This window comes from Salmo trutta, chromosome 9, assembly GCF_901001165.1.
Source record: "Salmo trutta chromosome 9, fSalTru1.1, whole genome shotgun sequence".
Classification (NCBI taxonomy): domain Eukaryota; kingdom Metazoa; phylum Chordata; class Actinopteri; order Salmoniformes; family Salmonidae; genus Salmo; species Salmo trutta.
In genome coordinates, this window is record NC_042965.1 from 6493470 (window position 1) to 6637648 (window position 144179).

Below are 144179 nucleotides of genomic sequence, written 5' to 3' on the forward strand. Positions count from 1 at the left end.
GGCAAAAATCCCAGTGGCTAGATGTACCAAGCTAATAGAGACATTCCCCAAGAGAATTGCAGCTGTAATTCTTGCACAAGGTTGCTCTACAAAGTATTGACTTTTTTTGGGGGTGGGGGGTGAATTGTTATGCACGCTCAAGTCTTCTGTTTTCTTGTCTTATTTCTTGTTTGTTTCAAATCAAATCAAATGTATTTATATAACTGATATCTCAAAGTGCTGTACAGAAACCCAGCCTAAAACCCCAAACAGCAAGCAATGCAGGTGCAGAAGCACATCTTCAAAGTGGTAGGCATGTTGTGTAAATCAAATGATACAACCCCCCCAAAAAATCTATTTTAATTCCAGGTTGTAAAGCAACAAAATAGGAAAAATTCCAAGGGGGGTGAATACTTTCGCAAGCCACTGTAGCTCAATGACACCAGACATGAATTGAGACTCTCGCAGTCATTGTCTGGGGACCGTTGGTTAATTTTATGTAAATATACAGTACAAGTCAAAAGTTTGGAGACGCCTACTCATTCAAGGGTTATTCTTTATTTTTACTATTTTCTAGACTAATAGTGAAGACATCAAAATTATGAAATAACACGCATGAAATCATGTAGTAACCAAAAAAGTGTTAAATAAATTGAAATATGTTTTATATTTGAGATTCTTCAAAGTAGCCACCCTTTGCCTTGATGACAGCTTTGCACACTCTTGGCACTCTTTCAACCAGCTTCATGAGGTGGTCACCTGGAATGCATTGCAATTAACACGTGTGCCTCGTTAAAAGTGAATTTGAGGAAATTATTTCATTGTTAATGCGTTTGTGCCAATCCGTTGTGTTGTGACAAGGTAGGGTTGTACAGAAGATAGCCCTATTTGGTAAAAGACGAAGTCCATATTATGGAAAGAACATCTCAAATAAGCAAAGAGAAACAACAGTCCATCATTACTTTAAGACATGAAGGTCAGTCAATCCGGAAAATTTCAAGAACTTTGAAAGTTTCTTCAAGTGTAGTCGCAAAAACCATCAAGTGCTATGATGAAACTGGTTATCATGAGGACCGCCACATGAATGGAAGACCCAGAGTAACAACTGCTGCAGAGGATAAATCCGTTAGAGTTACCAGCCGCAGAAATTGCAGCCCAAATAAATGCTTCACAGAGTTCAAGTAACAGACACATATCAATATCAACTGTTCAGAGGAGACTGCGTGAATCAGCCCTTCATGGTCAAATTGTTGCAAAGAAACCAATACTAAAGGATACCAATAATAAGAAGAGACTTGCTTGGGCCAAGAAACGCGAGCAATGGAAATTAGACCGGTGGAAATCTGTCCTTTGGTCTGAAGAGTCCAAATTTGATATTTTGGGTTCCAACTGCCGTGTCTTTGTGAGATGCAGAGTAGGTGAACGGATGATCTCTGCATGTGCAGTTCCCACCATGAAGCATGGAGGAGGAGGTGTGATGGTGTGGGGGTGCTTTGCTAGTGACACTGACCATGATTTATTTAGAATTGAAGGCACACTTAACCAGCATGGCTACCACAGCATTTTGCAGTGATACTCCATCCCATCTGGTTTACGCTTAGTGGGACTATCATTTGTTTTTCAACAGGACAATGACCAAACACGCCTCCAGGCTGTGTAAGGGCTATTAGACCAAGAACGAGACTGATGGAGTGCTGCATCAGATGACCTGGCCTCTACAATCACTCAACCTCAACCAAATTGAGATGGTTTGGGATGAGTTGGACCGCAGAGTGAAGGAAAAGCATCTGTGTGAACTCTTTCAAGACTGTTGGAAGAGAATTCCAAATGAAGCTGGTTGAGCTATTGCCAAGAGTGTGCAAAGCTGTCATCAAGGCAAAGGGTGTCTACTTTGAAGAATCTAAAACATATTTTGATTTGTTTAAAACTTTTTTGGTTACTACATGATTCCATATGTGTTATTTCATAGTTTTGATGTCTTCACTATTATTCTACAGTGTAGAAAATAGTAAAAATAAAGAAAAACCCTTGAATGAGTAGGTGTGTGCAAACTTTTGACTGGTACTGTATGTTAACCAACGATGGGGTTGAGGTCAGGGCTCTGTCCAGGCCTGTCAAGTTCTTCCACACTATTCTCGACAAACCATTTCTGTATGGACCTCGTTTTGTGCCCGAGGGCATTGTCATGCTGAAACAGGAAAAGCCTTCCCCAAACCGTTGCCACAAAGTTGGAAGCACAGAATCGTCTAGAATGTCATTGTATTTTGTAGCGTTAAAATTTCCCTTTTCTGGAACTAAGGGGCCTGGCACGAAACATAAACACAATCCCAGACCATTATTCCTCCTCCACCAAACTTTACAGTTGGCACTATGCATTATGGCAGGTAGCGTTCTCCTGGCATCCGCCAAACCCAAATTCATCTGTCGGACTGCCAGATGGTGAAGCGTGATTCATCGCTCCAGACGACGGGCTTAAACTGCTCCAGAGTCCAATGGCAGCGAGCTTTACACCACTCCAGCCTACGCTTGGCATTGTGCATGGTGATCTTAGGCTTGTGTGTGGCTGCTCGGCGATGGAAACCCATTTCATGAAGCTCCCGACGAACAGTTATTGTGCTGATGTTGCTTCCAGAGGCAGTTTGGAACTCAGTAGTGAGTGTTGCAACCGAGGACAGACGAGTTTTACGTGCTATGCGCTTCAGCACTTGGTGGTCCCGTTCTGTGAGCTTGTGTGGCATACCACTTCGTGGCTGAGCCGTTGTTGCTCCTAGACATTTCCACTTCACAATAACAGCACTTACAGTTAACCAGGGCAGCTCAAGCAGGGCAGAAATTTCACGAACTGACTTGTTGTAAAGGTGGCATTCTTTGATGATGCCACGTTAAAAGTCACTGAGCTCTTCAATAAAGCCATTCTACTGCCAATGTTTGTCTATGGAGATTGCATGGCTGTGTGCTTGATTTTATACACCTGTCTGCAAAAGGTGTGGCTGAAATAGCCAAATCCATTCATTTGAAGGGCTGTCCACATACTTTTGTATATATAGTGTATCAGTTTTTATATTGGGTCTACCATGTTCAGTTATCAAGGTGAAGGGCATACATGGAGAGAAATGGACAAACACAATAAAGTCACACCAGAACATCAGGGTAACTAAGAAAGCCAGTCATTTTACTGAATTCTCTGCAAAATACAAATATCTTTTCCCCAGCAGAAGAAACTTTGATTTTAGGATCCAGACTTTTTCACTACATACAGCTGAATCAAGTCCTATGAGAAACAGAGATGTGGCTTTAATTTAATAATATCTTATCTTCAAGTGGCAACAAAGGCCAGCTTATGCCGCTGAAAGCCGCTTTGCTTTCCAAACACTAACTTCAGACCTCTCCAACGTTTAGATTTCTAGAAGCTACATAAGTTATTACAGACTGTTAAGCATTTGTAGCTACTCATTTTTTCCCACCTTTTTTAATGTATAGAACTAAAATAAAGAAAACCGCAAACATGGTGGCGCAATCAAATAATCCCAAGTGAATAGTTGGTAATAGTTGGCAATGGTATACCACATGACTGTACAAGTGTATGTATACCACATTACTGTACAAGTGTATGGTCTCCTCTTTGCACTAGACGTGACCGATCAAACGGTAGCTGAGGTACTGGGGTGAGTCAATTAGAGGGACCAGTATAGAGGCTAATACAGAATAATGGCATTACAACTGATCAACAGGTGAAGAAATACAGATGCTTCAAATCCATAACCAAAATAAAATATGAAATAAATCAAGCATGCTCAATGTCTTTGCTTACACAATATCAATAAATGCCACCTACACCTCAGAAAACACACCACAGCTAAAATAAAGGGAGCTCTTGGTGTTGTGTTTCTGTAATTCATTAGTGAGCAAGTGGCACAAAACAGCAAAGTAACTCAATCAGCTAAATTAACAAAAGTGGGATTTGGAAAACATACTATTCCATGATACTCAATGAATCAATGAATATACCAAAAATTACACATTTGTTTTATGATTTTAACTGCAGTTCACAAGGAAATTCATTCTGATAACACGACACTATAGCTACTAAGTACTAGCTACTATACCTACCATGTCTCAAGGAGGACATGTAATGGTATTCTCAACCTCTATCGACAATGAACAGTATGACCAAATCAAATTGAAATGGGAAACCAATTCTACATTTTGGAGCAAAATGCTTTTATTGTTTTTTTTTCTTCAATGCTTGCAATAACCATAAATGAATGTGAAAATAAAAGTTGAATAATATTACAACACAGAAATGCCACTGGCTTTGGTTTTCCACACATATGCTGCCTGAAATATCATGTTTTTTTTTTATACCATTTGTATTGAATAAAAAAAAATGAAGGACACGGCAGGGGCTCTGCCCCTGTTTCTGACTACACAGACTGTATACAGTAACAACATAGTGAACTCGCATAAAATATGCACATAGAAATACCATAACACTTGAGTGACAACAGACTGAGGAGTGAGAGGCAGAGAGAAATGTGACTAGTTTCATGTAAAAAAAAAAAGATATATATATATATTTGTCTGAAATCAACTGTTGTACTTCTCCCAAACCAGCATGTACATTTTTCCTACAACATCTCGTTTGAATGCTTCATGTTACACTGCTGAGGAGGTTGTGGAACACCGAGCTGGCGATTGGACAGAGTGGGGTCAAATATGACACAACACCTTTCTGATTAACAATAGACCACCGATATACTCAACAGCTTGATCATTTGACACAAATACAATTTGGAACTATCAAATAAATATTCTATCTGGACTTATGTGGTGTCCTGCACACAAGTTTGGGTCTCATTGTAATAATTGGCAAAGGATTTGCAGTGAAAAGATGAAATAAAATGTTCAAAATATACAGAATACATGGGCCAAAGTCCCATCATGGAGGATCTTTTTGGTGGATGTTGTTTTAGAAACTGTGAGTATCATGACTAATGCACAGATGGGCCATCATGGGTGATGTCAAAAACGTTCATTTGGCATGACGCATGTCACCTGTATGGGCATTAACCCCCCAAGTTCCAATCCCCACACAGTTTCCACAAATATGTTGTTGGTCAGCAAAGAGATCTATCTTTCTGAATTTACTCACAAACAACTCTGTTCAACTGGTTCTCAAGGTTAGACTAAATACGCCTCTGAACAGCACTGTCCCAGGCTCAAATAAAACAAAAAACAGACAATATGTGCAATTGCACATAGAAAACTCCACTAAGAAAAAAAACATTATTATATATATTTATATATTAGAAAGCTATACACAAGCATGTTAATTTCACAGATTTTTTTTTTTAAGATTCTTAATATTATCATTATTATATATAATTAGAAACACGTTTAAAAACGAAACCTCTAGAAAGAGAAAACAGTTCAGCTAAGCATGGGTTCTCAGTCTGTTTTCATGGCTTAGGGTTTTTTAATTTCTCATCGGACTATCCGTCTTATATTAGCAAAGCTATCAAAAAACACATTCTGGCTTATAGAAACTACAAAAAGCCACAAAATTGCTTTGCATTGTATTCCTTTCATATGAAAATATAAGCAAGTCTATCGTACAACAGTTTTTTTTTTTTTACTGAATATTTAATACAAGACCCAGGGTTTCTTGATTCAACTAACATGGCTCTTGGGTAAAAGGATGGTCCTATCAATGTGCTCCATGTTTGATGAGGAGCTTTATGTTTAGCATTGGTTCTCTCATCTTGGTTCCTCATATCTACCAATGGGCCTGCGGGGTATACCTGTACAATCCTTCAAATGTTGCATATTAGCTTTCATTTTGTATATGAATAATCTGTAATGTATAGCCACGTTTGACCCCTCCCCTTTGCCCCTGCCCCTCTATTTACATAAATACGTTGAACCTGCAACATGACATCATCTATCGTAACATACATTTTGCAAGGGAGAACTACAGAGAAAGGTAGCAATGAAATTGACTGTACACATGTATTGGTTGACCAACTCAAGTGCTAGGCTGTTCACTCAGCAACATATGCTCTCAATTTTCCTCTAGTCACTGATTATCACTGAGGCAAGTTGTAAGTACTTTTACAAAACAGAGTACCTGACTTTTTTGTTGTTTATTTGTTGATATGCATATATTCACACATACACACACGTGTAAATATATATGCATCATTTTTTTTTCACACGGCACAAATAATGCATAGCTCCCCACCAAAAATATCCCTAACCCCAACCAACACCCATTTTATCTTGGATCACCAGTCCCATCCCCACTGCTTTATATAACTTCAATATGTATAGTACACATACTCTGCAAAAAGAAAACATTACAGTTAAATTTAGAAGAGCGTGCCCCCCTTCCTCCAATGAAACAGAGAGAGAGAAAAAGAGAGAGAGAGCATGGGGTCTAGAGGTGAGTGACGTGTCGCGTGGTGATATAGAGGGCGATGGTGTCGAGGCATCATTACGTCGCAGGGCTTGGGCAACAGCCAACGCTGGGCTATCATGTGGCCCACCCTTCGGACAGGCGCACACGTTTGACCGAGGGACTCTCGCGCTCGTCCATGGCGGGCCGAGACAGTCCCAGTGGAGAGTGGAACTCGTTCCTGTGCTCGTCCCGGTCGCTGCCCTCGTGGGAGCTGCTGCAGCTGCTCAGGCTGTCGACAGGGGAGTGGCCCGAGTCCTGGCGGGACGACGGGTTATGTTGCTGATGGATGCCGTAGCACAACGGTGTGCTACTGGTGCGATCTCTAGGAGGAGAAACAGGTTCGGACTTGATGTGCAGGCTTTGAGCAGAAGGCAGGGAGAGATTTGAACTCTGACATAAGTGATTGCTATTGCAATTTCTGTAGGAAGGAAAGGAAACGCAAGGGGTTACAGAGTAAAGAAACATGATCATGCACCCACACGTTTACTCCATATCTTCCCATTCATATCTCATATCTAGTCAAAAAATATCAATATGTATCAGTATTTTCACTATAGTTTCGCCAACAAGCTTCATTTCAATATCCGTCCCTCTTTCTTTGATTTGTCTACTGCTTGTTTGTATTTCCATATACTCACCCTAGCTGACTGAGGGCCGAATGCTGCATGTTCTGGAGGTGTTGTTGTTGCCAACCGCTCATGGAGCCCAGGTGGAGGGAGCTACCACTGTTAAAGCCGGACAGGGAGGATAGGTCTGCACTGCTCAGCGAGTATTCTACACAGACATACACAGAGAGAGAAGTCAACCAGTTAAAACCAGTTCAGGCCAGTTCAAACAGGTTTGTAAAGTACATTCGTTTTGAATTACGACTACTGAAATGAATAGTATAACAGTCAATTTCTTTCTCCTTATACATTTATTCCTGCTGGGCCAACACAGGTGCCAATGAGTCACAAAGTGGGTGTGGGAGTGTTGCATTGAGGGATATATGTGTATCAACAGCACCACCTGCTGTTAGGTTTTTGAAATGAAATGTTTTTAACATCATTACGATGAAGCCATGTTTCAGGGCCGGACAACTTATTGTTACCTGATTTTGCATTAAAATGCTATATTTATTGGATAATGAGCATGCTTGTATTTACTATCATGTCTGTGAAGTCATGCAAATCTGTATGTATGAGATATAGATCTTATCAAATCAATAAGAATCAAATAAATCCTCAAATAAAAATGTAAATAGCGGGGCGAGTGTGTGCCATGTATAGTTCACTTTCCAGACTCATTGATACCCTGAAAGGAGTAACAAGAACAAATACACTGATGTAGAGTGTATATGTGACAAAGACTGAGTTTGTGTGTATGTGTCTGTGCATGTGTGTTTGTGTAGAACATGTGTAAAAGCAGTGGTACTTACCAGTACCGTATGAAGTGGAGATGGCTGATGGGTAACCGCCCATGCCTTGTCCTGGTAGGGTGGGCGTTGCTACTGAAACCACAGGGGTGGCCAATGACTGTGCTGACTGGGAGTTGTTTATTCTCTGGTTCTATGAGGGGAAGAGAAAAAGAGAGAGACGGAAAAGCATGAGTGCCATCACAAATAAAGTCAGCACCAAAGAAAAAAAAGAGAATAAAAATAGACTTAGTTGTTTTGTTTTTTTGCTCCGCAGATGCTAGAAGAATGAACAAGATGCCAGCTTCTTGGAAATTAATCACTTGACACGCGGCACTGCTGAACCCTGCCAACCCTATCATTTACCACCCCTCCTGAGGTTCCGCTGTCTCTATAGTAACCCTGCTGGTCTCCACGGCAACAGAAACAGCGACGACTGGGAGAGGCACTTTATTGTGGCAGGGTGGTGCAGAAATTATGGCGGTTTAATGCCATATAAAAGTGTTCCTTTTGTTGCCTTTCATTTCCTGGTTCTGAGAGAGGGGAAGCATGTATGCTAAGTTGCCATGCAACGCCCCTCAAGCAGACATAGAAGGAAAGAATGAGGGAGGGGGTTGAAATGAGGGGGATGAGAGAGGAAAGATGATAGGATGCAATGACTCAGACATACCAATAGGTGTCACCCTAGGTCCTGGCTAAACGCCCCCCCCCTTCATTCCAACATGTACAACGCATGCCGCAGATCATGGAAGTTGCCCCTTTGTGGACAACGAGGATCATCTTACTCTTTACTTCAATCCTAACCTTAACATCGTAAAAAGTAATCACTGACCTTTGAGCAGCTCTTGGGAGCAACACAATTACACCCATAGAATTATAAGGCACTGGTTCAGTTAGGGTTGATGTATTTCTATTGTTAAAGCATAATGACTGGTCTCCCTTCTATCTAACTGAGGATGGTGGATGACGTTTAGAGATTGTTATTATTTTTGGTTGCTAGTTTGAGTGACGGGCCAACTTACCAATAGCAGATTGACATCCTCAGACTGATGGCATTAGAGGGGAGGGCGATACATTCAAATTAGTTTCATTGGATGGAAGTAGCAGGTGGGTGTGGTTCTAAGGATGGAACTGCTAGTAGTGAGGCTACTAAACAGAAGCTCATTTAAAAAAGGAAATGTATTATTACTACTGTACTCCACTAACAGTCTATCTATCTTATTAAAATCATAACTTATGACAGCACATATATCGGACAGCTTCAGCCACTTAAAACAAACACTCAAGAAGATAATAGAACACATAGAAAGAAAATCAACTGAAGGGACATATGTAAAAAAGACGAAGGACAAACAGGGGTGAGGGGGGATGGGATCAGGACTGGAACTGGGCCTGGGGGTAAAGTGAATGAGCAACTCACCATGGAGGGCATGTTGTTCTTGGCTCCAGGGGGGATGAGCACACGCAGGTCTGGCTTGCGGTTGTTCATGCCCAGGTTCATGGGTGGGGGAGACTTGGCCTGCATGCTCTTGTTCATGCTACCCGGAGAGGCCAGCAGACTGGGCGAGTTACGGTGGTGGTTCCCGTAGCCGTTGCCTAATGAGAAGAGAGGGAGACGAGAGAGAGAGGAAGCCATCAATTATACAGTTCAAAAGACCGTCATTACTGTATCCTACAGATTGTCCTCAGACAACAGTAGCATGTTAAAGCATGTTCGGCGCATTCGGCGCTGCTAAAGACGGCGCCGAAGAGGATGGCTGACTTTTACACGCCCATAACCAATTGTGCTATTTTGTTAATTTTTTTGCGTTTGTAACTTATTTTAAAACTTATTTTGTACATAATGTTGCTGCTACCGTCTCTTATGGCCGAAAATAACTTCTGGACATTCAAACTGGGATTACTCAAAACGAACTGGAAGAAGATTTTTCCATTAACGAGTTAACGAGGCCCAGATCCCCGTCATTTGCGTGAAGAAAAGACAGAGGAAAAGAGGACGCAGATTGGGCTGCCTTTTGAGAATCCGTAGGTGAGCGAGTAAACTCCCACTGCCATCAATTCTACTTGCTAACATGTAATTATTGGAAAATAAAATTGATGACCTACGATTACAATTATCCTACCAACGGGACATTAAGAACTGTAATATCTTATGTTTCACCGAGTCGTGGCTGAACGACGACATGGATAATATAGAGCTGGAGGGATTTTCAATGCACCGGCAGAATAGAGAAGATACGTCTGGTAAGACAAGGGGTAGGGGTGTGTGTCTTTTTGTCAATAACAACTGGTGAGCGATGTCTAATATTAAAGAAGTCTCGAAGTATTGTCCCTTATGATAAGCTGTAGACCAAATTATCTACCAAGAGAGTTCTCATCTATATTATTTGCAGCCGTCTATTTACCACCACAGACCGATGCTGGCACTAAGACTGCACTTAATCAACTCTATAAGGCCATAAGCAAACAAGAAAATGCTCACCCAGAAGCAGCGCTTCTAGTGGCCGGGGACTTAAATGCAGGCAAACTTAAATCAGTTTTACCAAATTTTTACAGAGATGCATACAAAGCTCTCCCCCGCTCTCCATTTGGTAAATCTGACCATAATTCTATCCTCCTGATTTCTGCTTACAAGCAAAAACTAAAACAGGAAGTACCAGTGACTCACTCAATAAGGAAGTGGTCAGATGAAGTGGTCAGATGAAGTGGTTAGGACTGTTTTGCTAGCACAGACTGGAATATGTTCTGGGATTCATCCAATGGCACTGAGGAGTATACCACCTCAGTCATTGGCATCATCAATAAGTGCATCGACGATGTTGTCCCCACAGTGACCCTAACGTACATATCCCAACCAGAAGCCATGGATTACAGGCAACATCCGCATCGAGCTAAAGGCTAGAGCTGCCACTTTCAAGGAGTGGAACACTAATCTGGACACCTATAAGAAATCCCGCTATGCACTCAGACGAACCATCAAACAAGCAAGCGTCAATACAGGATTAAGATTTAATCCTACTACACCGTCTCTGATGCTCGTCGGATGTGGCAGGGCTTGAAGACTATTACAGACTACAAAGGGTAACCCAGACGCGAGCTGCCCAGTAATGCGAGCCTACCAGACGAGCTAAATGCCTTTTATGCTCGCCTCGAGGCAAGCAACGCTGAAGCATTCACGAGAGCACCAGCTGTTCTGGATGACTGTGTGATAACGGTCTCGGTAGCAAATGTGAGCAAGACCTTTAAACAGGTTAACATTCACAAGGCCGCGGGGCCAGATGGATTACCAGGACGTGTACTCAAAGCATGCGCGGACCAACTGGCAAGTGTCTTCACTGACAGATCCACAGATGACGCAATCTCAATCGCACTCCACACTGCCCTTTCCCACCTGGACAAAATAAACACCTATGTGAAAATGCTGTTCATTGACTAGAGCTCAGCGTTCAACACCATAGTGCCCATGACCCTGGGACTAAACACCTCCCTCTGCAACTGGATCCTGGACTTCCTGACGGGCCGCCCCCAGGTGGTAAGGGTAGGCAACAACACATCTGCCACGCAGATCCTCAACATTGGGGCCCCTCAGGGGTGTGTACTTAGTCCCCTCCTGTACTCCCTGTTCACCCACGACTGCGTGGCCAAACACGACTCCAACACCATCATTAAGTTTGCTGACAACACAACAGTGATCACTGACAACGATGAGACAGCCTATAGGGAGGAGGTAAGAGAACTGGCAGTGTGGTGCCAGGCAAGCAACCTCTCCCTCAATGTGAGCAAGACAAAGGAGCTGATAGTGGACTACAGGAAAACACCGAACAGGCCCCCATTAACATCAACGGGGCTGTAGTGGGGCGGGTCGAGAGTTTCAAGTTCCTTGGTGTCCACATCACCAATGATGGTCCAAATACACCAAGACAGTCGTGAAGAGGGCACAACAAAACCTTTTCCCCCTCAGGAGACTGAAGAGATTTGGCATGGGTCCCCAGATCCTCAAAAAGTTCTACAGCTGCACCATCGAGAGCAACCTGACCGGTTGCATCACCACGCTACAGAGGCACTACAGAGGGTAGTGCGTACGGCCCAGTACACCACTGGGGCCAAGCTTCCTGCAATCCAGGACCTATATAATAGGCGGTGTCAGAGGGAAGCCCATAAAATTGAGAGAGCTTCCAGTCACCTAAATCATAGACTGTTTTCTCTGCTACCGCACGTCAAGCAGTACCAGACCTCCAAGTCTAGGACCAAAAGGCTCCTTAACTGCTTCTACCCCCAAGCCATAAGACTGCTTAATTATTAATAAAATGGCCACCGGACTATTATATTGACCCCCCCCCCCCCCCCTCCATTTGTTTTGTACACTGCTGCTACTCGCTGTTTATTATCTATGCATAGTCACTTCACCCCCACCTACATGTACAAATGACCTCTAACCTGTACCCCCGCACACTGACTCGGTACCAGTACCCCCTGTATATAGCCTCGTTATTGTTATGTTATTGTGTTACTTTTTCTTCTTTTTTACTTTAGTTTATTTGGTCAATATTTTCTTAACCAACAGTGCAGTTCAAGAAGAGTTAAGGGCTTGTAAGTAAGCATTTGGCAGTAAGGTCTACACTTGTTGTATTCGGCGCATGTGACAAGCAAAGTTTGATTTGATGTTGTACTGTGGAAACCATTACCTCAAATATTCAAATTATTCAACTAGTGGAGTGGAGATGCTACTGTCCTGGAGCCAGAGAGAGAGGTCACTTTCACCCAGTGATCCCACACAATTCTCCTATCTCCGCCTGATTTGGCTGGTTTGTGAGGACATATTCTTTCCTTTCTTAGAGAAATGTCCATTTTACCTCTGTCACTGTCATTTACCCTGCATCTAGCCAGTGATAGCCAGTGAGTCGTGTTAAAAACATCAAATTATGGCCTTGGAGACCACAGAGGGACAGGACCCATCATTTGGCCATCAGCGCTAAACACATGTGTTGCGTCTTCTAGACAAAGACCCTGCTTTGGGGTAGACACCCAATCCACATTCCTCCTCCGACAGACTGACTGGAGGACTGAGTTTAGCACCCACGCCACACACAAACCAGTGGGGCACCCTCCCAGCAACATCCCATTAAAATCGAGAGAGAGTGAGCAGTGTATATGCTTTGTTTCTAACCCAATCCCGCAGCCTGCTTTTTCCCCATTCCTAGGGGTAGAACAGAGAGCGCAGTATGGACGTTTCCCACTTGAAAGAGGGGCAGGAATTATACGTTAGACATAAATGAATTTCCTAATCATATACTCCAGGGGAAAATGAGTCGCAGATGTCTTCCTGGGCAATTTCCCCCCGCTGATCTTTGTTTAATTTGAGAGTGAGGTTTTTGTTGTTTGGAAATGAAAAGTCTCGAAAGCTCAATTTGAACAATCTGAAGAGTAAACGACCGCTAGCGGTGAAAGAAAATGAGGCTGTGACAATAAACAACAACTAGAAAAACAGTGTGTGTGCATCCATGTATGAGTTATTGTGTGTGTGTGTGTGTGTGTGTGTGTGTGTGTGTGTGTGTGTGTGCGTCTGCATGCTTGGGTCCCTATGTGTAAAATTGTGTTAATATAGTGTCAGAGTTTATGTGTGAGTGTGTGTATCAAATAGCACTTGTCTGTGTGTGTGACTTTGAATGTGTCTATTACTGTACATGTCAATGATGAATGCATGTGTACATTGAGGTGTGCCTGTGCATGACAGTGTACGTGTGCACAGAGCACGTGTATGGATGCACCTGTGTGTTTTGTATGGGAGCCTCTCCTAGAGCCACTCCATCCAGCTGCCTCATCAGCTCTGCTTGCCTCTCTCATCCTCATCGCTGGACTATTGTGCTGTGGAGTGAGCCCACGTGGAGAGACATGAATAGCGAATCAAAACAGCCGGAAAAGACTAGAAAATATCGGAGAATTACGTGTAGAAAACGGAGACTGTCCAAAACATCCCAGACTAAAAAACTTGAACATGACAGCTATCACTGTATGTCAGGTCAAGTCAAGGTAAGGCTGTTACTGTACAGCCCATCTGATTCATAGCTCCCGGCCCAGAGGCTGAGCGTACGGTGAGGAGGGGATTTCAGGCAGCCATTTCAGGACAACAGCTCAGGCTCTAAATATGACTGGAGACTGGCTATAGCCCAGGAGATGGGCTTTATTACCTAAGGCAGGCAATTGGCAAGCGATATGAATGCTAGAGGTCCTCTACAGCTGCTAGTGACTGGTTTACAGTAGGTTGATCTGAACTGAAGACACTTTGGATTATATCATGGATTGGGTACATATCTTAACAACTTGGCTACAGATAGGCAAATACAGTAGTAAGCATCTGACTACAGACGTGTAGCAGCTCTGTGAGTCCAAGACATCAATGATCGTCCCGACACTGACACTGACAGTCAAACCTTTCTTATTCTCCCTCTACCACCTCGCGCTGCAGAATAGAGCAGTGAGTTGAGGCAGACAAGAAGCAACCGTTTTGAGGAAGTACCAAAATGAAAACTCGCTGCCCAGATAAGAGTCTGCGACATCATCCGATTTGAAGTGGGGATGCAAAGGTGAAGGCTATTTATGTAGGCAGAGGAAGTCTGTGGATGCCAACTGTGACTGTACGCTAACACACTGGCTGCCTTGCCTAAAGGTGTATCTCTGAACTTTTAACATGTGCCTATTAGGCCTCATTCACACGCACACACGCACACACACGCACAGACACACGCACGCAGACAGACAGACAGACAGACAGACAGACAGACAGACAGACAGACAGACAGACAGACAGACAGACAGACAGACAGACAGACAGACAGACAGACAGACAGACAGACAGACAGACAGACAGACAGACAGACAGACAGACAGACAGACAGACAGACAGACACAAGACACACATACACACATACACACATGGCTGGTGTGGTTAAACCAATGTACATTTAACTGTTACTGAACAATTTCTGATGTCCTGTTGTGGTCTAACGGGTGTGTTCCATCCCACTTTCGATACGCAGGCACTTCCGTTGAGGTTTGGCCTAACGTGCATTGAAATCTGAATCCACCAACTGAACTATGGCGCCATGCTAGTTAGCTAACGAACACCTTCTACTGTATCTATGCAGGCTTTTGACAAAGATATAGGGATCATTGAGCTATTTTTGTAAGAATAGGCCTTGTGTCTTCGTCTCAAGGCTCTTGTCTTGGACGAGAGGATTGGCAAACAGGACAGAGTGCATCTGTTTCTGTAGAGCTGTGCCAGGGTCTATTCTGTGTACTGTATATCTACACTGTACAAAACATTGTTCTTTCCATCACATAGACTGACCAGGTGAATCCAGGTGAATGCTATGATCCCTTATTGATGTTACTTGTTAAATCCACTTCAGTAAGTGTACAGTCGTGGCCAAAAGTTTTGAGAATGACACAAATATACATTTTCACAAAGTCTGCTGCCTCAGTTTGAATGATGGCAATTTGCATATACTCCAGAATGTTATGAAGAGTGATCAGATGAACTGCAATTAATTGCAAAGTCCCTCTTTGCCATGCAAATGAACTGAATCCCCCAAAAACATTTCCACTGCATTTCAGCCCTGCCACTAAAGGACCAGCTGACATCATGTCAGTGATTCTCTCGTTAACACAGGTGTGAGTGTTGACGAGGACAAGGCTGGAGATCACTCTGTCATGCTGATTGAGTTCGAATAACAGGAACTGGAAGCTTCAACTGGAACTGGAAGCTTCAAAAGGAGGGTGGTGCTTGGAATCATTGTTCTTCCTCTGTCAACCATGGTTACCGGCAAGGAAACGTGCCGTCATCATTGCTTTGCACAAAAAGGGCTTCACAGGCAAGGATATTGCTGCCAGTAAGATTGCACCTAAATCAACCATTTATCGGATCATCAAGAACTTTAAGGAGAGCGGTTCAATTGTTGTGAAGAAGGCTTCAGGGCGCCCAAGAAAGTCCAGCAAGCGCCAGGACCGTATCCTAAAGTTGATTCAGCTGCGGGATTGGGGCACCACCAGTACAGAGCTTGCTCAGGAATGGCAGCAGGCAGGTGTGAGTGCATCTGCACGCTCAGTGAGGCGAAGACTTTTGGAGGATGGCCTGGTGTCAAGAAGGGCAGCAAAGAAGCCACTTCTCTCCAGGAAAAACATCAGGAACAGACTGATATTCTGCAAAAGGTACAGGGATGGAACTGCTGAGGACTGGGGTAAAGTCATTTTCTCTGATGAATCCCCTTTCCGATTGTTTGGGGCATCCGGAAAAAAGCTTGTTCGGAGAAGACAAGGTGAGCACTACCATCAGTCCTGTGTCATGCCAACAGTAAAGCATCCTGAGACCATTCATGTGTGGGGTTGCTGCTCAGCCAAGGGAGTGGGCTCACTCACAATTTTGCCTAAGAACACAGCCATGAATAAAGAGTGGTATCAACACATCCTCCGAGAGCAACTTCTCCCAACCATCCAGGAACAGTTTGGTGACGAACAATGCCTTTTCCAGCATGATGCACCTTGCCATAAGGCAAAAGTGATAACTAAGTGGCTCGGGGAACAAAACATCAACCTCAAGTTCTCAATCCCAAATCCCAAGTTCTCAATCCCAAATTCTGACAAACTCCAAGCATTGATTATGCAAGAATGGGCTGCCATCAGTCAGGATGTGGCCCAGGGCGGATTGCAGAGGTCTTGAAAAAGAAGGGTCAACACTGCAAGTATTGACTCTGCATCAACTTCATGTAATTGTCAATAAAAGCCTTTGACACTTATGAAATGCTTGTAATTATACTTCAGTATTGCATAGTAACATCTGACCATAATATCTAAAGACACTGAAGCAGCAAACTTTGTCGAAATAAATATTTGTGTCATTCTCAAAATGTTTGGCCACGACTGTAGATGAAGGGGAGGAGATAGGTTAAAGAAGGATTTTTAAGCCTTGAGACAATTGAGACATGGATTGTGTATGTGTGCCATTCAGATGGTAAATGGGCAAGACAAAAGATTTAAGTGCCTTTGTACGGGGTATGGTAGTAGGTGCCAAGCGCACCGGTTTGTGTAAAGAACTGCAACAGTGCTGGGTTTTTCAGGCTCAACAGTTTCCCGTGAGTATCAAGAATGGTCCACCACCCAAAGGACATCCAGCCAACTTGATACAACTGTGGGAAGCATTGGAGTCAACATGAGCCAACATACCTTTGGAATGCTTTCGACACCTCGGAGAGTATACGCCCTGACAAATTGGGGCTGTTCTGAGGGCAAAAGGGGGTACAACTCAATATTAGGAAGGTATTCCTAATGTTTTCTACACTCAGTGTGTGTGTGTGTGTGTGTGTGTGTGTGTGTGTGTGTGTGTGTGTGTGTGCGTGCGCGCGTGTGTGTCAGGCCTGTGTGCATGTGCGGGTGTGTGTGCATTTGCCTGTGACCTGTGGAGATATAGAGGGAGACAATGAGAGCAGGTCGATGAAGGGTGTCCCACTCCCAGCTTTAGAACACCTTCCATGTCCATTTGTGTATTTACAGTATGTAGCTGTCAGCAGCGGTTTTGATCTCTGCTCTGCCTGCTTGTTTCACCGTGTAGGAGAATGAACCAGCCCCTGTCACCTCTCACCTCGATCATTCACATCTTTCTCTCTCTCCATCTAACTCTCTCTTTCCCAAACTGGTCAAGGGGTTGAAAGATGAGACACACTCACATAGAGATGTAAAAACGCAAACACACACACACACACACGCACGCACGCACACACACACACACACACACACGCACGCACGCACACACACACACGCACGCACACACGCACACACACACACACAGAGAGAGACACGCACGTCCCTGCCACACCGCTTTTACACCAAGGACGTGACAACTCGACCTTCCAGTATCAAACTGTGTCATGTGTTGCTTATCAATCAAATCTGTCTAACAATGTTGGCACCCATGGCATGAGTGGCACAAGGGGCCGTATGTGTGTTTCTCTAAGAACGAGGGACATTTGATAAGAAAATCAAACGTCTGCAGCAAACACTAGGTCAAAACACTCCCCACTGACAATCTGCTTTTCAAAGCAAAAGCGAACAAATAACCTCTGCAACAGCGGCCACCTCACACTGAGTCACACACAACCCAGAACATCATTAAAACCTATGACCGGCTTCACAGAACGCTTCCATCTGTGTCTCTCCCTGTTTCTCCCCCTGCACACATGAATGGCTGAATATTCATCATGGGGTTTTTCCCCTGTAAGATTTAAGAGGGACTTTAATGGAATATTTTTTAGTTCCACATGAATCTCTCTCCATGGCGTGTTTTCACCGCGGCTGAGCGCACTGGGTCCTCACAGAGTGCCTCTATTCATTGCCGCGGCGACACAAAGGCTACATTTGAAGCACGCTCCGGAGCATGCTGCCGACGGAACACACACTATAACAAACGGCTCTGTTGTGTGTGTGTGTGAGTGTGTGAGGGGCCAGACAGAGGGACCGGGCTCTGACCCCTACCAGGGAGCCCTGGGGACCAGACAGGGCTGCCCAGCTGTGCTCCCTTGACCCCCCCCTACCCCTTACTGAGAAACTAATCCCTCAGACCCAGTCTAATACTCCCCCCTCTCCTTCTGCTGTCTGTGCCCTATCTGTGAGGGCTTCTCCAATTGCCTATTAGCTGACTATAAGACAAACCGTTGAATATCATCTGTACAGCAAATTGTGACCACATATAACCCCACAAACACACATGTAAATCCATTCAAACTCATGCAAATAAATGCAGACACACACAAACACATGGCCTGATTTACTTTCCACAGGAACATTATGGCGAGCCACGCCCATGTTAAATGTATTTTGCTCAAGACATATGATAGTAGATAGCCTATGAATGAGTTAAAATATTAAAACAAAATGAGACGTATGTGTGTTGTCAAGATAGAGGAAATAAACAGTGGTTAAAGGGTCGTATAATGCAGTGTGATGATGCTCGGGTCATTAAGACACACACACACACAAACACACACACACACACACACACACACACACACACACACACACACACACACACACACACACACACACACACACACACACACACACACATTACACATTATAGTGCCCTCAAAGCTCATCAATAAGCTAAGGACCCTGGGACTAAACACCTCCCTCTTCAACTGGATCCTGGACTTCCTGATGGGCCGCCCCAGGTGGTAAGGGTAGGTAACAACACATCTGCCACGCTGAACCTCAACACAGGGGCCCCTCAGGGGTGCGTGCTCAGCCCCCTCCTGTACTCCCTGTTCACTCATGACTGCACGGCCAGGCACGACTCCAACACCATCATTAAATTTGCCGATGACACAACAGTGGTAGGCCTGATCACCGACAACAACGAGACAGCCTATAGGGAGGAGGTCAGAGACCTGGCCGTGTGGTGCCAGGAAAACAACCACTCCCTCAACGTGATCAAGACAAAGGAGAAGATTGTGGACTACAGGAAAAGGAGGACCGAGCACGCCCCCAATTCTCATTGACGGGGCTGCTGTGGAGCAGGTTGAGAGCTTTAAGTTCCTTGGTGTCCACATCACCAACAAACTAACATGGTCCAAGCACACCATGACAGTCGTGAAGCAGGCACGACAAAACCTATTCCCCCTCAGGAGACTGAAAAGATTTGGCATGGGTTCTCAGATCCTCAAAAGGTTCTACAGCTGCACCATCGAGAGCATCCTGACCGGTTGCATCACTGCCTAGTATGGCAACTGCTCAGCCTCCGACCGCAAGGCACTACAGAGGGTAGTGCGAATGGCCCAGTACATCACTGGGGCCAAGCTTCCTGCCATCCAGGATTTCTGTACCAGGCAGTGTCAGAGAAAAACCCTGAAAATTGTCAAAGACTCCAGCCACCCTAGTCATAGACTGTTCTCTCTGCTACCAAATGGCAAGCGGTTCCGGAGCGCCAAGTCTAGGTCCAAGAGGCTTCGAAACAGCTTCTACCCCCAAGCCATAAGACTCCCGAACACCTAGTCAAATGGCTACCCAGACTATTCACATTGCCCCCCCTCTCCACACCACTGCCACTATCTGTTGTCATCTATGCATAGTCACTTTAATTAACTCTACCGACATGTACATACTACCTCAACTAACCGGTGCCCCCTCACATTGACTCTGTACCAGCACCCCCCTGTATATATTGTTATTTTTTACTGCTCCTCTTTAATTACTTGTTACTTTTATCTCTTATTTTTATCCGTATTTTTTGAAACTGCACTGTCGGTTAGGGGCTCGTAAGTAAGCATTTCACTGTAAGGTCTACACCTGTTGTATTCGGCGCATGTGACTAATAACATTTTATTTGATTTAATTTGACACATAGAAAGAGAGAGCAAAAGACAGAAGGATAAATAAAAGCATAGGTATAACACCTCTGATCCCTAAGATCCCTAAAACTCATATACACAGCACCTTCCCTTTTGTGATTGAATGTCTTCCTACCCACTCCAATATTATTTTCTTTCCTTTTTCCACTTGTTAAGAGAATTGCTGAGCCGAGACCAGGATGTACCACGGACCCAGAACTGGACAAACATTCCCCGAGGAACTCCAAGACCATTAAAATCAACACGTCAAGGACAGGAACTCAATTTTAGTTTAGGTTCGTATTAGTCATGAGTTTTATGGCCTGGGTGGGAGAGTGGGTGCCCTGTGTGTGTGTTTATCTGTGTGTGTGAGAAGGAGGATGTCATCCTTACCAGCACTGGTAACCGCACCAGTGGTGAGGTCAGCACCCATGAGGCCACCTGAAAGATGAAAGAGGGATGAGAGGAAAAAAGGAAAACATTAGAGGAGAGACCTCCCTCCTTCACACCCACATCCCACCAGCTCCCTCCTCCTCTCTTGCCTTTCAGTGACACTCTAAGTTACTTTAACCATCAGCCCTTCTTCTTTTGTGCCAGGGCTGATGTGTGTCTACCTGTGTGTGTGTGTGTGTGTGTGTGTGTGTGTGTGTGTGTGTGTAAACCCAAATGCCACAGCTTTCCAAAAAACCATAAGTTCTAGTCAAACGGACGCTGCGAGTGGATACTGGACGATAGCGTCCAAGAAAAATGACACATTTGTATTTTTAAGTCATGCGAGGTGGAGGAGTAGGAGGAGCATGAGCGTGTGCGGTTAGTGTGGTGGCGGCAGCGCCAAATCTCATATTTACTTTGTGCCGGCGCGCGGTGCATCCAGGCCTAATGACAGGGTGAGGGTGTGGGCAGCAGGCTACTGCCCAGAGGGACAAAATAGAGCCTTCAGACAACAATAACAAACCGACAGGCCTCATGTGCTTATGTCACCGGCAACTTAAAACCTATACATAGGGCCTGACATCCCCAGGACAGCGCCTCACAGTAAATGGAGGCGATTGCTGACTTGGTTTGAATGTAATATTGAGTCACCTTCCCTTAAATGAAACATCAGTCAATAGAGCTGACCTTATTTCCTCTGTGCGTTCCCCTAGAATGGTTATGGAGGGCTTCTCTTAAAAGAGTTTGTGTTTGTTTGTGTGTTACCTGCACTGGCAGGTCTGTGTGTGACACCGGGGGACATGCTGTTCCTCTGCATGTGGTGTGCCAGGGGCAGCAGGTTGTGGTTGCCTAGGGAACCTCCTGGGTGGCTGTAGATGAGACTGTTCTGGTTGCTAACGGGGATGGACACCGGCATCTCGTAGTTGGAGGGGGGCACACCCTGCTGAGAGAGAGAGGCAAAAGAGGAAGAACGCATGATTAAACACAATAGAGAGACAAAACAAAAGAACACAACAATAGAATACACAGGCGTAGAGATAACTGTTAAACATTACCGTAGAAGAGAGAAACAAAAGAATCCAATGCTAAATAAATATCACAGCTAGAATGAAACAGTGAGCGAGAGAAAGAAAGAACAGTCATACAAAAAAGATAATATCACAACTAAAAGGGACTTTTACTTGTCACATAGGACTGAGAAAAAAATGTGTTTGTGGAATGTGGACTGTCTCTTCCCACAGTGGCATCTTTAAGGGGTCAACCACCATCTGCAATGTGAATATACTTGTCTCTCTATGTCCCCATCGTTGACTCTCTGTGTCTGTTTCACCCTTTGACTAACATTGTGACATCCTAACATAGCCGACTTCCAGGGAAAAGAACAGTAAATCCCAGAAAACGCAACAACAACATTTCACTGTGTGGTCATTGTTTCTCATTCCAATAAACAGATCCGTTTGAAGCAGATATGGAAGCTGATATCGCCTACTACAAATGTACTCGTTCTGAATGAGCTCAATTTTGTGGAGCAAGATGTTGGAAATCTGTATATAATTTTGGTAAATGTACATTATATAAACACCATTCTCAGGTTTTTACTAAAATAGAGGTATGTCTCTGTCATGTCGAGATCAAGTGTTTTTTAAGTGGCAGGTAAGACTAGCAGCATGTGGATGAGGTTGGTTGGTAGCTAGGCCCCTAGGCCCCAAGCGACAGATTTGTCATGTTTATCGTGTCACTCCACCATAGGGCTTAACCTTGGGAGTGCCCTGGAAGTGGTCGCTCCTGGATGTTAGCTTAAAGAAGTAGAAAATATAGCCCTAATTGTAGCCATGTGTCCCAGAGCGATGGAAGGGCTCATCAGTGAGAACATCAGCCAGGGGAAATCGGATATGAGCTCTACCTCGTCTTCTTTTTCAATTTTCTCTCCCCTCTAACTTTTCCCTTTTAGCCACACAAATATAATTTTTGGGGTCCAAAAGCCTTGACTTTCACCTTGTCTTCATTGCCGTCTCTCCCTCTCTCTCTCACACTTTTTTTTGGCTTTTGCTGAAGCCCTTTGCAGACGCGGGTTAGCCAGCAGTCTTGGGTGTCTGGTTGATTTCTTAAATTGCTCAAAAGTGAGCACCTCCTATTCTATTTCACGTTTAAAGATTTTCATAATGTCTTTCATCTTGGAACCTTTGTTCCATTCCTCAACATATTTTGCTTTCTGGTTGAGTAAGCTTGGGGGCCAGTGTTTGTGTTTGCGTGTGTGTGTGTGTGTGGGTGGGTGTGCGTACAGTGGGCCCCCTCTGCAAGCTGTCATTTCAGTGGTGCCATCCTTCCTGTTTTCACTCATCCTCCCCTGCGACCCAGAGGCCCTGAGCTAGGCAGACGTCATGACCACATACTGAACTGCCACTTGTGTGCAGACACCCTCACTGCCACTGCTCCCCCCCGCCCAAACCCCAACCCAACCTCACCCCGATCCCGGCCTCTAACCACAACACCCCCTCCACCCCCTCTACTGTACTCTGCCAGAGGTTACTGTTCCCTTTCGATGATCTGTGGAATCATCTCTTTCTCCATGGCTATAACGCAAACCATTCCAATATGGGCGTTTGTATGGAGAGCGGAGCACGCTTGGCTTCCATTGAGAGTGGCATTCATTTTGTGGTTGTTTGGGAGTGACTAACTGCTAAGACCTTTAATTACTCTGTGCAGTTGGAGTTATGGTCGACACTGGTCCATCTCTACAGTCACAACTAAGTGATCATTGAATGACAGCGAGGTAATATATTGCTACTGATTAGATGTGATTTTCACCACCTTCATTATTACATCTATATCTTTTTTACAGTGCTGCACTCCTCACTCTCCCCACTGTAAAAAAAAAAAATACTGCCTTTTTTTTATATATAAACGTGTCGGTCAATGTTACCTGAACTTTAAAAAAAACAATTGTTAGCCCAAACATGAAACATGGGCAAAAATGATGTCAACTTAAAATGATATGTTTGTTCAAATTGTCTCATGTGTCCAATCAACTAGAAATGTATATTTGGGCATCTTACCTAAAAAAAGCAAAGTGCTTTTAACATACAATGTTTTCAACTTACGTATTTGACACACATGATTACATTGTGTATGTTCCTTTATACATGTCCTCACCTGGGATTTGAACTCAACTTCTTGGTTCACAGCATTCCAATATTCCTGCTACGCCTCCATGTCTGTGTCAATAACTGATTTCATCTGTATTGCTACACTTTGCTCTTCAAAGTAAATCTCAGCTCTGTTAAAAGTACACTCAAGGAAAACTATTGTCAAGGTTGTCGTAAGAACGGGACCAAGGCGCAGCGGATGTTGAGTTCCACATATTTATTACAAAGTGAAACTTTAAGCAAAAGCAAATAAATCAATAAACGACCAACGAAACGTGACTACGTGGTGCACATGCATAAAACAATATCCCACAAACACAGGTGGGAAAAATAGCTACTTAAATATGATCCCCAATTAGAGGAAACAATTACCAGCTGCCTCTAATTGGGAACCAAACCGAAACACCAACATAGACATTTTTAACTAGAACACCCCTTCGTCACACCCTGACCTACTACACCATAGAGAAACAAGGGCTCTCTATGGTCAGGGCGTGACAGTAACCCCTAAAGGTGCGGACTCCGGCCGCAAAACCTGAAACCAAATGGGAGGGTTTGGGGGGGTGCCTAGTGTCAGCGGCGACTCCGGTGTGGGTCGTAACCCCCCCCAGACCCCGGATCCGACCATGGCGCCTGGCTGAACGACATGCCTGGACTGGGCATCGGCGCAGAGGAAGTCTCCGTCCATGAAGCTGGGTTGAACGCCGCACCCGGACTGGGCACCGGCGCAGAGGAACGCTCCGGCCTAGGAGCGGGACTGGACGCCGTGTCTGGGCTGGGCCCCGGCGTAGAGGAGGGCTCCTGCCATGGAGCTGGACTGGACGCCGTGCTTGGACTGGACACCGGCTCAGAGGAAGGCTCCTGCCATGGAGCTGGACTGAACGCCGTGCCTGGACTGGGCACCGGCGCAAAGGAGGCCTGATGCATGGAACCGGTACAGGTGGCACTGGACTGGTGACACGCACTTCAGGACGAGTGTGAGGAGCAGGCACAGGACGTACCGGACTGGGGACACGCACTTCAGGGCGAGTGCGAGGAGCAGGCACAGGACGTACCGGACTGGGGAGGCGCACTGGAGGCCTGATGCGTGGAGCCGGCACAGGTGGCACTGGACTGGTGACACGTACTTCAGGACGAGTGTGAGGAGCAGGCACAGGACGTACCGGACTGGGGACACGCACTTCAGGGCGAGTGCGAGGAGCAGGCACAGGACGTACCGGACTGGGGAGGCGCACTGGAGGCCTGATGCGTGGAGCCGGCACAGGTGGCACTGGACTGGTGACACGCACTTCAGGACGAATGTGAGGAGCAGGCACAGGTCGTACCGGACTGGGGACACGCACTTCAGGGCGAGTGCGAGGAGCAGGCACAGGACGTACCGGACTGGGGAGGCGCACTGGAGGCCTGATGCATGGAGCCGGCACAGGTGGCAGTGGACTGGTGACACGCACTTCAGGGCGAGTGCGAGGAGCAGGCACAGGACGTACCGGACTGGGGAGGCGCACTGAAGGCCAGATGCGTGGAGCCGACACAGGTTTCACCAGACTACTAACCGGATCTTCTGGTCAAATGTTGAGCAGAACACACTTGCACAACATCTCTCTCTCTCTCTCTCTCTCTCTCTCTCCCCCAACTTCTCCATGTGCCCCCCCCCCACAAAAAATTATATATATATTGGGGTTTCTGTGGCCGTGGTCTGACGACACGCTCCTCCTGAGTTTGCCATTCGGGCTCTGGCACTCTCCTCGACAGGCCACCCCTTGTGCCCCCCCCCCCCCAAAAAAAACTTGGGGTTGTCCTTGGGTTTTCTGTGGCCGCGAACCCTGGCGTCGTCGCTGTCCTCCATTATTACCTTCCGTCTGCTGCCAAGGAAGGGTTTCACATCCACCCATCACTTCTTCCCATGTCCAAAACTCCTTTACCCGGTGAACACGCTGCTTGGTCCTGGTTTGGTGGGATATTCTGTCACGATTGTCGTAAGAACAGGTCCAAGGTGCAGAGGATGTTGAGTTCCACGTATTTATTACAAAGTGAAACTTTTAGCAAAAGCGAATAAATCAATAAACGAACAACGACACGTGACTATGTGGTGCACATGCACAAACACAAAACAATATCCCACAAACACAGGTGGGAAAAATAGCTACTTAAAAATGATCCCCAATTAGAGGCAACAATTATCAGCTGTCTCTAATTGGGAACCAAACCAAAACACCAACATAGAAATGTTAAACTAGAACACCCCCTCGTCACACCCTGACCTGCTACACCATTGAGAAACAGTGGCTCTCTATGGTCAGGGCGTGGCAACTATTTTATTTATCATAGTGTTTAAGGAGAAACATTAAAACAGAATAATATGCCATACAAAAATTTGACAACTATCAAAAAACTAAAATTGCTTAAATAAGTAAAACAAAGCAATGATGAGAGAATAACTGATAATTAACTGATAATTGATACAAACATGGTGGCGTGGCAGGAAGATCGCAATGCCATGAAGAAGAGGTTGTGTGTTCAAATCCCAGGTTCGACATGAACAATAATTACTGTACAAACGAACATCCACAATGCAATTATGTATGTCCACGTGTGTCAAATACTGTATGTATGTTGAAAACATTGTATGTTAAAAGCACTGTTTGTGTAACTAGTTTCACAACCTTTTTTTTTAGGTAAGATGCCCAAATAATAATTTGTAGTTGAAGGAATGTATGAGACAAGTTGAGCAAACACAGAAGTTGACAGAATTTCTGCCAATGTTTTCTCAAGTTGGAGCCAGGTTTGGGCCAACACTTTTTGTTGTTGTTCTGGGAACACTTTGACCAAAAGTTGAGTAAACAAAAAAAGTCTGGAACCAGTTACTTAATAATAATGAGTTGAATCAACTAGACTTGTGGGTGGGGTTTTATACAGTGAGGGAGGGCCTTCATTTAATGTTTTATTCACATTTATGTAATGAGGGCTACAGTAGGGTGTGAATTTGCGAATGTGTTTGTGTGTGTGCCTATGTGCCTGTTGTTTTCGAGCCTTAGCATCTGTCCCTCTGTTGTTTCGGGTGACTGAGCTGTGTATAGCGTGGGCGCAGGAGAAGAGGAACTGCATGCAAACCACACCACCCCTGAGAGCCAGGCAAGGGATTATGGGTAAAGGGTTAAAGGTGTGATGTCACAGATGGAGCCAGAGGCTAAAGAGTGTGAGAGGCGAAGCGCGCACTATACTTGAACTAAATTACTAAGGTAATGACGCTTAGATGAGTTAGCTGCTATGAATACACGTATGTATAGGTGCTTCAAAGTATGAGGAAGTCTTATCTTGTGTTTTTTCTCTCCAGACGTGCAGTGCAGTGTCACACAATGCTGGGCTAATAGGGGGTTAATTTGGCGGCCTGTTACTCAGCGTCCGTCATTGAGCAAGCTGAGACGGCATGCTGTGTAAGTCCAGTACTTACAGGTATCTTATGAGTTTTGATCATATGATCAAACTCCTCGTTTATCTGTTTGTATTTCTCCTCAGTGCGTGGGGTGAGGGTGAGAGCAGACTCGAGCTCCGGGCTCTCGCCACCTTTGTTCTCCTTCTTGCTTAATGCCTGCCGGGTCCCACCAAAAACCCCATCAGATGGACAGCAGACGTACGGATGGAAAAAGGGAGAAAGAAAGAAAAGAAAGAAAGAGAGGGGAGAGAAGGGTGAGAAGAAAGCTCAGGGAGTGTCAGGCGGTACTTACACACAGTCTCTGTCTGCTGATCATCAGATCAATGTCTTCATTTATTTTCCTGTACTTGTCCTCAGACTCTGGGCTGTGGCCGACCGAGTCGTCTGCGTCGGGGTCAGGGCTGTCACAGCCGTTTAGACCCTTCTTTCTCAACGTCTGCAAACAGAGCAGTCGCACAACACAGTTGAAGGGCAGGGGAACAGGACCCAGAGTAGAGCAGGGGAGAGGAAATGTGGGTTGGTCCCTTGTTAGAATGGATCCTGAGAATGGACTCAACTGACCAAAGGAATGAATGAGATGTATACAAAAAGTGTGTGTGTGCCTAAAGTGTCATAGAGGTTAAAGTGGGTACTAACTGGCTAAATGGGATGTGGTCCTTGGTATGGCATAAAGTGCTTTGACAGGATCTATTCCCATGTCCATCAATGTGGGATGGGATGGAGTGGGGTGGGGACATAGCGGTGTCCTTGTCAACAAGTTAACATGTAGCTAAACACTCAGAAGAACATAAATGATTTCATAGCATTCACTAACAATCCATAAAATCCATACTCCTCTCTCAAATGAGGCGCCATGGGGACAATCAACATTGTAATTACACAGAGACACAGTCAGTGATGAACATGGAAATGAAACATATTTCTGACATTGGCAGCTGAGGAGGCCGGAATGGGACTGTTATGGCTACAGATGTATGTGTGCGTTGGGTTTGTGTGTGGCAGGTCTGTGGTAGTGTTAGAGTGTGTGTTTGACAGACTGTGTATACAGGCAGCAATCTCTCTCTTGGCCACCTGATGGCCACCTGATCCTGTTTCTGTGGCCACAGCACACCCCCCCCCCCTTCTCTCAACGCCACCGAAGGAGGAAAGGGAAGAGAAGAGCTGTCTTTCTTTCCCTCGTTAGACCAAGATATACAGTATCTCACTAAAGTGGTAGTGATACAATTATATCTAACACCGTTTCTCTGCAAGTGTTGTTTTTGTGTATCTACAGCACCAAGTGTTTTAATTTGTGTGTTTAGGTATGTAAGCAACAAGCTCTCACAGTCTCACTGCAGAATTAGACGACGTTTCTCCAAACAACACTTTTCAAAGTTGCTCGAAACATCACATTTTGAAAGTTAAGTGTTAAGGTTTTGGATAGGGTTAAAACAAAGTTTAGGCACTCATTCTGAATGGATAAGGTTAGAGTTAAGGTTTAGGATAGGGTTAAAACTAAAAAACTAAAAACTAGTGTCCACCATTGTGATGGAACACGAAACCTTCTGATCCAGGTTTTGGATAGGGTTAAAACATGGAATTTAAGCACTCATTCTGATTGATTAAGGTAAGGGTTAAAGTTTGGGATAGGGTTAAAACACTTCTTTTTTTTTTAAATTAGTGTCCTCTGGGAAAAAAACACACATAATTTATTCATATACAGTATAGCATTCATTTATTATATCTGTGTCCATATTGTCCATGAGTCTCTAGTAGATAGACCATATGGTTCAAGAAAATAGCCTAATTAATGAACAAAGCATCTAATCAGCAATGGCATTATTTTCAATTAACACTGCAATTCTTCCAACTATTGACTTTCTTCACAACTGCTACCAGTTTGATGCCAAAACATTGACAACAAATACATATTGATAGAGTAAAATAAATACAGTTTGTAAAAAAAAATCTATAAAGGAAATTTCATGCTGAAACACCAATGGTATTCACTAAGTTGATGGTTTATATTTCGGATAATGTTTTACAGCTTTGTCATTCTATTATTTATTTTAAAATCATCTTATTCAATTATTTCATACATTTTACCTGTGATGATGCCACACAGAGGGCCAGAGATAATTACAGACACCTGTGATAATCGGAAGTACCCAAAAGGGCCACTAGATGTCTTGTGATAGATTACATAAAATCCTTGAAAGATACCAAAATTCCGGTAGTTTACTAGTAAACGTCTAAAGTTTCCAGTAAAATACCCTCCCTTTGCAACCCTACTCTTGAGCAATCTGCATGATGTAAGAGGTTGAGCAAGATAGTGTGTGTGTTTGTTTATGCGTGTGTGTGTGTGTGTGTGTGTGTGTGTACATACACACACTGCAGTATTGAGTGCAGAGATGTGTCCCATATTGTGTAGATTAGATTTACAGTGAGTGAAGGAGTGAAATGAAAGGTGTAGCAACTGATAGTTAAAGCTTCCATCAAAGACCCACCTCCATCCCCTCCCTCCCTCCCTTCCTTCCCCTCTCTCTCTCTCTCTCTCCTCCACAGAGGCCGGCTTTAATAAAAGGAGATTAGTCTACAGGAGGAGTATCACAGACCCACTCCTGTCTGAGCAGACGGCGGCGCTTCACGCTGCTTTCATCTGGGCCTCCCTATCACACCCACCACTGTAATTACATTATCTTTAATGCAGCTTAGATTTGATGGTGATCATATGTGTGTGTGTGTGTCTCAATGCTAGAGACAAATGGAGAGAGTGAGATAATGGGAGAGAGAGATGCTAAAATAAGTTAATCTCACCATCTTATTCTCCTCATTTGTGTGACACTCTGCTTGTCGTTGCAAGCAGAGAAGCGCACTACTGTAAATTGATAGAAGTGACTAAGAGTGAGCCGCCTGTTTATAAAACAAATAACACTTCAGTCATCTCTGATGTCAGGAGAATAACGCTATTTTTAAAGTGTGGTTTTAGTGAACTGAGGGCTTCGTTTGTGAGATCGCTGTTTGATGCCAGAGGCGTCTCGTGGTGAGGTAGCGTGTCAAGATTCACTAGCCTCTCTGTGTGTCTCTCTCTGTGTGTCTCTCTCTGTGTGTCTCTCTCTGTGTGTCTCTCTCTGTGTGTCTCTCTCTGTGTGTCTCTCTCTGTGTGTCTCCCTCTGTGTGTCTCCCTCTGTGTGTCTCCCTCTGTGTGTCTCCCTCTGTGTGTCTCCCTCTGTGTGTCTCCCTCTGTGTGTCTCCCTCTGTGTGTCTCTCTCTGTGTGTATCTCTCTCTGTGTGTGTCTCTCTCTGTGTGTCTCTCTCTGTGTCTCTCTCTGTGTCTCTCTCTGTGTCTCTCTCTGTGTCTCTCTCTGTGTCTCTCTCTGTGTCTCTCTCTGTGTCTCTCTCTGTGTCTCTCTCTGTCCCTTTTTCAAATATTTTGGTACTTTGCTCTGGTCTTTAGTGTAGTTGTGTAGTACAGTATCAAACTGTACTACAAACTTGAGACCCATATGGCATGACTGATATGGGGCAGTGGGCCTGTCTGGGGGTGTTGATGAGGTAGTGGGACGGAGGGTGGGAGTGTTATATGACTTTCAGGCATGTGGCCTTGGCTTAGCTTTCCACTGGGGCTCAGCAGTTTTTAAGGGTGCCGCGCAAGGTCGCTATGCCACTCATCCCAGACATGCCCACCTGTCAGGGACATCACACCTGTTGCCAAGTGCTGCCATCCAGCCCAGCAGCCAATCAGAGGCAATGCAGCCATGACATGGCCATAGAAGGCCTTCTCTCTCTCTGTCTCTCTCTCTGTCTCTGTCGTTGTGCCCTATTGACCTCTCCTTAGTTCCCTGCCTCTCTTACCCAGTCTACTCCGTCATTCACTGCTGCTCCAATCATGTCCTGCTGTTTTAGATCCACTGACATCATCTCAAAAGAGAGGAAATCAGTGGCCAGTGTTTCAAAACGATAAGTAAAAATATAAATTTTCCCGCTAATGTAGTCATAGTCGATATAGAAAGAAAGATAAATACACCATGTCAAGAAATGGCAGGAAAACAAAATAACTGTTCAGGGGATATGTAGATAATGCAAACATAGTGATAAAACACCTCACTCACGTCAAATGCTCAAATTTACAGCGTTTTATTCCCACATATTTTCACTTACATCAAATGTTTCCAGTCTGTCTATCTAAAAATAATAATTGTGAGGGGAAAAAAATACCTCGGTACGAAGATCAAGATGCTGACATCTTAATAGCAGTTGGAGATAAAAGCTCCATGATCCACAGTCCAAAGCTATATTGATGAGTGGAGATCAATCTAACAAAGCAGAAAATAGGCTATCCTGGACACACTTTGAAGTGAGAGAAAGAGAGAGAGATGAGAAAAAGAGGAAGCAAGACAGGAGGAAAGGAGGGATTGAAAGAGAGAGAGATGGAGAAAGAAAGCAAGAACGCGAGAGAGGAAAGACTGCTCGGCTGCTTGGCTCTGTGTTTCTGTCCCTGTCTCTCCCTTTTGGAGGCTTGCTCCTAATTAAACTCCTTCCTCATGATGTTCCCTCCTGGCTCGGCCTGTCAGGGGGCCTGTGTGCAGAAGGAGGAGTGTAGACACTGTGTCCTACATACCATACCCTCTTCATCTGTACCCTTCACATCCACACCCCACCTCACACCCTAAGCTGAGAATATATGCTTTTTGAAGGTGCATTACAAAACCATGAATGCAATGCACACTTATGTAATGCATAATATTATTTCTTGGAACATGCTACTTTGTAATCAGGGTGATGTTGGGTGGGTATTTCAAGGGGTATACTACAGTTTATGTTGGTTTCTAGTTTACGCAGCGTGAGGGACAGCTGACGCCATACCAGGGTTCGGCTGTTGGGAACTCTGCCACCCTGACCATATCTCTCTCTCTCTCTCCTCTCTCCTCTCTCTCTCCTCTCTCATTTGCTTGTTGGAGACAACCCTTGCCCAGGTGGGAGCTTTGGCTCGTATTTTAGGAGTGTTTAACTGGTGATCATTCCAGTGGCCTCATCCCTGTGTTATCTTGGCAGTGTGGTATGACGGCTAAGGCGTACATTCAATAATGTGTTTATGACCAATGGTGACAGATGGGCGGATGATGTTTCGCAAGGTCCTCAAGACCAACAACATTACCTGCATAGATTTTGGGTGAGAGCAGAGCTTACAAAATTATGGACAATGACTATGGCCTTATCAAGTAAAGATCAGTGAAAACTGAAAGAAATATACTTTTTTTGTAAACACAGTACATTCGGAAAGTGTTAGCCTGATTCTAAAATGGATTAAATAAATAATTTTCCTCATCAATCTACACACAATACCGCATAATGACAAAGTGCAAACAGGTTTTTAGAAATGTTTTCAAATGTATTACAAATAAATGCAAAAATACCTTATTTACATAAGTATTTAGACCCTTTACTATGAGACTCGAAATTGAGCTCAGGTGCATCCTGTTTCATTTGATCATCCTTGAGATGTCTCTACAACTTGATTGGAGCCCACCGTGGTAAATTAAAATGATTAGACATGATTTGGAAAGCCACACACCTGTCTATATAAGGTCCCACAGTTGACAGTGCATGTCAGAGCAAAAACCAAGCCATGAAGTCAAAGGAATTGTCCATAGAGCTCCGAGACAGGATTGTGTCGCACGGCCAAACGGAGCAATCGGGGGAGAAGGGCCTTGGTCAGGGAAGTGACCAAGAACCCGATGGTCACTCTGACAGAGCTCCAGAGCTCATCTGTGGAGATGGGAGAACCTTCCAGAGGAACAACCATCTCTGCAGCACTCAACCAATCAGGCCTTTATTGTAGAGTGGCCAGACAGAGGCCACTCCTCAGTAAAAGGCACATGACAACCCACTTGGAGTTTGCCAAAAAGCACCTAAATGACTCTGACCATGAGAAACAAGATTTGTTTTGGTCTGATGAAACCAAGATTGAACTCTTTGGCCTGAATGGCAAGCATCAGGTCTGGAAGAAACCTGGCATCATCCTTATGGTGAAGCATGGTGGTGGCAACATCATGCTGTGGGGATGTTTTTCAGCTGCAGGGACTGGGAGACTTGTCAGGATCGAGGAACAGATGAACGGAGCAGTACAGAGATCCTTGATAAAAACCTGCCCCAGAGCGCTCAGGACCGCAGACTGGGTTGAAAGTTCACCTTCCAATAGGACAACGACCCTAAGCAAACAGCCAAGACAACGCAGGAGTGGCTTCAAGACAAGTTTCAATGTCATTGAGTGGCCCAGCCAGAGCCTTGACTTGAACCTGATCAAACATCTCTGGAGAGACCTGAAAATAGCTGTGCAGCGACATTCCCCATCCAACCAGGCAGAGCTTGAGAGGATCTGCAGACAAGAATGAGAGAAACTCCTCAAATACAGGTGTACCAAGCTTGTAGCGTCCTACCCAAGACGTTTAGAGGCTGTACTTGCTGCCAAAGGTGCTTCAACAAAGTACTGAGTAAAGGGTCTGAATAGTTTTTTAAATGTGATATTTCAGTTATTATTATAATTTTTTGTGAAAAAAATTATAAAAACCTGTTTTTGCTTTGTTGCTATGGAGTATGGTGTGAAAAGAACGATGTAATACATTTTAGAATTAGGCTGTAACGTAACAAAATGTGGAAAAAGTCAAGGAGTCTGAATACTTTCCGAATGCACTGTATGTCTTCTTGTACTTTTGTGGTCAAATTCTGCACTTGCTGGTGGAAAAACACTTGGCCAAACAAGTACAATAAAAGGGTTTTAATAACAGGGTAACTTATGGTTAATCATGTTTGGTGTGTGGAAGAAAGGGAAAATCATGAGGGATTGTTATGTGAGATAAACAACTTCTTACTGGTCACGTTTCTGACTGAGCCTAGAGAGTGTCATTGTCTGGGACCAATATGGTGCGCGCACGTGCGCGCACACACACACACACACACACACACACACACACACACACACACACACACACACACACACACATCATCATCATACCAGTGTGTGGCAACCTCTCATCCATGTGTGCGAAAGTGTGTGGGGTGAGGCCACAGGGCGGAGAGCAGAGCTCCCTCACCATTACAAAGTACCATGCTCAATATCACCCGACCAGATTGGTGAGAGCAGCCCATTGTGAATGACTAGGAGCTATGGGGAGAAACAATGTCCCTTCCCATCACAGCTAACAAGATAGCAGGGGCCATGAGAAGGGCCCACTGTGGATTCATGCCCCATCGTCATGTTACTGCACTCTAAGCACATTCACAGATGCCTTGTTGGTGGCAGCCAGCGGTGGGATACAGCAATAGAGTGCTCGGACTGCTAGCTCCCCCTCTCTCTATTTCTCTCTTCTCTCTCTATTTCTCTCTCTCTCAGCCACTTGTGCAAGTGGGGGAACATCAGAGGGATCAGCCTGGCTTAGCTTATTGGAAGCAGATGGCAGACCAAAGACAGGAAGGCCACAGTTTCATGAAGCGTGGTCTGAACATGCCAGTACCATGTAGAGAGAGGGGATATGCCCAGAGATAGGTGGTGTGTGTGTGTGTGTGTGTGTGTGTGTGTGTGTGTGTGTGTGTGTGTGTGTGTGTGCGTGTGTGTGTGTGTGTGTGTGTGTGTGTGTGTGTGCGTGTGTGTGCGGCAATCTATTGGACCCCAAATTCAGAATCCTTTTTGGTTATAGTTTGTGAATCCCACTGCAATGGGGTTAAGGCGTCATTTAAAAAATGAATAAATGCATCAATGACTTCTCAGTGATTTGGCTGCTTTGAAGCCCCCTGGTCCTGGTATTCTGGAACACTATAATCAGGAATCAAAGGCTGGCAGTTAGAATCCGTTTGGTAATATCGCTCTCCAAAGTGTGCAATTACAGCTGTCTGGGATCACCATACTGGAGGATGAGTTAAACGAAAAGCAGAATACGAAATGGACAGAGTGTGTTTTCATGTGTGTCCTCTGTGTCCCATTCAAACTGGGAAGGGGACATGGATGTGGTGCATTTGGTGGAGTAGTCATGGAGTCCAAAGAGAAACAGGAGTGTTTCAGAGACAAGTCTCAGCCACTGTACAAGAGGACTGTGCTGTCCATAAAGAAGAAGCACTCATGGCCCAAATCATGTCAATATCAGACTGTATCAGACTGTTAGCAGAAGCAGCATCCTCAGTCAGGAGGACAGTGTGACCATTCACATTGAATCACTCATAATGAGCCAGCCACTATAAAGGCACAATGCCAGCACAGTGAAGATGGATAAAGAGGACACTTATACCCCAATCTCCTCCCCTCCTAGCCCCCAGTGTTTAAAAAAAACCATACCAAGAACATGTATTTGACCAGTAATGCTAGAAGAATAACTGGACTTACTGTAGCCCCCCTAGCTACATAAGGGCTGGTCATGAATGATTGGTTCTGGCTGTAATGAGTGAGTCTACTCCCTGTCGTCTTGCCCCCCCCATCCCCTCTGTGGCCCACCAATCTTCAGTTATCGTCTTTTGTCTCTGTGTCGCTTATCGCTTGGTGCCACAACAGGAAAGAGGCCTGGAGGCCTGGTGGGGGCCCTGAGTAACAATGACCAGCCGTTTGACCTCTTCGCTGTGACCTTGAGTTTCCACACCCTCCCTGTCCACAGCCACCATGGGAGGGGCATGGCAGGAAACACCAGCTATAAAAATAGATATTCAATATTCAAAGTTTTCCACAAATAGTTTCAAAGAATAAGGCATCATTTCATCTTAATGACTGCCGTGAAGTGTTTTTGGGCTGTGTAGTGAAAAAGCCTGTGCTTGGCAGCGTGGCCTCAGAAGTGGCCTGCCACTGCACTACTACTCCATACCACAGGGACAAAATATTGGCACATTTCAAAAGGTCTATTTTAAAAGGCCTTTTGTTGTTGTGAGTACCTCAGACTTCCGCTTGTATAGACCTTAGAATGTTTGTGATGATCAAAACGCTACTTGTAGTTCCTAGTCAGGAGTTCTGCTTTTCTGGACTGGCTGTCTGTCTGTCTGTCTGTCTGTCTGACGTGGAACAAAATGCTGAGCTAAGGACTGTAATCAGCATGCGCACACCGTCATTTTGTCTTGTGCTTCTCCCAAAAGAGGAATCTAAAAGCAAGCGAGACTTTTATTGTTGTCTTGTGTGTGTCCCCTCACAGTCCCTGCCATTCCATAAGACGTTGTTTCATCCTTTTTTTAAAAGGTCATTCTGCAGTTTGCTTGAGCAATTGGAGATGGAAGGGAGCTCCACGCGATCATGGCTCTGTACAATACCGTGCGCTGCCGTGAGCTCATGGTGAGGAGAGGTTTCAGCTTATCTTTAGCATGCAGGCCTCATTATGGTTCCACCAGCACGTTGCCTTGGCCATGGGGGTGGGTGACATCTCTCAGATTTGTAACTCCTGCTAGGGGTGATTACCTGCCAATTAACTTGTGTGAAAACGACTTGACATTTTCAAGCCCCAATGGAGGTGAAGCTGCCGTTAGTTCCCTTCTCAACCCTTGTGACAAATGTCATTAAGCCTTACTCCCAACAGGACTTTAACTACCCCTAGAACATTTGACTACCGGACACCTGATGAACAAATAATAGAGAGATTTGTCTACGTGTGACATAATGAGGCAGGTAGCCTAGCGGTTATAGTGTTGGGCCAGTAACTGAAAGGCTGCTAGTTCAAATCCTTGAGCTGACTAGGTGAGACATCTGCCAATGTGCCCTTGAACACGGCACTTACTTGCTCTGGATAAGAGTGTCTGCTAAATGATTAAAATGTCTGACGCATAGGAGTGTGTGTGTTATTTTCAGTCTGTACGGGTTGAAACAAGGCTGCTCATAAAGCATTATAAACTTCAAGAAAGCTGTGCCTTTCATTTCTCTGAGAGGAGAAGAAAAGGACAGGGATTCTAAGAGAGAAAGAAAAAAGCTGTGAATGAAATCCTTTATCCCGAGGTTCAAATGTCTATTGGCACCACTGGGTCTCTGACCACCCGGGTCATGTGCATGTGGTCTCTGGAGGCAAGTGTTCACGGTCGTCCCTGTGAGAGAGGGAGACTGAATTAACAACCTGGCGCTTTGCACGCACACACACACAGCTATTCCATGCCTATTCTTCTCCACTCTCATAGCCAGCCCCGCCAACCAAGCACTATATTTAGCTCCGCCACAATCTATTTTTAGACCACTACCGGTTTTTGAGGCATTTATTGGGGAAAAGAATGACAAAAATAGAGAGGGTGGGGGAAGGGAGGAGGAGTGGGGCCTCCCAGTTTGGACATCTGAAACGTACACATTTTAACGTGGTACTGCTTGAACTCCGCAGCTGTTTATAATCGCAGGAAAGTGCGAGGAAAACACAGAGACAGGAGAGGGGGAAAAAAGAAAGAAAAAACATACGCAAATGCTCTTGGGACAGGGTGTTTAGGGAGGGCTGACTGGAAGAGTACAAAGAAATGCCTCAGTTGGTGGAATTCATGACGCGAAACCCTGGGAAGATGTTTCACAAGCATGTAATATGTGGCAGATAAGGATGAAATGGCATCCCAGTCTTTGTTTTGACCTATCCCTATGCCGTTAGCTTGCCAATGTCAGAAGGTTAATTGACTTAGGCAGTCTAAGCAGCTTCCGCCCTTTAATCCTCAACTCAGGTTGAAAAACAAGCAGCGTGGCTGATCTATCCACAGCCTCTTGCTGACACACCCTGTCTGTCTGTCTGTCTGTCTGTCTGTCTGTCTGTCTGTCTGTCTGTCTGTCTGTCTGTCTGTCTGTCTGTCTGTCTGTCTGTCTGTCTGTCTGTCTGTCTGTCTGTCTGTCTGTCTGTCTGTCACAGCACCTCAAACACAAGCCCAACATCAACCTGGACAACTGTAAGACAGCATATCATAACTTCCTTATTTCTCCTGGACGTTGATATGTGTAGAAATGGGGGAGGTAAATTAGTGCAGGCATTTAAACTGGAGGAGTTTACAGCAACTGGAGGAGTTGACAGCAGGGCTCTTTGTTAGGCAGAAGAAGCAGTCATTGAGCAGAATCCACAGAGAAAACTCCTTAAGGCTAATGTTCTCTCTGCTGTTTAGAATCCAAATAAGTACATAGAATAGCACACATGCTTGAAAATATTTTCACAAGAAATAAGGCAAGAGCACACTGGCACTTTGAAAGGGATATCACATGCTCGGAGTCTGTTGACGTGCAAGAACACGATGGAGAAAAAATGCTTTAATTAAGTCGTAAGGAAAAGTTTGGAGGCAAATTAGACTGAACGCAGATAATTAGTCTCCCTGGTATTTATAAATGTGGGAAAAAAATCACGTTTCTTTGCCAAATGAAATGTTGTGCGAGGCATATAATAAATGTGTGTGGATGTTGGTACATTTCTCTTTTTCTCTCTCACGCTCATGCCCTCCCGCCTCCATTCTCTCCTGCTCTCTTCTCTCCTCCCTCCCTCCGATGGACTGACGCTGGGCTGCAGTCACACCTGTGCTTCTCCTCACACGTCTCGGCACACGGGCGAAACATACGCCAGCGAAACATCGTGAGTGAGCTTTACTGAATCTCATTAGCCAAGCAGGTAGTCATTAACAGAATGACCTTTGGAAATAATTACCAGCCTGCCTCCCTCCCTCCTCTCACCATCCCTCTGCTCCCCTTCCCCCTCTCATTCAGAAGTTCCCGCTAGGTGAGGAGAGAGAGAGTGAGAGAGAGATAGGGGAGAGGGAGGGAGGGTGGTCAGGCAGGCCCCCGCAGCTGCTCTTTAAGATTAAAGGGTGAAGTGAACTCTCAGATTAGGTTAATCTGAGGTGGAATGGGATTGGCCACTTGCCCTCCTCCTCTCCCTCCTCTCCTGGCTGGGGGCTGTGACACGTGCCTATGTGGTGCCCCATGTGAGTGAGGCCGTGGCCACTGCTTCGGAGTGTGGGGCACTAAACTAGGCTGAGGTTATGACCATCATCATGGCCACACCTCCTACCATCCCCTATCAAGCCAACCCCCACCCTCCCTTCTAGGCTGGTACTCAATCTATACCCTCCAGTGCCATCTGAAACGTGCGCTCTTTGTTTCACAGAGGAAAGCCAAACACGTTGTGGAATGGGGATTTGGCACTGGCTGCACAGAGAGTGTGTCGTTGGACTGGGGCTGTTCGATTGCACTGAGCGCAAGCCACATTTGGCTTGGCTCTGTTACACACTAGAAGTAAAAGGTCTTTCATGTGCACTGGCAATTAAGAATCCCCATATCCATGTCATAAATCTCCAATGAGAACTCAGAGAAGACTCTTGGTGAGGAGGTATAAAAAGGAAAGGATAGATCCATTCTCCTGTCATTTCCCAATACGGCTTCCCATTTCTCCACTAATGCTGCTCACATGTCCAGGAAACCGCCCTGGCAGCTGGAGAGTATAGGAAATCTATCTGTGTGTTGGAGCTTTTCATCTGGAGCCAGTGGCAAACTGCACTATAGACCTGCCAAGAGGAGACTCAGAGGGCCGTTCGGACAACAACAAAACCAGATAGCCTAGCTGTGTGTACACTACACATGTGTTTTTAAACATTGATTAAATTAATGAATTCAATAAATTAAATATTAATGTCTTTAACTTTAATTATGTGGGCCTTCCCAGCTTTTGTCTAGCATCTGATGCTGTCATGTAGGACTATTTAAATGAGAATCTAAAGAGTTTAAGAATACTAGAGTCCACCTAAATCCTTCAATGGAGGCAACTAGAAAATACTCAGAAACAGATGGGCCTATCATGTTCCAATTGAACATCCATTTTCCATTGGATTGGATCATTAATCTCTTGTTACCCTGGCTGCTGTGCTCCAATCACAGTAATTGGCAAGGAGCTGGTTTCCTTTGGTTAGACTTTGGTGGCCATCTTGATTCAATTTTCCTCAATGCTTGTTCATGATATTACAGTTTGGAAGAGTTTTTCTCTCCCTCCAATTGATGGTGTCAAAAAGGTTAAAAACACAGAATGTTGCTGAGAACAACATTGGTATCTTGGTCTTTTTGGTTGTACATATATTTGTGGTAGTGTCATCCTCAGCTGAGACAGTTTTCCCTAAGTGAGTCATCTAGCCATTCACAACCCCCTTCTCTATCTCCCTCTTCTCTTTCTTTCCCTTTTCCCTTCCTCCCTCTTCTCTCTCCCTCTTCTGTCCATTTCAATCTTCTCCCTCGTGGATTAGCATCAGGCACAAGCACAGATAGGGCTCTACTTGTGTGGAGCACATGTCCCTTTGCCCTTCCAGTCTCAAAAGTGCCCTTTTCGGTGGTGGTATAATTTCCCCCCAATTTTGGGGGGGGTTGTAAATAATCTCTGCCTTTGTGGGATCAAGAGATCAAGAAGAGATCAAGTGAGTCAGCCTTTACCTTGATCTTCAGTAAGGCACTTATACATCATAGACATCAAATGACTTAAATTAAAGTTAGGAATGTGTACCTGGGAATGTATCATTCTCTGCAACCTGACTTCAGGCAAGTAAACTCCCTCTGCTGGAATCAGAGTTTTCAGAAGCAATTTGATCAAATAGGTGGCCCGCTGAGGAAAATTGGTTATTAAAAGCACCACAGATGTCCATCTTATCTGTTATGGGACCAGAGGCTGTCATAACCTGCTGGGGTAATGAGGGGTTGGAGTTTTGTTTTAGAGGTTTGACTATCTTCCAGAAGTCATCTGGATTCCCACCATTCTCAGATACACAGTTCAAGAAGTATGCCAATTTTGCTTTTCTAACCAGGCATAGACATCTATTTCTCAAGCACCTGAAGGACTACCAGTCAGATGTAGAATCTGTCAGCCTTAGCCCAAGCTAAATTTCTCTCTGAAGATTATCTGATAGTTCTTTCGTGAACCAGGGATTAGCTCTATCCCTTACCCTTAGTTTTTTTAACAGAGCATGCTTATCTGCAATAGAGTTGAGCAAAAAAGTTAAACAATTTAGGGCCTGATCCAAGTCAGTGATATCTGACACAACCCCCTTTCACACAATCCCAGATCAGACAAGAATTGTATCTCATTGAAATTCCGATACTTTCTCTTTGTAATAATGTGAGGGTGAGATTTAGGTTGTTTTGCATCTCTTATGCAGGCAATGGGACAATTAGCAAAAATTCCATTGGCTGTATACTTACAGTACAAGGAGTGTTTGTCAAAATATATCTAATATTGTAGAATTTTCAGGGTGTTCAAAGTTGGGCTGGGTAGGTTCAGTTATCAACTGAGCAAGATTTAGCTCAATGCAGATATCTTTCAGCCTATCAGAAGCTGGCATCAACCAATCCAGATTAAGATCACCCAAAAGTAATAGTTCATATTTAGCATAGTTAGATAGCAAGTCAGACAATTGACTAAGGGCACATGTTGAGGCAGAGGGAGGGCGATAAATTCTCACTAGCATAAGTTGGGCATTATTGTATTTTATTATATATATATTTTTTTTTTTATAGAGGGTAGATGAGCTTTAATATTGCAGATAGATTGTGGCTTCTATCAATTTAATTGTCTGTATCATTTCCAATACTCCATATCATTTTTTAAATTAAATATATATATTATTTTAAATATATAGTTTTAAAATATATTTTCCTTCTTTATTATTTTCCACTAACCCTACCACCCCTCCCCTAACTGGAGTTGGGCATTATTACCAAGGCCCACATTTAGGACTAGATAAAGAAATTGCTTAGGGACAGAGGTAGTGAGAGATACAGACACATTTACGTTGTCTTTTTTAAATATGGAAACACCTACACCTCTGCCAACTCTGTAAAAAAATCAATATAGCCAGCCAGAGACAGATCAGTATCCGGCACAGACGTATTATTATTTAGCTAAGTTTCAGATATTACCAGAATGTCCACATTGGTTTGAGAGGCCAGAGTTAGAAGAATATGTAAGAGAATATAACACATTAGATCTGGTAAAAGATTATACAATGAAAGAAACGTGTTTTCTATGTATTTGTTTTGTTCCATTATCTTTGAAATGCAAGAGAAAGACCATTATATCACGTAGGAGTCTAGGCGCAATTTAGATTTTTGCCATCTAGATGTGTGAAGGTTCGTGTCTTTTCTGTAGGGAAGCTAATTATCCATCATTTATGACATTTTTGGGAGTGTGTAAACTTACATTTTTTATTACCATATAATTTTTGTATGTTCTCTCTAGTTATGTACTTGAAAATGTATCAATTGACCAATTCGGCACATTTGGGGAGACTTAATACATTTTGAACTGTAATGCAATGGTTCATTGGATCAGTCAAAAACTTTGCACATACACTGCTGCCATCTAGTGGCCAAAATCTAAATCGCACCTAGACTCCTAAGTGATGGGGTGGGGTTGGCAGACACACACAGTAAACTATGCTATATTTTATCTATGGGACCCTCAGGATGCCAAATCAGAGCAAGATTACTGAATGTAAGTACATTATTTACCTTCAGAGGTGAATGTATCAAACCAGTTGCCGTGATAAAAGTTGTTTTGTTGTTGTGCACTCTCCTCAAATAATAGCATGGCATAGCTACTGTAAATTCGACAGTGCAGTTAGATTAACAATAATTATCGTTTTCTGCCCATATAAGACATGTCTATGTCCTGGGAAATGTTCTTGTTACTTACAACGTCATGCTAATCACATTAGCCAAAGTTAGCTCAACTGTCCTGAGGGGGGGGGGGGGACCGATCCCATAGAGGTGAAATCCCACATGGACTTCAACAACTGAGATGTTTCTCAGCATAGAGCTGCCGATGATAATGGTTGGTGAAATGGCAGACGAGGTCCAGCATTTTACATTTTTTATAGTAATGGTAGGCTACAGTTGTAGGATGGTAATTTGAGCCTGTTTGCTACAGCAGGAAAAATATCCTGCTACAAAAGGAAATGTTAATTATTATATGGATTATAATTCATGGACATTTTCGTAGGGGTTGATACATTTTTCATAAGGGAAAATCAAGTCTGAAATTTCTAAGTGGAAATTACAAACTTTAGAAGCTTCTTTAAACCTCAAAATACACTACATTTTCTCCTGCAACAGGGTGATCAAATGAATATCTTACATATGTACAGTATTTCTTACAATCTTTTATTTTGACTGGAATTGTGTTGGTCATTGTTAATAAGTCCAGCATTTATTCCAGTTCAAAGTAGTTTTTCAAAATACTTTACTGAACAGATTGTGCTGCTTTCCCCTCTTCTTGTAATAATTGTTCAATGAGTCTGCGACCGTGGTTGTGGGAATTTTGTTTTGGGGGGGTGGTGCCCTTTTTTTTGTTTAAGCACATGCACCCCAAAAGGTCTGTGCACGGCTCTGATTAGCTTGATAGCAGCTACTGAACAAAGAGTAAAGTTACGGCCAGATGAATGAAGAATAGAGAGTAGAAAAAAAACAGAGTGAGAGATAAGGCCCTGGAGTCCCTTTTAAACATACTGTAGCTGGAGAGGCTGTGCAACCCTCTCAGCGCCACTCTCCCAACAACGTTAATTATCAACCAAAGACATGATAATTACATAGAGCTTTATTGCTAATGTAGCAGGCCTGTCTGCCAGCCGCCCACACGCTGCACTGTGCTCCTCTACCACTGCCTCTCCTCCCACTACACCTCCAGGCACAGCAGCCCATCGCAAAACACTGAGATGCTCTGTTTGTGTGTGTGTTATTGGGTTTATATCTGAGGAGTTGCAGATCTATAGTCATACACTAATATCAACTACACCACATGGTAGTCTATTGCTATCTGGTCTTTGGCCTACACCCTCCTGCTCCGACCGGCCCTCCCTGTCCTACTGTCCTCCTGTCCCCATCCGCTGCACTTCCTACCCAACAGGAAGTCTCCTTTGTTTCTCCCCCCCCTTCACACCCACCCACATCCTCCACCTGTGACGTAACTTAGCAGCAGCACACAAGGCTTGGCAGGATAGATCCACCCCCCCTCCCCACCTCCCACGTTAAACGTGCTCGCGGGTGCGCTGTGGCCAATCCCTTTAGCACGCCGCGGCTAAGGCTAAGGCCTCTTCAGATCGATTTCTCCCGCTGCGAGTCGGTCTGAGCGAGCGGAACCCATGTCCGCCCCGGGATCAGAGACGCCAGCGCCGCAGCACTCCCCCGCTAGACTCTTTAGCGTGATCCTCAGACACAGCTGTTTACGCGTTAGCCATCCTCCACTCGGCTAATAGAGAGCTTCAAAGCCCCTGCAGGTCTGGTCACGGCGCTTGTTGAAACATGTGACGGCTCTCTTCACGGTCTCTGTAGGAGAGACTAATACACCGACTACAGTTGCTGAAGGGCTTATATGCAGAGACTGGATATGTAGGCTATGATATGGATAAGAACGTCTGCTAAATGAGCAAATGTAAAATAAATAACACGGAGAGAAGGCTTGTTATCTTTCTGCGTGTAGTTGGACATGATTTACATGCCGCTGCATGGAAGGGGAATTAGGGTACTTCATAAAGACACAAGGAGGCTTTGGGGATACTACATACAGTACATTATATGTAAATACTATATAATAGATGGGCCGTATATGTGTTCTTAAAATACATTCCACTACTTTGAAATGTATAATTTTCCAGTAATTAATACATATCAATGCATATGCCCAATGCATTTAACCAACATAATCGAATGCATCTTGTACAGTTGCATTTGCAAAGTGAGAGTAGGTTTGAAATAGTAAGCAGAGCACATCTTAAGGCTACCAACATGATATATAGTACATGCCCCCTTAAATGCATTCTATGCTAATGAATACGGTCTGGTGTGTCTATGTTTTCATCATTAATGTGGATAATGCTTTGAGTGCACTATCTTTTGATAGAAGCTACTCTAAGTAGCATATATTCCTTTTTTAGTTGACCACTTGAAATGGTAAGGATATGGCCTGTATGCAAAATCAACAACAACAATGGAGCATGCATTCATTATTCTGTGTAATCTTAAATACTTTTGAGCGGTCAGTAAACTTCACGAAGAAATAACCCTCTTCTTCTCTTTTATGTCTCCCTAAAACATAGTGATCCTATACTTCTGTGTCAAGGGTCCCTCTCATATGCTATCTTTGTGTGTCTGTGTGTGCAGCCAGGTATGTGTGTTTGTGTGTTCAGGTGCCTGTGTAGGTTTAAGAGGGAACCTTTGTGTAATCATAAGTCACTGTGTGTGTGTGTGTGTGTGTGTGTGTGTGTGTGTGTGTGTGTGTGTGTGTGTGTGTATGCGTGTGTGCATATGTGTTTGTATGTGGGCCACCAGGGTCAGGCAGATCAGCATGGTGACCGTTGTGTAAGCAGGGTCACGTTGGTCACGTTGGAGCATGTTGGCTTGTCCCTGTGGCCTGGTGCGCGGCTCACCTGACACAACCATTTAATGTCCTACCAGGCTTACATCACCCATGTCCACGCCACGGCGACCTAGGATAACATGTCCCCTGGAGCGCGAGTCACAACAATGCCAAGGGGACACTAACTATGGGCTAAATCTCACAGGGGCTGTAGGGCCTTACCGATGCAAGGGGCCTCACCGATGTCCGATGCCAGGGGCTATAGGGGCCTTACCGATTCCAGGGGCTATAGGGGCCTATCTCTATAAGAAAGAGCCCAAGGGATAGTTGTCTGTACACTTTGGATGGATGCCTTAAGCTTTTGTAGTCTAGATATGAATGTGTGTGTGTGTGTGTGTGTGTGTGTGTGTGTGTGTGTGTGTGTGTGTGTGTGTGTGTGTGTGTGTGTGTGTGTGTGTGTGTGTGTGTGTGTGTGTGTGTGTGTGTGTGTGTGTGTGTGTGTGTGTGTGTGTGTGTGTGTGTGTATGAGTGTGTGAGAACATGTGTGGTGTGTACGGTGTCCGGGGACTCACCTCCACGATATCAGAGTTGGTCCTGCTCTCGTGGGGCTCGTTGTACTCCGTGTACTTGAGCAGCACCTTGTCCATGTCGGTGCTGGCATACTGGAACAGCTTGTTGGTACTATTGAAGATGATGAGGGCGATCTCACAGTCACACAGCACGCTCAGCTCATACGCCTTCTTCATCAGGCCAAACTTCCTCTTCGTAAATGTCACCTAGGGAGAGAAAGAGAGAGGGAGAATGAAGAGAGGAGGAGAGAGAGAGTGAGAGAGGTTACAGGGTGAACGTCTGAGGGTTAATTTAGGGGGAGGCAGGTTTTCAGCACTGGAATGTGTGTTGTGTTTTCCTTGTTGGGGGTTGGAATGGGGGGATTTCAGTTCTTGTACAGTACACCTGACCGGACCAGACCCCACTGTGTCAACACCAAACTGGATTTTCCCTTAAATTTTATTATTAACACATTTCATAAATACATCTAATTATTTTATATTATAGAATAAAACACCATCCTTGACCTCTTTGTTTTCCTTCATAATGTGTGAAGAAAGAGAAATCTGGCGCAATCAGAGCTTTTCCACTCATAAATCATCTAACTGAAGCTGCATGAGAGAATTTCTCAACAGTCAAGGCTGTTCTCCACTGCGACCTCCCACTGAGAGGTTACTGTAACAGTCCATCTACTCTGGCAAGAAAAAAAAAGAAGCTGAATAGAATTTTAAGGAACCGAGAGTGATCTGTCTTAAAGAGATAATGAGCCAGATCAGTTTATCATCTGTGGGCGACATCAAAGCATACTGCACTTTATTATAGAACATCTGAGTCTTTATATCGACCCTTCATATGATTGGAGCGTATCAACCACTCGCTCACAAACACACACACGCACACTAACTTCATTGTGCGCTTGCGAGAGTACAGCTAAGACTTCTAACAGTCTTAGAGATACAACTTTGTATTGGTAAAAATAGCCCAGGGGTTTGCTCGCTGAGTTTTGTTTTATATAGCGCCTGAAGCACCAGGTAGATATAAATGTTGCTCCACAGAAACCATGCAGGCAGTCTTCACATATAGGAACCTTTGTGTGTGTGTATGTGTGTGCGTGTGCGTGCGTGCATGTTTGAGGCCCAGTACCTCAGCACATCATCTTGAAACACACACACACACATAAAAGGTATCTTTAGGTTTCCAAATAGAACCATGCAAGTTGTTTAATTCATGTGTCTGTTACCTGGCCCTCCGTGATGGGATAACACTGTTCAAATCAAATGAAATTGTATTAGTCATACACCGAATACAAAGGGTGAAGACTTTACCATGAAATGCTTAATTACGAGCCCTTTCCAAACAATGCCGAGTTAAAAGGTAAGAAAAGGGGGGAAAACATGAATGATTCATGGTGCCCTAGCCTGGTAGGGTCCCTAAATGTTTAGAAAATTCTTTGTTTATCATTTAAAAAAATGTTAGACAAAAAAATCTGGGATGAAAATTTAAACGTATAACCATAATTAGATCAGGCATCTTTCTGCTTGATAGCTTGCCAGCTACAGGTAGCTGCCTACAGTGGACTCACTCGGCTCAGTCAGAGCAATAATTATTAACATGATGATGATGATGATGAGCTACCAGCTATGGCTAGCTAATTAGCTATTATTTAGATATTATTATAACTGTATTCCCCAATATTTGTGTGACATTTGTTAGCTAGCTAGACTAAAATTAAAACCTAAAATGTAGCCTACCTACCCATACTGTAGATGCTACTACTACTACTGCTGCTGTAGACAAAAATCCCAATGTGTGTCTACTACATGAAGTTGAAACAGCGGACCTTGGAGGTGAGGCAGTTGTTTTGGAGCAGCAGCAGCATATTAACTAGACCATTTTTAAATTGTAAAGTTAGGCACATGATGACTTAGACACAGTTAAATACGTATTCTATTTCATATGTAGACTATTCAAAAGTTTTTTCTTTCAGTAGTAGATTTTTAGTATGGTAACCTTTTGTAGGAGCGAACATTAAACCTAAAATTCCCTTTGTTTACTCACTTTCTAGTGCCAAGAGAGCCCCAGGTAGGCAGAATCTCAGCAGAAAGCTGTCAGACAGACTCTGATGCAGAGGAGAGCAGGGAGGAGGAAGAGGAGTTAAAGAGTAGCAGCAGTGCCAGTGAAGGAGTGACAGAAGAGATTGAACAAGCAAGCAATAAAAGAAAGGAAGAGTATGGACATTTTCGAAGTGAGGAAGATGAGGTTTTAGATGATGCAGCACTGTGGCCAGAGAAGGCAATCTTCCTGCTCACATTCTGGGTAAAAGCTTTGCAGTGTATTGAGAATAGAAGCCTATTTCTTCAGTCAGGAAATATTTCACTGGACACTGAAGAAGCTCACATTAAGGCACTACAGGAAGAAACACAGGCTCTGCGTAATCAATGGGACGCTCTTCTGGCAGAAGCCTCCATGGTGGCAAATTAAATGGGTGTAACTACTCAGTTTCACAATGAACAGAGGAGCCGCCAGAAAAAAAGAAAACGTTTCCCTGATGAGACTGAAGATGACATAGCAGATGAACAGAAGTCAGACACCAGATTTCACAACACAGTGTTTTATGTGGCTCTGGATAGTATAATCAGTCATTTGGACTTGCGGTTCCACACGATTGCAACTATACGCGAGGAGTTTTCACCAATATTTACATTTAGGAAAATGACTGAAAACCAAATTAGTTTATCTTGCCACATATTGAGAAGCAAGTCCTCCAAAGATCTCACAGATGGATTTGAAAATGAAGTGCGACATATAAAGACGATATATGGTGCCACTTTTCAGATGGTATTTTTTCCTGTAGAGCTCCTAAATGCCATCCACGAGATGCAGCTACAGAGCATTTTTGGAGAGGTGTGCATTGCACTTCGAATCTTCTGTACAATGCCTGCAACAGTTGCTGGAGGGGAACGTGCCTTCAGTAAGCTGAAGCTTATAAAGAACTATCTAAGATCTACAATGTGCCAAGACAGGTTCAACAGCCTTGCTATCCAGTTAGCTAGAAAACCAGTTAGCTAGTAAATTAAACTTTAAAGACATTATAAATTGGTTTGCTCACAAGAAGGCTCGACGCTGGGCTCTTGGTGCAGTGAAACCTCTGAGTTTTGTTAACAGGGAATAAACACAAGGACAAATGTCTTAACCTGTTCTACCCAAGCCTGCCCGGGGATGGGCAAAATACTGATTCAGAGTATTTTCTGCTATGGTTTATCTCCTGTTGAACTTACTCAGAAAGGCCCACATAATGTCTTGACACTACAGTTGCAGTTTCACAGAAGCTTGTTCTCTGTAGGTACCACTTTTATGCCTGCAGTACACATAGTTCAGGATTTTTTTTAAATTTAGGGTATGTTATTTAGGCATATATTTATTAATTATGCATAGGGCAGAAGAGGATTAGCCTTGTTTATAAGAATTGGTAATAGATTCTTAATCTGAAACGTGGATCATTGGTAATTTCTTCATTAAAACTGACTACAATACCATATAGTAAAAAATAAGTCACCAATTGTGTAGTTATTTATAATAAAGCATCATAAATCTCTCATGACACAGACAGCTTTTGTTAACATTAGGAACCAAAAATGTTTGCAATACTGTTAATATAGGCAAAGGATGACGGTGGAAACTAGAATCTGCACAATTGTAGTATAGAGCAGCAGAAGCTTATAGTTAGTACATTTAATAACACATATTGTTCAGTACGTTATTTTAATCTGAAACATTCTGATTTCTATGTTAGGGGCCCAGTAGTTTTTTTTCATGTAGATATGGGTAAAAGTGACTAAGCAACCAGGATATATAATAAACAGAGTAGCAGCAGCGTATGTGAAGAGTGTGAAAGAGTGTGAAAGTGTGTCTATGTGTGAGTTGTGTTTGTGTTTTGTGTGTGTGTGAGCGTATGTAGTGTGTGTGTGTATATGTGTGTTGGAGTAGAGTATGTGTGAGTGTGTGGGTAGAGTCCAGTGAGTGTGCATAGAACCAGTGCAGGATAGTTAGTGCAAATAAAAAGGGGATTAATGCAAATAGTCAAGGTAGCCATTTGATTAACTCTTCAGCAGTCGTATAGCATGGGGGTAGAAGCTTTAAGAGACTTTTGGTCACAGACTTGGCTCTCCGGTACCCCTTGCCGTGCGGTAGCAGAGAGAACAGTCTATGACTTGGGTGGCTGGAGTCATTGACAATTTTTAGGGCCTCACGACCCATACCAGCGTAGTAGGTGAAACCTACTAGGTGTCTGCTTCATAAACATTATCCTGTGCTTTTACATAGGTTCTCTGCATGGAGGAGGAATCTGATTGGTTCACAACCCTGTGATAACCAGATAATTACCTGGGGTCTAATAGGACAATAAGAAACATTAAAGTGTCGTCTTTTCTGGCACCTCTCCAGATCACCAAGACTATGGATACTCAATTAAATCTCTATCTCTCCTTTATCTTTGACTGGAGCAAGAAGCTGATGAGAGAGAAAGAGAGAAAGAGAGAAAGAGAGAAAGAGAGAAAGAGAGAAAGAGAGAAAGAGAGAGAGAGAGAGAGAGAGAGAGAGAGAGAGAGAGAGAGAGAGAGAGAGAGAGAGAGAGAGAGAGAGAGAGAGCTCCAGAACAGTGCCCAGCTGGTTGCTAATGATCGAGGCATGTTGATTAACTGAAGCGTTTGTCTCTTCTGTTCTCTACTGACACCTTACACGAGCCACAAACACAAGAGCTAAACCTCCCCAATAACAAACCAATTACACACGTCCTGAATACAAATTACTAGGAACAGATTAGGAGCACTGCCAACTGTTTCGGTCTACTAGTTTGAAAGTTCTGGAGTCAAAAACTTCAGATATGGATGGACCAGATCAATGTACCAGTGAAGGAATAAATGAACGTATCAATACAGATCTTTCCTACAGTGTCCTTCAGTGTATCATTGAGGTCTTCAGCAGCTGAGAATCTCTCAGGACTGAAAGAGGAGAAGAAGACGGATAGATATCAATAGAGTTTTGCCTTTCCTTTCCTGAAATGAAATCTGACAGGATGCACCACGGAAATCGAATATCAAACAACATCCTCTTCTCTATGATGATATGAGCAGCGCCGTTCTGTATAGGCCAACCTCAGATGAACTACAGACCCTGTCCCAGCCTTCCCTCTGAGTTGGGGAATGATGTCACCACACCACAATGAGCTCCATATCGAATGGCCACCAAGGCTCAAGACAACAGAGGTTGAAAGAAGAGACAGGACACGCTTTCACCTCCCCTACAATGACGTATGAAAAAGGCTCTAGACTTCAGTACAACTCAAATGATTCACCACAGAATGGCTCCGCTGGGCTTTAAATACCATGGTGACATTTACAGTCATACCAAAATGCTAAAAAAAACAAACCCCCGTTCAGACGCAAGGACCAAAGGCAGGTAGCGACTGGATGATTAACTGTCATAACAAGCCCACTGGAATCTATAATGCAGTGGGACAGAAATACAAACACCAAGGCTTAACTAGGCCTGCTGCTGCTGGCTACTTGCTACATGACAAACTCAACAAGACACCACTAGAAGGTCATGGGAGGCTAGTTTGGAACACGTCCTAAGTGGTGTCTTCCTCAGGTGGCAGGAAGTTGAAGGAACTTACAGGAAGTTGAAGTTCTGGTGCCAGAGGCTTTAGGGAAAGGTACATTCTACCGGAAGAACAGTTGCTGAGCGAACATGCAGGCCCAGAGGTGGCATCACCCACTCACTTTAAACTGACAACTTTTGTTTTTTAAAGTGGTTGGCAGCACACATGGCACAGTGGAGGTCTATGTCTCCAGCTCATATTATATCCTAGAAACAAAAAAAATCTGATCAAATGACAAGTAACACCTACATAAAAATAACAACCCAACGCCATTCCATAATCTTAACACCTACACCTAAAAAATCACACACACACACACACATATAAACAGTACACGCTGACACCCTTTCAAAGTCACATGCACCACAACCTCACACCTCACAAGGAACAATGTTTTTTTTTTCTTCACATGGAAATAGAAAATACAAGCAATGCATCTGATCAATCATATGTGCATTTGAACACATCTACTACAACATGGAGAAGGTAGGCCTAGTTAGTTCTCTGAGTGGTGGTGCATTTCACTGGCTGGCCTGGCGAAACACTGCCCTGTGAATCGCTGACCTCACATAATGCCCACATGTGAACGCAATTAACCATCTGACACGACCCATGTGCTGGTGATGTAACCGCAGGCACTTCCTGCCGCTATGGGATCTTGAACCAATGTTCTGGTCCCCATTGCCTTGAATGGAGTGTCCAATGGAGGACTAGCAATATCTCCTATCCTATTGTCAGCAATATCAACATGCTAATAACAGAACATTGTTGTAGAACCTTTGCTGCTATCAGGGCTGGAGGTTTGGTGGGGAGAACATTGTAAACCAAACAAATTGTGAATGAGTGTGTTTTCACAGCAGAATTCTCAGGGGCCCCAGAGTTAGAAACCTATTGTTGCACAGAATGGTTCATGGTCAGGCACAGTGAGACTATACAGTGTGCAATAAAACCCCCAAAGGCCTCACGATTTGGCATTGTCTGCTAGAGCACTTCAACGGGTCAGAGGCTGAACATCCTGCCTCCTCACATACTATACACCCTCCTTCACTGTCCCCTCATGACGGACAGCATCAACAAAGAGGACAAACATGTTTACCACAAGGAGGTCCATTTACCTACATGTACAAATTACCTCAACTAACCTGTACCCCCGCACATCGACTCGGTACCGGTACCCCCTGTATATAGCCTCGTTATTGTTATTTTATTGTGTTATTTTCATAAATTTTTTACTTTAATTTATTTGGTAAATATTTTCTTAACTCTTCTGCACTGTTGGTTAAGGGTTGTAAGTAAGCATTTCACTGTAAGGTCTACACTTGTTGTATTCGGCGCATGTGATAAATAAAGTTTGATTTGATTTGATTTGAGTGGCTGATTCTGCGCCGCACATGGGGGAGGATGAAGGGGGGGGGGGGGCACAGGAAGCACATTTGTATGCATTTCCTCTCATAACAGGAAGAGCCCGGTGGCTTCCCCTTCACAATGGCTTCGCTTCTGCTTCCCACCTCCTGCCTGCACTTCCCTGGGGGGGAGGAGGAGAAAGACAGGGACCGAGAGCAGGCATTTAACAAAGCAAACACACAACATTTTGTTAAGACTCATGCACAGATACAGACACATGCAGGCCAGCACTCATTACCATGGCCCTCCTAAGGCTGTTACGGTGACCGTATTACTGCCACACACCAGTCATGACAGCAGTACAATTTCACGTGACCATTGAGTCACAGTAATCTCCTCTTATGCACTCAGGACATGTTTTGGAAGTACCCTAACAACCATTAGGTCACTAACGGCCTGGTAGTCAGGGCTCTATTGTCCCTCTAACCACTCTGACGTCAATGCAAATACAATTGAAAATCACATCAAACACATCATCAAAACAGTACGCCTATCATACTTTTAAAACTCACCTCGCTGTGACGATCAATTTGAAGAAAGAAGTTCAAAAGCAGGTTCAAAGTCTAACACATTCAAACACCCATATGCATATTTGAACTTATACATATGCATAGGCTTATGAGTCCAAGTTCGAAAAAAATACCTGAATTAAAATTACGATTGCAATACAATACAATACATAGTCTACCTTACAATTCTGCTTACAATTCTGTTGAATTTGTATATGATTTTGAATAACCAAGTAATAGGGATTTTTTTATATTTTCATCATTAATAGGCTGAAACATTACCTTTAGCTATACAGAATATCTCACCGCCATAAGTTTCCATCTCCTCCTCTCTTTGTTCTTTATTCCTTTCTCAAGTGTGCAGAAGGGCTGTCAACAGTTTAGTGAAATATGTTTCGTTGTAAAAACTACCGATGTTTCCGAACCGATTTCCCTTGGTTTCTCAAATGAAGCACTGGGTAGCTGCAGGAACAGGGTTGGAGAGCCCCTGGCATACAGAGTTCGGGCGGAATATCACCTGTCGCGTAGCGAGAGCATGCTCCGCAAACAGTGGTTGATGGGTGGAGTAAAATAAGTGTTCTTATATTTATATCTCAGCTGCTCTTACACATAACATAGCCACTTCATATGCACACTTGCTCCGGAATGAGAAAAATAATCTTTCTATTTTATTCAGCTAAGTTAAATTATATCCTTCTGACTATAAAATCATATAATATAAAATAATGTAATGGGACTTATAAGCATATCTGGTCTGCTAAAAGAACAAACCTACAGACTATGGCATGGAGCATAGCCAGATAACATACAGTAGGCAAACTCATATTCTGTTCTTCTGACATACATTTTCTTCATATCATAATGTTTCTTTAGACCTGACTAAAATAGATAATGGATTTATTGTGTTGGTGTTATTACATTTATGCTTTGACTTTTTAATCGTATATGTTCCAAAGGCGCACAACAGCGGCTTGAATGCAGCTAGTATGCGTGGAAGCCTGGAGATGCTACATTTCATGACCGCCACAGCCCTACGCCCTCCACACAAACACTCATTGTCAGAAGCCAAAGCAGGAAGAGATGGACTCCTCACACAAAAGGATTAAGGAGAGGAGACCAAGACCTGGGCTTGAACTCTCCTTCTGGGCCAAACAGGCTTCTGGAGATGCATGATGACAACAGGAGCTTTGTTCAAGCTCACATCTCTAATATATGCTTACTCTACTCCCCTGCACCACCCAGCACCCACCCACTCCTAATATCCTGTCCTAGACTTTCAGAGTACAGCAAAAACAAAGGTCCTGTGCAAGAGATTACATTTCAATTGAAGTTAATCAATTAAAGTCTATCAATAAGTAATGTCTGAATTTTGTTTCGACATTACAATATGAAAAAATGGCTAATGCAGAGACTGCATTGGCTTTTATTTTCCCAGAGGCACTGATTTCTGAGAAAGGCACTCCTGTCCGAGTATGGTCGTGCTCTGTATGTCCCTGCTTATTCTGTAAAACCACAAGTGGAAAGTAATATATCCACTGCCTGCTGTGGATGTTACTCTGCAAGGGCCGAGTTGGTGGCGAGATTCACCAAAATAGTTTTTCCTTTTCATTCATTTGTGAGGGTGAAAATGTCTCGTGGCACAGAGCGCAAGTTGAACGATAGAGGGGAAAGAAGGAAAAAGGGAATCACCAATAATTATATTTTTACTTTCATGCGAATCGTAGAGAAACAAAATGCATGAAAAGAGGACAAAGTGGAGAATGGCAGTACAAGAGGAGCACAAGAGGCAGATAAAAGAGATAAGAAGACAAAAGAGGGCATGAAGTGGAGGAAAGGTGAGATATTTTTACGAGCGCTCTCTGGGTTGAGCATGCTGACACAGAGGAGCCTGGCTCGCATAGGTAACGATCACTAAAAGAAGAAGGAGAAGAGAAAAGGTGGGAAACTGGGAAAGAGAGGAGGAGCGCAGGGGTGACGAAATACCCTGAGGGCCTCATTATTTTCCTGCTGTTAATTTACCTTGCAAGCTTTCTCACCACACCACTGTTGATTGGAGACACGGCACAATTGTCGTGAGTGAAAGAACCATGTCTCGTTCTGCGGTGCTGTGGTTGTCTCGATAAGAGAAAAATAAGAAAGAAGATAAAGATATATCATTGTGTTCGCTTCTCTCTGAGTCCTGACTGGGGGATGTGATTGGGGAGGGATGTGATTGCTGGGGTTCAGCGGTCTACTTCCTGTGACTAATGACCTCATCCATGTTTAACCTATGACCCCTCCAAAGGGGCTCTTCCCCTTTGCAACCCACCACCCCCACTGTCACACAAACATGTGCGCACACACGCGCACACGCACACCCACACACACACACACACACACACACACACACGCACACCCACACACACACACACACACACACACGGCTGAACTGTCAGTCTGCATTACCCTCAATTATACACAATTAGCTGGAATCCATGATGGCTGACCCTGGACATTAACGACAAGACGAGCGGTAGATGTGTTTACCTCAGTGTTTCTACTTAAATGTATGTGTGCTTGTGTGTGTTAAATACAAATGTATGTAAGTGTGTGTCTGTGTGTGTGCGCGCGCGCGCGTGTGTGTGTGTGTGTGTGTGTGTCTGCTCTCTGTCTGCGGCCCATGCGTTTATGGCACAGGGGGCTCTTTCATGTGCCCAGGGCTGGGAGAGGGTCTGAGTGGCCGGGGGGGTGGGAGCCAGGGCTCAAACACTGCTGCCCTCTGTCCAGAGCTCTGGGCAGGCATTCAACGCCAGGGAGGCCTGGCCGTGGTGCCCCTGCTCAGAGGAAGTGTTTCGGGGCCTGGGGGTGGCAGGCCAAAGTGGCCGCCCAGAGAGACGGAGGTCCCGTGCCCACGGTGATGGCGCCATGGTGGGCTGCGGAGCCCGGTGGGTGGCAGGGTGGTGCTGACAGCCCTAACAGAACGGTGCCACTCAATAAAAGGCAGGGAGAGCAGGGGAGCGGACGCTTCTAGTGAGTAGAGGTGAAAGGCTCCCATAATGTCTACATTGCGCCGCAATAGCAACGATAGTATGAAATGAGATTTCAAATGTCGACAGCCACATCGGCCTGATTGCCCACATACATGTCAGAGTGAAACTAAGATCTACCACTTCAAACTATTTTTGATCTATTCCTTCATGTGTATGGATTGATTGTGATTTAGAGAGCGTTACGTAGATTTTAAGTCATAAGAGTTTTGTTCAGGGCAGGCTGGGAGCTCGTTTGCGTGAAAATAACACAAACATGTGAAGAATGTGGAGGCTAAAGATAACACCTCTGATGTGTATTTGGCTGAAGCGCACAGAAGTTTCCTCAAAGGGGAAGTGAAAATATGCAAAGGCCAGGCAGCCATTTCGACAAAAAAAATAATAAATACATTCTGTGTGCCAAAGGTCCCTGTCTGTCTTGTGACGGTCACCTTCATATCCTTGTTGCTTGGCTCAGACATAAGAGAACTGATGTCATTTTACCAACATTGCCATGTATGGCAAAAAGCAAAAGAGCTTATTCAAAAGTTGTTTAAATGGTTTATATAAGGATTTTGTATCAATATGAATGCAAATGAATGTGTAAAAAGGCTGGTGTAAAATGACTTACATGAGACCTCAGTTATAAACTGTTATATGCTTGTTCACTTTCTTTCTCTCTCAACCCCCTCCTCTTTCTCCCTCCTTCCCTCTCTCTCTGTAAGCGAAACCCGGATATCTGTGGCATCGATTCCCCTCAGGTGTCCTTCCTGTCTCCCTCTCTCCCCTCCTCATCCTTGGGAGCCGGAGTGCCTGGTGCGACCGGTGAGCCCGGTCTGCGGTGGGACAGGGAGGGAGGGAAAGGAGACCGAGATAACAGCAGACAGGAAGTGTGCACTGGTGCAACGTGATAGCCTTCTCCACTGAAACTTCCTGACCTCCTCCACACTCCCTATCTCTCTCTCTCCTCCTTTTGACTACAACACACTGACTCCAATAACCTGTCACTGATGTCTGGGAACAACTGTACTGGTCCCCCCCACGGAAGAAAACTTTTTTTATGAAATGTATGCATTCACTACTGTATGTCGCTCTGGATAAGAGCGTCTGCTAAATGACTAAAATGTAAAATGTAGATCTCCCAGAAACTCAAGTAGGAAATAACAGAGTTTATGACAGCTCCACTCCCCTCCTTCTATTTTCACCAATCTCTCTTTTTCTCTTATTTCTTTTGTCTCACTAATGAGCACTCAGTCCACCCAGCTGCAACAGCCACTTCAGGGGAGTCCACAATGGCAGTGTGAAGAGAGCCCAATGACAGTGTTTATGTGGAGATATCATACTGTCAAAGGTTAGAGGGGTCAGTGAGCAACTCTGTTAGATGTTAGCCATACAGAATGACAAGCACAGTAGAAGGATCTAAGAGAGTCTTTCAACAACTGTGCTGGATGTAATAACCATTGAATGTTGTGACAGTAAGTTGCATGGGATAATGGTTCACAGAGTGGTGAGGACTGGGGAGGGAGAGACTGCCTGGGTGTGTGTGACCTGTGAGGGGAGGGGGTACGTTAGCAGCATATGGATCGAATTGGACTGACAGGGAGCTGACAGAGTGGCGGTGGTCACTGGTGCCACAGGAAGTGATGGATTGTGGGCCTGGAGGGCAGAGAGAGAAGTTTTTCTCCATCCATTTCCTGGGTTGTGTGGCTGATGTTCCGTCGTTTTTCTTTTCAATTAAGTGTCCATTGAAAATCTCACCTTTAAAAGTTAAATTCTGTTAACTCATAGCCAAATAATGTTGTTGACTCATCCTATACTGGTTTGTGGCCAAAGCATAAATTGGAGAAAAAAATACTTCAAAAACCGCACCTCAAACTTGTATCTCAAACAGACTGTTTAAAAAATGCTTGTTATTTCCTCATAGAGGATGATATCATCCTCCCGAGCAGGATGAGCTGGCCAATATTTCTAATGACGCCCACACCATTTTCTGGAAGGAAAACTATTTCACTCATATTGTAATGAATTATTAGTAATAATATTTCAGAGAAATCTAGAAGCACTGGACAGTTACTTTAAGACCTGGCCACAAATGAAGCAAGCTGTGTGATATTGATACTTTGCCTTTATCTACATGTTTGCCTCATCTTCTAAAATGTATTGAACATTAAATCTAGAATCTTGGGTTTTACATACATTTTTGGACTTATAAATTAAAGATATATATATTCTTAAAAAATACAACTTGTAAATGCCTCATGAGCTTAGTTCAACTCTCGTACCCCACCAGAACTCAAAATATAAGCTTGTTTTACTCCAATGGTTGGAAACAAAGTACATTTAGTCAAACACTGTATAGCCTCAAAACATGGTTAAAACTATAATTTTGATATCATGGATGGTCAGTCCTTGTATCCAAAGCTCTGTTTATGAATTTGAGAGTCGTTACATTTCTCTAGGCCCATCCCTCAGACTTCTGCCAAAACAGAGGTGGGGTGACCCTTTGTTATCACAAAGTATAGACTACCGATTGCTGTCCATGGTGCTGAAATTGCGACATGTCTATGCGGCTGCATGCCTGTTGAATCGATTATAGGCTTTCTGTGGTACCAGGGTATGTATAGCATTGCATTAGCTAACAGCTATAAAATTATTGGTAGGCCTATTTTATCGTCATTTTCTCAAGTCTTAACATTTCACGAAGCTATACACAGTGTTGCAATGCTGCCACTTTTTGCCTGCTGGCTGGTGGCAATAATGTAATTAGGTGTTCTGTAATTAAAGTTGGAAATTCAAACATTTCAGATTGTTAAATACATGTTTGATGCAACAGCATACTAATCAGCTACAATAGATTTGTTAGAATATACAACTGTCCTGTATAGACAACATGAACCTGCATGACATGAGCCATCCTCGCGTTCTCTCCCAGCTTGGATAGAAAGTTGTTGTGCGTAAAACCAGCCTAATGCCAAACAATACAGTCAGTCCACCCTTAAAACACTAGCTTACTAGGGATTGTTTCATTATGCAGTGTACTATCTATATGCCGTATTTAGCTGCTATTTAGCTGCTATTCATGAACTTTTTTATAAAAAAATGACACATCAAATAGCTTAACAATTTTTAAGAGTAGTCGGCTTGAGGATAAATTCACCCACTATTTATTGTTGAACTCAGCAGGTTTTGTCTGGCCAATACCCTGGTCTCCTTAAGTCCTCCATTTTTGTTTGTAAATGTTTTCACCACGGTCTGTATGTAGGTCCAGGTTGCGAGCCTGACTGTTTTCTCCACTGAGTATTTCCAACCCAGACAGTCTTTCCAGAGACATTGTGCATTATATTTTCATTGTGCTGCACACAATTTAAACTTTAAACTGAATGATGCATTCTAAGATATACCAGAGATAAGGGACTGTTCATATTGCAACCATACAACTCAAAAGCCGGTTCACCAGTATGAACAAAATCGGAGACTGCTTTTTTTGTTCAAGCCCTCAAGAACTGTTAATGATAATCTGTTTGCATCTGCCAATTTATTGGCTGTCCAGTATCCAGACAACCTGTCCCCAGAGCTTCCTATACATGTAATCTCTTTACGTAATGTGTTGTGGATGGCAATTAAGGAGAATGAGAGGCTCAATTAAAGATGTTGCAGAACTGCTTATTTGAAGCACCACTCCATTCTTCTCAGTTTCCCTGATGTTGCTATGGAAATCAAGCTGTTTTTACCATCCCTGTAACTATCGCTTTGCACAAAGCACTACCTAAGAAGCATTAGGCTCTTGGTCTGATATGCACTTTTGAACACCTGAGGAAGCTCCACTCATTGCACTGGTGCCATCATTGTCTTGACCACGGCATTTGTTCACCGATATCCCTTATACTTTCAATCAGTAAAAAAAAAATATTTTTCAAGACCTGAGTTACATTCCTGAAGCCAAAGAAACAAACACTTAGCTTCATAGTACACATGGAAATTAAAAGGTTTATGAATGACTTTTAGGAGGGTTACTGTCAAAATGATTTAGAGCTTGTGCCCGCCCTCCTGAAACATTTCAACTCACCACACTATTAAAAAAGGCCTTCTTCAATTGTGCAAGGGGTGACACTTCAGGCTGAGTTGTAAGTTTCACAGATCCCCATCTGCTACACTAGTGCATGTTTTCAAGATCCAGCAAGGTTACTCGCGTGGTTTGGTGATCCATGCTTATGTGATGAGAACCTTGCCTGAGACCTGAAGACGTGTTAGTTTGATGTGTCAGTTTGTGTTTGACATAGTTTAGTTTCAAGCAGGGGCGGACTGGCCATCTGGCACTTAGGGCAACTCGCGAGCGGCTGTGATCATCATAGAGGGGAGCACATCCATGCTCCAGAGAGTCTTAGCTTTCAGGAATGGGGTCATAATAGCTTATAGCCAAAGCGGTTCAAATGCTAGAGCCAAATTCATAGAAGGTAAATAAATTCAACATGGCTTCAGAAACCGCCAGAAGCTTCTGTTTACCACAGAGAGCAGTTGATTCTATCTCCTCTACTTTCCTGGCTGGCAAAGTACCAGAATGTTGTCACTGGTTTTGAATCTGAATTTAGAGAACTGAATTTGTAAACTGAATCTGAATGCATCTGAGAAGCTGAATATTTGAAACTTTGATTTACTTGAAATTATGGTATGTAAACTTGATACACAGACAATTAATGCAATATGTATGTATACCATTTGCAAATGTATCTATAAATATTGAATTTGAATTTTCAATTAAATAGACAGAATTTTAAAACTGAATGCAAATATTCATTCAATTCAGTTGAAATCATGAAATACAAGTTAAAATTGTGACTTCAATGATTCAATCTGTGCATTAAACATTCCAAAATATTACATTCCAATTCAATATCCTAATAGAAATGATAAATGATACATTTCAAATACACTTTTGGTTGGCACTGAAATTGCTCCGTAGATTATTTTCCTGCTGTGAAAAACAGATCAAATTAAGATAGTGCATCTGTACCTTGAGAGGAAAACTACAGAAGCCCCAATAACCAGCTCAGCCACAGAGGGAGCATGTCCGCCTTTCAGCGCTCTCTCAGCTCCACGCACCTCTCTCGGGCTCAGCAGTGTGTGGTAAGTAAACGCCACCTTGGACCAGCCCGTCTCTGTTTGGTTGTTTGTTTGTGTTTTCTACCACCCTTCCCCTCCCTTCCCACCCCCATGCATAGTAATATTCCACTGCCAGGACCTAAAGCGGGTGGCATGGTGTGATAGGGTATGAAAGGGTGCCACCAGTGTTTGTTGCACGTTAGCCTCAGAGTGGGCCGCTAGATTTAACAAAAACAAGACCCACTACTACCCCTATGTAAACTACTACCCCAAGGGTACCCAGAACAATCATCCTGCTATCCCACCTACACCCTTCTGCCTCCCCCCACCACCACCACCACTAAGACACCATCCTATTCAGACTCCCTGAAGACTTCAGTCAGCACACCTACCGTCCTCTCTCCCAGGCCCACAATAAGGTGTTTCCCCACCCCCTCCTATACTCCTCCTCCTATCCACCCCTCCACTCATCCATCCTCCCTTCTCCATGGGGCTTACCTGTCTGTTGCGTTCATCCATAATCCGCGTGATCTGAATCTTTTTCCTCCCCATCGTCCCGTCCTTTTCTTCTCTCCTCTCCCTAAAGAACGTTACGGTTTCTTCCCTCGCTCTTCTTCTGCCTTTCCTCAAACTGCTCTTTCTTCTTCTTTACTTGCTCCGATCAATTCAAAGATTCCAGCATCCGTATCTGCATGAGAGAAAGAGACAGATAGAGAGAGGGAGAGAAAAGGCGAGAGAGAGAGAAGGAGAGAGAGGATAAACATTAAGTGAAATGAAATATGGCAAAAAAACAGGGTGGGGGATGGGGGGGAAGGCACATCATCGCAGCCACAAGGGAGGGTGAAGAAAGACAAAGAATCCGTCAACATGTTGTGAAAGCAGCACTGTGTTTTTCACTGTTGATATCATGCAAATCAGGTTTGTTGCATTTCCGTGCCGACTATGAGGAGAGACAGTGCTGTCAGGCTCTTGCCTCGTTCACAGAGAGTTTGACAGTGTTTTGAAAGTGCCGCTAACTTAAACGCTCTAATCACCTACAGTGTAACAACACCTCCAGCCTAAGAAATACAGTTTGTTCCTCCCGAAAAACAGCAGTTTGTTGACAGAACGACAGCAAGGTATGACTAGTCTAGTCTACCTCCAATACGGTTCCAAAATGGGTACCATGGAGACTGGCTTGGATGCTGATATAAAACCTAGCCTTGCCTTGTTCAGACAAAAACACTATATATTTTACCTTTAAAATCACAGCAATAGAGCTGATTCCCTACAATGGAAATGGAACCAAATTCCATAAAGAACAGAGCTTAAACCACCTGGACACTGTGTGTGTGTGTGTGTGTGTGTGTGTGTGTGTGTGTGTGTGTGTGTGTGTGTGTGTGTGTGTGTGTGTGTGTGTGTGTGTGTGTGTGTGTGTGTGTGCATGAGTGTGTGTGTGTATTGAACCAAAGTCTGGGATATATGTGGGGGATTTTTTTAATGTATTGTCATACTTGTGTAAAAGTAAAGCTTCCTTAACAGAAAATTGCCCAAGTAAAAGTGAAAGTCACCAAGTAAAATACTACTGAAGTTCTGTCATTCTCATTGAAAAGCATCTACGCGGTAGATCTGTTCTAGGAACGCTATTTCTATGCTTCCCATTCTTAAGTTTAGTTTCTGCATCTTTTACTTTTTGGTTTTGTACACCAGCTTCAAACAGCTGAAAATACAATAGTTTGGGAATGGAAAATATATTTCACAGCGGTTTAGATGGTACAATGATTCTCTACACTATACTTGCTTGCTTTGTCACATAAAGTGAAATTAGGCGTACTATTAGAATTTTAGCAACCAGGAAATGGCAGAGTGATTTCTGCCCAGTGTATCTTTAAGCAAACCAGACGGCGTAATTATTATAATATTTTTTTTATCTATTGACAGACAGGGGTACACTCCAACCTCATTTACAAATGCAGTTTTTGTGTTTAGTGAGTCCACCAGATCAGAGGCAGTAGAGATTGCTGTCCTCCCTGAGCATTTGAAATGTAACGAATACTTTGAGTGTTAGGGAAAACGTATGGGAGTAAAAAGTACATATATTTTTCAGGAATGTAGTGGAGTAAAACAAAAAAAAATTGAAATAGTAAAGTAAAGTACAGATACCCCAAAAAACGACTTAAGTGGTACTTTAAAGTATTTTTACTTAAGTACTTTACACCATTGTCTGTGTGTGTGTGTATGAGCGTGCGTGCATGTGTGTCTGTCTGTTTGTGTGTGCACTTCTGTTTGTGTTTGAGCGTGTGTGTGCAGTGCATGCACTCGCATTTGTGTGTGGGCTGAGCTGGACCGATGGTATGTGTGAGAGTGAAATAGCTGACTTCCAAAGAGGTTGTGCATGTGTGTGTGTGTGCACTTGGGTAAGCCAGATCTCTGGTGCTTCTCTCCAGAGTGCTAAAGTAGGCCAACCCAATCTATCTCAGGGAAGAGCAGAAGAGCTGTTGTTGTGTTTTCTTTTGACAGTAGAGGTGATAACGTCCCTCGTTATGCAAATGAGCATCCCATTATTTAAGCTCAGTGCAATGCAGAGAGCTGTCAGAGCCTTTCGTATTAAAAACCCTCCATCTACCTTGCTTTTTTTCTCCCCCTTTCCTTCTTCTCTTTTCTCTCCTTTCTGAACCAGATTTCCAGCACCTGGCAGCATGAGCCCGGATACATTGATGTGGAAGACAACACCGCTTCACCAAAAGACATGTCAGTCTTTCTCGCTCTCTCTCTCCCTCTCTACTGCTCACACACACACACACGCATGCACACACGCACACACACACACACACACACACACACACACACACACACACACACACACACACACACACACACACACACACGCACACGCACTTCCCTCCCCCCATCTTTCCTTTCCTGTTTGATCTCCCTCTAACCTGAATCCATGTGTTTATTAAGTGACATAAAGCACAAGAAAGCCCCTCCAAACCCCCACTGCTGTATATTTGACCCTTCACTTGAGCGGAAACACAAGTCTTCCCTGTAACACTCCAATCTGATCTTGCTTTATGAGCACAAGTGAGAATTATCCGCAGTATTGGAGAGCACAGGTTCAAAACACCTGTTCTTCTGTATGCCACTGGTGTGGCCATCTCTCCTGAGAGGTGGAGTGAAGGGTAATCAAGCCAGTTAGATATAGCCCATAGCCTGATGGCTCCTAATGGTCTCCAGGTTGACAGTTTCTCAGGTTTCACATGTTCATTCCAACATGGCGATCAAGCTTGTTCCCCTTGATTCGATTAGCGTAATAAAAAAAATCCATAAAAATCTGTCTGTTTAAGGTAGAGACTTCTCGTTTTTGCATGGCTTGCGGCTAAATCCACCCAATTCATCAATGTCAGCGGTGTTTGTCAGACCAGGAGACATCCCGAAAATTGGTCTTGTCACAAAAACATCTGCAGAGTCCAAACGGTTCGTGCTAGAAACTACGAACCCACTATGGAAAGCTGAGACTCTCATGAACACGATGGTGTTCTCTGTTTTGCTCTACGACCCCCACAAGTGTCACAGGACTTTTCTGAAGTCGGTCCAACAGATGTGCCAACTTCTACCTGTAGAGTCGAACGGTTTGAGCTAAAAACTTATATGAAAGCTGAGACTCTCACGAACACGTTGGCTGTTTTGCTCTACGGCACCCACAAGCTTCACAAGACTTGTCTAAAGGTAACCCGTTATGGGGCTGAAAAATCAATGGAAGTGAGTGAACGGGGTAGTTCCACATCAAAGGTATACACATCATTCCATGGTTAAATTATTATAAAAACATTTCCTGAGCTTTCTTATATTTTGTTGATCTCTCTCTCTCTCTCTCTCTCTCTCTCTCTCTCTCTCTCTCTCTCTCTCTCTCTCTCTCTCTCTCTCTCTCTCTAATGATCCCATTAACGCCTCAACAAAGGCGTGCTCTTCTTTCGCACCCTTGTGACAAAACCGTACTCATGTGATGATGGTTTGGAGCACCACTGCGAATGACACGGACATGGAACACTGGAAACAAGACCACTGACTGCATAAGCAACCATAGGAAACAACGGCACTAAAGATAATAACATAACAAATCAGACAGTGGTTCATTCTTCCGAAACACTTTCTATGGTTACACTGAACAGATCTTAAGAAGTCTTCACAGTAAAAACAACAAAGTGCTTTCAGGAAGATGAAAGTGTCATCAGACAAACTAACACTAGAGCCTAACAGTGGTGCTCAACACTCCACAGACACAGACACAACAACTACAGTACATGTACAACAACATATAAATCCCCCAGTCAGGCCAGCATACCTCAATCAGAACCTGACAGTGTCTTGAACATTTCATCTGTGCTTTGACTCCAGCAACCAACGCGGCTGATGTGAGGTACGACTGCTTAGCCCCACGCCGGTGATCCCCCTTCCTCCCTTTTCCTTCCCCTCCCCCCTCCCTCAAACACGAGATCCCCCCCCAGCTCCTTAACGCTCCCTCAACCCTCAACCCCCTTCCCCACACACCTGCTACCACCCCATTTGAGTGCAAGGCAACTCAGTCCTCCCTGAGATCGCCCACTGCCTCCCCAACATCAGCTCACTCTCTCTCTCCCTCCCTCCTACCTCCTCCAGGCCTGGTGAGGGAGGGATGGCTGGCGACAGTAATCACCCACCACCCTGACAGATTACCACAGAGCAGCTCAATCCAATTTACCTCTCTGATGGCGTCCCACCATGAGACGCTGCGGCCAGAACGAGAGAGAAAGAGAGAAAGAGAGAGAAAGAGAAAGAGAGAGAGCAATCCACCCCAACAAGGTAGAACTAAACTCAGCAAAAAAAGGAACGTCCTCTCACTGTCAACTGCATTTATTTTCAGAAAACTTAACATGTGTAAATATTTGCGTGAACATAACAAGATTCAACAACTGAGACATAAACTGAACAAGTTCCACAGACATGTGACTAACAGAAATAGAATAATGTGTCCCTGAACAAAGGGGGGGGGGGGGGTCAAAATCAAAAGAAACAGTCAGTCTCTGGTGTGGCCACCAGCTGCATTACTGCAGTGCATCTCCTCCTCATTGACTGCACCAGATTTGCCAGTTCTTGCTGTGAGATGTTAACCCAATCTTCCACCAAGGCACCTGCAAGTTCCCGGACATTTCTGGGGGGAATGGCCCTAGCCCTCACCCTCCAATCCAACAAGTCCCAGATGTGCTCAATGGGATTGAGATCCGGGCTCTTCGCTGGCCATGGCAGAACACTGAAATTCCTGTCTAGCAGGAAATCACACACAGAACGAGCAGTATGGCTGGTGGCATTGTCATGCTGGAGGGTCATGTCAGGATAAGCCTGCAGGAAAGGTACCACATGAGGGAGGAGGATGTCTTCCCTGTAATGCACAGCGTTGAGATTGCCTGCAATGACAACAAGCTCAGTGCGATGATGCTATGACACACCGCCCCAGACCACGACGGACCTTCCACCTCCAAATCGATGCCGTTCCAGAGTACAGGCCTGGGTGTAAGGCTTATTCCTTTGACGATAAATGCGAATCCGACCATCATCCCTGGTGAGACAAAACCGCGACTCGTCAGTGAAGAGCACTTTTTGCCAGTCCTGTCTGGTCCAGCAACGCTGGGTTTGTGCCCATAGGCGACGTTGTTGCCTGTGATGTCTGGTGAGGACCTGCCTTACAACAGTAAGGCAACTACAAGCCCTCAGCACAGCCTCTCTCAGCCTATTGCGGACAGTCTGAGCACTGATGGCGGGATTGTGCGTTCCTGGTTTAACTCAGGCAGTTATGGTTGCCTTCCTGTACCTGTCCCGCAGGTGTGATGTTCAGATCTACCGATCCTGTGCAGGTGTTGTTACACGTGGTCTGCAACTGCGAGGACAATCAGCTGTCCGTCCTGTCTCCCTGTAGCGCTGTCTTAGGTGTCTCACAGTACGGACATTGTAATTTATTGCCCTGGCCACATCTGCAGTCCTCATGCGTCCTTGAAGCAGGCCTAAGGCACGTTCACGCAGATGAGCAGGGACCCTGGGCATCTTTCTTTTGGTGTTTTTCAGAGTCAATAGAAAGGCCTCTTTAGTGTCCTACGTTTTCATAAGTGTGACCTTAATTGCCTACCGTCTGTAAGCTGTTAGTGTTTTAACGACTGTTCCACAGGTTCATTAATTGTTTATGATTCATTGAACAAGCATGGGAAAGAGTGTCAAAACCCTTTACAATGAAGATCTGTGAAGTTATTTGGATTTTTACGAATTCTCTTTGAAAGACACGGTCCTGAAAAAGGGACGTTTCCTTTTTTTGCTGAGTTTATTGGCCATTTATGCACTCAAAGAGGACTCCACAGAAGAACAAGACTGACACTTTTGAGGGCAGAGTGAAAAGAGAGGAAGAGAGAAGACTTACAAGACTAACACGTTTTCTACGCCACACTAAGCCAATTCACTAATCCAAAACCAAACCATATTGGGAGAGGACAGAGCAGACAAAATAAAGAGATGAGGAAGGAGAGACCGAAGGATTTCTTTTCTCTCTCTCCTTTACAAAGTGAGACGGATGGCATGTTCGCATCCCAACACAACTGGGGGAGGGCCAGTGTGGGTAAATGCTAAAGTCATTGTGGACATTGGGAAAGAAATGATGGGCTGAGGGAGCGAGAGAGCAGGATAAAGAATGGTGGCCATACCTATACAGAATAGTCTGGACTCAAAGTAGCAGAGCCTAGAGAGAGCTGACAGAGGGAAAAAGAGAGAGGAGAGAAAACGAGAGAAAAGCAGAAAGAGGGATCTATGAACAGGCACCAGACCTCTCAGGGGGGAGGGGAAGAGCTCTAACCACAACCCTCCCATCTGTTAGGCAGACGGAGGGAGAGAGAAAGGGAGGGAGAGAGGGAGATTCAGCACATAGATCTAATGAACACTAATTAACACTCTTTCTGTTTTCTCCAACTCTCTCTCTCTCTTTCAGAAGTGGAGCTGGGAGGGTGATGGGAACACATACACTCAGTACACCATGAGGCTTGATTCTAGGTCGCTTCACTCCCAAGTGTTTAGTCACCAAAAACCAATATACAGCACGTCGGCAGCGTTTCTTCTCGCCTTAATAGACACTGTATCCACTGAGTGTGCAAAACAGTAAGAACACCTGCTCTTTCCATGACATAGACTGACCAGGTGAATCCAGGTGAAAGCTATGATCCCTTATTGATGTCACTTGTTAAATCCACTTCAATCAGTGTAGATGAAGGGGAGGAGCCGTGTGTATCAAGAATGGTCCACCACCCAAAGGACATCCAGCCAAGTTGACACAACTGTGGGATAACATTGGAATCAACATGGGCCAGCATCCCTGTGAAGTGTGTGTGTGTGTGTGGGGGGGAGGGGGGTTGCAACTCAATAATAGGTAGGGTATTCTTCATGTTCTGTCGTAGAGGACTGCACCAGAGTTAATCAAAGAGTGAAGAGAAAAAATAGGAACACATTATCTAGGCTGGTCCTCAGCTCTAATTCCTGGTGCAAATCAAGGCTTTTGGGAGAGGGAGGAAAGAAAAAAAGAAAGAGAGAGAGAGAAAGAGATGTCGAGAACATATACTGAATGATGAGGGACAACAACTCTGAAACCCAGGTCCTCTTCATGAAGAACACATTCACCAACATATGCTGACATTTGATATTTTTCAACCGTACTCGAGGTAGGCCTATGTTGCTGAGAATTGGAGAAATACATTTATCATGACAGGATTGGTGGTGCTTTTCCTAGAACCCCACCTCGGCGGCGAAGCCGCTCTCTCCCCATAGCACATCTGATACACATTTGGTAATAGCATGTGTATTGAAAAAAACGCCAGTATCCTCTATCCTCATAGGAAATTAGGTTGTGAGGATTTGAAATAACATATTACACTGCAGTAAGTAAACCTTTTAGGAGGTCTATGCTACATTAAATAAACCCTCTCTCTTTTAAAATAAACTCCCATTTCCTTGAAGAGGAGGGAAAAAACTGCTTTAATACAGTTTCCGAACAATCTGAATATGAGTACACACACACACATACTCTCTTGGCTCCGTTTCGCTTAAGAATCCCTGTCATATATCTTCTCTTAATCCCCCCCAAAAAACACAAAAAAATGTCATACTGTACGCAGGGCTAGTGTTTAGAGTTGTGTACTGTTTGTAGAGGTGCAGCTGTTTATCTGTGTGTTGCCTGGGTGTGGGAGGGAGAGGGGAGACAGTGGCCAGGGGACTGTGTATTGCCTCTCTCATTGTGTCTCTAATGTCATTACAGGCAGTGACTCCTCTGTGTGGCACATCAACCAGCGCAGCGCTCTCCGTCTGTCAGGCCCAGATAGGCACGGTGACGAATGGCTATCAATTCCTCTCCCTCCCTCCACGTCCCCATGTCCTTTAGGAACATACAGGAGAGAATGACCTAAACCTGGGCTGTCGCCCATGCGTAGGTGGGCCTCTGTGCTGGTGGTGAATCACACCAAATATTAGGGCTAATTTAACGCGTTAGCAGCTAAAGAGATTAGCAGAATGTACATCTGGGATTAGCTTGATAGCAGTGTATCATGGTGTAATGTGTTCAAGCGTTCTTCCAATTCAGACGCTGTGTAGATTGTATGTGTGTGTGTGTGTGTGTGTGTGTGTGTGTGTGTGTGTGTGTGTGTGTGTGTGTGTGTGTGTGTGTGTGTGTGTGTGTGTGTGTGTGTGTTACATGCCTCTTTCTATTTACTCATGTTACAGTTGGATCATTAGCAAACAGAGATGTTTTTGAGGAGAGAGAACTGTCAATTGTTAAAGGTGCAATATGCAGAAATCGCTCTGCCATTTCCTGGTTGCAAAAATTTGAATAGCTTGCCTAATTTCAGTTTATGTGACAAAACAAGCACTTATAGTGTAGAGAGTCATTGTACCATCTAAACCGCGATGAAATATGTTTTCCATTACCAAATATATTGTATTTTCAGCTGTTTGAAGCTGGTGTACAAAACCAAAAGTAAAAGATGCAAAAACAAAACTTAGAAATAGAAATAGCTCACATAGAAGAGATCTACCACTTCTTAGACTTGCTTTCAATGAGAATGACAGATCTATAACTCACATTTCTATGTGAATTTGGTCAGGTCGCCCAACAAGTTAAATATTGCAGCTTTAAGGAGAGAAGGGAGGCAAGTTGCCTCTTCATTTTCAGAAAGTCTATTCTATCTGACATTGATTCGATTAGCTGGTGAACTGGATCTAGGCGTATCATTAAAGACTAACGTCATATTATACCTCAATTCAACAGCCCTGTATCCACTCTAAACCCACCCCGAACCCCAAACCCCGAACCCAAACACTCGCCTCATGGCACACCCCAACCCACCATTAGACCCTCTACCCCCTGTTCACTCCCCCTACCCCACCCCAGTCGCCCCCAGGACCTCAGTGGACAGAAAGGCAGGAAACACACACGCAGCACACTCAGCGGAAGGATGTGACATCAGCAGCCACAGACAATTAAAGGTGTAAAGGTGCTTCCTTCCCTGAACTCCTTGCGCTTCCCTAGCCCTCCGCCGGAGAGAAAGAGATGTCCGAGTCTTCTGCCCACCTCAACCAGTCAGCGTCTTACCCTTGGGAAGACCATTGGGAAGACCATCAGAGGTTCCCTCCATGTCCCATGTCATGAAACAAGGCACTTCTGTGGCAAGAAGACTTCTGGAAGAAATCTCTCCAGCTTTTAGCCATCAAGAGAAGAAAAAAATCACCACAACCGCACTGCCCGCCATCAGATCTGGATTTCCTCATGATGCAACAGGACACATTGTTGTGATTGTGAAACCTAAACCGAGAGGACTAAAGCCCTTTTTTTCTGCTATATAAAAGTTCTCTCAAAAACACCCGTTAAGCCTTCTCTAAATATCCTTTAGAAAAAACAGGATGGAAAAAAGAGCAAACTAAAGGCTTTATAAGCGATCGTGTGACATTATAGATGAAGTGCATATTTGTGTGGCAGTGTTGGGTGAATAGAGGCCTTTTGAGTTACTACGCTAGATTAAACCCTTATAGGAGAGAGGAGCATTTGTATTTGTGCATTACAGAGCATCCTTTCAGCACCTCAACTGCAATTGCTTTCCTCCACAAAAACTGCATCGAGTGGAAATTGGTTTTACAGCTCCAAACAGTACCCTGCCCGCCCACGATGAGTTTTGAGTAGAAAAAAACTGAAGCCTTCAAATTGCTTTAAATAGAAAACAAAACATATATGAGGAGGTTGATGATGTGTCTCTAGCTTGTTTCTGATGTGTAATGGACAAAAAGTCCGTTTTTCAGTCAGACAATATTTATATACTTTTATTAACACACAATAAGAAAGTGGCATATGCAAGTAATTAAATTCAAATGACAGAGGCTTGGTTATTGACTTACCTAAAAAAGCTACAAGATGTCTATGGTGAAACCTCATCCAATCAATGAATCTCTGCATTTCCAACTAGCATTCTGTTGCCATGCATTTTTATTAGACCAATGGAAATCCATTCAGCACACAGTGGTCTCGTCTTTCATCTCTGTGTGCTTTGAGAGAAAAAGAAAACCTTTTTAACTCCTCTCAACTCCTCTCTCAGTGGAGAGGCTGTGAGGTAACAGGGGCTTTTAAGTCCAGTGCTGATTACTACAGTATTGTGTTCTGACCTGGTAGAAGCAGGGGGGAGAGGAGGAGGAGACAGAGGGAAACAGGGTCCGAATGGCAGACAGGTAGCCATCTGTCAGAGCCAAAATGGAGACAGGTGAGAGCTGTCTTTCCATAGCCCATTGCTGACTCCCCCAAGGACGAGGGGACTTGACACAATGCGTCAACCCCCTTTGAAAGCAGGCCAATAGCTGTAAAACTGCAGCTGCTTCATGGAAGCAGCGAGTGAGAGGGAGAGCTGCCGGACAGCTGAATACTGCTCCCTGTCGCCTGCCTGCTTGCCTGCCTGCCTGTTGGCTTTTGCTGCATCAGCGGCCATCAGGACTAGCGACGTGACTTGGGGACAGTAGCTACAGTTCATGCATGCAATAGCTGATATGATTATCATGGATTGAGCGGATGATTAAAACCACAATCAAAGCAGTCACAATACCTCAATGGACAATATGGCGGGTTTAGAGGCCAATGATATTATTTGGAAGGGCATTACGCAATAATGTAATGTTGTGAATGATAAAGTGTTCATGTAGAAGCTGGTTCTCTGGGTGCTGTGGCAGATTATTGGATGAACAGTAGCTACTCATCAGAGGGAAGTAAGTGGGCAGACTGGCGAATCTGACACACCAATGTCCGTGTGCCACAGTGGACCAAAGTGCAGCAGCGGAGAGCAGAAAAAACAGAAGTAGAGGTAACCATGATTTGGGAACGCCCCAGAAAGGCTCTGATGAATCACTGCTGTGGTGTGAGCATTTAGTTTTTCCATGGCATGAGTAAAGATGAAGAGGGCGATGGAGTGAGTAAAACAATCCTTGCCACACTGAAAAGACATCAGGGTCCAGGGGCCTCATTTATCAACCCGTGCGTCTAATTCAATTCTGGCGTATGCGTAGATTCAAGGGTTTGCGTGTGCCACAAATGATTGGGATTTATCAAACTGTTGCATGCAACATATACACACGTTTTCATGAAACAAATCTGAGCCATATCTGTGCGCTTGTGAACTAGTGCTACAACCTTGCTCGGAAAACGCCCTCCGTTCATCTTTTATGGTAACAAAAATGGCCTCATTTGCTGTATGATTTTAGATATTAGAATAGGGCCATTACAGTTTCTGGATAAACGGTAGCCTAATATTTGTTGTGTAGCGGGAATAAACCAGTCATGTCAGAAACGGAGAGACATGCATGTCCTGTAATATGATTATGATTTAGGCCTATATAAAGAAGTTCAATAAATATATTAGGCGACATGCTGCTATGCGATCTTCTTTCCATTGGCAAATGCATCTGATTTATCATTAAGTCTACATTTGAATGTTTTCATTAGCCTACCATTATTATAATTCCAGTGCATCAAAAAACTCAATTTCCCCCAAAAGCTTGCAATACAGTTGATCAACCAATAGAAATTGGTCATATGCATGGTCTGAAATTTGTGTGGAGATACGCACACCTTCCCAGTTAAAAATGTATAAATACTAACCCTAGCGGGAAAACTGCAGCACGCAAGGTATAATCTTTTTTATACCTTTGATAAATGAGACTCCAGGTGGGGGATGATGGCAGGAGGATGAAGGTGTACAAGAGTGAGGTGGTAGTGGTGGTGCAATGGTTAGGGACATGAAAGCGATTGCATTTGTGGTGGAGAAAGCAACCATTGTTCAACGCTGAATCACATTGCTTTAGTTTCAGCTGATCACCGCAGCTTCTCCTTCTTCCTCTCTCGCTCTCCACCTGTCTCTCTCTCACGTTGTTTTCCCCACAGTCTGTGCAGTACGTTCACCTCAAGCATACACATCTGTGAGGGGTAATGTTTTTCAGTAAGTGTCCAACCACTGCCTAACATCACATGGTGCTACGTAGGTCTATAGGCCACAGGTGCAACCACCATTTAGACACAGACTGCTGGACTGGAACATAAAAAAAAACAAAAAAACACAGACTCTCGTTTCTCACACACACACACACACACACACACACACACACACACACACACACACACACACACACACACACACACACACACACACACACACACACACACACACACACACACACACACACACACACACACACTATCCCTACAGTCACAAAAGATTTTTGACTTGCTTCAACTCAAAGATGCTGATGAAGTAAACCAACACCATTTATGAAACTATGTTATCGTACTAAGACAGAGAAAGGAGAAGGGAAAACAAGCCGTAAAGAATAAAAGCATTTCCCTTCAATAACTACTACCCCACCCCCATGATAACAGCCCACGGCCATGTCACTAAGAACAAACAAATCACTGACATATTCCCCCAATTATGTTCTCCGCCAAGGATGACAATGTCTGTTGATATAGTTAACAATGTTCAGCAGCTCGGGGTGGGGGTTGGGGTTGGGGTTAGGGCGGAGGGATAGGGGGTGGGGCCCGCTTTGTCTCCTTTTCAAACGCTGCAAACTTCCGTGACGTCTCGTGGCGGTGGCGTCTTCTAACACAAGACAACGTGGTTAGACGACGATGATCCGCTGATGATTCCAACGCACTTTCTTTCTCTCTTTTTTGCTAATTCTAAATTAGCCTAATTCAAAGCTTTGTTCGTTTAGAAATCTCTGATGACAATTTGTTTCACTCTACCCTACAGCAGTGGCTGTGAAGAAGAGAATAAAATGTGATCTTCTGACAGCAATTATTAAATGCTCCCTCCTGGCCCCAATTAGAGACACAAGCTAAAGCTAACATGGCTAACACTCCTGCTCGGGTGCCAGCTTATTTTCTATTCACTTTTCACCACCTTCTTTTAGCACTTTCTGTCTTGTATGCGGTATTGTGTTATCGTGTACAGTAATCTATTTTGCATACTCCATTATGGGACTGACTTGCCAAAGTTGCTTCCTTTTTCTTCCCCCTCTGTTCGCCATGGCCAATCCAGAAAGACAGACACAGAGAAAAATATGGGGAAGTTGAGGGATATATTTTATATATATATATATATTGGGATCCATCAGCACACAAAAGTTGCATCATGAGCTGACTTGGTGTCTATACTAAGTTCTATATGCAAGTGTTAATAGACAATAGACCTACTAGCAGCGTCTATGAGGAAACACTAAAACAAGTCATAGGTGCTACTGAAGTGTGACCTCTCTATAACCTCTTCTCTGCTCTAGTGTTCACACATACAGTACCAGTCAAAAGTTTAGACACACCAACTCATTCAAGGGTTTTTCTTTATTTTTACTATTTTCTACATTGTAGAATAATAGTGAAGACATCAAAACTATGAAATAACACAAGGAATCACGTAGCGACAAAAAAAGTGTTAACTTATCCTCTACAGCAAAGGTAACTCTGGGTCTTCCTTTCCTGTGGCGGTCCTCATGAGAGCCAGTTTCATCATAGTGCTTGATGGTTTTTGCGACTGCACTTGAAGAAACTTTCAAAGTTCTTGAAATGTTCCGTATTGACTGACCTTCATGTCCTGAGCTGTTCTTGCCATAATATATAGGGCTATCTTCTGTATACCAATCCTACCATGTCACAACACAACTGATTGGCTCAAACCCATTAAGAAGGAAAGAAATTCCACAAATTAACTGTTAACAAGGCACACCTGTTAATTGAAATGCATTCCAGGGGGACTACCTCATGAAGCTGGTTGAGAGAATGCCAAGAGTGCGCAAAGCTGTCATCAAGGCAAAGGGTGGCTACTTTGAAGAATAAAAAATATATTTTGATTTGTTTAACACTTTTTTGGTTACTACACTATCCCATATGTGTTATTTCATAGGCTTGATGTCTTCACTATTATTCTACAATGTAGAAAATAGTAAAAATAAAGAAAAACCCTTGAATGAGTAGATATGTCCAAACTTTTGACTGGTACTGTATGTTGGTTGTGCTATGAAAGGGGATGGGGTGTTTGGAGGCAACGACGTAGGCACGGATTGGATCGGAGACTCTGACTCTGGAGTGTGTGTGTGTGTGTGTGCACGTGTGAATGTGTGTGTGTGCAATTGGGTAGGGGTTTCGGGTATACTAGGTCAAGTCAGCCTTAAAAAAAACTGGCATGGCAACCCTTCACATCAGGCTCCCATGGTAACATTTAGGCCACTAGAAGCTAAATGCTGAGTATATCTACCAGAATAGGCAGGCTAGACTGCTACTGTAAATGGTCCAGGATATTTTTACCAGCCTCCTAAATGTACAGAGCCTTGAGCCAAAAAGCTTCCTCTCTGTGACTTCGGATCGAGGCTTGATGATTACCTGTTGCTTGTCTTGTATTGCATTAGCCTGAATTCGGTATAAATACGTCAACCATTCCTTTGCAAGAGTAATGTGGTATTATTTTAACACACTTTGCTCAAAGTCCAGCAATGATGAACAACAATGCTTTGCATTCCTATTTGTGTAACATTACAATGGTATTGTGTATCTCTCTCTAACAGTCTGGCTGATCTAAAGCGAGAGCCACAGCCTTGTACCGAGACTGTGCACAGCGTGGAGGTAATTTGCAAAGAAGTAGAAGGTTGCACACTTCAACAAGGATGTCCTTCATAAATTCAACCTTCAGTTTTTTTTTTTAAGTCCCTGTGCTCCATAAGGAAACCGAGTAACCTAGATCGCAGAGTGGAGACAGAGAGAGAGTCGAGCAGAGAGAGAGGAAGAGGGAAGAGAGTCGAGCAGAGAGAGAGAGAGAGAGAGTCGAGCAGAGAGAGGAAGAGGGTAGAGAGTCGAGCAGAGAGAGAGGAAGAGGGTAGAGAATCGAGCAGAGAGAGAGAGAGCTCTGAAAAAATACTGGTTCTGATACCCCACGACTCTGATCCCTTGTTCCCTCCCTGGCTTATCAGAAAATATGTGATCCAGTCTGCTAGCATGATGTCACAGTTCCTCTTATTTTTTCTGCCTACCGCAAGCTGATTGGGTTGATTATTGGCCAGCATTGTTGCCCTGTTGACGTTGCACATCATTAAACTGCGAATGTTCCAGTTAGTGTCTGTTTAAACAAGACTGGTGTAATGTTTCCGGGTAGTATCTCTGTAACACACACACACACACACACAGAGTTTGAATGTCCCCACATCAGTAATTTAGGTTGTACTACAACATATTGATTCAGTTCAGAGTTGGCCAGAATATAGAGTAAAACATACAGAGAAACATATACGAAATGGACACTTTTAGCTGATCTAATTGAATGAGTATGTGTTTAAGTATATTTAACTCTCCCCACAATCATATCAATTACATCATAAACAGGGTGGATCGAGCCCTGAATGGTGATTGGCTGAAAGCCGTGGTATATCAGACCGTATACCATGGGTATGACAAAACATTTATTTTTACTGTTCTAATTACCTTGGTAGCCAGTTTATAATAGCGATAAGGCACCTTGAGGGTTTATGGTATATAGCCAATATACCATGCCTAAGGGCTGTATTCAGGCACTCCGCGTTACGTTGTGCATTAGAACAGCCCTTAGCCTTGGTATATTGACCAAACACCACACCCCCTCGAGCGTTATTGATTAAGTATATCAATGGTATATCAATAGAGTTTGAAAGAAAAGCTTAATCCATGCCCAGTAGCTGAGCTGCAGCCTGCTCCTACAGCCCTCTAAGCAACAGTGGTGTGTGTCTGTGATGGAGGGAGGGTAAAGTTTGTGTTGAGTGCGGAGGGCGGGCGGGCAGGCGGCGTACCTACAGATCATACTTTGTTAGTGGAGCTGAATGAGGCTGGGAGGCGGCCTCTCCAAGCCCAGACCCATGCCAGAGCCAGGCCAAGCCTCTCATTAGACGGCGGCTGGGTGCCGCGCTCCTGTTTGGAGTGGTTAGGGGGACCAGCGAGGGGCTGGCAGCTCCACCGTACTCCACTCCCCGCACCATCACAACCCGACCTCATCAAAGACAGAGCTCGTAATTTGTCACAGAAAGCAGCGAATTAACATATGTTAGGGGAGGAGGGAGGACAAGAAGAAGAAGGGACGAGAGGAAAGCAAGTGAAAAATGATAGCGTATGATTAAAGAGCCCGCACAGCTGCACAAAATCAAAAAGGCAAAAAGAGGTTTGAAAGAGACCTCAGCCCGGGTGATCTGATAAAGCTTACTGCTACTTAACCCCTGCTAGAGAGGAGGAGGAGGAAGAGAGAGAGAGAGAAAGAGAGAGAAAATGAAAAGAGACAAACAAATATTAAATTACTGCCGCATGGCTACACGTCTTGGCAGAGACACTCGTCTCCTCTCTGTACGTGACTATAGCAAAGGCCACTGTATCACACAAAGATGGCCCCTCTTGCCAAAAACCCTACTGCCGCTTTGGCCAAGCCCTATTTTTAGCCCACAGCGCGCCATGAGAAAATCTGTCAAGGTACCCCCCCTCCTTTTCGCCTCACCAAGTGATACTGTATATGCTGTGCCATGTAGCAAGGGAATTTTTAGTTAACTCTTGCTCTCAACATACAAGCGATTTTCTTTCTCTTTTAATTTCCCCACCAGAAACTTCCATACAACTTCTTTCACATTATATCCACCTTGCTTTCATCTCCTCGGTTCTTGAGCTAGGTTTCTTTCTGTGTGTGTCGTTGTTGTAGGAGTAGCGTGTGATGTGAAGATGTGTGATATTTTGCCTTGTTGTTGGATACCGTGGCAGGCTGAATGCATTAGCACAGCACAGTGAGGCTTTGCTCTGTTCTCTCCCCCTCTCCCTCTCTTGTCTCACTGTCGCCGCGCTAGCCCTGTTTCTGTAGCATGTGATCAGAATTGGTGACAGAGAAGTTTGGTCTTTCTCTGACGTTCCGCTGACGATCTGTAGATTCAAATCGTATCAAACTAAAAAGGAAACATTTAATAGTGCTTTCAGAAACGTTCATTCATGTATTTTGACTGTTGTTCTGATCCTAATTTCCATCTGCACTGAATGAAAACTGTTTCTTGAGACCAGAGATAAAAAGAGTGCCTAGAGAGGCATATATAAATCATGTCTGTGTTTTTTCACCTCTGCAGTCTTATCCTTGCCATCAACATTTATTTGTTTCTTATTTGGGAAGTGAATAGCTAGCTGAGTAGGGGGGATTTGGTTCACAAGGCTCAGCTCTGGTCCGACTGTACAGTACAGTGAAGAACCTGGATGCTTAGCTGGAGTTCCCCCCTCAAATCCCTCAGCTCGGAGCACAGCTGCACCGTTCACATAACCTCGCCCCCCCCCACCCTCGGATAATGATAGCAGAGCACGTCCCTTTCGCTAACCAACGGCTTTTTCCACTTCACACACTCACACTGGTGGGCACATATCTCTCTCTCTCACTCTCTCCCTCTCCTTCTCTATCTCCGTTCCCTCCCTTAATTTTCTCATAGTTTTGAGGTTTTTTTTCTCCAGCCTGAGAAAAATTTCCAGGCCACATGACCTCAAGAATGGGCTGAGAATGATGAAGGACCCTCCTCCCCCTCTTCTCCCCCTGACCCACCCAGTCCAGTAAGCGACCTGTCCCAGGGCTGTGTGTGTGTGTGTTTGTAGGGGGGAAAGGCAACTCTGGGCCCCTGCCGCTTCTGCTGCGCATTATCCCAAATAAACAACTCATTACATGTGTACTTAACCGAGGGGAGCTAGCGAGCATCGGAAGCTAATCCCTGTTATCGTTCCCAGCGTTTCTCTTCCGATTAGACTAGAGGGAAGAGGAGCCCAGGAAGGTAGGCAGCTCAACGGTAGAGGAGGAGGAGGAGGAGAAGGAAAAATATGGAGGAAGGGGAGGAGGGGAGTCAGAAAAGGATTATGAATTTACTTCCGGCAAAAATTATCAAGAGCTTTTCCTTCTTACTCTTTCTCTCTTCCCGCCTCTCCCTCTTTCTCTCTCTTCCTATCTCCCTGTGGAGTTTTGCTCTTCCTTGTTTTCGACCATCTGAGAAGTGGGTCATCGACAGGCTGCATGGCATCATTTTGAAGAACATTAAAAAAAAACGGTCTGTTCTCTGAGAATAATCATTGCCCCATTATCATATTAAGCTGTCAAAAGCACATTAATAACAGTCAGTACTATTCCCTTCAGAAAAGAAAACACTGGTCTATTACTTTATTATAACTAGTGAGGCTTGCCAGCCCTGGCACTCTCTCTCTCCCTTCTATCTCTCTCTCTTTCTCTCTCTCTCTCTCCCTCCTTTCTCTCTCTCCTTCGCGCCCTCTCTCTCCATCCCTCCCTCTAGCTCTTCACAAGGATGCCCTAGTTAATATAATAATGGGCCCACCATTAAGAGGACCACAGTGCACAGTGCTGCTCATTTAGAAAGAGAACAATAACCGGAGGTAAGATGCCAAAGGCAGGGATGGAATGTGTAATGGAATTACTCGCATTGTGTGTGTGTTGTCTATCTAGCTCTCTACCCTCCCTCAGAACTGAGTTAATTACTCAGAGGAAGCCAATTCGCTCCTCTATAAAATACGTCCTGTGGATGCCTTTTGCAGCCGGGACAGGGTGAAGCCCAGGCCCCTCTCTCTGCAGCCAAGGGAGGGGTTCAAGGCCTCTTTCTCTGGATCCTAGGGAGGTTAAGATGGGTGCGTGAGGGTAGGACCTCGGACCTCCAGGGATAACTGAGAGGCAGCAGGAAAAACCAACAGAACTAGTATTTATCCACTCAGCTCAGATCACTCAACATCATTAATTCAAATTATGCGAGGGTACATGCAGCCCTGCTCTTACTTCCACCTCGACTGCTGCATAACCAAACTGAACCTCACCAGCAGTTAACAGAAGCGTGATAAATATTAATCAAATCAATTCAAAGATTGATTCCATGCGTGTCCTATATATGGGAGGAATTTCAATAAATGTAAAATCATTTAAAAACGCCCCACTACATTTGAGACCTGATCCCCCAATGACTGAGTGCAGTGTGAAAACAACTATTTCTAAAGGGAGGCAAAGAGTGTCTGTGAAATGAAATTAACATGACAGGTCTGCATATAGACGGCAAAGAACAGTCAGGACATCGCGCCTCCAGTTTACACACACAGACGCAGTGGGTGTCAGAAAAGACTGCTCCAGCGCAACCCATTTTACACTCCTCTCACAACACCACCCTCACAGCCCAATACTGTCATCACTGCTGATAGTCTCAACAATCAGAGAGACATGCAATTATCACCAATTCACTAGCCTCATTTTCCAAAATGTCACCTTATTCGACCACACTCAAATCTACACTCTAAGACGACAACAGCAACGTCTTCTACTGTAGAGGAATTTCTCATTGGCTTGACTTTTCTCACACCCTCTATGTGAGTCCTATCCTGTTTGGTAGTCCCCCAGGGGGCTGAACTGGAGTAGCCCAGCGAAAGAGCACTGTAATGGGGAGGGATGTGACGTAGAAGCCCTCAGAGGGCCTGTGGAGGAGGGCGACCAGCACGGTAGGTATCCCCCCACACTTCCTCAACTATTTATAAACCATGAGCCCAGCACAGTGCCAAAAAAAAGACCGGGGCCATTTTTATCCCAAACAATACCGCTCACTCACACACACAAAAAACATAAACATGCTGTATAGAAAGATAGATAGGTACAACGATGCCAAAATCAAGAGAACCCGACCCAAACTGTTAGACCATTAAACAAAGCGATACACTCCCCAGACAAAAGTCAATAACAAGGCAGGGCTATTGCTGTAGGGAGCACTACTTAGGAAGTGTGAGCTGGGTGCCAGTATTCTCCTTAGTGGAGCCTGGGTGTCACTGCAGCTCTGTTCCTATACAAACACTCATTGCTCTTCACCTCCTGCCCTCCCTCTTCAACCCTCTTTCCTCATCCCCTGTTTTATTGTCTGAGCTGACACACAGATACACAAAGGCACCGTTATCTATCCTGTTGCCTAGTCATTTTACCCCTACCTATATATACACATAGCTACTTCAATGACCTCGTACACCTGCACATTGACTCCCTGTATATAGCCATGTTATTTTGAATCTTTATCTTTAACTCTGCATTGTTGGAAAAGGACCCGTAAGTAAGTATTTCCTTGTTAGTCTACACCTGTTGCTTACGAAGCGTGTCACAAATAAAATTTGATACACACACACACACACACACGAGTTATTTGCTTTTCCACTGGGCTGGTCCACAGTGGCAGCCAGGTGAAAGCATCCATCAGCAGAGCCCAGAGGGAGGTTGGTGTTGAGCACAAGGCCCCACTCTGCCCAGCAAAGCTTGAAGTGAAGCGCCAGGCTGAAGTTTCAAACAAAGTGCCCCTCATTCATTATACATGAAACGCCGCACTGCAAATCTCCTTTCCCGCAACTCTCTCTTTCCATCCATCTTTTCTGGTCTCTCCTTCTTTCCTTGTCTCCTTTCTTTCGCCGTCACTTTCTCACTTTCTCCAGACATTGCATCTACAAAGTGTGAATAAAACGAATGACATCACGAGCTGCACTTTGGAAGAGCCACTGTAGGAAAAGTCGATATATCAAAGCAAACAGCGAGCTGGACAGAAAAGCCTTAAAAAGTGAATAGATATAGAGAGAGACACAGAGGGAGAGGGAGAGAGAGAGAGAGAGAGAGAGAGAGAGAGAGAGAGAGATACTGTATTTATATAAGTCATTTTCCCTGTCCGTTCCTACCCCTCCATTCCAGGCGGTGACACCTACACATGTTACTCTGTAGACTTGCACAGGAAAGATACACAATTTCATATGATGGAGCACACTTATCCTAAATGCATATTTCAGTGGCACAAATTCCTATTTGGCACTATGAAAACTACCTGAAATTTAGCTGATAAAGTAGCTTTATTAAATGTAAACTAAAGCTTCTAAACATATTGTTGAATTCAAGAATTATTACCGTAGTATAGAAAATAATAAAATAAAACGTGTTTCATTTAATAAAGAAAATGAAAAACATTATTAATGTACCTTATAGCATTCTGGAATATTGACTTGCTGAAATTCTCATTTCACTCTGAACCAAATTAGTTTCTGAAGATGTACCTTTCTGCGTGGCACAGCTCAATAAGTTATATTTACCTGTTATTATTAATATGTTGTGAAGTTTTTAAATTTTTTCGAATGCAACAAAAATCTACCAAAAAAACCTGGAAACATCCTAAACGACATCAGACAATCAAAGCGTTAAACTCCTTTTAAAAATGGAAACACATTGCCAATTGTTTAGAACATGGCAGTAGAAAGGGTACATTCTTCAAGACGGACAGTGTTGTCTAACATTGAGCAATACAAATAGACTGCCTTCACAGCTATATAACACCCAGATGAAGTCAGCTTTAGGAACGTGTCTGTCTCTCTCTTTTATTCTCTCCCCCTCTCAGTCTCTCTGCGTCTCTCCCTCTCTGTTCCTTTTTTCACCCCGGCACTGAGTGTTCGAGACAGCCCTGTACGAAACATTCTTTCAAGGCCGGGCCCTGGTCTGGGAATGGCACAGATGACAGTGGAAAGCAACAGTGTTGTGGACTTTGGCAGGACACTGCCTGGGTAAAGCTGTGTGCTCTGCAGAACAGAGGACTCCAACTGAGTACTTCCTGCTTAGAGATGTAGTGGTTACGGAGCTGTGGCTTGGGGACATAAAATAACCTGGAGCATTAAAAAAATGCACACTTGATAATCAGCTTGGATCCAATATTATTAACATTTATATATCAGTCAACGATTACAAATCAACTATTATAACAACATCTATTTTTTTTGTAACTGCACAAGGTGCATATAAGGACCTACGCCTCTGGCTCCATTGTGAACACTGAATCTTCAAAAAAATACCCATTAGTGAGCTGTGAAGCATTGCGGCAGGCAGAAAGCAGTGGCGGCAGGCAGGCAGCATTGGTGGCAGCGGTGGGCTTTCAGATGGATGTTAGAGTATGTGAGGCAGGGCACAGAGGAACCTCTGTGTGTCTTACCAGACCATGTTTCAGAGTGACTCGGCTATATTGCAGGGGTGACAAAGATAAACTACAGCCACTGGAAAATATATGTGCACTTTTTTTAACCCCTCCTCTTTTTTTCTTGTCATTGGGTGAATTCCAACAGCATGCCACACCAAAGGGGGAGGTGGGACTTGCGTCTGAACAGTGAGGGAGAAGTCGTCCCTCGCTACGCTACACCACACCATGGCAGAGACACAGGTCAGCCACTGTGTTTTATCATGGAACATGCCTTCCATCTCAGAGTTTATGTGCACCAAGAGCAAACAACTCACCCCTCTGACCCACCCCAAAAAAAGGTTTTGGAGTTAATTCCAGTTTTATTTCACACCACGTCTAGGGCAGGTAAAATAGACCCTTCCAGATACAGGCAGGCTATATTTGTTTTTTGGGGAGACTAGCTACCCACGTACAGTATGAGGTGTCTGGATTTCGTCTGCAATAAGTCAGCTATTAAAAGAATATGTACCACAGGGAATCTTTTATTGAAAGTAAACATATAAAATTGAAATAAAACGTGAAGTCTTTAATGCCTTATGTCTGGCTTTTCTAATTCCTGAAGACTACATTTTACTGACACATTTACATATATGAATACAGTAAAAGCCATTCATATCTACTCTAAACGAATACCACCCAGGCTCATAATATAATTGTCAAACTTACTGGATGCATCGCGTACTGTTTAAAATAAATTCCCTATCCTTCTCTAAATGTTTCTCTCCCTCTTATCACATCCAGTCCTACTTTCTCTGTTGTCTTCTTTCCTCCTCTCTCAATCCAAATATTCAAGGGTGGAGGTCTATATGGTGAGCTCCATATGTGGGTGTTTAAGGTGTATCTTAGCCTGGCCTGTATGCAGTTAAAAGCTAGAGCTGGTGACATGATTAGTGTACGTGGTCAGTAGCGCTAAGGTCTGTCCATCCTGGTCCTGTCCTGCCCAGACCACCCAGCAAGCAGCTGCCATGATGACCAGGCCTGACAGGAAACAGGAAGAAGCAGGCCGGAAGTCCTGTTAATCTAGTCTAGTTGACCGTTTGGATCCCAACACAACATCTCTCTCACACGTTATGAGATGAATCTACTGACATATTTCTGCCCAACGGACAGAAACACTTATTCTTTCTCTCTCCTACACGCTCTTCAACCGTGTCAATCTCTTTACCTTTTAAATTCTGTCTCCTTACTTTCTCTTCACAACTGTTTGTTTTTCCTCAGTTTATCTTTCCATCCCTCACAATGACACTTTCTTCTATACCATTCCATCTTTCCAGACATCAATTCCTCCATGTGAAAATGAAAGAAAACAGAAATACATACATTTTTATTTAAATGTGTACCAACAGACACAAAAAACGTAGACAAACAAACACACACACACACACATACACAAAGACTTGCACACAAAAGGAACACCAAACACAAAGCACAGCACAGCTAGAATTGTACTTTATGCTGAAATATTCTAAAATGTGTTTTACAATACAATTAAACATCAAAGCATGAGCTATTCCTCTGTGATCTTTAACACCCTAGTGAACAAACCCCACACACCCTCTTCCACTTACAGTGCTGAGGAAAAGTTGCTGAACGTCATGGCTAATTACTAGATAGAGACAGAGGACTGCATTGTTATGTGAACCAGGACACACTCATATCTGCATTCAAATACATCATAAACCATTCAAGGACTACATTATTTTCTTGTGCTTATTTCTTAACTTTATTAGTAATTGCATCTTAATAAAGATACTGAGACAATGCTTGTAAAAAAACACAAACGCTGGGGAAAATATGTCTAACACGTACAGCAGTTAGGAAAATAAAAGTGAGTTCTGCACTAAATTACTAAATAAACAGATGCTGAGGTCGGCTCGGATACTTTTCATGAGCTATAAAAACGGTGCAAAAAGGGAAAAGAGAACAATATTCCTTCCATACCTAGCTATAGAGGGAACACCTGCCGTAAAATAAACACGGGCTCATACTGAACCCCGGCGAGTTACCCGGCGAGTCCTGTGTACTGTACGATTGAGTTCCTAGGTGTATGAGCGTTACATTTAGAGTGGAAAAAGAACCCACAAATACAAAGTCATTTGTGAGAATATGATGTAAACTTTAATGTGCCCTCCACATCTGAAATAGAATTGCTTCATATATCACTCACTTCTTTAAGCCTAAGGGTTTAAAGATTACTTCAGTATCTACCACCAGATCTTGCAAACCGGCAATCTGCAAATGAAAGTGTTTTACTGATGTTTAACTGAGCAAACTCGGCAAACCCCTTCCAAAACATTTGCAACTATTGCAACAAAAAGAAATACAACTTTAAAGTACGGCAATACGGGCTATTAAACTTTTTTTTTAAATGTAAACGCATGTGATGTTTCTATTTATAAAAACGTTTTCATAGATTAACTTTTTCCTTCGTTAGCATGGTAGCCTATTTTGAACCATGCCTTACCAATGTCGAGACCATTCCCTTCAAACCTAAGCGACCAAATTTAGCAGTCCTTTTAGAGTTTATGGAGCATGCTAGTGTACTCCTTAAATTAAGCACTCTTTGACAGATTCCCTTATTTCACTGAATGCCAACAGAGAGCTGAACTCTCTCAGGTCATGCTGTTGAATATCAACCGGTAAATCTTCTCTTTATTGATAAATTACTACTACAAAGCAAAATTCTAACTACACTGGCCACTCATAGGAGGCTGAAGCTACTTTTTGGGATTATTGCAAAAGCATTGATCCTGGCTCAAAAGGTGTCCCTTCACTTGGATAAAGCTTTAATGAGGCCCTGGTGTACGGCAACGTGCCCCGACAATTGGCTCAATGCGCTGGCCAATCAGAGTGACACGTGACCCCCTAATACCTCTTATTGAGAAGGGTAAGAGCGTGTTGTCACTGTTGGTTTTGTGAATCGGCAGCCAAAATCCCCAATGATTTGTTAGGAAGGACAGGTCTGAGAAGAGTAAGAAAAACAAAGCAACGCCGGGGAGAGAGCGAGAAAGAGAGAGAGAGAGAGAGAGAGAGAGTATGTGTGTGTCTCTGAGATTACAGAGCTTGGCTGAGAGAGTCCTCTGTGTGTAATCGTGTGTCCACATGCGAGCGCTCACCTGCCCTCTGAGCAGATTAACCTAACGCTCAATCCCAAGAGAGCAACAGGCGAGCGACACACAGAACAACTTCATTGATGGTGGGGGTGGGAAGGAGTAGAGTATAGGCGTGAGCGTACGTCCATTACTCCTTGCCAAAGACAATTTCACCTCTATTATTTCACAACAGAAAGTCAAGAACATTGAGTAATCCAAAATACAACGGAGCCTCAAATCAGCCAAACAAATCACACTTTACTGAAATCTAACTAAGCTAATGTAACTAATAAAATCATAGACATTAGCCTTGCACTGAGCTGTGCTTGTATTTACAGTAGTCACAAAACAACCCAGAGGTGGTAGCAACGCTAAATGCCTCTGGATGTGGCTGTAATTTTCCAGGATGACTTCACAATCTTCGTCCTTTACTCAATTACTTTTCACCAAAAAAGTTGTTAAATAAAGTTGAATCATTTGCAGAAATCATGACATTGAGTAAATAGTTCATTTGCATCTCAAATCATAATACTAATTTACAGTAGCATATAAAAAAGTTGTATTATATTCATCTTAAATATACGAGTGAATACAATTATATTGTGCATTCGATCTGCATTTGACACACTCAGTCTTAGCTATAGCCTATACACACTGTTTCCCTATGGTAACAGAAATGAAAAGTACAGAGCCACAATCTAATATGTGAAACATGCCTTACTCTATGTGCAAATATCTACAAGGGGTTCTATGGCAAAATATGAATGCAAATGTATTTTACACTTCTTAAAAGCAATGGCATATGCCACAGGTTATCTGAGGTTGTGTTCCCTGTCCCACCCTTTATGGTAAGCTCAATTTAGCCTGGTAAAGAGATGGACACATTTCAAGAAAACGGTCTGAAAAAAAGTTAACAGAACATGTCTACTGTACCAAAAGCTATCAATATCGATATGTTGTGTATAATATATATTTTAAACATATTTCTTCAATTAATATAGAGCCCTGATTTACAAGCACCATCTACACTATACACATAGCTGAATAAGTACTTATATTTCTGATGGGTAGAAACGGCCACGTACTATACGTCTTCCTTAACCCCCAAGAAGACAGACAAGCTTCAGTTTGTCAGAATAGTCATCACTAAGCTATCTTTCCTCCACAATTTAGCTACATTGCTTGAGAGCCTTACTTTGCACCAATAATTAATTTCCAGAGACTGAGTATAATTCCACATGGACATTGTATGACTGGATATTTTATTAGACTGTAAAACTACACATATAAATACAGTAGGGAAGCTGAATCGTTTGGCCTGGCAGTAATGTAAGTTAACAGGTGTGAATGTGACGTATTGTACACTGTTTAAAAAAACAGTAAGGTATAATAACTAACCCTAATGATAATACGCCAGAAAAACATGTAATGTTGAGTTAGATTGATTCAGAATTCTTTGGAAAACTTTGTCGAAATGTAAAATGTGTTTATCTAATACAAGCCTAACTTTTGACAAGTTGAATTCAATCTAGAAAATGAGCCGCTCATATAAGCCTACAATTATTTAATTATTAACAGTCCATACTTTCCTAATTTGTGGGACCCGCAGAAATTGTGAATGTTATTCTGGGTTGTGACCCGTTATAAATGCATAGGCTTCAGTAGATTCACACGCGACTACCGGTACATATATTGAAACTAATAGGACTATACGAATATTTCAGAGTAATCGTTTTAAATACTACATGATATAAGTCATATACCGAGAATATGAGTCGCCCTAGTAGCCCATTGTGCGCCTGTTGATACGGTGTTTCGATATTGTGGGAAATAAACACTTCAAGGTCAAAGCACACAAACAAAACCACAAGACAAACCTTGACTCTCGTAAATAGACTCCGTAAAACGCTACTTTGTTGCGTGTAGCCTACAGGTCTGGAGATACAATGGTCACGGTTACATTGTATAGTTTGTTGGGAGGGCAACGCGCTTCAAAATCGCGCTCAAGTTTACCGGTGATGTCAAACTGACACATACGATTATAAATAAAGAGCCCTTGCTGCTCGAGATACAACGAGTCCTCTGGATATGACAAAAATAATTATAGATGTAGGAGCACGTTACTCACTTTATTATGCATGAAATCTGTCCGGTAAGTGCGAGATACCACAGGCAGTCTCCGGCTGTGTCGTCCGGCCGAATGACAGCGTAGAGGAAGCCGTTGCGTGCCAGGGATGGACTTCGCAAAGACGCACTTAAATCCAGCACGGGCAGGAACGCAACATGAAAAACAACCGTGCCGAAAAGTCGCCTATGTGTGTCTAAAATGACAACAACAAAAAACTAGTCGGTCTCTCGTCTGAAAGTGTATTTGAGGACAGTGAGAATGGTTGCTTGGTCTCCAGTGATGTGTCGGCGAAAGGAATGGGACGGTTAAAGCCGTGGACGTCTGTAGCTGATGGTGTTGTGAGGGCTGTTTCTGATCGCTCCCACAATCCTGGTCGAGTCTCTCCCTCACCCTCTCTTAGCGCGAGGAGAAATAATCGGTTTTACTCCTGAAAGGGGGCGGGCTCACATTTCCCAACTACTTTAATGAAAGAGGCATAGCAATAATGCATTACTATCTCAAACCTGATCAAGAGGACAGACAATTAAGCACTGTGAAAGGACTGTCAGTGTATGATTATGCGACTATCTAAATAACCATGGAGGGTGCGTTTTCAACTACTTGAAATTCAAGTGACCAAACTGTTGTTGTTGTCCTTGTAATATATTCTATTAACTTTACGCACTGACATTAATTAAGCGTTAAATATAGTTGACTTTAAGCCGTTTTTTTTATCGGATGCAGCATAGCCTATAGGCTTAGATGAAACAACCACAATACCACTACTACTACTACTAATAGTAATAATAATAATATATTGTTTCAATTTGTCAAAGGATATTTTCTAAAAACATTCAAGATCTTTGCATAAGTAAATGTTTCTGTGAGAAAATGCAATGTTCTGGATCTACAAGAGCTGTCCTGCATCTGCCAATCATTCTCCAGGCCCCAGTTATCTCCCAAGATAAGACCTGACACAGACAGTAAGCATGAGGAAATTAGCAAGTGCTATCCCCCAACCAAATTATTTGAAAACATCCACTTTATTAGTGTGAAGATAACAATAAAAACAGCAAGCATGCCTCTTCAGATTAGACAGAGGAGCCAAACCTATTTGTGAGATGATCCCTGATAGGCCTGGTAATACCAGGACTCTATTATATTCAAATGATATGCATCTCAGCCTCAAGTTTCTTGAATAGTATTTGGAAAAATAAGAATCTTAATTTCCCCTTTGTGTCAAAAGTCTACCTGGCCATAGACAAGCTTAGCATTATTTTAACCCCTGTACAGGCCTTTCACCTCAGTACAATACAAGGCAAGTCAGAGAAAAAGGAGAAACATGAAATCAGACATAAATAAATCAAGCTTGCTAATCTGCTTGACGGGCGGACATTACTGCCTGCAACTGAAGCCTGTGGTGTCCGATAACTCGGGATACCACCTTCACATCACGTGACCCTTTCATCTTTAATCGCATTTCCTCTGGCTAAACCTCAGAATAATTGATAGGCTAGAATGTGTTAGACATAGTAGGCCCATCACAAAACATGACAGTTATCAATGGCAGGCCGTGAAGCTCAGCATGCTGAAACAGTGTGACCCCCCCCCCCCCCCCCACACACACAGGTCACATAGTAACTTTAACATATCATATCACTTTGTATAGGATAGTTGAATCTGAGTGTTGTGATGATCATTTGTGGAGCCTTGCTCACAGGGTGGTGCCGTGTATTTTTATTGTGTCGTGTGTTGGGGGTTGCTATGGATTGACAGACTGTACAATTTATGGGAGATTGTACCCACCACATTCACTATTCCTTCGTTTTCAGTCGTCAAACTCTATGCCCTTTGTGGTGTGTGTGTGTTGTTTGTAGTCTGTCAGTGATTCATCAGAATTCATCAGTGTTTGAGGTTGTCTTCGGTTGGTTGGCACTTGGAGAGATCAGAGGATGGTAATCAGACTGGGAGAATGCTGGGTAAACCAGTCACTTATAGAAGAGTGTGTGTGAGATGCAATGACTATATTGAAAGTATAAAATTATTGGGAAAGGTGACCTGAAATGGCAAGGATCTAGAGGGAGGAGTCTACGGTAAAGAGACTTGCTGACTCAACACACACCAATGACTGAACTTACTCGAAGGTGTTGCAAATTAGATGTCACTATGGCTGCACAATGTATAACTCAATGGCCTCTGGACAGTATGAAAATAGTAATAAAATAGTCCGTGCTCTGCATCATGTGTATGTAACGTTATCTTATAATTGATATTGGATCACTTTATATAGGGATTTAGTTATTATAGCACTGATCGTATTGCAGAGAGGCGTGAGACTGACTGGGCCAGCACATCTAACTGAGTCTGTTTTGTCTTGTGGGTATACAGTTACTGACAAAATGTTACAAATCTGAAGACATTGTTGTGCCACCCTGTTTTCATTTGAACAGCAGTTCCAGGACATTGTTACATCTTCTCATCTCCCATTCTCCTCATAGTCTTTGTCCTGCCTTGTAAATAGATTGACTTGCTAGTTTCCTAAACTAGCCTGACATATCATTATGGCACGCTGATAGCAACCCCTACACCCTCTTTTATCTTGCCACCCACTGGAATGTTGAATGTTGTCCGTTAATCAACTGACCATATTTAAGTAAATCTAATTCCCCTAGTAATTCGTCATGTCATCTAATTGAAGCAGGGTCACACAGCATTCCTTTGCTTTTAACATGGCCCGACATAGAAGATTTGGCTAGTTTACTATTTTGTGTACAACAGCATATACACCTATATTTCCCATAAAACTACATTTAGCCCACCCCTGGATCCCACTGTCCCATCCTGACACACTTTTAGTGTGGCTTCCCTCCCTTTGTCCCCCCCCCCCCCCCCATTATGAGAAATTCCCAACCTGTACATGTTTAGCACTTTAAGGGAATTGACAGTCACATGAATATAATGTACTGTTTGCCAGAATGATTATGAAATTTGAAATATGTCACTTTGTATATACACACTGTAGGCTTTTGGTCGAATGCAATTTCATGAGGTTTGGCATGAATTGTGCATAGAGGAGATGAGGAAAACGATGACTGGTTGTGAGTCAAACACACAAGTGCGGTTACGGATATTGATCTTACTCAGATAGTTTTTAAAGAATTCTCTGGCAGTGACTTTATAGCATGTGACACATAATCGGCTGTCTGATGTGTGTTTGTTTTTGTAATGGGTAGAAAAAAGGGAGCCGGTCTGCCTTTCGTAAGAGCACTGTAAACACCAACACATTTCCTGGGCAAACAGGAACAGCCCAGGCCAGGTGTAATCTGTTGTCGATCATGCTCATGTGAAAACACAATCTGCCTGTCACATTTGATAAGGTTGTCAAGCACTCAGTCCCACTCCAGAGAATCAGCTTAGCGCTGCAGTGACATATTTGAAGAGGCTTCCCATTGTTGGTGTGCAACAGTCTCTCTCTGTCTCCTATTCCGTAATGAATTGGAGAGAGACAGGTGTTATTTTGACATTGGCTTGATTTTACATGATGAGGCCAAATGCATTGTAGTGACCTACAGGCCAACTTCACACAGGATCCATAGGTCTGTAGATTGTGTGTGTGTGTGTGTGTGTGTGAGTGAGTGCTTATGCCTGTGTGTGTGTGTGTGTGTGTGTGTGTGTGTGTGTGTGTGTGTGTGTGTGTGTGTGTGTGTGTGTGTGTGTGTGTGTGTGTGTGTGTGTGTGTGTGTGTGTGTGTGTGTGTGCGTGTCTCTGCGTACCACACTACAATCTTTGTTACTGTGCTTAAACAGTAGTGGAAGTGCCAGAGATCTCTAGATCACTCCACCATATGTACTGGCTATTGATCTCATGGATACACCAGTACAATGCTCACTGCACAGTGCACAGGAGAATATTCAGAGACAAAGATATACACTGCAGGATCTTTCTCTTCCCCTCTTCTGCAGTATTTGTGTAAGTGATCCAAAGCATTACATTACATATAATTTTGTCTGCCTTATTAATAAAGCCCATAATGAAACTCTGAAGGCAATATCATTAGTAATTACAGTTGTAGAATGATACCACTGTACAGTATAATTAGAAAAGCAACGGCAAGAAAGCCACTTTTTAATTAACAGATTCCAATATGCCCTTATGCAAGACAATTGTGTTTAATATATATTTCTGTACACAATGAAAATAGTTTCCCACATTTCCAGGGTGAGATTCTGACAACATCGTGCAACCAAGTGCATTTGCATGTGGTGAATTATGAAAAGGTTGTGTAGCGCTCACTGTATACACTGTAGGAATTGAAAAGTCAGAAAAGTCAAGTATCAGCAAAATATCTAAATATATTTTGGTTTGGGTTTTTCCCCTCTACAGAAAGTGAGAAATGGTTCAGTACTACTAATGGTTCAGAACTACCAATGGTTCAGTGATACTAATGGTTCAGTACGGCCTAGTGGTTTTCCAGTCACCCTCTCTGGCCCGAGCCACTGAATTCACCCATAAAAGCAGTGTAACGTTAGCAGGAGACAAATGGTGATTATACCGACCTGTATAACCCCCAGACCGACAGGCCAATATAGGGCTACACCAGCATTACTATCTTTCTTTTACTGTCCGACCCCCTCACTATTCCCCCCCACCAGCAGTGGATCAAGAGCACTGTAAAATATTCCTCCATACAATACAGACATCCAGTCTTTTCACTATTCATTGTGGCAGTACTCTATTTTATTTCCCCCATAAAGTCCTAAAGAGCGTTCATTTAGCTAGAGGCAATTTTCTGGGTGAGGCATGTATAATTACATTTTTTGTAGGCCAAAAGCTACAATACCATGACGTAAAGCACATACAGTGGTAACATGTTCACAATTGTACTTCTCAATGCTAAAAGCTTATAAGAAGTCTAATTCATTTGATATAGTCGACTGACTATCATAACTGCATGGGAAGGTTTTCCACAACTTTTGCTTGACGATTGGTGAATTGGTTGTGAAATCGTTACAGAGCTTTGCCACGTGAGAGATACTTTTGGTAACTTGCATGTTGTCTTGTTCAAACAGCGTCCGAACACTACACCTCTGATACATTATGGATGAGGCACAAGCAGCAGGACAAGCTCTCCCTTTATTCTGCCTGACACTTCTGTTACCCCACAGGAAAAGGCCCACGGTCGTGTGACTGTGTTCGCTGGCTGAACTACTGCTATTGGTACTGAAGGGTGAGGCCACCATTGGGGACGTGTTGGGTCCTCACCTTGAGATAACCACCACCTACCCTGCTCTGCCAAACCGTTCAATACTAAACATACGCCACAAGACTTGGGCTGGTGATTAAATACATGCGCTGATTAATTATTCTAATAATGATAAGATAATCATATGGGTTTCCCCAGGGTTTGATGTTGAAAGCTCAAAGTATTGTTATACCCTCCATGTGGAGACCAATGCACTGTATGTTGAGTTATTATGCAGTTATAGATGCTGTCTATAGGGGAGCCATAGACCCTTGTCAAAGCTGATTCAATTGGCTTAGCAAATGAGCTATGCGTGGCATTGGCCAGAGAAACTTATGATGACTCATTGTTCAACTATCTAACAAGAAACTACAAATCAAATTATCCCACTCAGTTTTCTTGTTAATGAAAGGTATACATGGCATTGCTACATCTTTGTTTCAATGGATTGCAAAATATTAAGAATACATTCCTTTGTAGATAGCATCACACAGCCTCATTAATAGTGCTGAATATTTAATCGATACATGAAGAGTTTTAATATTCACATAAACTTCCATTTGCCATAGCCCCTCGAGCTGCTAAAATTACAAATGCTGACAGGGACAGTCGTCTCTGCTTCCTAAACTCCTCTTTTCTTCTCTTCAGAGAACGCAGGATTGCTGTGGTTTCACTCTACATTTCAGTCTTTCACTCAAAGTTCCCTTTGTCTCCAGATTACTTCATGTGAGAAAAAAGAATAGCTTCTCCCTCGCTAATGATTTTTCCTCCTTTTGAATGGCTGGAAAGTAATTCACTCCTAACTGCTCAGAAACGGGCATAGTTATTTTATTGTTTCAGCCCCTCTATAACAGAGCCTGTATAGTGGGGATGCCAACGTAACATTTTCTTTCTCCAGTGGAGGGGTGCCAACCAGTGTTTCCTGAGGCTGAGCAGAGGCTGTACCTGACAGATGTTGTGTGTTACCTTGTGGCAGTGGAAAGATCACACACGTGATCTGACATTTCAGCAGTCATGGTCATAATGTGGATATTTCAACGATCAAGGTAGAGTATTGTCGTTGTTGACATAAATCCTACTGCCGTAAGGTAAATCATATTTAAGAATCTGATATGATCATCATTTGTAGTTTGAGCTGTAATTATACAGCATATACAAGAAGTTTACACAGTCTGAGTGCTCTTCACCAGCTGCTGAATTCATTCATATTATAAAATGATATATTTGCCCCTGAAGTATACATGCAATTAGGCATGCTGCACACACACACACACACACACACACACACACACACACACACACACACACACACACACACACACACACACACACACACACACACACACACACACACACACACACACACACACACACACACACACACACACTTGTGTACAGTACATGCATACACTTACATAACACAAGTGCACACCTTGCTTTAGCACCATAAGAGCTGGTATAATGGGCAGAAGAAGAGTGGTGTAACAGAATTGGTTGATAGGTTAGGGGGTGTACAGTGCAGTATGTGTGTGAGTGGGGATGGGCCCTGTGGCGATATTGCCCTACTCTTTTGGCACGCTACAGGGGGAAAGAAATCCAATCATAAATTATTCAAATGAGAACTGAGAGTCCAGGCCACTTGCGTGACAAGGATGTCCTTCCACCTAGGTCTTGTTCAGCCTGGGCCCCAGGACCTCTCAATACTGTACCCAGACCTGATCTAGGGTCAGTCCATACGCAAGGCTTTGGGCCTTTCAGAGACCTGCATGGCTTGTAAACCACCAGGTTAAAGTGGTACAGCTGTTTGTGCATCAGTAAGGCTGGGGCCTAAAATGAGGGCATGAGGTCTGGGGACGGGAGAATAGAACTGATCATTCCCATGACAACCATTACACAGCAGAACTACCTACAGGAGCGGTGACCTCCACCCATTTTCCTGACTACTTAACATCACTCGGCAGAACTATGCAGCATGTATCTCCCACATACAGCAACTGACGCTGATAACATCTAGCTGTGAAGCAAAGCAAATGGAAGTCGATGTGCTTTAATGTGAAACGCAGCCCTAACATGATCCAGTAGGCCCGGCGACCCCCGGCAAAGGAAGACACAGTGTGGCAGACGTGAGGCGGCGTCTAAATCTCTCTGTGCCTCCAGCGTCACACTTATTCTTATTCAGACGCCATCAGCCACTGAGATTAGCTGCAGATCAAAAGACTTGCTGCCTCGCGTAGTGCGAGCACCATTAATGTTTTGTAGATTTAGGCAGCCCCAGTGCACTGGCACTCTATAGGGGCGGCAGAGAAACCGAGTCAGCGTACTGTACAAACGGCACCGACACTGCTCAGGGGGGTAGACTTAGACTGGAAAGGTATTTTTCATAAACGAGGCCTGACTGCCGCTGGGACGTGGAAATTTGAAATGAAATAATAAAGCGAGTAGAAGAGAAATGAAAAAAATACTAGGCCCGTTACTGCAAGCAATTACAGTGGAACAAAGATACTTGTCCTTTCTATGCCTTTGCGATGAAACTGCTTCCATGTGTATAATACGTCTTGGTTAAGTGATAATGTATTTTGAATATGAAATGCACTTTCTACGATAACATGGCTTGTGTATCCAAAGATCATGGCGTCTGGATCAACAATATCCAGCATAACCATGACAACTACTGCAAAGCCATATAACAAGAGCAATTAAAACACAACAGTAGCTATGGACGCCTATAGATCCTACTTTCTCCGCAATCTATTTTCTACGTAAGGCTTAATGTAAATCCAAACAAGCATATCAATTGCACCAGACTTATAAAATGACCAGTACAATGTGCTCAAGTCTAATCTCTGTAATCAAGGTAGCCAAGTTTAGATACAAACAAAGACCTAAACACATGGTTATCTTTTTGCTGTGATTGTCAGGTGTACTACTGACTCCACAATAAACATAATTTGTAGTTACTGATAGAAGGTCAATTTGGAGTGGATCAAGACTGTGAGAAGGTTCCAAGAGGATGGGTAGGTACAGAAAAGCGACACAGGAAATGGTACAGGGTGGTAGAGAAGCGACAAGATGGAGGTGGTGGTTGGAGGTTCAAAGGGAGAGAGATGCCTGCGTAAGAGAGCTCGCCACCCTGCAGAGAGGGTTTCCTCAACTCCGCTTCTGATCAAAGCGGTGGAATTTGGTGGTAAAAAGTTTGTAAGTGAAGAGAGATTTTTGTAAACTGGTTTGAAGAGATGTCTCCTCTCTTCAGGGTTAACGTTAAGAGGAAAAAAGGTTGTGCCTCACAATGTATGCCTGAACCTACTACTAAGCTATATGAAATTGTTTTAAGAAGGTCATACCAATGATAATTTTTCTATTTGATTTAGAATTTTAAGATGCCTTGAAGTATCAAAAAATATATATAAAAAAAGTATTTGATAGAAAATCATCTGTACCAACTTCAGACGAGTCCCAAACGTTTTTGGGGGATCGTAGAGCAAAACGGAGAACACCACATCGTGTTCATGAGAGTCTCATATTTCCATAGACGGAGAGTCTCATCTTTCCATAGTTTGTAGGCAAAACCGTTCAGACACTGAAGACAGTTTTGTGAGAAGACCGATTTTCAGGATGTCTCATGGTCTGACAAACACAGCTCTAGCTCTGTCACCTTTCACTGCCGATGCGGAAATGCGATGTCCTAAAACAGTTGATTGATGCAAAAGAAAACAGATATGTCTAGCTTAAACTGACAGATTTTTGAGGGGATTTTTATATTATGCTAATTCGATTTCCGCGAGGGCACGGACATCGACTCTAGGTTAATAAACTATATGACTCTGGGTTAACCCAATCATCTTTGTGGGAGAAATAAGAATGGTACAATGTATACCATTATACAAATGTACATTTGTTCATTTGCAGTAATTGTGTTATTATTATTATTGTTATTATGGATATTATTAAATTGTTATAATAGATATTACTGTTACTGAATTGCCTGCTGATGGGCCATCAACAGTTGTATTTAAACTCTTTGCTAAGTTAGGCTCCCAGAACATTCCCACATGCCCAATCGGCATACAAAAATGACTTCCTTAAATCAAATGTCTGAAGAAAAAGTTTAACAAAGCCATTCAGCATCCATAAAAATCTAACTAAACTTTTGTTTGGATATGGAATTCTTCCTGGTTATTTTAGGACGTTTGCCTGCTATTGAGTGCATTTGTCTACCCCTGCCTTCAGAGAGGCAGTTGGTTCAATATCAACTCCCTTCAGTTGGTGTAATATGACACATTTCCTCTTTGTTTCACAGTTCAGCGTGTAATATCTTACTTAGTGTTAATCTGTGTGACAAAAATGGATATTGAAGTCTGCAGCAGCCATTTAGGTAGCTACCTTGCAGGTGTAAGCCATTTGTAAGGAAAACAGCATGTTGAAGCCAGGCGCTTTTCACTCACAGAGGATTTCAGATTGCGCAGTGAGGTGTTATTAGCAATTAACCTGAGGAAGATCAATAACCCAAACTGACTGAAAACAACACAGTATTATTAAGTTCTTCTTTAGATAGTCAAACCTTTTCTCATGACTTAGAGAAGTAAAAAGTAGACATATGTAGCTACAGGAGCCTCGATTGGCCATTCACTCGCACAGAAGTGATTGGCAACAGCTGTTTGTGACTGCCCGATCTCCAACTTCAGCATAGCTCAACCCTTAAGATTTTCCATCCACTTGGTTCTCTGTCACGCACTAAGTGTAAAGTACCTAAGGTAAAACAACCTAGCGTCAATTATCTGCCCTTGTCCGTCCATATGGGTTTGATAACACAACAAAATTATTGTTTCACTTTTCAATAAAGTCAAAATGAATAATTTACTAACAATATGCGAATACTATATTACAAGAGAGTTAGTTGTTTGACAGATTTATGGCTGGTGGCTTGGAACATGCCATCATCCACTCTATGGCAAAAAGAGTACCACTGCCAGAACCTGATTTTTCCACAAGTAGAAAGTCACAGTACACCATGGAGAGGGAAAGGGAAAGGTGGGATTTGCTCTGTAAACTCACCCGTGCCGTTCTTTGCTTCTCCAGGAAGTATCACCCTACAGCACCAATTGAAGGCCAGCTCAATCAAACAGTCACAAGTGGGGAAAAAAAAGATAAATGTTAGAGATAAAAATAAAAGAAGAGTAAAAAGTTAACTGAAAAACAAATCAAAAAATGTCCCGCATGTATAAAAGCCAGACCAGCTGGCTTTGAACAGAAACCCCAGTTTTGGGTTGTGTTTTGCCTCCGATCTCTTTCTACACTGAACTCAGGAGTTGTTCTGGCCAACCACCCACCCCCACCCCAAGTCCCCCTCTCCCCTCCAGCCGGTCCACCTGCCTCAGTCACTCCTGAGTATATTTAGCCCTCTGAGGGATCAGTGACACCCAGACCTTTGTCAGCGGTGGCATATATTTGCTAGATTATTGCCCCCAAAATAATATTGCCGTCCAATAAGGGGCACAAAAAATAAAACAAATTACAGTCTTGTATTTTTTAAAATAACCACAATATACAGGAAATAGTTCAATTAATACCTGATAAAATCATCCAAAGCAGCAAGAAGAAAGTTTAAGAAATGAAATTTGCCTCAGTATCCACTAAATAATCACAAAAGAAGAGTTCAGAAGAGGAACTTATTTTTACGTGGTTATTTTCCAGTGATGAAATATTACAATCTCAAAATCTAACAATATTGAATGGTACTCCTATATTATTTCATGCTTCCACTGAAATTAATAAAACTGATGTACAGATGGATAATATTATATGAGCGGTGATATGTTGTAAATATGAGTGAAATATGGATGAATATTTTTCCTGAACAGAAAGGGGGACACTGTTATTAAAGATTGGGTTGAAGCACTGGCATCCTCTGATGTTTAGGGAATCACACTGTTGTCTTTGTGCAAACACATTAGTATTGATCTGATTCTGTTATATTGTTTACATGATTCTGGACAATGGAAATTCACTAATCTGTTTTTTTAAGTGAGGGGATCTCTTTGTCTACAATCTTTATACTAATGTATGATAGAGTCCATATGAGTCCAGAACAATACCACTACAGGATGTTGAATCATCACAGGAATTAAACAATATTATTTACAAACTTTTACAAGCTTTTCTGTGTTCAAGAGTGTATGCTCTTTCCATTGGTCTGCAAGGCAAAGCATACTCCCAGAGAGTACAAAACACACGCATGCCTGTACGCACGCAAACACTAACTGGTGTCCTGCCGTCTTGGTTTTGGCTGGGGCTTCCCCCCGCCGTGATTGGGCCAGGCTTTGGAGGCCTGATCCTGAGCTCTCTCCCCTGTCTCTCTCCCCACAGGAGTCTGCTCCAATGAGGGGAGACCGAGCCCCGGAGCCTGGCTGTCTGTCTGTTGGTCTGGGCAAGGTGGAGGAGGAGGAAGAGGGATTGGCACTCTATGGCAGTTTTGCCTGGTACAGTGTACAGTGCTGGATCGCAGGAGCTAGTAGGGCTACCAGCAAACGTACTGTCCCTCTTAAACAAAGACCTGTCTGGCCTGTCTGAAGACTCTGTCTGTCCACACCATGGCCCTATGTGTGAGAATGTGTTTCTTTGAGTATTTTTGTGTTTTATAGTGTGTGTGTGTGTGTGTGTGTGTGTGTTTAAGTTATACTATCCTTGTGGGGACCAGAAGTCCTCCCAAGGATCGTAATACAAGGAACATTCTGACAAGCAGGGACATTTCGCCAGTCCCCACAAGGAAAAGGCTATTTTAGGCTTAGCGGTTAGGTTTAGTGTTACAGTTAGGGTTAGAATTAGAATTAGGGTTAGGGTTAGGGGTTAGGTTTAGGAGTTACATGTAGGGTTAGGGGTTTGGGTTTAAGTTAGGGTTCGGGTTAAGGTTAAGGTGAGGGAAACTAGGATTTTGAGTGGGAATCAATTGTTTGGTTCCCACAAGGATAGTGTGTGTGTGTATGTATGTATGTATGTATGTATGTATGTATGTATGTATGTATGTATGTATGTATGTGTGTGTGTGTGTGTGTGTGTGTGTGTGTGTGTGTGTGTGTGTGTGTGTGTGTGTGTGTGTGTGTGTGTGTGTGTGTGTGTGTGTGTGTGTGTGTGTGTGTGTGTGTGTGTGTGTGTGTGTGACAGAGGGTGTGGCTGGATGTCCGTGCCACTACTCTAGAGACTGCAGGCTGCGCCAAAGGTGGAACACAAAGCGTTCTGTCGAAGACAAGGTGACAGAAGATCGATAGGAAACTCGGCATGGCACCTCCCCTGAAAAGTCCTTTCACCGTTTTCTTTCTCTTTTTTTCTGTTGCTTTATCGTTAAATCATCAACAGCAAATTAAAGTAATTATGAACAATAATAATGAAACCACTGACAGATTTGTGGAAGGCCGGCTGGATTTATACATGTTTTTATAACATCACTACCACTGTTGGCCAGCCGGGCTGAGAGCTACTGATGAAAAACACACCGCCACCGCTGATCCCCCCCTGTCTTTCACACACACTGTACATACGCAGATGTGTCTGCACATCTGCGTATGTACAGTGTGTGTGAAAGACAGGGGGGATCAGCGGTGGCGGTGTGTTTTTCCTGCGTTTGTGCGCTGTGTGGCGTGAGCTGACTTCAGCGTGTCTTCTCAGCCCTCTGCTTCACACAAAGTCTCTCTGTGTGTGTTCGGCCCTGGAGACAGAGGGCAGACCGCGGCTCACAATCACCACCTAGCACATACCTCTTCCCCGCAGGCAGCCCCAACAGCCCGGCCTGGCTCAACATGGACCAACCAGACCCCTCCTCAGAAGACCTATTCTGATGAGCACTGTTGGTTTTCTAAGAAGGCCCCTGTGACATTGGCTGATGAAACACAGCACAGGAAAATATATATATATATATATATATATATATATATATATATATATATATATATATAGAGAGAGAGAGAGAGAGAGAGAGAGAGAGAGAGAGATAGAGAGAGAGAGACATAGAGAGAGAGTGAGAGAGTGAGAGAGAGAGAAAGAAAGAAAGAAAGAAAAAAGAACGAAAGGAAGAAAGAGATGAAGTGGGAGGGCACATGGGAGTGTGCACACCTCAGTCCAAAAACAATATTTTGACTGAAACTTTATCCCTTCCATTTGGCTCTTTTGAAAGATGGATTATGACTGGTGCCATGGCTAACTCTTTATTCAGCACCTACAGTACACACGACATGAAGCGAATGCTATGGGTTTCTTTTGCCTGTTGAACTTGCGGTAGAAGTGTGAGACTGATGCTAAATTGAGTATGCTGACTAATAAAATGTACCCATTTTAAAGTTGTAAAAATACTGCAGCAAAAAATACAACATTTCTAATTGTTTTAATAACGATTAATATTTAGTTGTTAAATATAAAAAATATATATGTAAAATAAAATAGACATTCAGGCATCAAAATGTATGTTTTCTACAGTTCAAGGTTGTTGGCGGTCACTCCCCTCTCTCGATCTCCAGAAACCCTCTTTCTTTCTCGCCTACATTCTCAACCCCATTTTTCTCTCTTAGTGTGAGCTCTTATTTTCTAATTGTCCAAGAGGCCCTCTGCCTCAGGCAGGGGGGAAGAAAGAGGATCCATATTGCCCCTGTTTATTACTACGGCAAATTCTAACATTAACTTTTGTAAATCTAGAGTGTGTCTGAAATGTAGGGATAATCCCATTTCTCTGATAATATGAGCCAGATGTATGACATTGGGATATGCTAATCGGGGAAGAACCAATCACAAAACATCTGTTGGAGAAAGACAGGTTGAGTGGCAAGTGAGGTGAGTCCATCCCCTACTTATAAAGCCCAACTGCCCGCCCTCTGGTTATTCTCGAACATGCTTCTCTTCCTTGCGTTCCCACAAGCAGGGAAATGCGGTGATACATCTCACTCATATTATCAGAGAATCGGTGTTACGGCAGTAACACTAAGTTCTCTTTTAAATACTTGCTTCAATGTATCACATTGCCATATGGCCAAGTCCCATATCGCAGACATGCTCTCCGAAGCCAGGGCAATCCCAACATAAGCAACTCTCACTGGCTTCGACATTGAGGCCAGTATGCAACAACGAAGGTGCAGGGACATCTAGTCATTAAAAAACTCATAAATGTATGCGGGGAGGCCGAACATGTCGCATCGCAAATTTCTTGTAAAGAGTTGAAGTGCCCAAAAGGTAGCCACACCTCTGATGGAGTGAGCCCTCAGGCCATCCAAGGGCTGTAAACCCCTGCTATTATAAACCAATATAAAAGCCTCCACTATCCATCAGGAGAGTCGTTGACGAGGGAAGGGCATACCCTTGCAGGGGGGCGCCCAAGAAACGAAGAGTTGGTAGCGCTTGCGTAAAGCTCTTGTTTGATCCAAATAAATGTGGAACAATGGAGATGCTGTTCTTCCGTAGTAGTAAAGGGCGGCATTGGGCCTAGTGGTTAGAGCATTGGGCCAGTAGCCGAAAGGTTGCTAGATCGAATCCCTGACCTGACAAGGTAAGATAAATCTGTCGTTCTGCCTCTGATCAACGCAGTTAACCCACTGTTCCTAGGCCTTCATTGTAAATAAGAATGTGTTCTTAACTGACTTGCCTAGTTAAATAAAGGTAAAACAAAGAAAAGGGGGCTATGGTGGTCATGACATTTTGTCAGCCAGTTATTCTCATGCAAAATACTGATGGTCTCACGGCAATTGACCGTTAATTAACACGTTTAGCATCTCCAGGCCTACATTCAAACAAGCTGAATACATGCCACTGATGCACACCTTTGGACATTTACATTTGAAAAAATCGAACAAATAAATGTAATATAGACAATCACAATAAATTCATTATTTATTTTGGTTAGGTCTAAAGAAACATTATGATATAAAGAAAATCAATTTCAGAAAAACATAATATGAGTTGGCCTACTGTATGTTATCTGACTATGCTCCATTCTATAGGCTGTAGGCTTATTCTGTTAGTTGGCAAGATATATTTATAAGTCCCTTGCCATTATTTTAGGTTATAAACTGTGTGGTTCCAGCCCTGAATGCTGATTGGCTGACAGCCATGGTATATCATACTGTATACCACGGTATGCCCCCAAAAATGTTTTTACTGCTCTAATTATGTTGGTAACCAGTTTATAATAGCAATAAGGCACCTCAGGAGTTTGTGGTATATGGTCAATATACCACAGCTAAGGGCTGTGTCCAGGCACTCCGCAATGCTTCGTGCATAAGAACAGCCCTTAGCTGTGGTATATTGGCCATATACCACACCCCCTTGTGCCTTATTGCTTAATTATAACATTTCATAGTAAGAGGAATATAATGTAACTTAGCTGAATAAAATAGAAAGGATATTTTTCCCATTACGGCGCGAGTGCGCATGTGAAGTGGCTATGTTGAGCGTGGAAGTGATCATTTGTGATCCGTTTCAGGAAACTAGGCACTGCTTCACAGGAGAGCCGTTTGAATGTAAACTTTTTAAAAAAAATCTAAATGCGTTTTTTGGCAGAAATTCCTTCTCGAACATGTGCCTTAATAACAAACTTGTATGCCATCTGTAAATATGAATAAAAAAAATTCAATGATGAGCCTAGTTGGTTTAGGCACAGAAAAAGACAGCAACCTTTCCTCTAGCCATGATTGTCTGAGATAATGAGTGAGCTGGACATGTCGAGAGATGAGTTCGGATTGGTCTGCCATATAGCTTGCTTCTGTCTACTTGTGCTGGTCAGTATGTCTAGGTAGTCCTTTCTAACGCTGCTTTAAAAATGTTTTATCTCGTAGTACATAAGTGTACTCGTAGTACATAAGTGTTGCTCTCCACTTTCTCGAGGACCGAGTTTTGAAATCAGTGGAATTCTAATATGATAGCTAAGGAGATGGAAAAAACACATCTCCCTTCAAACTAAAGGCAACCATGGCATCCGATAGAAGACACGTCCATCCATGATGTATAGGGGTAAGAAAGTCTAACTAGCTACATTTTCAGATATTACACGTTTCTAATTTTGACAGAAAGTGGTTTCATTTCAAGTTAAAGTCAACTGTTAGCTAGCTAATGTTAGCTGGCTGGCTCGCTAACTAATGTTATGTGTATGATCTTATTATTTGTATCTCAGAGCCATTTGCTTGGCTAGTTATAGCCTAATGTTAGCTAGCAAACATTGAACCTGGTAGGTTAGTGACCTGCAGATTCATGCAGGGTAGTAACATCATGAGTTGGAATTATGGTTCATTGTTTATCTAGCTAGCTAGCTACATGTCTTAACAAAGGACTCCACCATGCAAGTAACCATGTCAGATGTGTTCGTAAATTCAATCTGGCCATACCTCTAAATCTAGCATATTGGACCTATTTCAAACAGGCCCAATATGCTAGATTTAGAAGTATTTGGCAACTCTGTTATTTGCCTCAGGCTGCACAGCTATTCTCTCATCAAGTGATCATATTTTGACCCATTAGACTATTTTCATTTTAATCTTGTATTTACTAATATGTAAATTATTTTCAATTCAGAATGGTCCATTATCAAATGGGCAAGAAGAGGGGCAGGGAAAAAAATACATGTCATCTGTATGCACTCCAACCAGTCTGTTTTTCAATGATGCAGGGTAGGTTACTTCGGTTTTACAACTGAGCATGTGAATAATACGAGCAATATGAGAAATAAGTGTAAGAACACTTATTTCACTCCATGCATCAATGAGGAGCATGCTCTCGCAACGCGACAGGTGATATACCGCCCGAACTCTGTATGTCTCTCCAACCCTGTTCCTGCAGCTACCAAGTGAAATCTGTTAGGGAACTTCAATAGTAACATGTTTTTGCAACGAAACATATTTAAAATAAAGAAGCGAGAGGAGGAGATGGAAACGCATGGTGGTGAGATATTATGTGTAGCTAAAGGTAAGGTGTCACCCAATTATGAAAATAGAAAAATGTCCCTATTACTAGGCTATTCAAAATCAAGTGCAAATTGGCTCACAAGCAAACAGGCAAGGGAATAAAACAAATATTGCTAGAACCTATTTCTTCAATTCTAAATATCAGACATTTGAGAGCTCTAGTTTTGACCTTCATAATACCTCTGATGGCAGTAACTTTACAAGCACTATGGTCAATTTAGACTGAGAATAGTATCTAGTTATGGTGAAATAAGGGGTGAAATAAGTATAGTCAGTTATAATTGTAACGCTTTAGCAGATTATAAAAAAAGAAGATCAGTCTTTACATTGCAAAAAGAAAAGGAATATAACATATACTGTTTACAGGAAACTCACTCTACATCCTTAGATGAAGTTGCGTGGAAAAAGGAATGGCGTGGTGAAATAATTTTCTGTCATGGACAAAGGAACTCAAAGGGTGTGATGATATTAATTAACAAAAATGTCGATCTGAATGTGCAAATAGTCAGGAATGATTCGCAAGGAAGGTGGATCCTTTTGAATATGAAAGTGGCCGAAAAATACATTTGGCTCATTAATCTATATGGTCCAAATCAGGATGATCCACACTTCTTCGGAAACATTTATACCAATTTATTGAACTTACAGGCAACAAATGATCTAATCATTATGGTAAGAGACTATAACACAGTGTTAAGTACCTCAATGGATCGTAAAGGTAATCACTCTACAAACTATTATCACCGTGCCCTTAAGGAAATCCCAAATATTATGGACACATTAGAAATAGTGGATATTTGGAGACTAAAAAACCCGACCTAGTGAGATATACATGGAGGAGACTTAATCAAGCTAGTAGTCTTGACTACTTTCTTGTCTCTTTCTTTCTTGCATCAAAGGTTAAAAAAGTCTTAATAGGAGACAGAATGTGATCGGATCATCATCTAATTGGCATTCACATAACTCTTATAGATTTTCCACATGGACGGGGTTATTGGAAATTTAATCAAAGTTTACTGGAGGACAACTTATTTTTAACTAAGACAAAATAATTTATAACTGAATTTTTCCAGTATAGTATAGGTTCAGCAAATCCCCTTATTGTTTTGGATACCTTTAAATGTAACTTCAGGGGTCATTCAATTCAATATTCATCAATAATAAAAAAGCAGTTTCTGGCTAAAGAGACAAGACTAACAAGGGAAATCCTTGAACTAATAGTACAGGTAGATAGCAATAAAAATGATACTACAGAGATACAAAATAAGTTAGAGGAAAAACAAAAAGAACTTCAAGAACTTACTCAAGAACGACCTAATGTAATGTATTATAAAAAATAAAGCAAACTGTATGGAATATGGAGAAAAATGCACAAAATTCTTCCTGAATCTCCAATACAGGAACGCTAACAAAAATAATTTGCAGAAACTCGTTACTGAAGATGGAGTCATCTATGATTCTCTGAATGATATTTTAAAAGAGGAAGCTAATTATTTTATGCAGACGTTCTCTTTTCCATCCCATCCTTTCCCACTGAATGAAGATTATGGTAAGGAATTCTTTCCAAATAATATAAAATATTGAAAATTAACAAATGTACAGAAAGATTAGTGCGAAGGCGAAATTACAGAGGAAGAACGTTTTGAAGCAATTAAATCCTTTCAGTCTGGAAAAACCCCAGGGCTTGATGGCATACAGGTAGAGATATATCAAGTATTTTTATTATATACTAAAAACTCCATTGTTAAATTGTGTTAACTACTCCTATAGAAATGGTAGTCTGTCAGGTACTCAGCAGGAAGGTCTGATTTCTCTATTATTAAAACAAGACCCAGATGGCAAAAATAAAGATCCAGTCTATCTAAAAAACTGGAGGGCCCTTACACGTCAATGTTGTGATGCAAAAATACTAGCAAAATGCATTGCACTCAGAATTAAAAAAGGTTTTACCAGGTATTGTTCATCCTGATCAGACAGGTTTTTTACATGGACGATACATTGGAGATAATATACGACATCATTAAACATATAAGACGCCAGGAATAGTATTTATAGCGGATTTTGAAAAGACATTTGATAAAGTAAGCCTGGATTTTATTTATAAATGCCTGAATTTTTTCAATTTCAGTAATTCTCTTATATAATGGGTACAAATAATGTATAGCAACCCCAGGTGTAAAATAGTAAATAACGGATACTTCTCAGAGAGTTTTGAATTGTCAAGAGGAGTTAAACAAGGGTGTCTGCTGTCACCATATCTATTTGCTATGGCCATCGAAATGCTATCTATTAAAATCAGACCCAATAACAACATTAGAGGATTAGAAATCCAAGGCTTAAAAACAAAGGTGTCCATCTATGCCGATAACTCAAGTTTTATAGTAAGTCCGCAAGCTAGATCCCTGCAATGTCTCATTGAAGATCTAGATAACTTTTCTGTACTCTCTGGACTAAAACCTAATTATGTGTTCAATATTACGGATTGGATCCTTAGAAAATACAACTTTTACATTACCCTGCAGTTTACCTATAAAATGGGCTGATGGTGAAGTAGACATACCCGATATTCATATCACAAAAGACATAAATAAGCTCTCCACAATGAATTTCAAAAGAAAACTTGTAAAAATAGACAAGATCCTGCAACCTGTCTATTTATGGAAAAATTGCCCTGATTAACTCCGTAGTCATATCTCAGTTTACTCACTTACTTATGGCGCTGCCTACTCCTGATGATTTGTTTTTCAAATCAAATGAGCAAAAAATGTCGCTTTATCTGGGACGCTAAACCAGACAAAATAAATCGTGCCTATCTATATAATAAATATGTATTGCGTGGGTTGAGATTATTAAATATAAAAGCACTATACCTCTCTCTAAAAGCTTCACTCATTCAAATGTTATATTTGAACCCTAAATGGTTCTCAAGTAGATTACTAAGAAAAGCTCATCCATTGTTTAAAAATGGCCTTTTTGCATTTGTGCAAATTTCCATGTCTCATTTTTGATTAATTGAAAATGATACTTTTTCAAGGTATCTCTATTTTTCAAACAAGCATTGCAGAGCTGGCTACAATTTCAATTTCATCCCCTTGAGAAGATAGAACAAATATTACAACAAATATTATGGCTGAACTCAAATGTGCTGGTTGATAAAATACCTGTATTTATGGGAAATATGTTTGAAAAGGGTATTTTGTTCTTAAATTATATTGTAAATTGGAATGGTAGAGTTATGTTCTTTATGGAGTTATCATAATTGTACGGAATGGTCTGCTCAATCCAAGAGTACAACCAATTGATTACAACATTACCCCAAAAATGGAGGAAGCAGGTGGCAGTGGGAGGAGGCAGGGAACTGGTCTGTCTGCCTAATATAAAGGATCAAAACTAGCGGAGGAATAAAAATAGCATAAATAGGAAAGTATACCAGTTTCATTTGAGGACCAGGATGTTGACAACTGTGCCATACAGATTGCAAAATAGTTGGGAAGAGATTTTTGATGTACCGATTCCATTGTACAGGGTGTATGAGTTGATATATAAAACAATGCAAGATTCAAGACTTCGTGCTTTTCAGCTAAAATTAGTATATAGAATTCTTGCCACAAACAAAATGTTGAATATTTGGGGTATAAAATCATCGAAGCTCTGCAGATTTTGTTGTGAGGATACAGAATCAATAAACCTGTCACGAATCTCACCGAGGTTGGCTCCCCTGCCTGCTTGGGCGGCGCTCGGCGGTCGTCGTCGCCGGCCTACTAGCCGCCGCTGATCCCTTTTTCCTTTTCGTTTGGTATGTCTTATTGTTTGCACCTGTTCCTTATTTGTGTCTCTTGATTTATGGTTATTTAAGCCTGTTTAGCCCGCCCAGGTTTGTGCGGGATTATTTTCGTCAGAGTGGTTTTGTTGTTGGATGTGCTGGCGATCTGCTTATGTTGTTTTATATGCGTACTGTGGACCCGTTGTATTTGGGCACTTCGCTATTCACGCCGGTTGTTGGCGTCGACCGTTTTTTCGTAATTAAGGAATAAACACATTTTTCCTTACCTCTGCTCTCTGCGCCTGACTCCTACCACCACTCCTAGAAATCGCTGACAAAACCATTTATTTTGGTATTGCCCTCAGGTAGCCTGTTTCTGGTCTCAGGTTCAGAAATGTCTGAAAATGCATAGCATTGATCTAAAATTGACCCTAGAAATAGTACTGTTCGGAGATCTGGAGAGACCGGGTCGGTCAATTACTAATATACTAATACTCTTAATAAAGGTATTTACCTTCAACTCGCAATCTGTGGATTCTATTCGATTAGATAGGTTTAAATTGTACGTTAAACATCACAGCATAGTTGAAAGATATGCGTTGCGTAGAAACCCGAAGTGGGTGGCCACTGGAGAAAGATGAGATGGGCTGAGGGAAGCTGAGGGTTGGTATGTGGAATTGGAGACAAGTAGGAGTGGAGTTGCTGTGTGGGAAATAGAATGATGGTCAAAGCTAAAAGCAAAAAAAATAAAATTATAATAATAATTTAAAAAAAAATCTAAATAAAGCATTATAAAATGTAGTATTTTTGCCATATAGTGTATATCCTCTCCAAGCTTTCCAGCAGCTCAAAAGGCTGCTGCGAAAGGTCTCAAGCACAATAGACAGGTCCCAAGATGAGGCTAAAGGCTTGGAGACTAGGAGTAAGCGACATGCTCCCTTCATAAAGCGTCATAACAGAGGATTTCCCTATTATGTTAATGTTGAAGCTTATATGACAGGCAGAGATAGAGGCTAAAAAAGACGTTAAAGGCCCAGTTATTTTCCTGTGTTTTATATACACTTAGTGCCCAGGTTATTAAGTACACGACCCTGTTCACGAAAATAGTTAGCTTCAATAGGAGACACGTCCATTCATTATGTATATGGGTAAGAAACGTGGCTTGCTATATAAAACAGGCAGACAGGCATCAAGGCATTCCGTTACTGTTAGATTGAATATTAGAATGGGCAAAACGGGTGACCTAAGCAACTTTTAGTGTGTCATAATCGTCTGTGCCATGCGCCGGTTCCAGTATCTCAGAAACGGACGGCCTCCTGGGCTTTTCACGCATGACAGTGTGTAGGGTTTACCAAGAACAGTGCGACATACTAAAAACATCCAGTCAGCGGCAGTCCTGTGGGCGAAAACAGCTTGGTGATGAGAGGTTGAAGGAGAATGGCAAGAATTGTGCCAGCTAACAGGCCGGACACAAACAAGCAAATAACGGCGCAGTACAACAGTGGTGTGCAGAACCTTTTGGACCCTTGATACCAATTGACCCTTGATACCAATTGAACCACATGTCTATGACTCTAAGAATTCAGGCTGTTCTGGAAGCCAAAAGTTGTCCGACCCGGTACTCGATGGGTGTACCCAATAAACTGTCCGCTGAGAGTATATTTCCACACTATGAGGTTGGAATAATACTATGAAATTCTGAAAATTATAATAATTAATTTTAGTTCTAGAGCTGTTTGAAAATACGTAAAATGTCAGCCTGCTTTGGTGGGATGGAGTTTTGGCCTTCTATGGTGACATCACCATGCGGTAAATCATTTAATAGACTAATAAGAAAGAGAGTTCGAAATCTCTCTGCCAATAACAGCTAATTTTCCGTTTTCCCCTCCCAACTCAGACCACTCTTGCTTGAGAAATTGCTCTTTCCTAAGAAGCCATTTAAAAAATATACTTTTGTACATTTTAATTTAAAACAATCTCTGGACTTTCTGATGGGCCGCCCCCAGGTGGTGAAGGTAGGAAACAACATCTCCACTTCGCTGAACCTCAACACTGGGGTTCCACAAGGGTGTGTGCCCAGCCTTCTCTTGTACTCCCTGTTAACCCACGACTGCGTGGCCATGCACGCCTCCAACTCAATCATTAAGTTTACAGACGACACACGAGGAGTGGGCCTGATCACCAACAACGACGAGACAGCCTACAGGGAGGAGGTGAGGGCACTCGGAGTGTGGTGTCAGGAAATCAACCTCTCACTCAACGTCAACGAAACAAAGGAGATAATTGTGGACTTCAGAAAACAGCAGATGGTGCACCCCCTATCCACATCGAAGGGACAGCAGTGGAGAAAGTGGAAAGTTTTAAGTTCCTGGGCGTATACATTGGCTTGTCACTCAAAACCCTGACAAACCTTTACAGATGCACAATCGAGAGCATCCTGTCGGGCTGTATCACAGCCTGGTATGGCAACTGCCCTGCCCTCAACCGCAAGGCTCTCCAGAGGGTGGTGCGGTCTGCACAACGCATCACTGGGGGAAAACTACCTGCCCTCCATGACACCTACAGCACCCGATGTCACAGGAAGACCAAAAAGATAATCAAGGACAATAACAACCCGAACCACTGCCCGTTCACACTGCTGTCATCCAGAAGGCGAGATCAGTACAGGTGCATCAAAGCTGGGACCGAGAGATTGAAAAACAGCTTCAATCTCAAGGCCATCAGAATGCTAAACAGCAATAGCTAACTCAGTGAGGCTGCTGCCTACATTGAGACCCAATCACTGGACATTTTAATAAATGGATTACCAGTCATTTTAAACAATGCCACTTTAATAATATTTACATATCTTACATTACTCATATCACATGTATATACTGTATTTTATACCATCTACTGCACCTTGCCTATGCCGCTCGGCTATTGCTCATCCATATACAGTGCCTTGTAAAAGTATTCATCCCCTTTGGCATATTTACTATTTTGTTGCATTACAACCTGTAATAAAATGTATTTTTATTTGGATTTCATGTAATGGACATACACAAAATTATCCAAATTGGTGACGTGAATTGTTTGGTTTTTTTTTTATGAAAAAATTAAAATATTATAAAAAGTGGGGCATGCGTAAGTATTCACCCCTTTGCTATGAAGCCCCTTAATAAAATCTGGTGCAACCAATTACCTTCATAAGTCACATAATTAGTTAAATAAAGTCCACCTATGTGCAATTTAAGTGTCACATGATCTTAGTATATATACAGTTGTTCTGAATGGCCGCAGAGACTGAAACACCACTTAGCAGGGGGCACCACCAAGCTAGCTGCACCATGAAGACCAAGGCGCTCTCCAAACAGGACAGGGACAAAGTTATGGAGAAGTAAAGATCAGGGTTGGGTTATAAAAAAATATCTGAAACTTTGAACATCCAACGGAGCACCATTAAATCCATTATTATAAAATGGAAAGAATATGGCACCACAACAAACCTGCCAAGAGAGGGTTGCCCACCAAAACTCACGGAACAGGCAAGGAGGGCATTAATCAGAGAGGCAACAAAGAGACCAGTGACAACCCTGAAGGAGCTGCAAAACTCCACAGCAGAGATTGGAGTATCTGTCCATAGGACCCCTTTAAGCCGTACACTCCACAGAGCTGGGCTTTACGGAAGAGTGGCCAGAAAAAAAGCCATTGCTTAAATAAAGAAATAAGCAAACATGTTTGGTGTTTGCCAAAAGGCATGTGGGAGACTCCCCAAACATATGGAAGAAGGTACTCTGGTCAGATGAGACTAAAATTGAGCTTTTTGGCCATCAAGGAAACGCTATGTCTGGTGCAACCCCAACACCTCTCATCACCCCGAGAACAACATCCCCATAGTGAAGCATGGTGGTGGCAGCATCATGCTGTGGGGATGTTTTTCATCGGCAGGGACTGGGAAACTGGTCAGAATATAAGGAATGATGGATGGCGCAAAATACAGGAATATTCTTGATTCTTGTCTTAGTCTTCCAGAGATTTGAGACTGGGACGGAGGTTCACCTTCCAGCAGGACAATGACCCTAAGCATACTGCTAAAGCAACACTCGAGTGGTTTAAGGGGAAACATTTAAACGTCCTGCAATGGCATTGTCAAAGCCCAGACCTCAATCCAATTGTGAAGCTGTGGTATGACTTAAAGATTGCTGTACACCAGCGGAACCCATCCAACTTGAAGGAGCTTTGAAAAATGGGCAAAAATCCCAGTGGCTAGATATGCCAAGCTTATAGAGACATACCCCAAGAGACTTGCAGCTGTAATTGCTGCAAAAGGTGGCTCTACAAAGTATTGACTTTGGGGGGGTGGGAGGGTGAATAGTTATCCACGCTCAAGTTTTCTGTTTTTTTGGATGATTAATTGTTTGTTTCACCCCAAAAAATATTTCGTATCTTCAAAGTGGTAGGCATGTTTTGTAAATCAAATGATACACACCCCCATTGCACTCTGGGTAGTTCAATGACCTTGAGTGGCAAGCCTGTCACATTCAGATTCATCCATTCACAGGCCAGGCCCAGAGGGCCATGGTCTCTGTTTATGGATGTAAAACCATCTTGTTCGCTATGGTCAAAATATCCTTGCATAACGATAGCTGCCAGGGCTGGTTGAAAGGCAGGAGAGGGATCTCTCTTGTTGCGTCTAACAGACTGGGAGTCAGTTTGGATAGATGCAAGAAGCGGACTCTCTTGAGACTGCAGGCGTTATGTGCACCCCAGGGCGCAATAACGCTAGAGAGGGGGCAGACAGTACATCCCAGTAACTGGGGTATCTTGTAATGATCATACTACTGCGACATACAACATTTACAAAAATGTGGGCCTATCTGAAATGTTGCCATATACACAACAACTGTCATTTTGCACACAAGAAAGCATACGATGTTGAAGAGAAGCCCCACGAAGACTGGTAGCCCAAGATTCGCTCACCCTGACATTGATTCAGTACCATGGACAGAAGGCTACCGCCAGTCAGCGTGAGGAAAGGATAATTAGATGCACTACCAATTTCAGCACCACCTGAGTGGACGGCTGAATAGCAAGAGCACCGAGCCAGGGCTCACCTCAGAGCACAACCAAAAGGCTAAATTGGTCATTGTCCCTACACCCATACATTGTTCATTGTCCCTATACCCATCAAATAATGCAAACCTGTATATCTATCAATAGCAATTTGGCAATGACATTAGGAATCACAGATAAACCTAAAAGATGCATTGAAGTAAAAAACCAAAGGCCTAAACTATACATTCAAAAATCTGCCAAAAAACAGTAGGCTTACATAAAGGTTGTAGCTTACCATTTAGAAGTGTTGCAGCCTTCTCAATGCTGTTTTGAACATCATGAGAAGTATCTGATTGCATTCTCCTTCCTGGCAAAATTTACTTGTCAGGTCCGTCTCAAATGCCAGCTGGACTAGCTGGGCTTTTCGTTGATCTGACATAACATGCTGCGTCTGTGTTCACTGAATATGTTCATCAGGATGGAGAAAGAATTTTTGCACATTGCTATAGATGTCCCAAATGTTAATCCATGTTTCAGTGCCAACAGTACAGTCGGCATCGGTGACAAAGGCATGCCGTATCTGTCATGTCCTGACCCTTGGAAGAGGTAATTTTCCATAGTAGAGTGGTCAGGGCGTGACAGGTGGTTGTTTTGGGTGGTTTTGGGTTTTCTGTTTATATGTGGGCTTTTTCTAGATTTCTATTTCTATGTTTTGTTTTCTATGTTTTGGCCGGGTATGGTTTCCAATCAGAGGCAGGTGTCTATTGTTGTCTCTGATTGGAAGCCATATTTAGGCAGCCTGTTTTTCCTTTGGGTTTTGTGGGTAGTTGTTTTCCGTTTTGTCAGGTTACCTCACGGAACTGTTGGCTGTCGTCGTTGTTGTTATTTTGGATTAAGTGTTTTCATTAATAAAGGAAATATGAGCACTTTATACGCTGCGCCTTGGGCCCCTTTCGACGACCCTTGTGACAGTATCTTTGAAGAACACTGAGTAGGGTTCATTTGTTGCTGGCTGTGGTTGCAATTTCACTTTACAAGATCAACCGGGTCAGTTTTGGTTAGATCCAACAGGTTGTCGTCTGCTAGTGGCTGGGGTAACGGAGGTGCAGGTGCTTGTTGTGATGTTATACTCGTGCTGCTGGTGTTAGACCCTGGCTGCTTGGTGAGCTCGGCATCGCTCTCAACATTGTGGTCCTCCGTTTTTTCGCTCTTGGCAGTGCCCAGTCATTTTTGAATATCCATGCTGATCAAAGCTTAGCCAGCTAAAATTATTCAGCGTACTGCTACCAAAACTTAACGAAGCTAGTAGCTTCTAGCTAGCCTATTATAGCTGTAGCTGTCTGCAAAAGTGAACAACTTTTTTCCCTCTCTGTGAGAAAGAAAATGATCAATTTGATCCCACCCTGGCTGGGATCCAATGAGCTTCTTAAACAAGGTAATGAAGGCGGTACCTTATGACATTCCTTGGCTAGGTGCCCAATCACAATGCATTTTTTTTACTACTAAATATTACATTATTACATCCTCCATCTGGCATATAGCCTACTGGCATTGTAATTCATTACCATTTGTTATGTTTATGGGGAAACAAAACTGGAGCGGCACAAATTCTATCTGGGGGTCCATGCCCGGCTTTGTCACCCCGTAGAGCCCTGGGAGGAGGGTTATCTCAAGAGCGAAAATATTTCCTGAGCTTGTGGTCTCGGGATCTACTGTTCTAATGTGTTAGCTTGCAAGCAACAGACAGTTTAGAGGCAAAATGCTGCAGGGCATGGGAAAAGAACCACGGTAGATGGCAAATGGCAATCTGTCATCCTGTTCCACTTGTCAGATGAGACCTGAGGAAGAGCAAACATACTGACTTCCGCCCCTGGCTGTAACCTGAAAAGGCGCCAAGGGGAGAGTCTAAGGGAGGAGGGCACATTGGGGTAAATTGCAGCTCCTCCATTTTCCCATGTGAGCAAGGGCCCGAACAACTCCCTGGGTATCACGGGTGCAACCAGGAAGTCCACTTTCTCTTTGTCTGTCAAACTGGACAAGCTTAACCAAAGTGCCCTCTCTCCCCCCACCGCCAGGCTTGGGGTGCGACCACAGCCTTTGATGGAATTACGGGACGAACAGAGGTTAAGGTCTGTAATCAAACAGATCTCATCCCAAGCATCTGGATTCAGGGTGTCCAAATACAGTTGATTCCCCACTTTCTCCATTAACTCGGCCTGATAAGCCATCAATAAAGAGGTTATGTTTAATGCTCAGATTGAATGGGTTTTTGTACATCTTCTGAAAAACGGAGTCAGGAAAGCGCTCCATCTTTCCAGTGAGGGAGGTACCTTCGGTGTTAGTAACACGGCGCGTGGGGTTGAGATGGTCGGCCAGTGACGGCTCCACTGTGGGGTGTTGCAAAACCCAGATTCCTCCATATTTTGCATGTCCAGGATACAGGAGCCCCTATTTATTTATTTGTATTTAACTAGGCAAGTCAGTTAAGAACAAGTTCTTATTTTCAACGACGGCCTAGTGGGTTAACTGCCTGTTCAGGGGCAGAATGACAGATTTGTCAGCTTGGGGATTTGAACTTGCAACCTTTTGGTTACTAGTCCAACACTCTAACCACCAGGCTACCCTGCCACCCCGCTCCTATAAGGAGCATTGGTGGCAAATCTGATGGCCGTCTGGTAAAGAACATCTAGCCGCTCAAGAGCACCCTTACCAGCCGATCTATAAATGATGCCTCCGTAATCTAGCATGGGTAGGATGGTCATCTGAATCAGGGTTAGTTTAGCAGCTATGGTGAAAGTGGAGCGATTATGATAGAGGAAACCAAGTGTAGATTTAACTTTAGCCTGCAGCTTTGATATGTGCTGAGAGAAGGACAGTGTATGGTCTATCCATACTCCCAAGTACTTGTATGAGATGACTACCTCAAGCTCTAAACCCTCAGAGGTAGTAATCACACCTGTGGGGAGAGGGGCATCTTCTTACCAAACCATATGACCTTTGTTTTGGAGGTGTTCAGAACAAGGTTAAGGGTAGAGAAAGCTTGTTGGACACCAAGAAAGCTTTGTTGTAGAGCATTTAAATCCAGGGAGGGGCCAGCTGAGTATAAGACTGTATCATCTGCATTTAAATGGATGAGAGAGCTTCCTACTGCCTGAGCTATGTTGTTGATGTAAATTGAGAAGAGCGTGGGGCCTAGGATTGAGCCTTGGGGCACTCCCTTGGTGACAGGCAGTGGCTGAGACAGCAGATGTTCTGATTTTATTCACGGCACTCTTTGAGAGAGGTAGTTAGCAAACCAGGCCAAAGACCCCTAAGAGACACCAATACTACTTAGCTGGCCCACAAGAATGTAATGGTCTACCGTATCAACCGTATTAACTAGCTAATTAGAAGCCTCACTGCCAATGGTTAGCTAGAATGAACACAGTATGAACACTACAGCCACTGGGTTACTAAAGCATTAGCTAGCTAGCAGCTACCCTGTAGTTAGCCCAGAGCTAGCCGAAGCGAACTGTGTGGGGGCAGAGTTTGACCTCAACTGTGGAGCTGTGAGGCTAAACCGGTTGGTCTAGTTGACACAAACAAGTGAACATAGGTTAAACTCAACAAGAGAAGGGAGCTAGGGAGCTAGCTAGAGAAGGGAGCAATGTTACCGTTTGTGCAGGTAGGAATGCTAGTGTCGTTAGCTTAAGCCTTGCAACGAGGGCTAAACGAGTCGTGATAACTAGCTGTGTGAAGCTAGCTACCACCAGAGACTGAGAAGTAGGAAACAATTTCTACACAAAGCAAAAACTTTATTTTCGGTCAGTACTCAACACTACCAACAGGGTCTGAGGTCCCATGTTAGGCAACGTTAACCTCACAGTTCGCTTGGAACATTTAAGCAGGAAGACAAGGATCAAGACCTGCTGAGGAGAGCTTCAAGAGAGTAGTGCTCTTCACAAGGAAGCGAGGCGGGAATAACCAAAGGGCAGGGGAGTGGCACCTTATAAGGAAGGGAGAGACTCACCTCATTTGCCACTCGTCTTCTCTGTCTCCAACAGACACTGTGTGATTGGTTCTTCCCCGATTAGTGATTCTGAGCGAATCCCAATGTAATACATTGAAGTGAATATTTGAAACAGAACTTCTTTCTCAATGTCATGTTCATCTGTGGATGTGTGACTCATAATAGAAGACCATCCTGTCACTTTTGACCACTGAAACTACATGAAACTATTGTGCATGATCAAACATGGTATAACCCTATAACAGTGTTATAAAGGCTTTGTAACTGTCTTACCAGTACAAAGTTTAAAGCAGCTGTGGTTCCAGTGAAGGCTTTCAGATCATCTCAGTCCGCTGTTATCTTCATCTTGCGTGAGTCAGGCTGAGGCCTCAGGCACAATCTCTGAAGTGATGGCTAGGCCAATCTGAGCGCCAGCCCTATATCTCTGGTTTAAAGAACACAACACAGAAAGACAGGAGAAATTGGATGACTGCTTGATTAACGGAATCTCATAAGCTTTCATGAGTAAACTAGACCAAACTCGCAATATCAAAATTTAAAACCAGTAGATAGGGTAGTCGGTCATTGTAAAATAAGCATTTGTTCTTAACTGATATGCCTAGTTAAATAAAGGTTATATAAAATACATAAATAAAGATAGTGATAGTGCTGATGTCATCCACGTATTTCTATGTAAAACTCAATGAAGCTTAATGAAGATGGAAGTATTTGAATTTAAAGCGCGTCATGCTGCTGAATGGCACCAAAAAAAATCGCTAAGGATCATGGTTGATGATCGGCCCGTGGTTGGTATGTGTCAGCACTTGGTCCTGTGTGAAGGCAAATGTAGTAGTCAGAATGGATCACTATTTATTAAATATCTCGATTTGTAGCTATTTTTTTATAATTAGTCGTGGGGATCTAACGTGATCATAATAAACTGATTTTAGAGCCTAAAATAATTAGTTTGGTCGTTCTGCCGATTGTAATTTTACCTTGCAAAAATATTAGAATCACTGCCAAACTATCAACTAAGAAAGATTTTAACTTCAAATTATATTGTTAATGTGTACCAGTCTGTTTATAGACCTTGACATAGTACCATTTCAGCAGCTACGCTTATCTTAAATTATATATTGCACTTCTTAGATCATAGGAGTCACTGTGCTGCCATATTTATAGACCTATCCAAGGCCTTTGATAATGTCGACCATCCCTTACTCATTCAAAGATTGTCTGAAATGGGCCTCGACCAGGTGTCTTGCAAGTGGTTTTGGGAACTATTTGTCAGATAGGACATAATGTGTGCTTTCTGATGGTGTCAAGTCAAGCCAAATTATTAAAGGTGTCCTGCAGGGATCAATGTTGGGACCTGTGCTCTTTACTATTTATTTAAATAATATTGGTCTACCTGCAAAAACCTGCAACATTCATCTGTATGCAGATGACAATGTTATGTATGCTATTGGCCCTATGAATAACCAGGTGCAATCTGATTTTGTTGCCTTTTCAGAAAGTCCTCGTTGATTTAAAATTGGTACTGAATGGAGGAAAATCTAATGCATGCTATTTTCTAATTCTCATAGAAATATTTATTTTAGATGGGTTACACATTTATGCAAAGGATGTTTCTTTCATCAAGCAGGGTCCTGCCTATAAATATCTGGGCTTTTGAACTGATAACAATTTTACGTTTAAAAAACTTACAGTTGAGCTGGTTAAGAAGCTGAGATTTAAAGTAGACTTATTTTATAGAAATACACTGCTCAAAAAAATAAAGGGAACACTTAAACAACACAATGTAACTCCAAGTCAATCACACTTCTGTGAAATCAAACTGTCCACTTAGGAAGCAACACTGATTGACAATAAATTTCACATGCTGTTGTGCAAATGGAATAGACAACAGGTGGAAATTATAGGCAATTAGCAAGACACCCCCAATAAAGGAGTGGTTCTGCAGGTGGTGACCACAGACCACTTCTCAGTTCCTATGCTTCCTGGCTGATGTTTTGGTCACTTTTGAATGCTGGCGGTGCTTTCACTCTAGTGGTAGCATGAGACGGAGTCTACAACCCACACAAGTGGTTCAGGTAGTGCAGCTCATCCAGGATGGCACATCAATGCGAGCTGTGGCAAGAAGGTTTGCTGTGTCTGTCAGCGTAGTGTCCAGAGCATGGAGGCACTACCAGGAGACAGGCCAGTACATCAGGAGACGTGGAGGAGGCCGTAGGAGGGCAACAACCCAGCAGCAGGACCGCTACCTCCGCCTTTGTGCAAGGAGGAGCAGGAGGAGCACTGTCCGAGCCCTGCAAAATGACCTCCAGCAGGCCACAAATGTGCATGTGTCTGCTCAAACGGTCAGAAACAGACTCCATGAGGGTGGTATGAGGGCCCGACGTCCACAGGTTGGGGTTGTGCTTACAGCCCAACACCGTGCAGGACGTTTGGCATTTGCCAGAGAACACCAAGATTGGCAAATTCGCCACTGGCGTCCTGTGCTCTTCACAGATGAAAGCAGGTTCACACTGAGCACATGTGACAGACGTGACAGAGTCTGGAGACGCCGTGGAGAACGTTCTGCTGCCTGCAACATTCTCCAGCATGACCGGTTTGGCGGTGGGTCAGTCATGGTGTGGGGTGGCATTTCTTTGGGGGGCCGCACAGCCCTCCATGTGCTCGCCAGAGGTAGCCTGACTGCCATTAGGTACCGAGATGAGATTCTCAGACCCCTTGTGAGACCATATGCTGGTGCGGTTGGCCCTGGGTTCCTACTAATGCAAGACAATGCTAGACCTCATGTGGCTGGAGTATGTCAGCAGTTCCTGCAAGAGGAAAGCATTGATGCTATGGACTGGCCCGCCCGTTCCCCAGACCTGAATCCAATTGAGCACATCTGGGACATCATGTCTCGCTCCATCCACCAATGCCACGTTGCACCACAGACTGTCCAGGAGTTGGCGGATGATTTAGTCCAGGTCTGGGAGGAGATCCCTCAGGAGACCATCCGCCACCTCATCAGGAGCATGCCCAGGCATTGTAGGGAGGTCATACAGGCACGTGGAGGCCACACACACTACTGAGCCTCATTTTGACTTGTTTTATGGACATTACATCAGAGTTGGATCAGCCTGTAGTGTGGTTTTCCACTTTAATTTTGAGTGTGACTCCAAATCCAGACCTCCATGGGTTGATAAATTGGATTTCCATTGATTATTTTTGTGTGATTTTGTTGTCAGCACATTCAACTATGTAAAGAAAAAAGTATTTAATAAGATTATTTAATTCATTCAGATGTAGGATGTGTTATTTTTGTGTTCCCTTTATTTTTTTGAGCAGTATATATGCTTCTCCCTGAAAAACAGGAGTGTCACGTCCTGATCAGTAAAGGGGTCATTTTGTTATTGTAGTTGGTCAGGACGTGGCAGGGGTGTGTTTGTTTTGTGTGTTTCGGGGTTTTTGGTTTATGTTCTATGTTTTCCCTTTCTTTGTGGGTTTTCTAATTTGTCTATTTCTATGTTAGTTTTGGGAACAACCTCCAATTAGAAGCAGCTGGTTGTCGTTGCTTCTAATTGGAGGCCATATTTAAGTGGGTTTATTTTCTCTTGTGTTTGTGGGTGGTTGTTTCTTTGTATAGCTGTGTAGCCTTACAGGACTGTGGTTCGTTTTCTTGTTTTGTTTAGTGTTCACGTTTATAAAATAAAAGTATAAGTATGGACACTTACCACGCTGCGTATTGGTCCGATATTTCTTACTCCTCAGAAGACGAAGCTGATGACAGAACCACCCAACAAAAGAGGACCAAGCAGCGGAGGAAGGAGCAGCAGTGGAGCTATGAAGAGTCATGGACCTGGGAGGAGATCCTGGATGGGGCAGGACCATGGCACCAGGCGGGGGAGTACCGGCGCCCTAAGGAGGAGCTGGAGACAGCTAAGGTGGAGCGGCGCAATTACGAGGCGTTATACACAAGGATTGGCAAGGGCGAGAGGCAGCCCCCCAAAAAATTTGGGGGGGGCACACGGGTAGTTTGGCTTAGTCAGGTTGTAGACCTGAACCAACTCCCCGTGCTTATTATGGGGAGCAACGGATCATGAAGGCACCGAGCAATGCGGAAATACGCACGGCAGCCATCATGCCTCAGCACAGCCCAGTTTGCCCTGTGCCAGCACTCCGCCCGTTCCGGGCTATGGTAACAATCCAGCCAGAACGGGTTGTGCAGGTTGTGCGCTCTAGACCTCCAGTGCATAGTCAAGGCCCAGTGTATCCAGTCCCTGCTCCTCGCACTAGCCCTGTGGTGCGCGTCCCTAGTCTGGCGCCTCCAAAGCCAGCCCCACGCATCAGGCCTCTAGTGCGCCTGCCCAGTCCAGTACGTCCTGTTCCTGCTCCTCACACTAGCCTTGAGGTGCGTGTCACCAGTCTGGCGCCTCCAAAGCCAGCCCCACGCACCAGGCCTTTAGTGCGCCTGCCCAGTCCAGTACGTCCTGTTCCTGCTCCTCGCACTAGCCCTGTGGTGCGCGTCCCTAGTCTGGCGCCTCCAAAGCCAGCCCCACGCACCAGGCCTTTAGTGCGCTTGCCCAGTCCAGTACGCCCTGTTCCTGCTCCTCGCACTAGCCCCGTGGTGCGCGTCCCTAGTCTGGCGCCTCCAAAGCCAGCCCCACGCACCAGGCCTTTAGTGCGCCTGCCCAGTCCAGTACGTCCTGTTCCTGCTCCTCGCACTAGCCCTGTGGTGCGCGTCCCTAGTCTGGCGCCTCCAAAGCCAGCCCCACGCACCAGGCCGTTAGTGCGCAGTCCCCGTCTAGAGCTTCCAGCGACAGTGCCCCGTCTAGAGCTTCCGGCGACAGTGCCCCGTCCAGAGCTGCCGGTGACAGTGCCCCGTCCAGTGCTTCCTGCGATGTCCCACAGTCCGGCGCAGCCAGGGTCGGCCCGCCAGTCCGGCGCAGCTGCCGGCGCAGCCAGGGTCGGCCCGCCAGTCCGGCGCAGCCAGGGTCGGCCCGCCAGTCCGGCCCGCCAGTCCGGCGCAGCCAGAGTCGGCCCGCCAGTCCGGCGCAGCCAGAGTCGGCCCGCCAGTCCGGCGCAGCCAGAGTCGGCCCGCCAGTCCGGCGCAGCCAGAGTCGGCCCGCCAGTCCGGCGCAGCCAGAGTCGGCCCGCCCGTCCGGCGCAGCCAGAGTCGGCCCGCCAGTCCGGCGCAGCCAGAGACGCACCTCAGCCCGAGGTCTCCAGAGACGCGCCACAGCCCTAAGCCTTCAGCGGGCGTGGACAGGTTAGAGTTGGGATTAAGCCCAGAGCCAGAGCCACCTCCGTGGGGGGAGGTTTGGGAAGGGGGATGTAGCACAGGAACCGTCGGTGACGGTGGCCACCCTCCCTTCCCTCCCTTTAGTTTGGGTTTATTGTTTTGGTAAATTTTTGTTTCAGGTGCATTCGGGATCTACAGCTTGGGAGGGGGTACTGTCACACCAGTAAGGGGTCATTTTGTTATTGTAGTTGATAAGGACACGGCAGGGGTGTGTTTGTTTTGTGTGTTTTGGGGTTTTTGGTTTATGTTCTATGTTTTCCATTTCTATGTGGGTTTTCTAGTTCTTGTGTTTGTGGGTTGTTGTTTCTTTGTATAGCTGTGTAGCCTTACAGGACTGTCGTTCGTTTTCTTGTTTTGTTTAGTGTTCACGTTTAAAAAATAAAAGTATAAGTATGGACACTTACCACGCTGCGTATTGGTCCGATATTTCTTAATCCTCAGAAGACGAAGCTGATGACAAGGAGGCAGCTTGTACAGTTTTTGGCTGCTGCATTCCGAAGCAGCCACTACTCTTAAACCTTTGGATGCCATTTACCGTAGAGCCTTTCGCTTTATCACAGGTGATGTTTTAATACACATCACTGCATCTTGTATCAAAAAGATGGCTGGTCCCCATTAAAGTCCCGTAGATCACTTCATTGCTCCCTTTTTGTTTTTCAAAGTTCTACTATACAAGCTTCCGGCTTACCTAACTTTGTTGTTAAAGCATAGAAACATGAGATACTGAATCCGTTCACAGGGTTGGTTAGTGACACTTAAGATTCCTCGGGTCTCAACCGAACTAGGTAAATCCACTTTCAGTTTTAAAGCTCCACATTTTTGGAAACACATACAAAATTCTTTACATTTCGATTCCCTGTTGCTGCTGGGGCAGTTTAACCTCCCTGGGCAAGGTGGGACGTCGGCCAGTGGAATCGTGTGGCGCGAAATACAAATACCTCATAAATGCTATAACTTCAATTTCTCAAACATATGACTATTTTACACCATTTCAAAGACAAGACTCTCGTTAATCTAACCACACTGTCCGATTTCAAAAAGGCTTTACAGCGAAAGCAAAACAATAAATTATGTCAGGAGAGTACCCTGCCAAAAATAATCACACAGCCATTTTCAAAGCATGCATATATGTCACAAAAAAACAAAACCACAGCTAAATGCAGCACTAACCTTTGATCTTCATCAGATGACACTCCTAGGACATTATGTTATACAATACATGCATCTTTTGTTCAATCAAGTTCATATTTATATCAAAAACCAGCTTTTTACATTAGCATGTGATGTTCAGAACTAGCATACCCACCGCAAACTTCCGGTGAATTTACTTAATTACTCACGATTAACGTTCACAAAATACATAACAATTATTTTAAGAATTAGAGATACAGAACTCCTTTATGCAATCGCGGTGTCAGATTTTAAAATAGCTTTTCGGCGAAAGCACATTTTGCAATATTCTGAGTAGATAGCCCGGCCATCACGGCTAGCTAATTTGACACCCACCAAGTTTGGCCCTCACCAAACTCAGATTTACTATAAGAAAAATTGTATTACCTTTGCTGTTCGTCGTCAGAATGCACTCCCAGGACTTCTACTTCAACAACGAATGTTGTATTGGTTGGAAATAATCCATAGTTATATTGAAATAGCTCCGTTTTGTTCGTGCGTTGAGGTTAGTATCCGAAGGGTGACGCGCGGGTGCATTTCGTGACAAAAAATTTAAAATATTCCATTACCGTACTTTGAAGCATGACAAATGCTGTTTAAAATTAATTGTTATGCGATTTTTCTCGTAAAATAGCGATAATATTCCAACCGGGCGACGTTGTATTCGTTCAAAGAGAGAAAGAAAAACAGTCCTCTCGTGCACGCGCGCTCCAGTGTCAGTGTTCCCTGCCTGACCACTCACAAAAACTCCTGCTTTTTTTTCGCCCAGAGACTGCAGAGCTCTCATTCCACTTTCTGGTGCCTTCTGAGAGCCAATGGAAGCCTTAAAAAATATCACGTTACAGCAGAGATGCTGTATTTTTGATAGAGATGACCTAGAAGGACAACAAATTGTCAGACAGGGCACTTCCTGCATGGAATCTTCTCAGGTTTTGGCCTGCCATATGAGTTCTGTTATACTCACAGACACCATTCAAACAGTTTTAGAAACTTTAGAGTGTCTATCCACTAGTTTCTATCCAAATCTACTAATTATATGCATATTCTCGTTTCTGGGTAAGAGTAGTAACCAGTTTAAATCGGTTACGTTTTCTATCCGGCCGTGAAAATACTGCCCCCTAGCCCCAACAGGATACATCGCTGATGATAAATGAGGTCATCGAGGTGTGTAATTGTTGTCATTGATTGACTTTAATAATGTGTTTATGATGCCTGTGATGTTTGTTATGTACTAATGAAATGTACCTGTTATTGTATCTTGTTATTCTATCTTGTAGTTGCATCTTTCATTTTATGTCCTCAGGGCACCATTGAAAATGAGACCCTGCTCTCAATTGGGCTCCCCTGATTAAGTACAAGTTCATAATGAATAAACATAGGCTTTCTAGGGCAGACCAGGGCTTTTGGCACTGCTAGGTTGCTATGTAGTAGCCAACCATCAGAGCTTGTGACTTTACGCTCCAGACTGGACACTGGGGGCCTGGTTCATTCTTGACTAAACCTTTGTGGCAAATACTTAGGTTTGAAAGCCATCAGGAACTGCTATGGTGATGACTTATGATGCCAAATGAACTTAACTTAATGATGTACCACATTCAATAATGTAAAATTAAACTACATTAGATGACTGTATGATCCTGACTGCCTTTGAAATGGTGCCAACCAAGAAATTGGCTGTTAGTATCATTTCGTAAGGAGTGATATTTATAGCATTGGTGGAGACACTTACGTTTGTGGCATCTCACTGGAGAAGATGAAGTAGTTCCATAATGTGTTGAAGATGAAGTATTTCGTTTTTAGTGGATTCATGCAAAATATGAAGATACAGGATGCATGCATATTTCAAAAAATGTCTTCATTCACCGGACATGTAAAAACTATTACTGCACTTGATTTTATATACTGAACCAAAAAAAATGCAACATGCAAGGTGTTGGTCCTATTTTCCATGAGCAGGAATAAAAGATCCCAGAAATGTTCCATATGCACAAAAAGCTTATTTCTCTCAAATGTTGTACACAAATTTGTTTACGTCCCTGTTAGTGAGCATTTCTCCATGATACATTTTGCCATGATAATTCATCTACCTGACAGGTATGGCATATCAAGAAGATTATTAAACAGCATGATTATTACATAGGTGCACCTTGTGTTGGGGACAATAATAGGCCACTCTAAAATGTGCAGTTTTGTCAAACAGTATAATGCCACAGATGTCTCAAGTTTTGAGGGAGTGTACAATTGGCATGCTGACTGCAGGAATGTCCAACAGAGCTTTTGCCAGAGAATTTAATGTTAATTTCTCAACCATAAGTCACCTCCGATGTCGTTTTAGAGAATTTGGCAGTACATCCAACCGGCCTCACAACCGCAGACCATGTGTAACCACACCAGACCTGGACCTCCACATTCGGCTTCTTCACCTGCGGGATGAGGAGGGGGGGGGGTGCTGAGGAGTATTTTTCTACGTAATAAAGCTCCCTTTGTGGGGAAAAAATCATTTTGATTGGCTGGGCCTGGCTCCCCGGTGGGTGGCCCTGTCTCCCAAGTGGGTGGGCCTATGCCCTCCCAGGCCCACCCATGGCTGCGCCCCTGCCCAGTCATGTGAAATGCATAGATTAGGGCCTAATTAATTGATTTCAATTTACTGATTTTCTTCTATGAACAGTAACTCAGTAAAATCTTTGAAATAGTTATGTTTACATTCCTTTTATGTTTAAGACCTAATAGTTACAGCAAATTTATTCAACATTCTGTACAGTAAACTAAGGTCAAATGTTAGACCTTTGTTTGACATGATGTACTTACTCTTAGTGTGCCAGTGTCCGTGTGTACCACTAAATATGCATTAACATACAGTGCCTTCAGAAAGCATTCACACCCTTTGACGTTTTCCATAAATTGTTGTGTTACAAAGTGAGATTAAAATGGATTTAATTGGCATTTTTTGACAACGATCTACACAAAATACGTTGTAATATCAAAGTGGAAGAAAAATGTGATTTGGTTTTTATTAATGGAGAAAAAAGGCTAATATATTAGATATGTAGGAGGTAGGGCAGTAGTCAATAACCAAACTCGAGGTTGGGTATCCTACGCCTCCCCCAACTACCAAGAAGACTAGGATGGGTGTAAATACCTCTCCCTGACTGTCTGTACCATCCTTCCCAGACTGTCTGTCGTTGGTGGAGTCATTCTGGGTGGAGCCACTTAAGTCACTTTCTCCGGTGACTGGCTACCCCCACTTGGAGATTTATGACATGGATTCATTGGGATGATTCAGCCCTCCTCCATTGGAACATTCCCTGGCTGAACACCTCAGACCTTGATGACCAGTGTCTTCTCGGGTGGTCACACATGAGCCCCCCACCTCAAGACCTATAAGTCCCCTTTGGGGTGGGTCAACACCACTGTTTACCTTGTTCAGCTCTCCTCACAGGGTGTGTAATCTCCCCCTGGGTCTTCCGCACCGTAGGCCAGGGGTACAGACTACATGGGAATAGTGCAGTCCAGGGCACAGGTGGAAGCGGCATGAGCCCTCAGAGACAACATACAGTCACTCTTGGCCAAGAAAGGGAGGAAGCTCACCAGGGCTTCTTCAGCCGCTATTTCTTGGTCTCCATCCTGGATTTACAGCACCTTAACAATCGCCTCAGGGTCAGTAGACCTCAATGATCAGAATTTATCCTGCACACAGGAGAGATCTGAGGTTTTCCTCATTCAGTCTGTCACTGGCCCCATGGACATTCACTAAGTGTGCCAAAGCCACCCTAACCCACCTTATGGGAGAGACGCTTAAGAGTCCTGGCTTAAGTCAGTCTTAAGAGTCCTGGCATACATTGGTTGATCTGCGCCGACACTCGGGCTCAGACAACGGAGCAAACAGCCCAACTGCTGTTGCATCTTCTCGCTCTGGGCTTCAGGATAAATCGGGCTATGAGCTCGCTATTACTGACCCAGAAGCAAATCTATGGATTGTCCCTGGTCTTTGTAACCTGTCAAGCAGCCCTCAATGTGGAGAGAGTGACGGCTTTCACCACTGCCTCTCAGTGTTTTGCCAAGCAACATCAGTCAGTTAATGGATGTTTGTCTGAATTGTCTTGGGCTCATGGCCTCCATGATTGTGATAATCCCCCTTGGACTTCCAGCGTTGGGTGACCTCACTCCGCTTGAACACATCTCTCCACTGGCTCAGATGTGTGATTCCCTCTGTCTGTTGGCACTTCAATGCTGAAGAGACCCAATCCTCTTTACGCAAGGCTGCCCCACTGGGAGTCCTCACGCACAAAGTAGCGATGACGGATGCGTCACTACAGGGATGAGGGGCAGTTTACGAGGGGCATTTGGTGAATGACATTTGGTCAGACTCGCTGAGTACAGCCCATATCAACGTTACTAGCCCTCAGGCACTTCCGTCCGTTTCTTGCTGACCTTGGCCACTGCCAATCACGTTAGTGACCTACATGCGCTTTCGGTTCATCCTTCATTCACTCAATTTGCCCCTGACCACTCCAAGGTTAGGAGACGTAATAATGCCACCTTCGTTCCTAAAGTCATTACCATGACGTATAGTAGTCTAGCCACTGATCTCTTTCCCTTCCACCCTCCACCATTCTCTTCCCATTGTGTCCGTTGTGTGCCCTGCACATCTACATGGACAGGACGAGGCCATTCCGGAGGTGTGACCAATTGTTTATTTGCTTTGCCAACCCATCTTGGGGTAGGTCTTTGTACAGACAACCCCTCTCCCACTGGGTAGTGGAGGCAATTGCCAAGGCGTACAGTTGTAGGGGATTGCAATCTCCCCTGGGTATCCGGGTGCATTCCACTAGAGAAATTGCTACGTCATGGGCACTGTTTAGAGGCATCTCCTTCTTTGAGATTTGTGTGGCGGCTAATTGGGCTAATCTCACACCTTGTGAAGTTATATCGTTGGGCAAATAACCGAAAGGTTGCTAGACTGAATCCCCGAGGTGACTGAATCCCCGAGGTGACAAGGTAAAAATCTGTCATTCTGCCCCTGAACAAGGCAGGTAACCCACTGTTCCTAGGCCGTCATTGTAAATAAGAATTTGTTCTTAACTGACTTGTCTAGTTAAATAAAGGTTAAATAAAAAATGTAATAAAAATATCGGCTGGATGTCACCGCGCCTTCTCTGACCTGAAGTGCAGGTTGCTCCTTCCTACAGGACTCGCTACAAGAGGGCAAGGCTATTGGCAATTGGGGCATTTTGCAAGTGTCCCACAGTGAGATGTCAAACCGAGAGCTATGAGCTAGGGGTTACAGTATGTAACCCCGGTTTCCTGAAGGAGATGAGGGAGACGTCTCACCAGATTTCCCCTCTTGTACGACTCGTGTAAGAAGTATTTCTTAGACTGAGAAAACCAGAGCATTGCAGGGTGCTATATAGACTTCAAGGTTCACACACACAAAGCTCTGATTGGTCTTTTAGGTGATAGAATACGGCTTCAACCAATGAAACTCTACAGAGGCCGTGTCCCATGGTGAGATGTCTCCCTCATCTCCTTCAGAGAAGCGGGGTTACATACCGTAACCCATAGTTATTTTTTGCCTTGAGAAAACAAAGTCTCAGACCAGAGGTTTAGGGTGTTGGCTCTACTGTCAACTTAATTTAATATGATAAAAAACAACTCACAATAGGGGAAAACAGAGAACCAACCTCTTACTATGTAAGGGGAAAATGTCAGTTGTTTTGCTGTGGCAAGTATGACTACCAGAAATGTAATTAGATAAAGTCATTCTAATTACAAGCATTATGTGAAGAAAAAAAACTGTCTGTCTTAGCAGAGGTTCGACATGAACACATTTGCAAAGGTAAAAAAGTATTATGATAAAGCTTTGACGTATTAGTTAGAATGAAAGCCTTCCTATTTACCTTTAGACAACTAAAAGCATCAAGATATCAAACGACTGTGCCTCATTTTCTGTCTTCTTAGTTGTGTCTTAGAACACAGTGATGTGTTTCTTAAATAAGCATCTTCATTAAGAGGTGTCTTGTTTCCTCCATTAGCTCATGTCATGGTGACAGCGAGGAAATCTTGCTGATGAAACTCCGCTCTTGTTTGTCTTCACCCAATTTAAAGCACTTCTACAGTAGGCCTACTCGTGTCCTAGAGCTACATGAGAAACTCACACAAAATCACAAACACACTTGTACAAGCATGCATCATGCGCACACACACACACACACACACACACACACACACACACACACACACACACACACAGTGCCTTCAGAAAGTATGAATTCCTATTGACGTATTCCACATTTTGTTATGTTACAGCCTGAATTCAAAATGGATGAAATATGTATTTTTTCTCACCATCTACACACAATACCCCATAATAACAAAGTGAAAACATGTTTTTAGAAATGTTTGCAAATGTATTGAACATGAAATACAGAAATATCTCATATACAGTACATCATTTTTCACACCCCTTAATCAATACATGTGAGAATCACCTTAGGCAGTGATTACAGATGTGAACCACTCTGGGTAAGTCTCTAAGATCTTAGCAAACCTGGATTGCACAATATTTGACCAAAATTATTTTCAATTTTCTTCAAGCTCTGTATAACTTGTTGTTGTTCATTGCTAGACAGCCATTTTCAAGTATTGACATAGATTTTCATGCAGATTTAAGTCAAAACTGTAACTTGGCCACTTAGGAACATTGACTGTCTTCTTGGTAAGCAAAAACAGTGTAGATTTGGCCTTGTATTCTAGGTTATTGTTCTGCTGAAAGGTGAATTCATCTCTCAGTGTCTGGTGGAAACAGAACAAAAAGTGAATTGCTTTGCCATTTTTTTGTACTGTTGTAATACTTTAGTGCCTTCTTGCAAACAGGATGCATGTTTTGGGATGTTTTTATTCTGTACAGGCTTCCTCCGTTTTACTCTGTCATTTAGATTAGTATTGTGGAGTAACTATAATGTTGTTGATCCATCCTCAATTTTCTCGTATAACCACCATTAAACTCTGTAACTATTTTAAAGTCACCATTGGGCTCATGGTAAAAGCCATTAATGGTTTCCTTCCTCTCCGACAACGGAGTTAAGAAGGACACCTGTATATTTGTAATGACTGGGTGTATTGATAAACCATTCAAAGTGTAACTCATAACTTCACCATGCTCAAATGGATATTCAATGTTAGATTTTTTTTTTTACCCATCTACCAATAGGTTCCTTTCTTTGCGAGGCATTGGAAAACCCCCCTGGTCTTTGTGATTGAATCATGTTCACTGCTTGAAATTCACTGCTTGACTGAGGGACCGTACAGACAATTGTAAGTGTGGTGTACAGAGATGAGGTAGTCATTCAAAAATCATGTTAAACACTATAATTGCACAGTGAGTCCATTCAACTTATGTTGAATAAAATAACATAATTCACTTTGAGATTATGGGGAAATGTGTGTAGGTCAGTGACAAAAAAATCTACATTCCTTCCATTTTATATTTAGGCTGTTACCCAACAAAATGTGGAAAAAGTCAAGGGGACGCATGCGCACACAGACACACACACACACACACACACACACACACACACACACACACACACACACACACACACACACACACACACACACAGTGACTTCACAGTTGTCCCGGGGCCCTGTCAGGAACAGTAATCATTTCAAAGTGTTCCCTCGGAGGCCTCTGCCACACGAGCTGCAGGCTTAATAGCACCAAATTTAAATGTCTCCCATTCAGCCTTATGCCATTTTCAATTACACCTTTCCACCCCAGTGTTTGTGTCATTTTCTAATCTGGCTGAGAAGAAGACCTCCGACACAGCAACCGGCAGAAGAACAGCAGAGAACTCTGCCACAGCGTGACAAATGTAGGCATCCAGCCGCAGTGACAAAACACTAGACCTCGGTGCTGGGAGGTCAGAGTGCCAACATGCTGGATTTACAATCTCATCCCATAGAACACTGTTGCCTATGCTAGTGCTACTTATACCTTTCAGAGTCATTAGACTTCTAAGGAAACTGATCAAATTAAACCAGGGGCCCCCAGTTCCATCCCAAGTGTTGGAAATACAATAATATATATATATATATATATATATATATATTTTTACCACGATAACAAACATGTTAACACAAATTGACTTGTAACACAACAAATGCATTCTACCGTCTTTGCTTTCACAAACACCTGAAAAGCTAGTTTGGAGTGCCTTTTGAGTTCCTAATACATGTTTCAAATGTGTCGGAAACAGGTTATCATATCATTTCACATGCCATGGAACATGTTAGAATTGCAAACGGAATGTGCTAGTTTAGTGTGAAATTTCTGGTATGGTGAGTAGGTTTGGCAGTAGTTTTAGATGTAGGGGTTCCTGTAAAAGCTTGTATCTTTGTATTGATTTTCCATCATTTCTGAAGTCCACTACCTATTGTGCGCACAGATAGGAGAGACTGAGAAGTAAAAAGCAGCTTGAAAGGGCAGCACTGGGCCCGGCTTAGGTTCTGCTGCGCTGTGGAGGGTCAGAGCAGATGGATCAGGAGTGCCATTACACCCCCTGGGGGGGTTATCCATTATTGTGTGTTAGGTTAAAGTGCCCACCACTCAAAGAACAGAAAGAGAGTCAGGAAAAAAACTGCCTAAAAAACAGTCACAGAGAGAGGTTGTTAAGGTCACACACTCTCTTTTTGTGTTAAGCACAAGAGATGCACAGCCTCTGGTGCTACAGAGATGGTTTGAGACCAGGAAAAAACGACTGCAGACAGTAAGCAGGCCTTCATTGAGCCAGGTTTATTCGACAAAAGCAATGTTGCAAAAAAATATGTGGGAAGTGCAATGGATTCGGCAGATTTAGGAGAAAGTTTGTAAAGATTGACTAAATGTTAATATGTTCGACAGCGGTGGATTTTTATTTTGTCTAACTTTAATTATTGTGGCAAATGATGATGATGGAAACAGTGTTTTTCAAATAAATTATGATTGCCGAATTATGATTTCATCACAACTATAAAGCTCCACTCCACATTTAATTCTAAATGACTATGGCTTCCAAAATAAATAAATAACAAGGATTGTCCTGACTTTCAAAAATGCCTGAATTAGTTCACCTTGCTTTTCTGGTTGGCTGGATGCAAGTTTCACCATCCAATTATTTTAGATCTACAGTAGTGCAACTTACCATGCCATGGACCGTGGCGATACGTTGGCAAATGAGAATTATTAGAATATGGCGAGTATTAGTCTATTCTTGCATTCATCCATGCTGAGATATGAAAAGGATAAAAAAAAGGGCATATAGGTTGTCAGCAACTTATTAACTTATTAATTTTTGCCTAATTAGATATGGAATGGAAACACTTCGACCACATAATTTTTATTCAGCATTGTAGGTTTTTACTGATTATATATACATTTTTTTGGTGTGATGTCTTTACGTCCACCTGTTTTTATCGACACAACATTTAATTGGAAACACACCGTTTCAGGCAATTCTAGCATCTATTTTCTATGCAAACTTTCTAAATGCCCACAAGAAAATCACTGGACAATTTGGAAATCTAACTACTGATGTCTGTATTGTATTGTCAGGGACCATAATCTGATAGAAACTTCTGTTGCCGCACAGGGATATGTTTAGATGTGCATATGACTTTTGAAAATAAAAATTCCAGTCTTATATTGAAGCTTGATTCACCCTAAGGTTGCCTTTTTCCAACTCTGAGTAGCTATCACTTTGGAACCTGGAGTCATGTAGACAATGCATTTTGAAGCAGTCAGTCAGACACACTAGACTATAGACCTACAGTATACTGTATATACCCACCCATAAACACAGTTACATGACCACACCAGTGTCTCTCTCTTAACGGAGGTCTATCTGATTGCCTGGTGAGGAGCGTGGCGTGGAGAGTGTTTTTAGGCTGCTGCTCCAGGAACGGAAATGAGAGATCAATTGGATTCTAAGGCAGTTACTCTGCTACAGTGATTCACTCACTCACCACATGTGGGGGTCCACAATTGCCTCCTCTTTCTCTTTGCACACACACACTCGCACATGCACAAACACAAACACACACATGCACATTTGAACACAAACACACACATTTACATTTGCACACACACATGCACGCACGCACGCACACACACACACATTGTGATTAGGTAATGCAGCTTGTTACTAACAAATGTGATGCTTCATTTCCGCTGGCAAATCAAAAAGCTTTGGATTGTAATGTTCAGCATCATTAGACTTCTAAAGAAACTGTTAATATGAAACATGTGTCCTCAGTTCCATCCCAAATACCTGTTCCAATCCATCAGCTCTCAAAATGATCCCACGCCAGAGCTAGCAGATGAGGTGAGCTACAGTAGACCCGAAATTGTCAGATGCCTTTGTTTCCCTCAAGTTTGCACAAGCTTTTACATGTTTCTTGATAATCTGATTTAGAAAAGAAACAGAACATCGTGCTTTATTTGAACCTCATGCATATTCATAAAGTATTGTCATATCCAGGCCTTCTTGTAGTATTCTTTGGAGTTTTACGAGACGTATTTCAGAGCACTTTATCTCCTGAAGTGCGTAGGACATTCACTGATATCATACTTTCATCTCTCACCTCTTCATTTCACTTTCCTGTGAGTTTGATAGGATTCTAGGTAACAGGTTTGGTTTGTGATTTACAACACAGATGTGACAATTTAATAACGTAAACCGTGGTCCCTCCATTCCAAAACAAGCTTTCTCTTGTAAGCCATCTGTTTGGTGTACTTTAAACCTACGCACGGCATTATATTTAGTGTCATCCTCCAAGAGTGTCAATATGCAGTGGAAGGATCCTCTTTGGTTGTAAACTACAATAAACAGAACACGCTTGTATGATGACTGGCATAGGCAGAGAGCATAAGCATAGTCCTAAATCAGTTCAGATCTGATCAGTTCTAGCTTTCAGACAGGAAGATGATGATAGATTGTAAAAAAAATTGCCATGTGAATGAACAAGTTTAGCTCTGGATTTGTGTTTTCACTGATCCCTATGTTCGAGGAAAAGTGTGGCGGTGCAGGTTTTCCAAACTGGACTTCTGACAAATACACACACAAACAGAAATGCAACACCTCCCCATCAGATTCCTCACTATGACCGTAGGAGGGAGGGAGAGAGAAATGCAGAATGAATGTGTTTGAGTGACTTGAGATATCAGAATATCAGTCTGGTCTCAGATGTACAGCAGTGTGATCTGGGTCACTTACAGTAGCTGCACAAATATACAGTACCTTAAATCCCCAGTGACAATCAATGTCACTCATCTGTCAACATCTGTTCAAGCACGCAGTGCTCCAAAAGGACACAGAAATGCTGCACACTTCTCCCTTGCATTTAACTCCCAATTTGTTTTCCTTTTCAAAATTGGGATGGAAAATAGACACCAGTCATAGAATGTAATCTTTATATTGACAGACAGCTGAAGTAAATCCTTAATTGAAAGTGGAAATCAAATGTACCATGAATTATCATCTTTACAAGTTTAGGATGCGCACAGAAATGTGGAGTAATCCAATGGAGCTGGCTTACATGTTAAGGCGTAGCAAAATGCCGTCATGCTTTCGTGTAATGTAAAATGACACTGAAACAGCAAAACCAATGTTGAACATTTAGGATGTGGTTCGTGAAATGTTATTCATGTGTAGTTGCGACGACTAAACTTTTCATCAGCCATGAGGACGAAAAAGAAAAACGATTACGATTCAGTAACACAACAACAACTAAATTTAAAGTAGGCTGCATATACTGTATGTATATATATATATATATATATAGAGAGAGAGAGAGAGTGAGAGAGCGAGAGAGCGAGAGAGCGAGAGAGCGATAGAGAGAGAGAATCCTAAATCTGTAATTGTAAAAGTTCTTGTCGAGCTGTAAGTGCAGGGCTTGGACCGCCACTGTAGCTGATAAGTCAGTGTCACGTTATTTAGGCAAGTGCAACTCGACAGAGAGACTTTATTGATTCAAATTAATTAATCCACTTACCAAGGGGGGATTTTGTGGCTCTGGAGTGACTTATATAATCCACACAAATTAAACTGGAAATTTGTTGCCTTTAATGATATTCCCAAGTAATTGAATTGCAGGAATGTTTCAAAACATTTGGCATTAGCATGCAAAAAAACCTGTGTATTAGCAATGGATAACCCAAATATAATTTGGCATTAATTATTTTTTGATACGGTTCAAGCCTATTTAGCATGGTTGTAATTATGTGCTGTATGGAAAGGCTGTAGTGAGTGGGATGTAGTGCGAGGCTTGTAGATAAAGCCAATGTACATTTTCATTTGAGATAGCTAATTATAATAAATGGAGAAATATAAGTGGTTGCAAACAGTGTCGTTAGAGCTCTTACAGGAGCAGTACCCTATTTCAATGTACGCCATCAACTTGGTTGTTTGGAAATGTCTAAACATTTGGTGTGTATGACACAGTATACAGTATAACACAGTTAAATAAACCTGTGAAAGGTGTCTATGTTATTCCAGTATGGCAGTGAAGTTGTCCCAAATGGCTCCCATTCCCCTATTCTCTGTAATAATGCCACAAGACAGCCGTGCCACAGCATCCTCTGGTAATCCCAACAGGCAAAGCACAGATTAGACAGTTTATACCTGCACATATGATTTTACATGCCCTCGTCACCACTGCCAGTACCTATGCCAAAAAGTAAGAGTGAGGAAGAAGACAGAGGCAGAGGGAAAGCAGTAAGATATTGCCAACCTTTTCTAAAAGACTCTCTCAGTGAGTTGCTGGGATAACTCATGCAGTGTTGTTGCTCACACATCTGTTTGCTGTGACATACAGGTAACTGCTAACATAAAGGAAACACAAACATAAAGTATCTTAAGGGCACCTGCTTCAATATACTTTGTATCCCTCATTTACACAAGCGTTTCCTTTATTTGGCTGTTACCTGTATGTCTCTGTCTGTGTATGACACACCCGGATTTGAAACAGGTGAGAATATACCTGACACGGGCCAATGAGCAGTGCAGTTCTCTGCATGCATGCACACACACGCACACACACTTCTGTGTGAGCTTGGCCGAGCACCATTGTTTGCACCATCCAGGTACACATCAAGCAGTTATGCTAACACAGCACAAAAGAGTCTGCCGTTACCACACACAATTCTCCCATGTCCTTTCACTATTCACCCTGTTCTTGGCATCAAATGTGAGCAAACTTATCTTTCTTGCAGTGAAAACCTACATTCAATGTTTTGTTGACAATAGAGCAATGTGACATTTCTTTAATCCCTGTAGGTCTAAGACCTTAGATAGACATACCTACTAAACTAGCATATTGAATTGTTTTAAGTTGGTCATAAAATTTATAATTTAGCCATTTGATTTTTAATTTTAGGACCCCCATATGTAGAAAAAAGATACATAAAACAATTATTTGAAGAAACATTGAATTTGGCCTTTAATGCTATAGCCCATATGTCACGCTCGTCGTAAAGATGATTGGACCAAGGTGCAGCGTGGTTTGGGTTCATCCTCTTTTATTAATGTGAACCAGCAACAAAACGAACGTACAGCCTTGTAGGGCTCAACAGCAACAATACAAAAACAAGACCCCATAAAATAAGGTGGGAAAAAAGGTGCCTAAGTATGATCCCCAATCAGAGACAACGATAGACAGCTGCCTCTGATTGAGAACCATACCTGGCCAACAAAGAAATAGAAAACATAGATTTCCCACCATAGTCACAGCCTGATCTAACCAAAATGAGAATAAAAGGGATCTCTAAGGTCAGGGCGTGACAATATAAATACATTGAATAACACATTTGTTATTGGCAAAACAGACAGTCCAAAAATAAATCATAAGGAATAAGGTTTTGACATGTCTGTCCTATATCTGAGAGATTTTAAAGTTTGGTCACGTTATTCGTGGCACATTTTACCCCCTATGCACTTTTTGCTATTTTTACAGTACGGACAGAGAGTTCAGATGACTGCTGTAAAGCTTGTGGATGTCATAGAGCCAATTAAATTGACACTGCCGTGTTCGTGAGAGTCATATCTTCCGATGATGGTGGTGACTTTGAGTTTGACAGATATCTTGACGATTTTCTGGTCTGGATCCTCTCATGTGTAGAAAAAGACCGCTTTCACAAGCCCCATGTTATGGAATAGGCTTTATATCTGCGGAAAGAGAGGATTGAGCTGCAGCCACTAGAAGAAAAAGTAAGTGTGTAGCATAAACACGCAGGGAGATAGCGGTTCAATATCAAAATGACCTCACCGTGTGACACACGGGTGCGTGAATCAACTCTTTAATAACCATTTGATTTATCCTTTTACCCCTTCAATTATGTTGTTTATAAAGGAGAGGATTCTGACAAGGTGTCAAATTCCTCGCCGCCTCGTCAACAAACTCTGGACCTTTCATGGTGGCAGCCAGAGAGTGGCAGGCTCTGTTAGATGGAACAGTCCCAGGCCAGGTACTTTCAGAGGATGGAGCCGCTAGCTGGGCATCCTGAAGTCCACGCTCAAGTGTTCACTAACACTTTATGGATGCACACATGCACACTTGTGCACCAAGACACCCTTTCAAAAAGCACTCTGATTAAATACCTGTTGTTTACATGTAATGTTTGTCATGTTCACTGTACATCCCTGGATACCAAGGCAACAGATTGAGCAGTCTGTTCTAAGCTGAATGAATGTCATTGTAAAGCCTGTGGTGAAACTAAATAACTGCATCTCTTATCTTCTCTCCACCTCTGTCTGTTAAGGAAGCTTTCTGAGAGAAACCTTCCTGGAGGTGTCTTGCTTGGTTTGTGAAACGTTGTAATTAATGCAGGGGCTCTCCTCCCTCTGTGTTTGTGGGGGCTGAGTCGCGTTCACTCCCGCTCCGGGGTTCTCCCTCAGTTCAGCACACTTAGGCCCATCTAATTAGGGTCTCTGCCACGTCTGCTCGCTCCTGTCTCAGCGCACAGCTGGGGACGACCCTCCAAATCAACTGCTAGCGAACGCTCACCACCAGACGCTCCTCTAAAACAGGCAGCGCCTCGACAACGCAAGCAAGCAAGCGTTCCTCCCTCCTCCACAACTCTCATTTCCTTTCCTCCTTTTTTTAGCCCTTTGTTTGCTGCCGAGCTCAGGCACTGCAGCTGCAAAGAGCCCAGCATAAGAAGATGAGAGGTATCACAGAGCTGTGTGTGTGAGTTCACATGTAGAGAGGGAGCGTGTGTGTGCGGAGCGTCTGTTTTTGAGATGGTGGGAGATCACCAGGGTTGAGAGAGAAGGTAGCATGCCCAGGGGCACTAGAGGAGAACACACTGAACACCCCCCCCCCCCCACCTCTCTATCAGGAGCAGTTGTTCACCCCTTGGGCAAAGGGATGGAGGGGGGGGGGGGGGTAGGAGCAGTGAAAGCTAGTCAACTTTTTGTCTTTACCTTACAATTCTCTTCTCCCTATTTTCCCATCCTATCACTAACCCCCTATCGTCTCATACAGTTTGGTGTTGATTTCTATTGTGTTGTTCTCTTGCTTCCAGGTAAAGTTTCAAGCACAGCAGTTGCTCTTTATTATTCCTTCCAATCTATAGGGTACACTAGTAAGGTGTCACTCTGCATTAGAAGGTGATCAAAATCAAAGTGTATTGGTCGCATACACATATTTGCTGATGTTCTTGCAAACGCAGCAAAATGCTTATGTTTCTAGCTCCAACAGTGCAGTAATATATAGCAATACAATAACACGACACAAAAATATATGAAATATCAGAACGAGCAATATCAGATTGAGCAATGTCCACAATATATATGTATAAATGGTGTGTATCGACAGTATGGACAGTATATGAGTAGAAAATGTGTGTACAGCAGTAGTTATATAGGATGAGCCATGACTTGAATACAGTAAATACATATAAAGTGGGTAAAACAGTATGTCAACATTGTTAACGTGACCAGTGTTCAATGTCTCTATGTACTGTACATGGGGCAGCAGTCTCTAAGTTGCAAGGCAGAGCACAGGGCGGTATCCGGCTAGTGACAGTGTCTAAGGTGCCGGGCAGAGTGCCGGCAGTGGCCGGCTAGGGATGACTGTTCAACAGTCTGATGGCCTGGAGATAGAAGATGTTTATTAGTCTCTCGGTCTCGGCTTTGACACACCTGTACTGTCGCCGTCTGCTAGATGGTAGCATGCTGAACAGGCTGTGGCTCGGGGGCTGAGGTCCTTGATGCTCTTTTTGGCCTACCCATAACACCGGGTGCTGTAGATATCCCGGAGAGCAGGCATTGTGCCCCCGGTGATGCTTTGGGCTGACCGCAACCACTCTATGGAGGGTGCGGGCGCTGCAGTTGCCATACCAGGCATTGATGCTGCCCTACAGAATGCTCTCGATGGTGCATCTGTAGACGTTTCTGAGGGTCTTAAGGCCCATGCAAAATTTCTTCAGCCTCCTGAGGTTGAAGAGGTGATGTTGCACCTTCTTCACCACGGTATCGGTGTGGTGGGACAATTTCAGTTCCTTGGTGATGTACAGTACATTGGGAAAGTATTCAGACCACTTCCCTTTTTCCAAAGTTACAGCCTTCTTCTAAAATTGATTAAATAAAAAATGTTCCTCATCAATCTACACACAATACCCCATAATGACAAAGCGAAAACAGGTTTTTAGAAATGGTTGCAAATATATTAAAAATAAAAACAGAAATACATTATTTAAATATGTATTCATTCCCTTTTCTATGTGACTCTAAATTGAGCTCAGGTGCACCCTGTTTCCATTGACTTTCCTTGAGATGTTACTACGACCTGTGGTAAATTCAATTGATTGGACATGATTTGGAAAGGCACACACCTGTCTATATAAGGTCCCACAGATGACAGTGCATGTCAGAGCAAAAACCAAGCCATGAGGTCGAAGGAATTGTCTGAGACAGGATTGTGTCTAGGCACAGATCTGGGAAGGGTAGCAAAACATTTCAGTGGCATTGAAGCTTCCTAAGAACACAGTGGCCTCCATCATTTTTAAATGATGGCTTCCCTGTGGCTCAGTTGGTAGAGCATGGTGTGTGCAATGCCAGGGTTGTGGGTTCGATTCCCACTGAGGGCCAATACAAAAAAATGAAATGTAAGAGCGTCTGCTAAATGACTAAAATGTAAATGGAAGAAGTTTGGAACCACCAAGACTCTTTCTAGAGCTGATAGTCCGACCAAACTGAGCAACCGGGGGAGAAGAGCCTTGCTCAGGGAGGTGACCAAGAATCCGATGGTCACTCTGACAGAGCTCCAGAGTTCCTTTTTGGAGATGGGAGAACCTTCCCGGAGGACAACCATCTCTGCAGCACTCCACCAATCAGGACTTTATGGTAGAGTGGCAGACGGAAGCCACTCTTCAGTAAAAGGCATATGACAGCCCTCTTGGAGTTTGCCAAAAGGCACCTAAAGGACTCTTAGACCATGAGAAACAAGATTCTCTGGTCTTATGAAACTGAGATTGAACTCTTTGGCCTGAATGCTAAGCGTCACATCTGAAGGAAACCTGGCACTATCCCTACGGTGAAGCATGGTGGTGGCAGCATCATGCTGTGGGGATGTTTTCAGTGGCAGGGACTGGGAGACTAGTCAGATCGAGGGAAAGATGAACGGAGCAAGTACAGAGAGATCTTTAAAGAAAACCTTCTCCAGAGTGCTCAGGACCTCAGACTGGGGTGAAGGTTCACCTTCCAACAGGACAACAACCCTAAGCACACAGCCAAGTAAACACAGGAGTGGCCCTCAGGACAAGTCTCTGAATGTCCTTGAGTGGCCCAGCCAGAGCCCAGACTTGAACCCAATCGAACATCTCTGGAGAGACCTGAAAATAGCTGTGCAGCAATGCTCCCCATCCATCCTGACAGAGCTTGAGAGGATCTGCAGAGAAGAATGGGAGAAACTCCCAAAATACAGGTGTGCCAGGCTTGTAGCGTCATCTCCAAGAAGACTCAAGGCTGTAATTGCTGCCAACGGTGCTTCAACAAATTACTGAGTAAGGTTCTGGATACTTATGTAAATGTGATATTTCAGTTTTTTAAATAAAAATCTGCAAAGATTTATCTGCAAAGATTTTTTTAAATATATGTTCTATTGTCATTATAGGGTATTTGGGTAGATTGATGAGGGTAAAAAAACGATTTAATCAATTTTAGTATAAGGTTGTAACGTAAAAGCTTGGGGGTCACTATGGTATTGAATGCCAAGCTG

At 43.3% G+C, this 144179-nt stretch overlaps 1 protein-coding gene across 8 annotated transcripts; it reads right to left on the reverse strand.

Moving 5' to 3' along the window:
• Nucleotides 1–3130: 3130 nt before the first annotated feature.
• Nucleotides 3131–100075, reverse strand: mef2cb (myocyte enhancer factor 2cb). 8 transcript variants are annotated; one of them, XM_029762188.1, is made up of 11 exons: nt 89526–89926; nt 62211–62400; nt 46059–46262; nt 27591–27650; nt 27233–27370; nt 21401–21575; nt 20597–20644; nt 9250–9425; nt 7854–7983; nt 7075–7210; nt 3131–6854 (listed from the first exon to the last, which is right to left on the reverse strand). In XM_029762188.1, exons 2-11 carry the CDS (start codon nt 62262–62264, stop codon nt 6512–6514), a joined length of 1464 nt encoding a protein of 487 aa, XP_029618048.1. In that variant the 5' UTR covers nt 62265–62400; nt 89526–89926; the 3' UTR covers nt 3131–6511. The 8 variants fall into 8 exon arrangements, with proteins under 8 accessions (XP_029618048.1, XP_029618042.1, XP_029618046.1 ...); XM_029762182.1 differs by lacking the exons at nt 27233–27370; nt 89526–89926 and adding an exon at nt 99799–100075 and having other exon boundaries at nt 21401–21578; nt 27507–27650; XM_029762186.1 differs by lacking the exon at nt 27591–27650 and having other exon boundaries at nt 89526–89925.
• Between the last annotated feature and the right edge of the window lie 44104 nt (nt 100076–144179).

Coding starts and splice junctions, on each gene's coding strand:
- mef2cb (XM_029762188.1), bottom strand. CDS start 62,264: ATGGGGAGGAAAAAGATTCAGATCACGCGGATTATGGATGAACGCAAC. Junction 27,371..27,590: donor ACCCCGACGCAGACGACTCG/GTCGGCCACAGC, acceptor GGGACCCGGCAG/GCATTAAGCAAGAAGGAGAA. Junction 6,855..7,074: donor TCGGCCCTCAGTCAGCTAGG/GTGAGTATATGG, acceptor TCCTTCCTACAG/AAATTGCAATAGCAATCACT.